At 42.0% G+C, this 103,343-nt stretch overlaps 2 long non-coding RNA genes across 2 annotated transcripts; both read left to right on the top strand.

Moving 5' to 3' along the window:
• Positions 1-32,911: 32,911 nt before the first annotated feature.
• On the top strand, positions 32,912-48,213 carry LOC118352116 (uncharacterized). The gene is made up of 3 exons (XR_004808702.2): positions 32,912-39,349; positions 43,551-43,622; positions 45,584-48,213. It is a non-coding gene; the product is annotated as an uncharacterized LOC118352116 (long non-coding RNA).
• Positions 48,214-51,613: 3,400 nt separating this feature from the next.
• On the top strand, positions 51,614-103,135 carry LOC112652591 (uncharacterized). Its single transcript, XR_003131580.3, has 8 exons — positions 51,614-52,194; positions 53,304-53,357; positions 60,860-60,920; positions 61,453-61,534; positions 63,363-63,590; positions 67,060-67,237; positions 74,295-74,416; positions 101,471-103,135. It is a non-coding gene; the product is annotated as an uncharacterized LOC112652591 (long non-coding RNA).
• Positions 103,136-103,343: the final 208 nt, after the last annotated feature.

The following is a 103,343-nucleotide window of genomic DNA, read 5'->3' on the forward strand; positions in this document are numbered from 1 at the left end:
GTGAGTTTGGGCGTAGCACTAAGCTTCTGTCCCTTTGCCAGTTTCTAAGGGTTGTTAGTAAACAGCCATTATTCACCAGCGTGACCTAATATGTATGTCTTTCAGAGAATCTGAATTTCCCTGTAAGTAACCTTACTCCTCCAAAGGTGGGTGAGGGAAGAACATATCAGATAAAGGTGTAGGCGGGCTGTTCCAGCCACTTCTGTGGGACTCCGGGGCTACCGAATGTAAGCCCCCTTACGATGGGAAACACTGGGGATTTGTTCAGAATTGTATGACATCACAGCCAGGGGGAGAAAAGAAGCTGTGAATGGTCTCGGTTTAAGATGTTTTCAAATCCTGTTCCACATCGATGTCATGGTGTTCACTGTCAGCCTGTCCATTAGCAAGGAGCTTTATCAACCCCCTCCCCCCAGATGTTGCCACCTCCTGCAGCCTTGCGAAGAAGTTTCTGTTCTCTTCTCCAGAAGAGGCTGTCTCTGGTGTAGCATAAAGTCAGCGTTTTGATCTCGTTTGGTCAGAGGACCAGCTCTGAGACCACAGTAACCATCCTAAGTACCTGCAGTTTACATCATCCGGTGAAGAGTTGTAAAATGAACCCTTAGGTGGAACCTGTAGGCGGGCTTATTACCCACTTCTCAGAAGACTGACCAGTCTTGATCCATGCGAGACCTTGTAATCCTTCTACCATTTGTAGGATTCAAGAACTTGTATAAGACTCCTTCCATTGCCACTGGTGTCTACCAAGATCGTTTATACCATTCATATAAACACTATGAAAATAGCACCAGATTCTACAACCATTTCTCAATATTTTAGCTAATGTTACTTTTTAAGGACCTTCATGAATTTTTTTTTTTTTTTTTTTAATTGAGGTGTAATTGAGCTTTAACAGATTAGTTTCCGGTGTCATGTTTTTCTCCCACCAAACCCATTTCAGGTTGCTGCTGCTTATTTTCAAGATCCTTTGTGTTAATCAGGTACAGAATTTTGTTTGGGATTCGGTGTTAGGAAAACAGTAAAATTATACATGGCAGAAATCTACTTCTTATTCTGGCTGGTCCAGAGGAGGAGAAAACTGTATTACCAGACCAGCAAGGGAAGAGCTTCTGTCTATTGAACAGGTATCCGCACCTGAAACAAGAGTATCTGATCTCCGTGGAATTTGACGGGTCCATTTTTTGTCCTGATGATGAGGTATTTGCACTGGACTTTGGAAAGAGGATATGTAAGTGATCCGGCTTCCAACAGATTTGGAGTCCTGTTATCTTATCGCTGGAATAGATGACCTCTTCTAAAAGGCTTACAAATATTTACATTTATGTGAAAAAAAAAATGCCTCTTCTAGAAGGTAGAAGTTTCTTAGGATTTTGTTTCGGATCCAATAGGAAAGTAGGAAGAATATATATAGTGAGAGTGTTTTCTTTCCAATGTATGTTCCATGGAACACTGTTGCCCTGAGCTGATCCTCGGCAAAGGGGCTGGATGATCTGGAGGTGGGGAAAGTGCTGTCTGTCCTAGAAAGTCATGGTGTGTACGTTAGATTCAAAGCTCTGAGAAACTTCGATGTGAAACACTGATTGTTAGACTTGTTTAATCTAATGTTTTCCCGATCTTTGCTAACCTCTTCTTATAATCCTTAATACTGGAAAAAGTGTTCTCTCCAGAACACATCCTGACATGATATAGTTTAAAAAAAAAAAAGTTAATCTTTTTGGAATTTAGAAATTCCCTAATATATTGGGAATCTTTTCTTCCTTCACAAAGCGCTTTTTGCTTCGCGTCCTACAGTATTACCGTGTACCTTCACAGTATGTCATCCAAGCATCTGAGAAAAATTAAGTTTATCGTCTATTTTTCCTTAACGAAACAAGCTCAGCTTAGTAATGGTTACGTAGTGAAATTCAGAATCAGATATGATCCTTGGTAGGTTATGACTGCATTCCTATCAAATTAAATATATTTTATTTCTTCCTACCGGTTTAAAAGTAGGTAGACAGGTCAGTGAAAGCATCATTTATTCCCCAAATTGGCAGGCACAAAAGAATTTTCAAATACCCAGTTTCACCTTTAATGGTACATCTATAATCATCAGCCATTCTAGAAATAACACAGCCTGGCATAATTTCTGAAGGTAGATCTTTAGATGTATCTGGGAGATAGGGTCACACTGTTTTCCATCTTGTGTTGCCCCTTGATCCTGAGGGGCATCCTCATGCTCATCCTGAGCCTGCGTGTAGCCAAACAAGCATCATAAAAGTCTGTTTCCTCACTGCTTGGGCTTATCTTCTGATAGCCTGTTTTACTGTATATTTGAATCAGATCCCTCAAGAATGAGGGCATTCAGATTAGGGAGGTGGGGCTGGCCATCTTCAGTGCTTCATCCTGCCATTAAACAGCTGTACAAACCTGCTTAAATAATTTCTTTATCTGTATGATGAGGCCGTTGGGTTAAATTTACATCAAATCTAGCCATACATTTTTCATAAATAACAATAAAAAGTGCAGTAGGAGACAGAATGGAGGAATTGAGGTGGTTTTTTTGTTGTTGTTGTTATTGTTTAAAAAAAAATTTTTTTAACATCACCTATGACCTTCCCCCAAAGGTAAGCCCATGATGTCTTTTGACCATAATACATTATAATACATTATAAAATCAAATATTAATTATCATGTTTTTTGAAGCTGTAGTAGAGATCAGCAAAATTTGACCGCTTGAGAATCTTCTCTTGTGACCAGGACACTTGGAAAATATTCATCAATATGTTCCTGGTAGCAGCCTCTTTACTTTGGGTTTTTACAACAGTTGACAGAGAATATGCTTTGGCGTGGAGAAGAGTGACAAGTTTCCGATAACCAGTTATATGTAGCTATTTGTTGGCAGAGCTGGAGCTAGGATCCAGGCTTTCTGTTCTCTGTGGAAGAGGTACCACGCTCAGGCTCTTCCCGGCCAGACTTAACAGGAAGTTCTCTGTGTAAAATTGACCATCAAGGGTCGTGTACTTCCAAAATGTATCAATCATCTCCTTACTTACAATAAGAGAGTAGTTTCTGTCATGCCCAGTGTTAACACCCCCCTGTTTCTTTTTATTATTCCCTATTACTTCCTCTCCACTACTCTCCATACCCTCCTCCTTTCTTCTGTTTCCTCCATTTCCATTGGACGTAGTAAGGATACACTTTAGCTCCTACCGCCATGGGCACTCCTTTCATCGGCCCCAATTCAGAAAGTAATAGGGAGCTGAATATAAGCTGGACGTCTCTACCTTTGAAAAGGACTCCCTTTGTTCTCACTGAGGTAGTTTAGCCACACAGATGATATAGGGAACCATGTTTGTTTGTTTGTTTGTTTGTTTAAGCCACTGTAAGGCTTTGGCAGTAGTAACGTTGGCATCCTTGGCTTCTGTATCCGTGACCATTTCATTTGATGACAAGTGAAGACATTGGGAATCCCCCCTGCCCCCAAAAGCATGCCAAAATGCCAGCTCCCAGCCTTAGTCTTACATATCGAAGAGGCCCAACTCTGACCTTTTGTCAGTGGTTCTCAACCCTGGATTCCTGTTCTTACTACCTGAGGAATTAAGTGTATAATGTGTGCACCCCACAATCAAGTCGATTTAATTAGAATTAGAATGTTGACAGGGCCCGATAATTGATAATCTTCAATCTCTCTGCTCCAGAAACACATATTACAGAGGAATATACCTGGCCTGTCTAGTTATGGCTTAAAATCTTAGAGCTACGAGAGAAGGCCACAGCTAATGTCTTGCTAAGATACCTTAGCTACATTACTTCAGAACTAGAGGCCAGACTGGAATTGCTGTGTATACCGTATTGTAGGTCAGGGCCTGTTTGGTAATAAATTAGGGCAGCTGACATAAATTTACTCCTGTTGAGGTCTCTACAACTACTCCATGGGTATCTCTCCGCCTCTTACTCCTCTTGCTTTTTGTCACAGAGGAGAAATCCACCTGTGGATTTCATGCTGGAGCCACCTCTCCAAATTTGACCCTAGCTACCTGTAATCTAAGTTCCCTGAAGGAGAATTTTTTGAGCAGCTGTGTTTAAAGTTACTTCCCCATTAGTGTCTTTGTTCACTGGTGATCCCATGATGTCTTTTGACCATGGTAAGGGCTCCTTGATTAGCAAAATTATGAGGCTTTGGGGAAGGGTTTGGCTATGTCTTGGGCATACTAAGTTCAGGAGCTCCAAAATATTGAGTTGTCCAGGAAGCCTGAACCTTACGTAATCCCAGTGGGGTGATGCCTTTGGAGAATACAGATATTTAAGGTAAGTAATTTTCTGTCTATGAACGTACTGTGACATTGTTAACAACCTTATGGTATTAAATGAAGAATGTAACCTCCTTTTTGAACAGATCTTTTTATAAAGAAGTATTTTGTTAATTGGAGTAAGTAGTGTAGTTGTGAAATCACTGTGTTAATTGTTCACGGTATACTGAAATATCTTGTATGTTGTGATGATGATGGCATAAAATAGCATTGCTAAACTAATATGAAGTGACTTTAATGCCTTTTGTTTTCAATATGCTTCATAAAGGAGGAAATGATGACTTTCATAATTTGTCATTAAGTGTCAGTGTTTATGAGAAAGTCAGTGAAGGAAGAGCAAAGAGGTCTAAATTGGAAGTAAATTGTCTATATGGTCAGGGGTTTCTGGATAATACATTTAATATTTTTCATATATAACAAGGAAAGGTGTCTGGGTTTTGCCCAGAGTTTAACAGTGGATATGATAGACATAAAATATTGGGTAGCTTCTTAAATGAATAGCTAAAAGGGTGTGTGTCTGTTTCCAAAATTAAAGTCCTGTGCGCACACACGTATTTAACTTCTTGCATATTTATTTATATTTGATCAACTCTGTTCGCAGTTTCTTAAAATATATATTACCTTTATTGGTTTGATACAAAAGGTGGATCCTATTTGTTAGGAACTATGTTATGAGAGTTGATCAGACCCATCAAAGTAAATGTATTAAGTCACTAATAGGGTGATGAGAGGAAATAACCGTGTTCAGAAATTGAATTCAGTGATTACTTTCAGGTAGCTACACGGCTGTGGTATGATTTCTTACGGATCAGTGAGCTGGCCTGGCTTTCTGCTATCTGAGACGACTGTGTTTTGACTTAACTGTAAAGGTTTTGCTGTATAATCAAAACAAAAATATCACTGAGTTTGTACCTTGAACTCTCAAATCTGTCATTTTGCTATTATCAAAAGCTGTATTTCACACCATAGCTAACAGGTAACTTGTTTTTAGTAGATTGTTAGTGAATTATTCTGAATTATAGACATCAGATATTAAGAAACACAGCTAAAAGTCTAACTTTAACCTTACTGTTATCCAAATAATGTGTTGAATTTTAATTAAATCCTTTTTATTTTTATTTATTTTTTTAAAAAAGATTTTATTTGTTTATTCATGAGAGACCAGAGAGAGAGAGAGAGAGAGAAGAGAGGTAGAGACACAGGCAGAGGGAGAAGCAGGCTCCATGCAAGGAGCCCGACATGGGACTCGATCCTGGAACTCCAGGATCACGCCCTGGGCTGAAGGCGGCGCTAAACCGCTGAGCCACCTGGGCTGCCCTTAAATCCTTTTTATACTTTAGAATGCTATTCCATTTATAATTGTACATTACGTGTTTTTTTAGACAAAGCTAACCTGCCCACATGTTTCTTTTTTTTTTTAATACCATAGAGAAAATGCTGTTTTAAGATTTTCCATTTAATGTGGTTACGTTAAATAGTGGAGAACATGAAGGCCTTTTGTCAAGGTGCCTTTACCTAATTGCATTAGAATGATTGATACTTGTTCTTAATAAGAAAGTTTCAGTCGACTAAAAAATATTTAAGTGCAAGAAAATTCCATCTTCTCATTCTTTTCAAAAGCAACTTCTGTTACAATGTGGGTATAATGAATTGAACTTGTTTATAGTGCTTATTATAGTTTTGGGGAATAAGGGGAAGAATTATATGTATCATGACCATTTTTTTGTGTTAAAGAAGCTCCTTAAAATTTTTTCAAGCAACACAAAAGTGAAGTAGTACAGCTAGCACCCTCTACATATTCTTAATATTCAGATTCAGGAATTAAAATAGTGCCTTTCCTTAATTATTGAATAAACTGTATAGCCCATAGTTGAAATTGCCCTGAAGTCGATAATATGTATCCAGAGATATTTAAGTAAATGTGATATCTTGGATTTTTTTTTTAAGATTTTATTCATGAGGGAGAGAGAGAGAGAGAGAGAGAGGCAGAGACACAGGCAGAAGGAGCAGCAGGCTCCATGTGGGGATCCCGATGTGGGACTCGATCCCGGGACCCTGGGATCATGCCCTGGGCCGAAGGCAGACACGCAACCGCTGAGCCACCCAGGGTCCCTCTTGGAATATTTTTTAAGAATAATGTTTATATTTCTGCCCTAGCCTGTTTTCAGATTTTTGCTTAAAGAGAAATTTAAGGATTTATCATTGATTAGGAAACACTTTGGAATATCTCTTTTTACTTTTTTCTTCCTTTTTTCTTTTTTTTTTTCCTTTTCTTGTCAGGTTCTTAAAACACCAATGTGAACTTAGCCTGGAGCTTTTCAAACTTTCTCCTTTCACAGTTCCAATAGTGTTTGTTTGTTTGTTTTTAATAGCAACTCTAGGCCAAAGTAAATAATACTTATTTTATTTTATTTATTTTTTAATAGTTTTTTTAAATGATAGTAATGTTCAAACAACTTAAAATATATTTATGCCCTAGCAACATAGTAGCCACTTGGAAAAAAAATAGTATCCATTGAAAGAAACAGTATATTTCAATCTTGAATAACTGGAATAAGTTACTTAATGGGATGTATGCATCTTTTGGGGGCTTGGGACTTATTCTACTTTGGTATGCATCGAACACTGCCAACTTCATTTTCTATTCCATGCTGCTCTTTGCAGAGGACTTTTTATCACAGCAGTCACTGAAAACTCAGTTTTGCAAAGATATGACAACTTTGTTGAAAGGAATGTAGCATGATGCTATGTTGATATGTGAGTTTGCTGTGCTGACTGGCTCAGAGTCTCTGAACAGTTTGAGAACCATTGTGTCTTGAGTATTTTGATTTTTTCCCCCTTCTCAACTTCAAAGGATGCAACTGAAATATACTTGTGTCCTTAGTATTGAAAGACTTGTTCTTGGTTTTAATGTTAAGTGTTGGAATATTTTGCAAAAACATCTAAAAAATCTCAACACATCTTAGGAGTGGAGAAAATAAGAATTACCATATGTTATGTAAAGTATACCTGCGCGGAATATGTCTAGATGCAAGTGTGATCTGTGCTTTTACTCACTTTGGAGCTTGCTTTGTCTGGTAGTGGTTTATTCCTACAAAGGCATAAAATTCTCCTATGCTTTTTAGGATGTAGATTATATACCCTTTATACCTTAGAAATGAATAATTTATTGGATTTACACCATGCCAAATATGCTGTCTACACATTTGTTACTATATTGATGTCTCTTTGTAAAACAAGGGGAAATAGTTGCATACCACACACACTTTAAAAAAAAAATCTTTTTGCTAAGTAGACAGTGATGGCCATGCTTTGAATGTTTTTAGAGTTTCAAGATGCTGTTCATGAAGACAAAGAGAGGGAATTAGCATTAATCACATCAGTTTGGGAATAAATCGAATTTGAAGCTACTGAAAGAACACGACTGTCTCGTATATAGTTTCACCTTTGTGTGACCTCTTTACTCTAGATCTCAGAAAAAAGCCATTGTAGAAATTGTAAAAATTATCTGAGAATTTGGGAATAGAAATCTTCCATGAAATCTTAAGAGTATTAATGACATAGAGTAGTAAGATCCCTCATTCTGTTGTTAGGTGTTATTTTGGGAATTAATTTTAGAAATATTTCTTCCTAATACTGATAAAACATCAGGCTGATATTCAATAAACTTGATATATTTCTGACTCCATGTAGCCGTGTTACCTTGGGCAAGGCAGCAATCTCCAGGACCATGGTTAACTCAAATGTATTGTAGGAATAATACTACCTGGGTGGATCAAGTGGGAAAAATGTAGGAAAAGGTGAATACATTATGAAAACACGCTTTATCTGTAAAATGCTCTTGTACGCATAGTCTTATTTAAAACAGACGGCAGCCCAGATGAAACAAATGATGTGGGCTTAATCCCATTGTGCTCAGTTAGCTGGGACAGTTCAGGTAAGTTTACACCATGTCAGATAATGCAGATTGTGAGGGAGGGGTAGAATGAGGTCACCTGCTTTCCACTATGCAAGGGCCACGTATGCCGCTTGATAGGAACTAAGAGAGGGGACACAGCTGTGCCTAATCTCCAACCTGGCACTTGGAAAGTACACAAGTTGGGTGTCTCGTCTTCTCTGTTCTGATTCTAGTGGTGTGGGCAGGAAGGCAGCAATTGTCCCCTGTCAGTCGCATGGTTGGGGGAAGAAGCTTGGAACAAAATAGAAGTGATACGTCAGCATGTGAGTAATTACGGAAATAATCGGTGCTCTGTAAAGCTGGAGAGGCGAGGGAGAGCGCCTCAGGCTCAGGTGACATCTGGGGGTTTTCCGTCTCCCCCTGGATTGGAGCCGAGTGTGGGTGGGAGGCCCCAGAGAGGTGTCAGTATGGACCACTTCAGGTACTGGAGGCCCCAAAGTGAATCTAAACTTGGACTGGGGTGAGTTGTTCGGGAGGGTTAGTGCAGAGCTGGGGAGGACTGATTCAGCCGAGGGATCCGGCTGTGTCCAGGGAGGAGCGTGTGCTGGACAAGCCAGCAGAGCCCGGCTACCCCGGGAGACCGTCCCGCCAGCCCTGTCCCTGGGCCGTGGATAACCTTAGCATTCATAGGGCTCCACTCTAGCCAGCCAGTCGGTCACGTAGACTTCACGCCTGCTGTTTATAGGGCCCGAGAGGCTTGCTGTCCTGAGACCAGCCACGGCCTAGCTTTTACCCCCCCACCTGGCCTGCCTTCTGCAGCCAGGCTCCCCCACTAGTGGGCCCCTCCGGTCCCTTGCTGGTCCACCTCTCACCTTTGCCCCTACTACGTTCCCTGCCTGGAGGGCTAGCCGCCCCCCTCCCGGCCTCATGCCCCACTCTGCGAACGGTAAATCAGCGTTCAGCACTTGTGAGGGGTGCTTTTATGAAAACTTAGTTCAGCCTCGTGGTTGAATGGAATACTCCTTTTCTAAGCTCCCACTGCCTGTTGAGTTCCATAATGATTTATTTATTTTTTTTAAGATTTTATTTATTCATGAGAGACAGAGAGAGAAGCAGAGACCCTGGCAGAGGGAGAAGCAGGCTCCCTACAGGGAGCCCGATGGAGGACTCGATCCCAGGACCCCAGGGTCACGCCCTGAGCCAAAGGCAGACGCTCAACCACTAAGCCACCCAGGCGCCCTATTTATTTATTTCTATTTGACTTGTTTATATTGTCTACAACCAGACTATAAACTCCTTGAAGGCAGGATCAGTGATCTACGCATCTTTGAAATCTTAGAACCTGGTTCATAAAACGTAAAAATGGGATGCTTTTTAAAGACCTGCAGGAGGACAACGCTTGCTTCACAGGAATAAATAATATTATTCCAAGCATCAGACCCCTAGTGAAGTACTAAGCTCAGCCAGGTAACCTAGCCTGTACCCCTACTTTCATACTTGACATCACCATATAGGAAATCACTTACATTTTAACCTATGTGTGGCTTCAGCTATCTGTGCTATAGGCCTAAGTGTTGTTAACGTGCTTTTAAAAATTATTTTAACTTTAGGCAGTCTTTTTTTGTTTTTGGCAAATTCTAGTTGAATTGTAAACTAAAATGTGAATGCTTGGAGAAGAGCATGCAATTACTAGGGATTTGTTCAATCTTTTCTTTTAATGAGGTTGGGTGGTTAAGGGCCTGCTTGTGGTAAGCAGAAAAACACAGAATTCAAAGAAGCGGGTGGTAGTTTTGACGTCAGGTGGTCTGAACAGTTTCCATGGTGCTTCTGGCTAGACTGGCCAACTGGCAGTTCGGGTTTCTCTCAGACACTGATCCCCACCTTTAGCTCTTCTTGGACATCTTGTAAGTACTCTTTGACAAAGCTAAACGCAGATTTTGAGAAAAGACGGTTAGGTAAGTCTCAGGATTTCAGTGTTGTTTTTCAGCTTTTGTTGCAAGAAGCACTAGTTCATTTCAAAAAGAATTAGTGGTATTTATCTTGCAAGGTTTATTTTTGAGGACCAAGGCTGCCGAGGGCCTGGCAAATGGGAGGCGGCCATGGGCTACATTTAGTTTGTCGTTTAATGGTAGAGAAGCGAGAGAGATGAATTATCTATCATCATAATTACTCTAAACATTTTGCATTTATTCAGCAAGAGGAAGGTGTGATAATCTGACATTTACCAAACTCCCAAGCAAACAGGAGGTCATTCATGGCAGGAACCGTGGGCTGAGCACCTTTTCTGTGCCCAGCACTGTGCCAGACTCCGGAGAAGGAGGCCCCAGACCTGGAGGAGGTCACGTCGTGTCCGGTTCCTCTGGCCCCTCGCCATACCCAACCCTCCACATGCAGATCCAGTTTGCTTTTATTTATTTTTTAAAGATTTTATTTATTCATGAGAGACACAGAGGCAGAGACCCAGGCAGAGGGGGAAGCAGGCTCCCTGCGGGGTGCCCGATGCAGGACTCGATCCTGGGACCCCGGGGTCACGACCCGAGCCGAAGGCTCAAGCGCTGAGCCCCCAGGCGTCCCTCCAGTTTCCTTGTAAGTGACGTCCTCCTTCCAGGATGGCTCTTGAGTCCGCTCCTTTCCACTCCCGGCTTCCACCGCAGTGCAGGCCCTCTGTTGTCCCTGCGCCGTGTTCTCGCCGTGGCAGCCTGAGGCCTTTTCTCTAGCCTTTGATGCTTCCCTCTCCAAACTACCACCTCCATTTCAAAACACAGATTGGGCTCAGAAAATTCTGATCACCTTATTTGTTCAAAACCCATCAATAACCTCCTATGTCCAGGGAGTAACACCCTGGCTGCTTTACCTACCACATAATTATTTTTCCAGCTTTATCTTCTAAAACTATCTTCTAGGCACCCCTCAAACTTCAGGCCCCTTTCTGCTTCTGTGTGGGGGTCCTGGCTGTACTCTGTGTACCCAGGCTGCTGTGACTTCCAAGTGACATGAAGCCAGCTCATGCTTTAGGGCCTAGCTCAGGTCACTGCTAAAGACTCCTTTGGTTCATTTAAGTCAGAATTTGCTTTCCCTATATTCCTGTAGCACTTTATGTACATCTTTATTATGGCATTTATTCCATCCACTTGCTTTGCAGTTTGCTTATTTCCTATACTCAGTTGTAAACTCTGTGAGCGGAGAGGATGGGTCTTGATTTTGGTGGCCCATCAACACCCATCAGGGTCCTTGTCCTATAGCAGGTGCTCAGCAAAGGCTTGGTCAGTGTTCTATGCTTTGTATGTGTTTTTAGTTGCTTACAGTTTGCTTAGCAAGCTCTTAGGTTTTATAAATTACCACCGTCTTTGCTTAAAAAAGAAACTGGACTATCATCATCCAAACTTACAGGGGTTGAGTAAGGAAGGTCAAAGGTAGCTTGTAGGTGACAAGCAGGTCAGCAGCAGAGTAGAAGCACCTTGGCAGAGGGAGATTTTTTTTAAGAAAAAAAATTTTTTTTAACCTATTTATTCATGAGAGACACACACAGAGAGAGGCAGAGACGCAGCAGAGGGAGAAGCAGGCTTCATGCAGGGAGCCTGACGTCGGATTCGATCCTGGGTCTCTAGGATCAGGCCCTGGGCCAAAGGCAGGTGCTAAACCGTTTTGCCACCGGGCTGCCCAGAGGGAGAGTTCTTGAAGTTGCTTCTCCAGCATCATCAGTTACCAGCTATATAATCTTGGGCAAGTTACTTAATCTTTCTGAACCTTTTCCTCACTTGTAGTGAGATGAAAATACTACTTACCTACTAGGATTGGCGTAAAGATGAAATACGATGTTTGAAATGTTGCCACCTAATGCAGCGCTGACACATAACACTTTTTCAGCGAATGGTCGTACGTACAGCCTCTGCTGCTTCGGGAGACTGGTTTTGTTCTTCATGACCTTACACATTCCAAGCTATGGCTGATGGGAACGAAGCCGGGCAGCCAGTGACCTGAGACGTGGCCTGGCACGACAGGCTCCTCCTCAGTAGTTGATCAGTATTTCCTGCCTTGGGAAATTAAACTAGGGGATTGTGAAGGAATGAGTTACGTAGGGATGCGGGACCTCAAGGTAAATTAAAGGGTTTTGAGAGGCCGTGTTGGCCCAGTGTAGTTATGAGCAAGCGGGGCAAGTGGTCAGGTGAGAACAGAAGAGATGCGCAGGTGCAGGGGTATGTACTGGGGCAGAAGCTGGGGGAGGAAGGCCGGGAAGGCATGAGTGGCCCTCTATAGGCATCATGTGGCATGTGGGCTTTGTTGCTCACTTCCTCTCCTCCTAGGGTTGTGGCACCTACCTGGTCAGGCAGGCTCACGCAGGAGCTGCACAGCTGACGCCTGCTGTGCTTCCCAGGTAGGGAGTCCCTGAGGAATGGTCTGCAATGTGGCCTCTAGGTCCGCTTGCTCCCAGGACTCTGGACCCTCCAGCACTGGCGAGGCATGGGAGGAGCAGTCTTTGTTCTCCCCAGGAGGCTCAAGTGTGAGCACAAGTGTGCAGGGCACTGGTAGGTCCCTCCCTCCCTCCCCCCGTGACTCCTGTGATGGATCGGAGTTGGCACTGGAGTCCCCAGACTGTGCCATTTACAACCAGCGTTCAATACCACAGGTGTTGAAAACTTGAACAACGAAGGGAAAAGTATCTTGGTTCAGTTTTGGAGTTCAGGCAATGAAATTATGGGCCGATACGATCCATCCACTCTAGTCTAGTAATTCAGAGATAGTAAGACTGACCCAACGGTCCTCTTTGTGCAGTGAAGGTTAATCACGCCCCAAGTCTCCAGCTCCCCTCTCCCTCCTTCCAACATCCAAGTTGAGGCACAACACTCTTTACCGGCTTAGTTTGGGATTCAGCTGGGAGAGGAGTTCCTATTTTAATTAGTTCCTTCCCCTTTTCATCCTTTAGCATTGGCCTGTCTCAGATATATTTGCAATCAGATGTCCGGGGGAAAAAATGATGTGAAGTCCATTTTTCTTTGTTTTTAGCAATTGATTGCCACTCTTCTGGAGCTCTTTGGCCTCTAGGAAAAACACAAATAGGGTGTATGAACTGGTGGGTACAAGCTGTTGGAGCTCACGTGGTGACTTGACACAACCATAACGTTTCAGTGCTTATCGACGGGATCCCTCAGCTGCGCAAGCCTGATTACGCTCTGCTTCCTGTCCTCTTGCCGCCTGATTTTATAGCTACTGACTGGTTAATTTTATTTCTTCAAAACTTGAGCCTATAAAGGGGTTCGTGGGAGAAGAAATACTGTTGGCCTCAAGGTTGTATGAGATTTAGCTCTAGTTCATTCCAATTTATAGAAGAGAATTGTATTTGGGAAATGGGATTTGGGAAAACAGTTGTATTTTATCCCAAAGTGCTGCGCAGGCTCCAGCAGCGGGAAGGTAGTACTACACCTGGTTAAAGGTGGGGCTGCACAGGGGAACCCCTGGGTGGCTCAGCGGTTTAGCGTCTGCCTTCTGCCCAGGGCCTGATCCTGGAGACCTGGGATCGAGTCCCATGTTGGGATCCCTGCGTGGAGCCTGCTTCTCCCTCTGCCTCTCTCTTTCTCTCTCTATTTCTCATGAATAAGTAAAATCTTGAAAACAAAACAAAACTAGAAATCCACCCTGCTTTCTCCTCGGAGGCAGGACCAGAGCTCTAGCAGAGAGAGGGAACCACCACCCCGGAGAACTTTTCCTCTCTCAAACTAACTTGTATCAGATCATAGACACTGATTTTTCAGTCTTTAGAGGTCTTTTGGGAAAGCAGAATTTAACTTTTTACATGTTTGAAGAAAAGACATTTAATGCCTTCAAAAGCGAATGCATTTAATAATTTATTCAACCAATGTTTGTTTTTTTTTTGTTTTTTGTTTTTTAAATTTTTTTAAATTTTTATTTATTTATGATAGTCACAGAGAGAGAGAGAGAGAGAGAGAGGCAGAGACACAGGCAGAGGGAGAAGCAGGCTCCATGCACCGGGAGCCTGATGTGGGATTCGATCCCGGGTCTCCAGGATCGCGCCCTGGGCCAAAGGCAGGCGCCAAACCGCTGCGCCACCCAGGGATCCCTCAACCAATGTTTGAATGCCTGCTCCGTGGTCACCTCATGACACGTGAACAGAAGCGGATCATAACATGGTTCTCAGATACTTGGATTCTGCTTCCTGTTTTAATTTTTTCTAGAAAGAGCTATGAAGAAAGTGATATTTCTGTTTTAAACTTACACAGCTCTTTTTGATGATGATTCCTGGGATCTCTGGTAGGCCTGGATGAGATAGAGATAAGCTTCCACCAGCAGGGCCCGGGTGAGTACACCTAACACGGTTTAGGATTATCCCCCGTCTCTCCCATGTCCACCAGTGTCAACCTCAGAATAGGAGGGGATCCCAGACTGAGGCAGCGCCCAAGCAGGAGCAAGGCTCAGCTCCCGTGAGTCGGGCTGTGAGAGAGGCGGCAGCGTTCAGCGGTTAAGGACACCAGGCTGAGTCAGGGCTGAGTGCATTGCCATGCGCTGCACTCACCACAACTAAGGAACAAACACTAATACGTTACTATGAACGTTTTTTATTCCTGTCTCACTGGCTTGTCCTTAATGTCCTTTTTCTGTGCCACGATCCTTTCCAGGATACCACCGTACATTTAGTTTCATGTTTGCTCAGCTGCCTCTTGTCTGTGATAATACAGAAGACTTTGTTTTTCATTACCTTGATGATTTTGAGGTGTGCTGGTCAGGTATTTTGTTAAATACCATTTATTTTTTTGATTTTTGTTATTTTTCGATACTGGCTTCATTGTTATAGAATTCATATACCATAAGATCCGCCCATTTAAAGCATGTAGTTTAATGATTTTAAGTATAGCCACTAAGTTGTACAACTGTTTCACGGTCAGTTTTAGAACATTTTCATTAACCCCCAAAATCAGCTTTAGAATCAGCCATTTCTTTAAGGAGTCTGGTTTCTTTTGTTGGAGAATGGTTTTAGACACCAAGATCTGGGTGCTGGGGGTGCTTGTTGCTCTTGGGTGTGTGTCACTATTTCTAGGCCCTCTCAGTGGACAAAACTAGGAAGTATGTATATGTCGTTTAGCCCAGGTGTACACACGTGTCTATAATTATTTTGCTATCTATCCCAATGTTGGACATGACTTTGAAGTGAGGGTCACTTTTAAAGAAACATACTATGAGATGGGCAAACCCCTCAAGAGGTTTAATGTTGAAATGTTATGACTTCTTAGCATAGGATAGAACCATTTTTTAAAAAAGATTTTATTTATTTATTCATGAGAGACACACAGAGAGAGCGGGGGGTGGGGTGGGGGAGCAGAGACACAGGCAGAGGGAGAAGCAGGCTCCATGCAGGGAGCCCGACGTGGGACTCGATCCCGGGTCTCCAGGATCGCGCCCTGGGCTGAAGGTGGTGCTAAACCGCTGAGCCACCCGGGCTGCCCGGATAGAACCGTTGGTTCCATAAATGGAAACAGTGATAAAGAAGTAAAGAATCCTCTACCAGACATAATTACTGCCTCACATTTAACCACAAATGCAGTCTTGTCCTACCCATCAGAAGGCCACTCCTGTCATACCGTGTAGCTTCTGTTGTGAGGGTCTCTGGTCATTCATTCTCTCCAAAGTGCAATTCTTCAGGGTCTGGTTAAATTTGAGGATAATAACATACTGGCTGAATGAATTAAAGCACATCTGTGTAATCTTTAAGAATATTTTGCTATGCAAAACATTTCTAAAGGAAATTTTTTCTGTAAAAATGTGCCTATGGAAAAATTATAAGGATATTCACTAAGGTGTTATTGTTGTGTTAACCCAGCATCCTGAGATTAGAGGCGATTGGTTCCCCACTGTTTTTTTGAATTTTCTAAATTTCCCACAATTAACACAAGCTACTTTTATAGTAAGAAAAAAGCTCCCCCAAAATAGAGGCTCCTCTTAGAGGAAGGCCTACTGATACTTTAATTAGACCATAAGTTTGCTTAACTCTAAACTAAAACCAGGAATAGGACTTTTAAATGAGATTAATGGGATTAATGGTGATTTTTTCAGAGCCTGGGGGAGTTTGAGAAAGGACAAGTCATGATAAAAAGCAACTTTCTGATATTTGGCAAGGAAGGATAAGGTCTCTGAAAGTCCAAGAAAAAGTGGGGTGGGGGGGAAACTACAGAAAAGCAGTTGCCTAGCAGGAAACCTCCAGCCAGTGGTTTGGCCTGATGCCCTTGTGGAACTGGGTCTTTGAAACCAAGTGCGCCTGGGGAAGCGGGGCACTGTGTGAGGTGAAATGAGCTCCGTGGTATTTAACTTGCATAACTGTAAATCCACAGCTACAAGCCACACATCTGGGGGCCTGGATTAGAGAAGGGAAGGCTCTGAATCACCCACCTGTGGGAGCTGCTGCTCCATCCGTTTCATGGAAGGTAAACACAGTGGGGATGGAAAGGTGTACATGAAGAGTGATAGGGGGGTGGGAGGGGACTTATGTGCAAGGCATACTGGGACGTGCATTGTTCTTGGTCTTTGGTTAGTTTGATTCTTTAATTTTAATGTTGGATCACTGTCACTAATTAACATGTGCTTAGTAATTGCCCAAACCAGGGAAGTTTATTTAGGAAAGCACAGACTGGTTTATAACTCATCCAAACCGACCTAAGGCTGGACAATTTGCTTCTCTATTTCAAATACCAAATTTGATTGTCAGATAACCAGTTAAAAGGAAGAAGGTTTCACGATTTCTCAAAATTATTTTAAAAAGTCTTATTCTTCACTTAGATTTTATATTTGAGATTTTAAACCAAGATTTCAATGAATAAATTTCTGTATCTTAAATTTCAGTGCAGCACCCATTAAGAACAAGCACTAAAAACTTGCAGCTGAGTAAAAAGGGTAGTTAAGTAGAAATTTTAGGTACATCCCACATCAGTCATTCTTTGCTGTAAATTGGGAGAATGAATGAACCAGTAGTGAAAAGCAGATATTGAACCAGTTGTAAAGGAGATGAAGCACAGCATGAGATATATGGCCTCAGACAAGTTATTTAGCCTCATATAACCTGACAATTCCATGAAGTAGGTATTATTATCCCTATTTACAGATGAGGGGTAGGCAGACTGCAAGGAACTTAGAGTCTGGGCTGTGGCAAGTTCTGTGAGTTGGCTAAATAAATAACATACATTAAAAGGAGGATTGAAAGACCAAGCCATGTCTGTCTGTGACCTTGTCTGTTTTTGATTCTTTCAGCTTCTGAGATATCATAGATGATTAACATCAAGTTATTGTCCAGACTAATAATTAAATTCAGATCCTCAGTTGCTTCTTGATCACTCGATACTGCACATTCTTTGATAAATACAGTCTTGGAAGAATTCCCAGTTTGGTGATGAGGACTATAGGAGAGGAAAGGATAAACTAACCCCCGTCTGATCTCTACCTTGGCTTAAATATGAGCTGCATGTAGACAAAAATGCACTTTCCAACACATTTTGTGACAACATTCTAGAAGTTTAGAGGATTGCAGGACAAGGATGTTATTCTATGAAATTCAACTTCTGATTCCTAAACTCTAAAGCTATTTTCTGTGGTGCACAGAGGCATTTCTTTCATTGCAAATTAGGAAAATAGGGGATCTGAGGAACGTTTCGGCTTTTATATTTTAAGTAGGAATTCTTAAACTCGGCAAATTTATCCGTATCTTTGAACTTTCAAAAGTTGGGAAGCTTTGTTTTAGAACACGTGTTGACAACTGTATTAGTAATACGTTGGCCACTGAGCTTCAGTAAGAGTAAAGATTTTATCTCTCTGCCTTTCTCCCTCACAACTCTTCCCTATTTCTCCCCTCCTGTAGTGTCTTCCTTACGCATGCTAGAGAAATTACATTTATTTAAAAAATTCCATATATTTGATAAAAATTGTGCTTTTTGGTTTTCATTCTTTTTTTTTTTTGTCTTAATTCTATTGAAGCATTTCACATTCTCCTTATGAAGGAAAATTATTAAGGTGACTTTAATTATGCTTCAGTTTATGTAATAATTCATGGCACATGATCCTTACATAAAGAATATCATGGTAGACATGTATTTAATAATACAAGATAGGAAAAAATTCATTGTCTATCCAGAAAATGTCAAAATAGAGTTCATGCATCATCTAGAATTCCTGTAGCTGTTAAAATAAAACACTCTGTGTGCTGATATGAAAAACTTCTATATAGCTTAATGATGCTTATATTTTAAAAGATGTAATTATGTAAATGTATAAAAAACTGTAAACTGTCTAAAGTAGTTTCCTTTGAGGTAGGTCAGTGGGGGGGGGGGTCATGCTGGGGTTTCAACATTTTACTCTGTATTCTGTATGCTTGAATTCTTCAAAGAGAATAAATTAATGTATTATTTCTATTTCTGTATTATTATTCAAGTCCACACTAGGGGTACAATGTTTTTTACCTTTTGTGGAGGTGGGTAGCATATTGCAGATCTCTGAAGAGAAGTTTTTCTTCCTCTCGAAATCCTCTTCCCATTTTTCTTTCTGAGCAAGGATGCTCCTCTTCTCCAGTAGCTTCTGAAGAGTCTCCATTGTGATGTTAATACTTAGAGTTGCTGCATTGGTCCCATTAACATTTATCTCTTTCTCCTGGACTTTCCTTCCTATAGGTGAAAATGAGACTCTAATACTAACAAAAAGCAACCTGAAAATCCTTTTGGAAGCAAAGTATCCTTCAATAATATGTTGAAGAAGAACCGTATGTTAGCTGATAATGCTTTTTTTAAAAAAATTTTAAAAATTTATTTATTTATGATAGTCACACAGAGAGAGAGGGAGGCAGAGACATAGGCAGAGGGAGAAGCAGGCTCCATGCACTGGGAGCCCGACGTGGGATTCGATCCCTGGTCTCCAGGATCGTGCCCTGGGCCAAAGGCAGGCGCCAAACCGCTGCGCCACCCAGGGATCCCTGATAATGCTTAAAAATACGAACTTTTCTCAGTCTACTTAAAAATTCCATGTAATGTGAACGTTTGGTTCAGATTGGGGCTTGGTGATACTCTAGTTGGCCCTGTCCAAACTCCAAACCCAAATATGGTTATGAAATCTCCTCTTTGCCCCCACACCCTGCAATGTTGAGTGATCCTCTTGACCTTTTCCATGCCTAAAGGCATTTGGATGGCAGCGTCTTCCTGAGGTGGCCAAACTACTAGATGTGGCACAATATGAGTCACTTGCTCCTGTGATGATGGAAGGTTGGTAGCCAGGTGTCTGAGCATAGGCCATCCAACATTTTTTTTTTTTTTTTTAACTTCAGAAATGGCAGCCACTGACAAATTATTCTTGGAGTGGGAGATTGGGGTTGGGGAGTCTGTGGCCCATCAGAGACCTGGGAAGTGGCTCTCACAGCTGCCCGCGTATCCTTTTCTCTGTTTGGTATTCACAGTAGGTTCACTTTTCTACCTTTATCAAGGATAGGGATCCCTGGTAGCCAAATTCTTGGATATATGATTTATCCTCACTCTATTGATAGTGCTTAATTCATTTTAAAAGCTTGATGTCGACTTTACTAGCAACTTACAGTTGTGGTCTCCCAAGTATTGCCCCCAAGCAATGGCCTGAAGTTCAGAGGTGGAGTCTTACTTGTATTTTATCTCCAGAGCTTAGCTTAACATGTAGTAGGCATTCCATAATTGTGAAAAGAGGGAAACAAAGGAGTAAATGAGAAGGAAGGAAAAAAACCCTTAATTTCTTTGGCTCTCTTACATGTATGACACTGTGCTTTTCTCTTGTCTCCTTGTGCTTCCCCCCTCCCTTTTTATTTATTTTTTATTTTTTTATTTATTTTTTATTTATGATAGTCAGAGAGAGAGAGAGAGAGAGAGAGAGAGAGAGAGAGGCAGAGACCCAGGCAGAGGGAGAAGCAGGCTCCATGCAGGGAGCCTGATGTGGGACTTGATCCCGGGACCCCGGGATCATGCCCTAAGCCAAGGGCAGACCCTTAACTGCTGAGCCACCCCAGCATCCAGCTCATTTTGTTTCCAATACCACTTACCTTTCTTCTAATATGCATTTTTTCCCCTTCTCCCTCCCTGTATCTACATTTCTTTTTATTCTCAATGTCAACTTCAACTCTATTTGTTTGAAGCTTCCTATTTTTTGTGTGACAAACTTTTTTTTTTATATGAATCAGACCTCATGGGAAGCTTCTCACTGACCACCCACAGAGCAGAGCCACTGACCCAATCAACAGGTTTAAGAAATTAGTTCTTTACCAATCCTGTCCTTTTCGCTCCAACTTCGCTATCTAGGTGTTATCCTAACCCACTTTATCTCTGGGCTCCTCTTGATTCACCCTAAAGCCCTTCCAATTACCATCAACAAAGGAGCTAACATTTTGAGGGGCCCAGATCCTCACTAATTATGGGCATGGATTAGCTAGCTGGTCCCTATGAATAATTGGCCATCCAAGTTTTGCTCTACCATTTGACTCCAATCTCATTAGTTGCCCTAAAGCTCTTCCAGTCACTACCATCAACATTTTCCAGTACTCTGTTCCTTATTCAATGTAGACACAATCAGAATTGTTTCTATGAATAAACAATTTGGCTTAAGTTTTTTTTTTTTTTTAATCTATTTCACTGTAGCCTCCTCTATAGCCACTGTAAAGCACTTCCAATTATCATCCACAAAGGAGTTACCCCCCCCCCCGCCCCCCCGCCCGCCTCCGCCCTGCACCAGCTCCTCATTCAATGTGAGCACTGCCTGGGGTGTCTCTCCACTAAGATTGGTCACCCATGTTTTGTCCTACTGCAGTTTCACTCTTCATCCTTCTGTACTCTCTGCTTCACTCCTGAACTTAACCATTAGCAGGAAGGGCCAACATCCTCAGGTTCAGTGCTCACTGATGTGGGCCTCACCGGGCTTCCTGGACTCGGGCATACTGTAATAAAAAAGCAACTCCTGGGACCCAATTCTTTTCTCTACATCCTGGAGAAGACACCTTGTCCAACACCTCAGTTTCTGTCCTCCTGTTCCTACCTGTTCCATGCTCAAAAATCCACTCATCAGTATTGTTAATTGTCAGCCTAGTGTTCCCAGATCTAGTTTGGATTCCAAACCTCTGGACATCCTCCCAATAGCCCCATAGGTGATACTCAGTAAGGGGTAAAGCTAAGACCCTTGTTAAATATCCATTGTCTGGCAGCTTCTCCCTTTCCTGGTACCTTCATGTCTCATCTCATTGCTTCTTGATATTCTCATCTTTTTCCCTCCTTTTGTCTACATGGTCTTAGAAATGACACCAAAGACTCCTGTTAGAGTGAAACAAGTGCCACTCTCCTCAAATTCAACAGAACAGTTCCTCTGGTTCTGGTCTCAGCCTTAGAATAGAGTGGTCACCTTTCCAACAGTCTTGGACTGCTGCATGCCTCAACTGTTTCTTATAATCTTGATGGCCATGGGTGTCCCCTGTCCCCTTTACCTTCTCTTTCTTATGAGCAAAGAAAAAAAAAACAACACTCCATCTTCCCTCCGAGCCCAGCCTACTTCACCGAATCTGCAGTTATCTTGTGGCCTTTGCATTCCACACATCTACCCTAGACACTTGAAAAGCTCTGCCTTATGAAGAAACCCTGAGATTCTGGAGCATCATCCCCTTTACCCTGTCCTAAGACTGGCAGTACTTTCCCTTCTAGGGGGAGGGAAACTCCTTAACTTCACCCTGTGTGCTGTCTCATTTTTCTATATGTCTCGATACCCAGCTCAGCCCTCAGGATTTTTCTTCCCTGCGTAGAGAACAGGCCCCTAGAAATCTCAGATCTCAAACACAGGGAAACCTCTTTCACAGTAGCCAGAGCCAAAGCAGCCAGTTAAGGAACTGACCATCCAAACATCCCAAACATACCCAGATTATGAAGCAAACAGAGATGAAAATATATCTCAACGAGTTCAATCCTTTCCAGGAGTCTCCTTCCCCGCTGCAACAGTCTTCATGGCATTCCGTGGGTTGGGTTGGCCCCAAGCTACATCTAGTTCCAACCGCATTTATCAGCTCAAACCCCACAAAGTTTCTTAGTTGCATGTGCTGCCTACCTCCTCCCTACTGTTATCTACTGATGAAAAATCAGTCTCTACTTTTTCTGTTACCCCAATAGAAAATGTGACTAGGGAGCTCACCAGTGATCTCAAGACCTGCCCTGCTTCAGTCCTGAAGCCTGTAGTGTTCCTCCTGTCAGTAATTCCCTGGCTTCTGAGCAGAGAGTTGAAGAGCTTCCAGGCAGGGGACCAAGGGCTTTCTGTTGGAGTTCCCAGGGGTTTCAGCAGGTGGTGCTGGGGGGCAGCCGCTCGATCTTCCAGGAAGCTAATTTTGCTCCTGCCCCTAGTAGTGCTTTCCTCAGCCAGCTAGGTCAGTTCAGTCATTCAGCAAACCTTTAAGGGGATCCTAACAAGCTCAGTTCTGGAAAAATGGTTATAAGACATGGTATCAGCCTCCAAATATCCCACAGTCCCTTTGGGGAGGACTTTCTCTTACCTTGACTTCTAAAACCACAGGCCTGGGATCCCTGGGTGGCGCAGCAGTTTGGCGCCTGCCTTTGGCCCAGGGCGCGATCCTGGAGACCCGGGATCGAATCCCACGTCGGGCTCCCGGTGCATGGAGCCTGCTTCTTCCTCTGCCTGTGTCTCTGCCTCTCTCTCTCTCTGTGTGCCTATCATAAATAAATAAAAATAAAAAAATAAATAAATAAAACCACAGGCCTATCTTCAGTTCTCAGGGGGCAACGTTTCTCTGGCTCCCGGGTTCCAACATGTTCCACAACTTTGGATTCCACTTTGAGCTTCACGTGGCCGAGGCAGTTTCTAAATGAGTTCCTTGCCAGGGGTCCTAGTGTGAGGTCTGTCAGAGCTGATTCAGTCTCTTCTTGGTTGCTGTGGAGGAAGCAATCATCTTTCAGGTTTCCCTTTGAGTTTTTTTCGTTGTTTTTCTGTTTTTGTTTGGTGTGTGTGTGTGTGTCCCTGCGCACACTGTCCTCTGAGACAGGAGAAAAGATCCTGGGATTACCTTTGCCTCTAGGGAGTGCTTAGATTTCCCTCGAGGTGCTCCAGGGCCCCTACGGTAGAGTTCAAGGAAACCATCATGGAATCTTAGGATCTACAGTGATCTCTCAAGTGTGAAAATGTGGAGGAGGTCATTCAGCCGATCACCAGCCCCATTTAGCCCCACCCCACAAGACCAATTTACTTCCCCCCTAATTTTTTTTCATGCCAGATGTGGGATCCCATTGACAGCCGCCCAGTGAGCGGATGCTTTGAAAGGACACCTTTTGTTATCCGGAGCTCTTCTTCCTTATGCTGTGTAATGGGGAAAATTACAAAATTTAGCATTAAATGCAAACAGAGGGGCATCTGGATGGCTCAGCTGGTTAAGCATCTGCCTTCGGTCATGATCTCAGGGTCCTGGGACTGAGCCCCGAGCGGAGTGGAGGCAGGTTTCCTGCTCTGCGGGGAGCCTGCCTCTCCCTCTGCCCCTCTCCTTGCTTGTGCTCTTTCTCTCTAAAATAAATGAAATCTTTTTTTTTTTTTAAATCATTGAATTAAAACAGCAAACCCCGAAGTCGGCCCTAAACCGCTGAGCCAACCGGGCTGCCCTAAACCCAGACTTCTTTGATTATAGATCCGTTCCTGGTTGTCTTTGGTGGCATCTAACACCCTCTGGGCTCTGGAGCCAGGCATTCCCGCTTGCCACCGTGCGCTTTTATCCATTCACTGGAGAAGGAGAGAGTCTCTGCCAGTAAACGTGAGAAACTGCATGTGAAAGGGCCTAATAAACCCGGCATTGCTGCGTAGACCCTTCCTGGGAGACGGTGCCACTGTCCCTGCTGTAGGCCGCGGCCCCTCTGCCTGGAGGGAGCTTCCCCGGCTGCCCTCGGAGCTCTCAGCCTTAGTTTGGCTCTAGGTGCGGAGGGTATTTGTGCATTTTCATTTTTCGTTGCTGCTGCGGCAAATTATAAATGTGATGCCTTAAAACAACACAGATTTGTTATCTCCCAGTTGGGTTCGCTGGGCAGACAAGCAGGTTGGGCGGAGCTGTGTTGTTGCTGGAGGCCCTGGGGGAGAATCCCTTCTCCAGTTTCTGGAGGCCTCCTGCATGGCGGGGGGGGGGGGGGGGGGGGGGGGGGGGGGGGGGGCGGCTTTGTCTTCATAGCCCCGTGGGCCTGTTAAATCTGACGTCCCAACTCTCCAACCTCTGCATGTATTACCAGCGCACCCCTCTGATTCACCTGCCCTCTCTCCCCCTTATAAGGCACTTTGGGATTCCCTCCAATCCTGTTAATCCAGCATCATCTCCCCATCTCCTGGTGCCACGTGAAGCAACATATCCCCGGTTCCAGGGATCAGGGCGTGGCCATCCTGGGGGCAGGGGTGTTAGTCCCCCAGTGAGGAGAAGGAAATGAGCGTCCTACGGTCTCCTAGTGAGAGCCTGGCGATAAGCAAACACGAAAATTTGTAGGGACAGATGGTGCTGCTAGGAAGAAAAACGGAGCAGGGTGAGGGGCTAGAAGGTGGCTGAGGGTGCTGTTTTTAAGCGGGTGGCCAGACAAGGCCTCTGATTTTGTGCATCTCATCCCAATTTCACATTCAGTGATACCCACTGCTTGAAATTCGCCTGGGAGTCTTCACGCCACGGGGATGGGGATGGGGATGGGGATGGGGAAATGCTCTATACGTGAGCGCCTGTCCCCCCCACCCAGGAGAGCTGGTGGGGACAGTCACCGGTGGTGGCCATGTACGGGTAGCAGAAAATGTAGAGACAGCAACGTGGGGTCTGGACCCCAGAGTGGGGCTGCCTCGTTTTGAATCCTGGTTTTGCCCTCCAGCTTTGCTATGGCAGGCAAGTTACTTAAACCCTCTGTGCCTCAGTTTCTCCATCAGTTTAGTGGGGAATAATAATAATTACTGCAGAGGGGGCAGTTTTGCTGAGAAAATGAGCTCGTCTGTGCAAAGCGCTGGGCATATCTCACGGAAAGCATAGATGCCATTCCAGGCGCTCTGAGGACTAGTGACTGCTTTGTGGTCGTTTTGTATTTTCTCCTTGGGGTGAATTCCTGTCGGGATCTCGGCTGCTGAAGTCTGTTCCCAACAATGGCAAGAGGGTAAGTGTTCAGCTTGAGTGTGTGTGCCCCCTCTCTGGCCCCTCCTTGACCGACTGCTCTGCTCAACCCTGAGGACCGTGCATCCTGTGAAGGCGCGGGGACCCCGAGGCACACTGGCTCGGCCTCCAGAGCTCTTGGAACAGAAGGGAACAGATGGCTGCCAACATCTGTATGAACATCTGTCAAGCATTTGCTTCCTACTTTCCATACAGTAGGCGAAGGTATGCCTAGAGCTATCTGTTCTTGAAGGAGGGAGTCTCTACTCTAGAAGCACCCATCTAGCATCCAGGTGGGCCCTACTTAATCGTGAAACCCTATTCTTTTTACTATAAAGTTGTCGGGACTGAATGATATACAGGAGAAAGCACCGTACCAAAAGCCAAGAATTCCTCTCTCTGTGTCTCTCATGAATAAATAAATAAAATCTTAAAAAAAAAAAAAAGCCAAGAATTTTAATACTTGAGTCCTGGTTCACCTACTCCTTGAGTTCTTTTTTTTAAATATATTTTTTTCAATTTTTATTTATTTATGATAGTCACACAGAGAGAGAGAGAGAGAGAGGCAGAGACACAGGCAGAGGGAGAAGCAGGCTCCATGCACTGGGAGCCCGACGTGGGATTCGATCCCGGGTCTCCAGGATCGCGCCCTGGGCCAAAGGCAGGCGCCAAACCGCTGCGCCACCCAGGGATCCCTACTCCTTGAGTTCTTGACTAGAATTTGAATATTTGGTGGTTGAATTAACCCAGATTATCTTAAAAGACTCTTTCTCCTGGGACATTTTTAAAGAAAATCATATAAGTAGCTATTCTGGTTCCCTCAATCAGACCATTCATTTGAATTCAAGGTGCCGGGGAAGTTATAACAAAAATAAACAAGAAATATTTCTTTTGGGATGCCTGGGGGGCTCAGCGATTGAGCGTCTGCCTTGGGTCCCAGGGCGCGACCCCAGGGTCCTGGGATTGAGTCCTACATCGGGCTCCCTGCATGGAGCCCGCTTCTCCCTCTGCCTGGGTCTCTGCCTCTCTCTCTCATGAATAAATAAATAAAATCTTTTAAAAAAAAAGAAAAGAAAAATTTTAAAGACTTTATTTATTTATTCATGAGAGAGAGAGAGAGAGAGGCAGAGACCCAGGCAGAGGGAGAAGCGGGCTCCATGCAGGGAGCCCGATGTAGGACTCGATCCCGGGTCTCCAGGATCACGCCCTGGGCCGAAGGCAGCGCTAAACCGCTGAGCCAGCCGGGCTGCCCTAAAAAATTTCTTTTAAGAAAGCCTTAAATGACAGTCATTATCCTGCAGCCTATGAGTTGTGAAGATATGAAATTATTATGCGGAGATAAATGGTGTGTGGGCCTCTGAGTGTGAAGGGGAGGGACATGCTTGCAGGATTCTGTGCTTTTTTTCCCCCCTTTTCAAAATTTTGTTTGTTTTTACTGAGCTCTATGACCAATGTGTGGCTTGAACTCCGGACCCCCAGGATTAAGAGTGGAAAGCTCTACTGGCTGAACCAGCCAGGCACCCCTGTGCTCTTTTTCTCTTGTTAATGCAAACTCCTCCTTCTCGCCCTGTCCTCTGCCACTTTGGAGCCCCAATCATTGTTTCTGTGTTCTTTCCCCCTTTCCCTCTCCTTTCCTCTTCCTCCTCTCTGTGCCTCTCCTGTACCTTCTAAGCCTATGGTGACTCATTTTTGTTTATAGTATATAGGTTCTTTCAGTTATTTGGTGACCTGAGTTCATAAAGGTTGGCCTTTATACAGTTAGCATCCTTACTGCTCCGCTAGGACTGCTGTAACCTGAACCAGGTGACCTAAGTGAGAGAAATTTGTGGTCTCATAGCGCTGGAGGCTGGAAGTCCAAGATCTAGGAGTGGACAGGGTGGGATCCTTCTAAGGATGTCAAGAAGAAGCTCTTCCAGTCTCTGGAAGCTTCTGGAAGCCTCTCTCCCAGCTTCTGATGTCTTGCTGACTATCATTGTGTTGCTTAGCTTGTAGAAACATCATGAAACACATGGTGTTCTCCCTGTGTGTGTGTGTGTGTGTGTGTGTGTGTGCCTGTATCTGCGTCCAACTTTAATCTTCTTATAAAGATGTCCGTCATAATGCCTACCCCTAAAATGACCTCATTTTAACTTGATTTCCTCTGTTAAGACTCTCTTTCCAAAGCAGGTCACATTCTGAGCATTAGGACTTTAACATATATATTTTTTTTTTGGCGGGAGGTGGGGGGCACAGTTCAACCCATAACAGTATCTAAGGGAATATGTATGTGGCAATCAGGTGTCTAAATGGTTCAAACAAAGGAATTATTACTGTTACTGAGCATTCGTGATACTCTGGGCCCTTTTTTGCATGTTATCTTTTTAAAATAATAAGGTTGGTGCTATGTTGCTCCTCATTTCACAGAGGAAGAAGGTGGGGCTTAGAATAAGTGACCTCCTCAAGGTCAAACAGAGAGTATGTGGCTACGCCAGGTTTCAAGCTTAGGACTACAGTGTCCCAACATGTACTACCTCCAGGGGGGACCGCTGGACCCAGCAAAGGAAAACGCTCCACGCTCCTCATTTCATTTGTATTAAGTAAAGTCTGTTCATCTCTTTTTCCATTTCTGCCAGTAAAATTGAACTCTACAGGCCAGCTTCCCTCGTCTGACTGCTTAAGGTATTATTTTGATAAATTTTAGTAATCTTATTACATGATGTACAAAAATCATGTAACCATCAGCACAGCCTATAGAACAGGTCCTTAACCTAGGAAGATTCCTCCTGGTCCTTCACGAGCAGTCCCTGTCCCGTGGCCACCCTCCACCAGGGCCAGGCAGCCACTGATCTGTTTTTGTTATTATAATTTTGTACAGGCCTGGTTTTAGTTTATAAGTGTTCAGATCCTAAAAAAACAACAACTCTCCCCCTGCCCCCCAGTCTTCATTATTAACCAAAAGAGTTTGAAAAAGAGAAGTGGCAATTTTTTTTTGTCTCCTGTAGTTAAAAAGGGAGAAATAACTTTATTTTTTGTACGAGAAATAACTTTTTGTTAAAGTTGTTAAAATAATCTGGGCTTGGTAAGAGTTAACTTGATAATATTTACCAGATTATTAGTTTTCCTACTCTGTTTAAATAGTTCTTTCATCTGGTTTGCAATTTGAGTTCACCTCTTATCCATGCATAATTTTATAACATCCTGCATTGGTCATTTGGAGAATACTGGCTTATTCTTAGGTCTTCCAAATGTGGCACGTTTCATTATACAATAAAAAAAAATCACCACTGATATCATCAGAAAAGTCTTTGGGATTGCGAAATTGTCAAGTTCGTGGTGACCATCACAAGTTTTCAAAAGTCCAGATTTCATCTTCGAAACCTGAATTTTATTATGAGCAACAAATACCGTCAGATGTTTGTCTTGAAGTGAGAGGCTCACTGTTCATTTATGAGAAAACGTCTACCAAACCCAAATGTCAAAAACCTAGTTTATCTATCAGCTATTCTTTTTTTAGATTTATTTATTTGAGAGAGAGGGGGGCAGAGGGTGGAGGGAGAGGGACAAGCAGACTCTGCTCTGAGCACAGAGCCCAAGGCGGGGCATGACCCTGGGATCATGACCTGAGTCAGACGTTTAATCTACTGAGCCATCCAGGCACCCCATCAGCTATTCTTTCAAATAAAAATGGTATTCCATGTGAAAAGCAGTTCAGCTTGCACAGCAAACTGATGCACACGTGTTTCTCCTCGAGACAGCCATCAACCTTGGCTATGAGGCAGGAGGCCTCTCTGTGTACTTTCGTTCCACGCCAGAGAATACGCAAGAGACGTAAACTCAAGGAGCGAGATATCATAAAATGTAATTGTATTTTACTCCTTCTTCCAAGACTTTTGTAAGTGGAACTGGCTCCTCCCCATATGCCTTCACCCCCCGGGGGTAAGAAATGCAGGGACTACTAGTCTAGTTTGCTGCCACTATCCTGATTCACGCTAAAGAGCCAACGGTTTTACTCACTATTGCCTCTGCACCAGCATTGCCAATGTTAATACGCTTTACAAAATGCAAATAGTGTTTTAATGTTGCTATGAAACTCGTTTTGACCTCATGAAATTCTTTTTTTTTTTAATTTTTTTTTAAGATTTTATTTATGTATTCATGAGAGACACACAGAGAGAGGCAGAGACACAGGCAGAGGGAGAAGCAGGCTCCATGCAGGAGCCTGATGTGGGACTCGATCCTGGGTCCTCGGGATCACGACGCCCTGGACCGAAGGCAGGCGCTAAACCGCTGAGCCACCCAGGGATCCCTCATGAAATTCTTGAAAGGGGCTTGGTCCTCCCAGTGATTTTTTTTTTTAAGATTTTATTTATTTATTTATTTATTTATTTATTTATTTATTTATTTTTTTTTTAAAAGACTTCCCATTTATTTTTTTTTATTTATGATAGTCACAGAGAGAGAGAGAGAGGCAGAGACATAGGCAGAGGGAGAAGCAGGCTCCATGCACCGGGAGCCCGACGTGGGATTCGATCCCGGGTCTCCAGGATCGCGCCCTGGGCCAAAGGCAGGCGCCAAACCGCTGCGCCACCCAGGGATCCCTATTTATTTATTTAACAGAGAGAGAGAGAATGCACAAAAACAGGGAGAGCTAGAGGGAGAAGGAGAAGCAAGCTCCCTGCTGATGCGGGGGTGATCCCAGGATCCTGGGATCATGAGCTGAGCCGAAGGCAGATGCTTAACCAACTGAGCCACCCAGGCACCACCTAGTGATATTTAAACCACATTTTAAGAATTATTCTTTTAGTGGGAAAAGCAGAAACCAGAGCGACCCAATAATCAAACAGTATATCCTCAAATACATGTGATAGGCTACAGGTAGGCTATTTTATGTATTTTATTTACATAAAATAGATGTATCAAAATCCTCTGAACACAGAAAAGAGAGAAAACATTAAGTCACCTTATATCCATGAAAATGTAATTAATTGAAGTAGAATTTTCAAAGAAGAGAAACCAGAACCTCTTACCTTAGCGGTAGAACTTAACCTCAGCAATCAAAATTCAGATCGTACGTAGTGCGTGACTTGTCTTATATAATACATATTTAAGAGTTAAGACCCTTTGGACATGTTAAGACTTTTAAAGAATCTTATCTAGTGAGAGACTAAGGAGCTGCCATGCTTCATGAGGATCTTCCAGAAAGATCCTCTGATCTGATCAGAAATCAGTTGACTAAAAAAAAAAAAAAAAGAAAAAAAGAAATCAGTCAACTATTCTAAAATTTTTAAGAGTCATTTAATATTCTATTTATATACAAATATATGCAACATAGATGCAGGTTCTAAGGCATAATAATAAAAGGAACGCTGATGGATCCACAAGCCAGTTTATGAAATAGAGTTTTGACAATGCTATTTAACCCATCAGTGTCCTTCTCTAGTCTATTGCTCTGCTTTTCCCTTTAGAAGTAGACATTATCCTATATTTTAGATTTATGAGTCTCTTGCTTTTTTTAAAAAAGTGGTTTTATTACACTTATGTGTAACACTACATATTTTTGTGCTTTATAAAATTGTTTTTGTATTCCATGTATTTTTTTAAAACATTTTTTTTTTCCCAGTCAGCTTTGTTTCTAAGATTCATCCACATTGCCTCAATCGTGGTTCATTTTAACTGCTGTCTAGTATTCCATTATATGAATACAGAAGTTATTTATCCAATCTTTTGTCATTGGTTCTTTGGGTGTTCCCAGTTTTTTGCTGTCATTAACACTACTTATATGAAAATAGTTGTGCGCGTCTCCTGGTGCATGTGTGTAAGAATTTCTCTTGGGTAAATGCTAAGGGGTGGAATTGTTGGTTTGTAAGATATACACACGCTCGCCTTTACAAGATAATGTCCAATTACCTTCTATAGTTTCAGTACGAGTTTTTAATTTTACGTAGTATATAGGAGTATATGTAGTATACTTGCCTGTGTGCATACAGGGCTATAGGATTTCCCACTGATCTACTTCCTTCTCAGTACTTGCTATTGCCAGTCAATGCAGCGAGTATACAATGATGTTTTGATGTGATTTTAATTTCTATTTTTTTTGAGAAGATCGAATATTTTTCTTTATTTATATTCACCATCCTTGCTTCCACTTCCTTGAAATATCTGCTCTTGTCTTTTGCACATTTTCTACTCTATCCTTTTTTTTTATTATTGATTTGTAGGAGTTCTTTTTTTTTTTAAATTTTTATTTATTTATGATAGTCACACAGAGAGAGAGAGAGAGGCAGAGACACAGGCAGAAGGAGGAGCAGGCTCCATGCACCGGGAGCCCGATGTGGGATTCGATCCCGGGTCTCCAGGATCAAGCCCTGGGCCAAAGACAGGCGCTAAACCGCTGCACCACCCAGGGATCCCGTAGGAGTTCTTTATTCTTGGTGTTGATTCTTTGTTAGATACACATGTGGCTAATTATCTATGTTTTGATGGGTCACGTAGCTATAAATTCTTAGGTACTATGAGAATAACTTGATAATGCACCCAGTGGGCCTATGTTACCCAAACTCTAGTTTCTTTTCAGAAATCTTCAAATGATAAGGTCTATTAAGTTAAAAGCTAGAAAAAAATGTGCTTGTAAGTTTTTAAATAACCAGGTGCTACTGACTGTTGAATGATATTACAGGCTGTGATCCCAAAGTCCTATATTTTCTCAGTATTTCACTTTCATCACAAATGCGAAAATTGTAAGACTTAGAAATGTCAGTGTCAAAATGTGGACACAATCCAGTATCTTTATAAAATAGCTCTGGAAGGTTAAAATACTTACTGTTAACAACTGGATGCCCATAGGATTCCCTTTCTCCCCTAGAAGGGAAGTAAAGAAGAATTTTCAGAAATAAAAATAAAAGAAAGAAACTTGTAGATATTTACATAGACTGCCCTTGTGCATGCTCTGTGTTTCTCTAGGTGTCTAGGAGAAACCAACCCTTCCTTTACTGGCAGGATTGTCTTCAGAGCTTAGGACCAAACCACTGTTGCGGACAGAACTTTCCGGTGCTTTACTGATTGCTGTTTCTGTGCTTCACGTTCACTCTGCTGCTGGCTCCTCGACTTTACCTTAGAAGGTGACAAGTAGCAAGGGGAAACACGCTGAGTGAGTGAGGGTCAGTTACTCCACCTGTTCAGAGATGGGGATAAATTTACTAAATGGGCAGGATTAGGAACACAGTAAGGATGGACAAACTAAAATAAATAAATGGGTAGAAAAAAAAATGCAAGAATTGCTTGTTCTGGCAATGACTAGAGTACAAGGCTTCAAAAGTCAGATCAAAATATTAAAGAGGATACTTTGTTTTTTTTTTTTTTTTTTTTTTAAAGAGGATACTTTGTGATTCAAAGAGCTTGGGCAGCCTGGTGGCTCAGCTAAATTTAGTGCCGCCTTCGGCCCAGGGCCTGATCCTAGAGACCCGGGATCGAGTCCCAAGTCGGGCTCCCTGCATGGAGCCTGCTTCTCCCTCTGCCTGGGTCTCTGCCTCCCTCTCTCTCTCTGTCTCTCATGGATAAATAAATAAATAAATAAATAAATAAATAAATAAATAAATAAAATATTTTAAAGCACAAGCTGGCAGAGAGAAAGTAAGAATATGCTTACACTATGCCTAGAAATTCCACGCCTGGAGAAACTGCAACATCCAGAGAACCACCTGCCTAGGGTTTTGCGGAAAAAATGACCACAGAAAGCCATAGGAGAATGTTCATGGCCACATTACGTGTTCTGACGGACAAAAGGTCAGAAATAGCGCAGGTGTCCGTCTTTAGGGAAATGCAGAAGTAGGATGTGGTGATGCATTTTCATAGGATACTATGCCGCAGCCAGAAGCTTGATATAAATAAGATTTGCATATCACAGTACAGATCTGCATATTTGCAAACGAATATGTAAGAAAGATGGTGTGAAAGATCAGACTCGGAATACACTGGAGAGGCTATATACCTGGCCAGAGGTTGGGATTGGGAATAAAGAGAATTAAAATAAAACAGCTTGAAATAGAATGCGGCCTTGCGGTGCCCCGATGGCAGGTAGCCGACTGTGAGCGGAGGAGGGTGATCGTTCAGCTCTGTAAACCCAGAGGTGTACAAAACATCAGCAAAGGAGTTACCATTTCTTTGTAGTGTGTTCAAAGAGAACGCTTTTAATCTTTTTTTCTTTTTCAGCCTGTGGCCCTGGGGTGGATCCCATGATCTAGTGTGACTTGAGCGGCTCCGCTGCGGGACACTAGCCGGTTTGCTGCCGGTCCCTGTGGCCTAGGTGGTCATCCCTGGTCTTCCAGTTTTGCTGCTTTCTCTGTGTTCATTTATCTCCACTTGGTAAAGTCGTCCTGCACATAACTGCCGGGTGACCTACACCACTGTTGCCTAAGCAGTGCTTTTGTGGAAACCAGAGGGAAAATTCTTGCAAATTAAACTACCTTAGTGCTGCTGGATTTGAAGAGGCAGATGGTGGTTGGATTTTACAAGGCCCCTTTGCCCTCTTCTTTCATTTTCTGCCTGTTTTTACATCAATCTTCTCTGTGCAGATCTGGCGAGGTATGTGAAGCACCCTCCAAGGAACTGTGTTAATGATAAGCCTGAATCCGGGTCTCTAAAGAGTCCTACTGCCTTTCATTTGCAGAGTCTGGGGAGCCCCTTCTGGCCTTTCCCGTATTAAGGTTTTGCAGCCACTGTGATATTTAGAGAGAACACACATGCAGGATGGGGAGGCAGGTCTTGCCAGGCTTCTCAGCAGAGGGCCTCCTGGCAGGCTGGATTTATTAGATTGTTTTGCCCTCTTCCTCCATTTGGATTTCCAAATACTTTTTACTAGTTCAGCTTTAAAGCTGAGAAATTCAGCCAAATTGTAATAAAACATTGCAGGCTTAGTCCCCTGGAGTCCAAGAACAATTGCTGAACTTTTCCAACTTGGCTGCAAAGCAACATCTGCTGAAGTGTCCTGCTCCACCTCCCCAGCCGAAGGGACATCACACCCAGCGCTGAGATTCTTGTGATAAACAATTTGTTAGATACACATGTTGCTAATATCTATGCTAATATCATATCTCAGTTTTTAAAAATATGCTTCGTGTTACTGCTTCTAGTTTAGGAGTAAGTGATTTCACAATGCTTATCAAAGCAAGATTTTGTTCCTTAGTTTTGAGTCATTCATTCATTCACTCGTTCATTCATTCATTGTTTTTTGAGCATACGTGTCAGATATGTTCAACATGCCTCTAACTCTAGCCAGGTGATTGTTAGGTGGTCCTCTTCCTTTGCTGATAAGATTTGTATTGTGGTGATTGGACTGATCTGATCATAGTTCTGTGAGATAAATAAGTTGCCAGCCTGTTAATTTGCTACATGCCTTTCAAACCGTTAAATAGAGAGTTGATGTTCTTGGAAACAGAAGGAAGAGATGTGGGGGTCTTGCAACTCTGACGTAAATTTTCACTCAGCAGTAAGCTTCACTGCTAGGTTTTAGTGAATATCACCTGCTTTCATGTCGTGCTAGAGTGAGGCGTGGTATGGCGTGGTATGGCGTGGGGTGGTGTCGCAGGGTGTAGCATGGCTTGGTATGGTGGATAGTACAGTACAGACTAGTGGGTGGACCCCAGACTCAAATAATAGCTCCAGCTTTAACTTTTCCATTAGCTTCCCTTGTTATCTTGGGTGAGTGCCTAACATTTCTGGGCCTCAGTTTGCTTAAAATTATATGAACGTTTGTAATTGGAGTTACTGGAAAAAAATGGAGGTCTATTTGTTCTCAGCACTTAGTAGATGCTCATTAAATGTCAGCCTCTCCTGTGGCATTCTAAGAAGAATGTACAGTGGGTACAAAGCCCAGTCCTAGTCCTCAGGAACTAATTGTCTAGTTAGGGAGATGAGACGTTAGACCTTATGTAAAATCACCAGAGAAAGTGCCTCTGAGGAAAAAAAAAAAAAAAACGTAAATAGCACGAGGTAACTTACTCTTCCGCCAGTACCGGAAGCGAATAACTGACTTCTCTTTAAAAACATATTTATACTTGATGTGCAGAAGGCTCATCAAGACACACACATATGAATATTAGTGACTTAGGGTTGACATTCAGCTGAAAGTTGTGTAAATGTTTGATCCATCTGGTGACAGCTCAAAGAACATATTATTTCTAGTGTTTGCAAATAACTATATAAATAGAAATCTACTTGAAGAGAGTTTATTTAATGTGTATACCCTGAAAAGCAATTTCCTTTGCCATATTATTTATTAAAAGAATTGAAAATCTTCCTTACATTCGCATATCTCCATGCTATTTGAGGTACAGTCATGGCAGCGGACCTGGAATGTGTCCTTTGACAGTGCTGGGTTAATGTGGGCACGATCTCCAGCAGGAACCTCTTTTTGAGGTAGTTATTTTAAATTCTCCTTGGTCTTATACCAGCAGGTTCAGTGGAAAAAAGCAAGACCTTGGAAGCTAATGAGATTTAGGTTCTAATCTATATCCTTCAGAATGAGGTGTTCAAAATTCGCTGGGATCGTCATAGTCACGCTTGCATAGGGGACATGGAACCATCTAGGATCAAGGATTGGTACTTTCCCCTTTTCATGTTAACTGTTAGTAAAACATCTCTGATGATTGAAATCATCCCAAATGATGAGCAGTGTAAGAAAGGCTACTAGAGATCTCCCTCAGGGGCATTTACTAGGAAGGTGACCCTTACCCCATGCCAGTACCTCATTATCTTGGGGAATGAGATGGTTCTGGACACAGCTTGTGTCTGAAGTTGGCATATCAAGACTTTTTCTTCGGTGGTGAGCTTAGCAATGCTTTGGAGAAAGTCTTAAGGACCAGCTATGTATCTTCTGACTTTACATCTCACAAAGTTACTGGTGTCACATGGGGGCAGCGTAGCTGGAGATTCTTTGGCGATCACCTTCTGGGGACAGCTGTGCTAGTCCGAAGCTTTGAGGTGGTGCTTACGTGCTTCCACTTCATTAGTGAAGTTGGGGGTGAGAGGTGTGGGACTGGGAGGGTAGAGGGTTGGAAATACGGTGATTCCAGGTGTGGTGGCCGTCAGAGAAGGGGACTGATGGACTATGTAAAGGAGTTAGGGATTGGGAAGCACTAATCATTCCTCCCCTGGGAGAATAAATTAATTAACAGCAGAGTTGGGACTTGAATGCAGGTCTTGTTCTTCCTCCGGTTCTGACCATCTCTCCGGTCTGACCATCCCTAATGGGGTGATATGCTTAGGGTTCTCGGGGGTAGCTTCTCTGGCTAGCCTTTCCCTCTATGCTGGATCGTCCATTGCGAAGGTGTCAGTAGCCACCATTCCTGAACCCCTCCCTGCACAGCTCGATTAGGGCGCCCCTCTAGGAGCTCCTGCATCCCCAAGTGTATTTCTTGAGGAGCTAAATTTAAATATTTTGCCCTTTTCTTGACTAATCTCCCTGTGTTAGAGTATTCTCAGGGTGGATTCAGAGAATCCAGAGAATTCTCTGGATTCGGAGCTCAGAGCTCGACATGGTATTTTTCATAGTTCCCTGAATGAACTTGCCCAAGTCTCAACCTCAGTGGATGTTGGGGGACAAAAATACTTATTTTTCTTGCTTTCCCTGTTGGATGCTAGATTATAGTGAGAAAATGCATATGGAAGTACATTTCAGTAAAACTCTTTATTAGAAATGGAAGCACACAAAGCATGCAGAGGGAAGCATTTTTAAGGATTCCTATAAGATCAGAATGAAATTTAATATTCCCTTCAAGTAAATAGTTTATTCCTCATTAAAGTCCACCAACAAAAGATCATCAGGAACACACTTACTACAGTAATAAAGAAATTAGGTTCATTTTTCTGGCGGTAACCAAACTGAAAGCACTCCAAAAGAACGATGAGTTGGGTGCACGCTGGATGATTCAGGGTGAGTTTAAGGGAGTGGAGGCCAATTCTGAATTGGACATTTCAGGAAGCAGGAGCAATTTTGTGATTGTGTATCTTAACCACGTTTACTGATCAGATAGGAGGACCGCAGTGTGATGGGTGTTCTCCTTGGTAAAAGGAGCAGCAGTCTCTCTTCTTGGACAGAAGAGGGGGATGTTTCATCATTTTTGTGGTTTCATCATTTTTGTGAGTGGCCTTATCTCAATCTCCTTCCAAAAATGGTCAAGGAGTGGCCTAGTTTAGACTTCGTTTCTCTTCCCTGAGTGTGCTTGTATTCAATTGGAAAGAACATGGCCTAGCTGCCAGCAGGGCCGCTCTCTCACCTGGTTTGGGGTATATTTATTCACCCCCTTTCCCAGGACACGAGGAAGTCATATTCTAGAGAGTGCCAAGGCTGAGCACTAAGGCAGACCGTCCCTTACAGGGTTTGGGAGGCTATGTGAAGAACCAAAATTAAGTTTCACAAGCAAAAGCGGGAACAACCACTACCCCCCAAAGCCCAGAAGTGGAGCCTATCGGGGGAGGAGGGTGTGAGTGAATGGAGTGTGGGCCTGAAGCAATTTCAGAGCCAGAGTGCAGCTTCTCCTTGGGCACGTGTCTGTTCACAGGTACTTGTGAGGAGTCTGCAAAAGCAGTGCAGGATTCCTATTTCCTGACTTTATAATTTTTTTAGATGTTATTTATTTACTTATTTGAGAGAGAGGGAGAGAGAGAAAGAGAGATAGCACATGTGCTTGGGAATGGGGGGGGGAGTAGAGAGGGAAGGAAAGGAATGAGAAAGAATCTCAAGCCCACTCCATGCTGAGCATGGAGCCCGGCTTGGGCCTAGATGCAGGGCTCGACCCCACGACCCTGAGACCAGGACCCTGAGACCAGGACCTGGGCCAAAACCAAGAGTCAGACCCTTCACCCACTGAGCCATTCATGCTCCCCAACCTATTCCTGACTTTAAATCCAGTGACCAGACTTCCTCCCCAATACCAAGACAAAGTTTATCCCTTTTTTCCACCCCCTTACCTTCCTATGGTCCTTCTCTATCTAGTCTAAATCTATGTACATAATCTTCATTTTAATTTTTATTTTATGTAGATAAAAATGAGAGTGGTAAACTATTAACTTCCGAGTTACTTCTGGGATGGGATACTTAAGGGTTTATTTTTATTTTTAATTTATTTTATTTATTTTATTTTTTAAAGATTTTATTTATTCATGAGATACAGAGAGAGAGAGAGAGAGGCAGAGACTTAGGCAGAGGGAGAAGCAGACTCCCTGTGGGGAGCCCGATGCAGGACTTGATCCCAGGACCCCAGGATCACGCCCTGGGCCAAAGGCATCCACTCAACAGCTGAGCCACCCAGGCGTCCCAATACCTAAGGGTTTAGGAAGAAGTTGTCACTCTTTGCTTTATATACTTAGATATTATTTAAATTGCATGGGTTAATTTATTTTTTAATTAAGCTGTTAAAAACAAAAAATAAACAATGTTAAAATGGCAGTGATGGTGGAATGTGTGATTTGCCACTGGTCATTCTTTCTGAGGGGGTAATTTTAGAATTTTTTTTTTTAAGTAGAGAAACGTGAAATTCTCTTTCTCAAGGGGATGGTGTGGATGTCTCGGATTAATTTAAAAGATGATTTTAATAAGCTAAAAATCATGACTCGTGAATATCAATGAAAAATGGCAATGATTTTATTTGATTTTCTAATTAATGTAGAATCAGTGAGATGTGTAACTGAATGATTTCTAGAGAATTCAAAGAGTAAACATGTATAGAGACAGCCAGGAATGGTGAAATGAATTTACTTAATAAATGTAAAAACATGTATAGAGACAGCCAGGAATGGTGAAATGAATTTACTTAATAAATGTAAAGCTGGCTTCTTGGAGAGAGAAGGATACCAGTTTGTACCTCTCCCTGACAACATTTGTTTGCGGTGTACAGACAAGAGGCATTTGCTTCTGGAAACTTAAAGTAAGAAGGACATACTGGAGGTGGCATCAGTTCGAGTCTTCCCTGTTTGCTTCCTCGGGGGCAGTGCCCATCCACATGTCCCTGTCGAGGGGTCATTTCACCCCCCTAGGTGAAATGGGTAAGTTTTTTTTAAGTCCTCTTCTTTGCTTTGAAAGACCTCCCTTCCTCCGCCTCCCCCCAAATTTTAGAAAACTTTTGTTTATTAGAATACTGTTTACACTTCCTTAGATGTGGACTCTGCTAAGCAAAAGAAGTAGACAGTATTATTTCTAAAGACAGATACCCTCCAGGGGAACAGCTCTGGCTCTGGTTCTAAATGCTATAAAGTCTCCTAGTTCAAGCTCTGCATAGTTTAAATTCCACAGGGACTAGTCTGAAGTTTGCTCTGCAAGCCCTTTCTTCATAGATGGTGAAAATTAATACTATAAATAAGATACTGGTAGTGTCCGGGATGGGTATGAGTAATATTTATAAGAGCAACTATATCCCAGGCATCTAAGAAATATCATTAAAATATTTAGTTACATTTAACACATATTTGTTATTTAGACTGGTGAGTTCTAAGAGAAAAATGGAAAAATTGTACATTCTGGTGTGGGTTATTGGAATTGCAAATCTAGCTTATTTTGAGGATCTCTCTCAACGTAGTTGGAATGAATCAACTAATGAACAAATGGATATCATCACCTGGTTTGAGTTTTTATATGTGTCTCACTAAATTAAATAAGATTTATTTTATGCCCCAAATATCTCCATAATGGTGATTTCTACAGAATTGCATCTGGTTCAAGGCAGCTGTACCGTAATCTTTTGCTATTCAAGAAACTTTGATTGAGAGTGCATGACCGTGAGCCAAGGAAATTTATTAGGTTGTTTCGTTGACCTGCATTTGCACAATGAGATAAATTATTTTAGCCAGGTTTCAAAGTGCTTCCTATCCATTCAGAAGTGACTTGGTCAATAAAGCCAGAGTAATCAGATATTACTGAACACTTGACAATTGTACACAGAAAACTATATATGGCTAATTTCACTTATTAAATGGTATAAAAAAGACATTTGTCAATGCTAATAAAACATAGTATTAAATAGATTATTTAAAATGTGCATATACCTTTTTTAGATATATCTTCTCGTTGGTTTTAATGTGCGTGTGTGTGTGATACACCCTACATTTTCACCTAAGCGTTTTGTCAAGATTTTTTATTTTTAATTTTTTTAGAAAGGGAGAGAGGAGGGGCCGAGGGATGGGGGGGGGAGAGAGAGAGAGAATCTTAAGCTCCATACTCAGTACAGAACCTGACATGGGACTCGGTTTCACCACCCTGAGATCACCATCTAAGCCCAAATCAAGAGTGGGACACTTAACCAACTGAGCCACCCAGGCACCTCTCAAGATTTTTGTCGATTTGAACTATGCCCTTTCTCAGACAGCCAGAAATGCAAGCTTCCAAGGTCTTAATAAATAAATTCTACCCATTGCAACATTGCCACCCAGGGTTAGTCAGGATTCTCAGCAATGACCTTCTGCAGGGAGATCTAAAACACTGGAGGTAGACTTTTATTATTATTGCAGGAACAGAAAATAATGGATATCCTTTGTTTAGCAATTCTTTCCCACGTTTGAAATTCAATAATGTGAGTGAACAACTACCCGGGTAACTAAGGGACAAAGAAACACTCAGTCTCTAATGTTAGCTGGGTACTTCATTGTGTGCCAGTGACTGTGATGCGTGCTGTTTAATAGTCATGCTTAATCCTCACAACAAGCTCAGTATATTGTCTCTATTTTATACATATCAGGAAATTGAAGTGTAGAATAATTAAGTGACTCGCCCAAGGTCACGCTGTTGGGAAGTTGTACAGCTGGGGTTCCAAACCCTGGACACAGAGCCTTATATTTAACCACTGCCATTGTAAAGAAATGAATATTTTGAAATAATTCTTCATGTACTTTCCTTTTAGTCATTAATTTTTTTTTTCTTTAATCCTTCCACCATTAGGGTCAGATCATGAGGCTTTTTGTGCTAAGGAAGGGAAAAGACATCCACCTGTAGAAAGGAAGCTCATAGGTTGAGTAACGTATTAGAGAATTGTCAAATCAGTATGTTGTACACCTGAAAATAATGTAACATTGTCAATTATACTGTGATAAAATCTTTTGATTAATAAGAAAAAAGGGAAAAACTCATTGGATAAGTAAGAAGGAAGCTATGACATAGAATTCCTCCCAGAAGAGAAAGTAGAAAGTCCTTCTGGTGCTATGGGAAGAGAGGAGTTGAGAAAGAGAGGAGAGCCAGATGAGAGCTTCTTGGTTCTCTGTGTCCTTAGGGTTGAACAGGAGGTGGGTGTGGTGAAACATCCACACAGGTTTGGGGCTGTCAGAGTGTCCAGGCTGGGAAGGCTCTAAACTCTTGAAGGAAGCCCTGAGTTTGTTATGGCACCTTGTTCAACACAGTGCCACTGCATGGGCCTAGTTTAGAAGTAACGTCAGGGAGAGGTGTTTCTATGGACAGCCCTAAAACAGTACCGTAGCCACTGGGGAGTCCCAAGTCCTTCCCAATACGCTTCCAACTCTGCTTGAATGGCCATCAGCGGAAATGGAGCCAGAGCAAGCTGGAGCAAGGTAACAGTGGTGAAAAAGAAAGTGACATTTAGTACACGTTTGAATTGCTACACATTCTGATTCTGCTATATCATATTGACTTGTATGACAATATTGGAAGTTGAGCGGTAACTTCTTTAAAAACACACTGACCAGCCGGGCCCCTTAGGGACTAGAAATTCCTTGAGCCTTGAGCAGATGTCAGTTGGCAATGTCCAGCTGCATTTTCCTCTTCACTGGAAATTCCCAATGGAGAGGGGGACCAACTGGTGATGTTTCCTACTTTTTGTCTTTACAGACAGTTGGGCAGCTGGGATATGTGTGCTCCCATGGGCAGGTCATTGGCTAGAAAATGAATCCAAGCCATTAAGGACCTTTGTGACCTTAGGAATATTGGTTCACCTTTCTGAGCTTTAGGTCCTTCATGTATAGAGTGGAACTAATAGTAAAATAGCATTTGCTGCATATAGTTTTTGTAAGGGTTGATGAACAGTGAGACAATTTTTGGGGGGAGGGTTAGACAAATATACTATGGAATATAATACTATTATCATTGCCATTAGTGTTGTTATTCTGAACTAACAATTGGGGGACCTGATATGTGTAAATAATCTAAGCACATGCAAAGCTATGTGTATGGTTTTATGAAACACCATATTATCATTCTTTTAAAATCCAAGGAATTAAAAAAAATAAATAAATAAAATCCAAGCAGTATACCTTAACATGTAATTGTACATTGCCTCCTTTTCTATTTTACTTAGTTTTATTGATTCTTTCCACCTAAATGATCGTTTCTAGGCAGGCACTGTGTCTTGTGGTGCATAAATAGTAGAGGTTCTAAGATGATATGTATAGTACTTCCAAAAGTTTGAAAAATGTGAACTGGAGATCAGAGATACTAATTTTCAACCAATTTACAAGATAGAAAAATTCTTGAAAGCAATGCTGAACAAATAACACAGGAAAAGATGGATGCATATAAATTAGAAATTAAGAAATGAAATCCAATCAAGTTTTTAAAAATTCCAAGTCCTTGTCCTTTATTTTCTCATTTATTTTGTTGCTAAAGTTTATTTTATTGCCTTTTCTCCCTTATTATTACAAAAACAATGAGCCTTAGGCTTATTGCAGAGAAAAGAAATAAAACAAATTAAAAAATTAGCATAATGAATACTGATTATTCTATATACTTTAATAACTTGATAGTCTGCTGGATAATTTTTAATACATTTTACAAAGTATTCTCGGAATACTTTTGTTTCAAAATACACCTATTCTCTTGAAAATTGTCAGAAGCTGTATAACCAATTCCATCCTGTGGACATTTAGGTTGTTTCCAACTAACCATTTTATTGGATATCCAGGTTGTTTCCAACTGGTCCCTTTTTTTAAAGAAAGGTTTTATTTCTTTATTTGAGGGAAAGAGAGCATGAGTGGGTTGAGGGGCAGAGGGAGAGGGAGAAGCAGACTCCCTGCTGAGCATGAAGCCTGACTGGAGCTCCACATGGGGCTGGATTCCAGGACCCTGAGATCATGCCCTAAGCCCAAGTCAGAGCCCAGTCCCAGAGGCATGAGCCACCTGGGACCCCTCCAAATGTTGGATATTAAATTATTTCCAATTTATTACTATTGCATTACTTACTGCTGTAACATATTACTACAAATTTAGTAGCTTAAAAATAACTACAAACGTATTCTCTTATGGTTCTAGACATCAGAAATCTGAATCAGTTTCATTGGGCTAAAGTCAGGATGTCAGCAGGGCTGGTTCCTTCTGGAGATTGTGAGTAGACAATTCATTTCCCTGGCTTTTCCAGCTTCTGGAGGCCACCAGCATTCTTATCTCTGCTTTTGTCACATTGCCTTCTCTTTTGTATAGCATCCCCCCTAGTTTCCTGTTATGAGGACACTTGTGATTATATTATTGGGTCCACCTTGATAATGCAGGATACTCTCCCCATCTCAAGACCCTTAATTACATCTGCAAAGGCCCTTTTGCCATGTAATGTAGCATATTCCTAGGTCCTCGCGATTAACCCAGGCACATCTTGAGGGGCCACTATTCATCCAGCCAATAACAACCAGCATAAACAAGGTGGACAGGTAAAATAGTTTAGGTAAAAAAAAAAATCCTGAAAAATTTATGAAAAGTGATAACAATGTTTAAAGACCCATAAACTGTTGGAAAACTGCCACAGTTTCTAATACTGCCTAAAATAGGGGCCAGTGGTGTCCATTTTAACCAAGACATTTCAACCGATTTGAGGTCTTGACTAGCCTGTTTTCCACAAGTTCCCTAAAGTCTACTATGTAAGGACAAAGAAAAATAAATAAGGTAGGCTGTGGGGAGTTGTGTATCTCAGGATATGATTCTCAGAGGAAGTGAAAAGTAAGCAAATATATGAAGGGAAAGAAATGGATCAGGTTATGGGGCCTAAGGGAGAAAAATCCTGACACAGGGAATGTGCTGCATATGTGAGTTAGGAGAGACCAGCTGATAAAAGAGAGTGTCCTGTGTTTCAGGAACTGACATCAGGTTTATGTGGCTGGTAGTGTATTTTGAGTAGGCAGTGGGAGAGGGATGCTGCAAAGGAAGCTGGCTAGTTATCTAGGGGCTGGATCAAGGTGGACCTCAGGCCTGTCGTATAAAGATTTTATCTTAAGGCAATTGCAGAGCCCTTGAAAATGACCTGGATCTTCTGAGACATGAACTTAATATTGCTATTATGGCAACACTCCCCACATTGATCTATATTAGTCTCTCTCTCTCTCTTTTTTAAGTAAACTCTATGCCCAATGTGGGGCCTGAACTCATGACCCTGAGATCAAGAGTCCCCTGCTCCACCAACTGAGCCAGCCAGGCACCCCTCTATGTTGACTTAAAGCTTTCATACAATCCCTGTTGAGATTCCACCTTCTTTTTCTTCCCCTCTAAAAATTAATGAGGTGATGATCCTAAAATGAAATGGAAAAGGCTCAGAATTGTTCAAACAATCTTGAAAAGGAATAAAACGTTTGGAGGACTTCAATTTCTTGATTTTAGAACTTCCTCCAAAACTAGAGTAATGAAATAGCACAACACTGGCTTTAGATTAGACGTAGAGACCAAAGGAATAAAAATCCTTGGATTTACAGCCAATTGATTTTTGACAAAGGAGCCAATATAATACAATGGGGAAATAATAATCTTTCCAACTAATGGTATTGGGTAGTTAGTTATTTACAATTTAAATAACAACAGCATGAACTTAGACCTTACCTGATAGCATCCTTAAACTCAACACAAAATGTATCTAGAAGAAAAGAGATAGCTTTCTTTGAGTCATTAGCTATTAGGGACAGGCAAATCAAACCCCCTTCATATCCATGTTATAACACCCACTAGCGGTTGTGATAAAAGACAACTAATAATAAAAAGTAGTGGAAAAGATATGGAGATACTGGGACTGTCATACATTGCTGTGGGGATGGTACAGCCATTTTAGAAAACTTTGGCACTTTCTCAAAATGTTAAACATAGGGACGCCCGGGTGGCTCAGCAGTTGAGTGTCTGCCTTCGGCCCGGGGCATGATCCTGGAGTCCCGGGATTGAGTCCCACATCAGGCTCCCTGCATGGGGCCTGCTTCTCCCACTACCTGTGTCTCTGCTTCTCTGTCTCTCTGTATCTCTCGTGAATAAGTAAATAAAATCTTAAAAAAATGTATTAAACATATAACTATATGTGACTCAGCAATTCTTCACAGGAATCTACCCAAGAGAACTGAAAATGTATACCTCAACCAAGCCTTTTACAAGAATATTTCCAGCAGCATTGCACACAACAGCCAAATATCTGACGATCTGTGTCTGACCAAGTGACAGTAATCCAGCCATGAGTGGAAAGAACCCAAATGCCCATCAACTGGTCAATGGATAAATAAGATGTGGTAAATCTATACAATGGAATGGGCAATAAAAAGGATATAATAAAGGGAGTCAAGTAGTGATAGAAGGGGATAACCTTTGAAAACATCATGCTAAGTGAAAGATGCCGGTAACAATGATCACATATTGTCTGATTCCACTTATATAAATATCCAGGATAGGGAAAATTTTAGCAGCAGAAAAGTAGATTAGTCATTGTCTAGGTTTGAGGGTAGATGTGGAGGAGAGTGGGGAATGATGGCTAATGCCTACGGGCTTCTTTTAGGTGTGATGAAAAATGTTCTAAAATTAGATTGTGGTGATGGTCACATAAGTCTGTAAATAGCTAAAAACTTGAAATGCACACTCTAAATAGGTAAATTTTATGGTATGTAAATTGTATCTCAATAGAGATGCATAAATTTTTAAAGAATGTACTGGGGATTGACATAGTCAATTTCCATGGGTGTGAGAATGGAAGTAGCAGGGGAACAAGACTGGAGGCAGGCAGGCATGTTAAATTTTTCAGGCGTGAGTTTAAGCAGGCCAGGTTGTTTTGATTTCAGATTTTATTAAAAATAGATGCTTATTCTCTAGAAGTCTGTAATTATAACAGTTTCCCCAGCTCTAGTCAATTGACCATCTTTACAACCTTTGCTATAGCCGCAGCACATTGGAGCTGTGTCCCGTGTGGTGCAGTCAAGGAGAAGAGATGCTTTAGGTTTTATATGGTAAGAGTCTGCTGCTTAGCGACTCTGCTGATTTAGAGACAGGGGATTAATCAGGCTGTCAGATTGTTCCCCTGAAAATAGATGCAGCAGGAGAGATAGTAACCTGTGGCTTTCTCAATTCAGGAAGGCAGCTGGTTAACATTTTTTATGGCTGCAGTGTCTCAGTGTCTCTCTCCTTAACTGTAATTTAGGGCTTTCTCTATTGAGATGTACAGGAGACTATCTGTAACGAGTTGTTAGTATTGACGTGTTTAAAAAAAAAAAAATCCCAAAGCCTGCTTTTTATGTATCCCAAGGCCGCTCATCAATAATTTGCACTTCACGAAGTAATAGACTTATGAAAACGGATTTCTTTTTAGTCTTCCTTTCTTCTCACAATAAAGATACAGGCAAGCCATAGTGTCATAATGTCACAAAATTCAATACAAGTAGTAATTCTTTAACTGTTAGAGACATACATTAAAAAAAGCCTAGTATTTATTTTATAAAGCAAAAACAGCAATTTAAACATATTTAACTAGGTGTTGCATTCAATTCTTGACTGTTTGGAAGGACAACTCTGCATGAGAAATGAGAAAATAAGGTAGATTAGTGTGTGCATTCATCCGATGGCATGGCATGGGTATTACTTAAGATTCTAAATGATTATAAAGCTAAAGGGATGACATAGAGGAATAAAAAAGTCAAATATCTGACAATCTGTGTCTGACTAAGTGACAGTAATCCAGCCAAGATTTCACCGATGGCTATAATGCGTGGGCTTTTCAGAAGCGCACAGAAGTGTCATCTGCAGTTGATTTGAGTTTGAGCTTTTCCTGTAAATCATATAAGAGCCTTTAAATACTTTTTTAGCCTTTGTTAATAAGTTGGTTCTCATAACCTTTAGAGGCTCAGGTGTTTTCCTTTGCTTGAAGCCAGAGACAAATCTGGACAGACTATGTCATTGTTCCTCAAAGGGAGCCTGACCTTTACCGGGACCCTTGGAGAGCCACTAGGATCAAACACTTTTGGGGGTGGTGGCGGGTGGTGAAAATGAACAGATTCAGATATAGGTGTCTGGGTGTGGGCGCATGAGACTAAATATTCATGGCCATCTGCACTAACATTCATCTGGTGTCTTTTGCCTTGATGGAGAGTACCTGAAATTAGTCCTATGGAAATGATAATTAGGTTCAAAGTATTATTGAAAGAACAGTTTCATCATGATAGTTAACAGAACGACTTGTTACTGCACATGCTCAAGTTATCATTGAATATGGGCCTTGGAAAGGCTCACCCAGAGCTAGGACAGCACTGACTCTTGAGGACCCGTGGACTCTGTAGAAGGCCTTTGGGTCCAAAGCCCCCTGTCTGGGGAGGAGGGGCTCTCAGTCCAGGGAGATGAAGAGAGGGCTGAGTAGTGAAGAAGCCGAATCTAGGAACTCACCCTTAGGGACTCGGCCAGTGTCCTGTCTCCTACCACATGGGGCTTGTCATCTGCATGTTAGCATGTGCTAGCTGTGAGCACTCTTCATTTGTACGATGAACAAAAGAAAACCAGTCATGTAGGATGTTATGAGGGAAAAATGAAGTGTTGAGCATCCATCACTGCCTTTAATAAAAACCCTCTGTGCAAGAGCCCCGATGTTGTGTTCCTATTCTTTGCCTCCTCTCTGACGAATTCTACTACATTCGGAGACTGTAGTCATTGTGGCGCTGCTGAAATATACTGTCATCCTGGGAATTACAAAAACATTGGGTACCAGATGCTGCCCCACAAATCAGAAGCCTCATCGACATGGAGTCTTGTTCCTGACCTAGAGGAAGAATAACAACCTACAAAATGTAAAATGCTATAAAAATGCTAGGTTTTGTTATTCATGTAACTTAGTGATTTTTTTTTTTTTTAGTGGTCCCTAGCACAGCTTTTGCCTGGAGGATTAAGACAGAGCAGCTTGGTAATAAACATATCTTTGTGCAAGGGTAGCTCTTGGCAACAAGAGGGTAATTGCTTAGAAACAGCTGCTTTCTGGTAAGAGAGCAAACCCGAGTGAAGAATAGTCCCAAATTGTTCCGAGAAAGGCCAGGCACTAGGCCCTTACAACTCAAGAGGAGTATTCTCGGGCTGTCAGCGAGGAGTGGTCTGTAACCCCAAAGGCCAGTTGGTTTGGATGAAGCCAGACTCTGAAGCATATCAGGGAAGAGAGTCTCTGGAAATCTTTTTCCTTAAGTCTTTTTGGTCTCATTTTGAAAGTCTGAGGGTAGAACCCATGGACCATCCACATTTTAGAAAACTAATAGGACTAGTCAGACGTTCAGCAGATGGAAGTGTCACTCACCCAAAGGCCAGTGGTGTGCTAACCCATGGTGGCCTTGTTGGCTGTGGGGAGACTAAGCCAGGGGTGATAATAGTAATGGGAGAGACTGTCTTTTGGGATTCCCCAGGGTCAGGTAGATATTGCACTTAACCAACAAACGTCCTGGAAATCCTTCAGTGGGTCGAGGTGAAGGAAATGACTTCTGTGTGGAAGTTGGTGGAACCCAGGTGACTGACAGTGCTAATGATATGGGGGCGGGGCTGGGTGGCAGGGCTGGTATGGGAGGTGAAGGTGTATGTGTGGAGGAGTTGGAAAAAAAAAAAAGGTAGGATTTTTTTTTTTTGCAGTCTCATGTTTTCTGTTTATAAAAGAAATCCAAGAATATTGTTGAACATTGGAAAACAATAGAAAAATATAAAGAAATTTAAAATCACCCACAATCAACCACCAAAAAGTAATTAAAAATACTATTATGCGTGTCAATATGGACTGGAAATGAACACAGAAATATGACTATTGGCTTGTTAAAATGGTGGGGAAAAGGGTTTTTTGTCTTTTTTCTATTTTTTGAAATTTCCATTTGCAGTGTTTTTTTTTTCCAGTGCTTTTAGATAAAAATATATGGATGAAAGAGAACTATGACATATTGGTAAACTTTATAAATTTAGAACATGAATTTATACAGTGCCATCAAACTCAATTTGATGAAGGATCTGATGACTACATGGGCCAGAAGATCAATGATCTTAAAAAAAAGTCTTAGGACAAATATGCTCAAAGGGAAGAGACTTAATATTTTTGACCTTAAGGCAGTTCGTGTAGAGGCACCTGAAACAGAGACTGCACCTTCACTCTGGGATATAGAATGTGCTAGGCAGTTAGCCAAGGTAAGTGAACAGTTGCCTCAGAATGGTTTTGGAGAGATGATCCAGTGGACGAGAGAGGGGAAGCTGTGGGAGTTTCCAATGAACAATGAAGCAGGTTTTGATGATGATGATGGCTCAGAATTTCATGAATATATATATATTTCTGGATAAACACCTGAAAGATTTTCCAAAACAGGGACCAGTTCACCACTTCATAGTCTGGTGACCTGCGGCCTTTCCAAAAACCCATACCTGAGTGTTAAACAGAAGATTGAACACATAGAGTGATTGGGAAAGTATTTCAATGAAAAAGAAAGAAAGTGGCATACAGTTTAATTGAAGACCATGGAAATTTTTATTTCAAGCTGTTGGGAGATGGATATTATAACCAAATGTGAAATTATCTTCCTAGAAAAAAACTTTGTTTTGTTCTCTGTTATTTTCACTTTAAGCATATTGTTTTTCCCTTGTGAGTATTTTTCTAAAATATGATTTCAATAGCTCCTTTGTGAATCTATTCATGTGAATAGATTATAATTAATCTTAGGAATTCTCCATTGTGTACATTTAGTTCTATTTTCACTATGATAAATAAGACCGTACTTAATATCCTTGTACACAATGTTGGTGTGGATCTCCGTGGCTTCCTTGAGATCACTATTTCAAAGTAAAATCACATGATCAAAGGATATACACATTTTTCATGCTGCTGATACATATTATTGGGTTGTTCTCTGAAAATACTCTAAAATTTTATACTCCAAGAGGAGATGTTTGAGAAGCATCAAAAAGGGACCCGGAGAAAGAAATTGGGGGATATCTCTGAGAGGGGCCTAGCGAGAAGGCAGGAGAGGGGCTTCTCAGCAAGGAATCTAGAAATTCTCAGACATTTGTGCCTGAACCGGTGACGAGGTCAGTGAAGAGAGCGGAGGGCAGCACCTCATCTTGAAGTGGAGGTTAAAGAAAATGATGCCTGTGAAAAATGTTCCTTGGACTCTTATGAGCTTTACAAAATTATTCTAGGGTAGCTTATGATCCTAGTCACGGAGGAGGCCCTGAGGCACAGGGGTTAGGTGGCTTTCCTACCATCACACTAATGCAAGTGATAGAATGCAGATTCCAGATGATGTCTTCCAAATCCTCTAAGGTTTTCTACCTGACTTTTTCTGTATCCTGAAGTAAAGAGGTTGGCCTGGTGTCATCTTTTTAAAATGCTTTGTGATGCAGTGGAATGCCCTTCCTCACCTTTGGGGCACGAGCTGCTCCCCCAAGGGTGACTGACGTGAAAATGAATGAGGCTGACATGTAATCAAAAAGAAAGGAACAAGTTCTACAAAATGAAACGACTCTTTTAAACTCAAAACTCACTATTTTGTCACTTATATATTATTGCTAAGCATAAAGGAGATTTTTATGAGGCTCTTTTCAAAAGGATTACTCAGCTTCTAGGCCAGATTCATACATTGCAGGTGAGTGGGAGGCTCTGTGATGGATTGAGGCCTGACCATTACGTGGCAGGTAGTGACAAGTTGAGGCCGCTGGGACGTTGCACGCACACAGTAACTGTAACGCGCTAGCAAGGTGCCTTGATAAAGCTTTTAACCTTGGTTGTTTCTCCCACACCCACCTTATTAAAATGGCCTGCAGAAAGACATGCTTGGCTCTAGGATTTCTTGCTTTTTTTTTTTTTTCTGGGCTGAATATGGCATCAAAGGCAAAGAAGAGAAAGAACACCCCCATCATTTGCTGAGCACGTTTGAGCTGAGTGGGTACATAGATGCCCCAAATCATTTGCTTGTTATCAGAGGACAGTTTCCTATTCACTGCAGGACCATCCTGGCAGATGGGTGTATTTTGAAGCCAGCATCAGCAAAATGCAAAGGGTAAGCTGCTCTTCTTGTCTTCTTTTTGCACGAAGCATAAGTGGTGGGGATGGAGGAGTGGGGGGTGGGGGGTCAGAGTCTGGAACTGGAGCCATGACCCTGACACTATTTAGGGTAGGAAAGGTACTTCCTGTTGCTGGGTCTCAGGCTCTTCAAAGGTGGACACCCTAGGATTGCTTGGAAACAAGAAAAGCTCGGTCTCAACTGGGTCCTTTCCTACTTCTGTACCTCAGAAAGGAAAAAAGATGGGTTTTGTACAATATAGCGCAGTGCTCTTCGGATGGTGGACCAGCAGCAGCAGCAGCAGCAGCCCCTAAAAGCTTGTTAAGAATGTGGCATCTCAGGCTGCATCCCACCTCTGCTGAATCCGAAGCAGCACTTTGACAAGACCTGCTGGGGATTCGTGGGCACAGTCAAGTTTGAGAAGCTCCAACGCAGAATGATGCAAATGATGCAGCGGTGCAGCTCCATTGTGAATAGTTACTGTGCTAAGCTCTCCTCCAGGGAAAATACACAAGTGTGGGGCTGCCCATTTATTTCTGAGCCGAGATTCATGGTGAGAGTCTTTTCCCTGGAAGGTTTTTGCCCTCCTCTCCTCCTGCCGAAATTGTCACCTGAGGACACGGGATCCACGACTGATAATCTGAATTTACTAACAACGCATTCTAAGAAAGGTAAACAAGGTTTAGATGTGAGTGTGTGTGTGTGTGTGTGTGTGTGCATGCACACCCCCCCCCACTTCAGCTCTGAAAAGAATGCCAGAAGTTAAAACAAAGGAAAACAACTATCCACTACTTTGCTACCATAACAAAGCAGCTTTTTCCTATGTTCTTTCTCAGCCCTGTATATAAATGCAGCCATAATTTTTGCGTAGTTCTGACCACAGTATGGACACAATTTTTTAAATAAATTTTTTATTGGTGTTCAATTTGCCAACATACAGAATAACACCCAGCGCTCATCCCATCAAGTGCCCACCTCAGTGCCCGCCACCCAGTCACCCCCACCCCCCGCCCACCTCCCCTTCCACCACCCCTAGTTCCCAGAGTTAGGAGTCTTTCATGTTCTGTCTCCCTTTCTGATATTTCCCACTTATTTTTTCTCCTTTCCCCTTTATTCCCTTTCACTATTTTTTATATTCCCCAAATGAATGAGACCATATAATGTTTGTATGGACACAATTTTATTTTGGGCATCGCACATTATACAGTAAGCATTTCTATGATGCTGCCTGCTAATCATGATTATAAATGCATGCTGTAAAATTTTTAGCAACTTCTTCTTTTTTAAGATGATTTGTTATTTGAGAGAGAGTGAGAGAGACAGAGAGAGAGGGGGAGAATCTGACTCCTTGCTGAGCAGAGGGCCCAACGTCGGGCTCGATCCCAGGACCCCAGCATCATGATCTGAGCCAAAGGCAGACCCTTAGCAACTCCTTGTACAATTAAATCTTTACTGATCACAGCTCTTTTCCTTTGATCTTATTTCATGCTACATATCTGAAGTATCATTGGAGGGATGGATAAACAGTAATGTTGGCAAAAGGAAAGTCTTGCAATAAATCTACTTATCTCTTTCCTGGACCTCCTCATTCTTACAGGGAAGCAAAGGAAAGAGGGATGAGAAGGGCTTTTGCTCACGGCCACGTTGCTGTAGAGTCAGTCCATTATTTATTACCAAAGTTTACACATTCAGTCTCTAAAATATAGAATGAAAACTAGAGTTTGTCATAGTACACTTATGTTTTGTAAATACACTTAATTTCTTCCTCACTGTTCAACAGAATTTCTGAAGGTTATCTTCCTAGCAAGGCGTATTGGGGAAAAAAAGCCAATCGGTAAGTTTTTAAATAAAAATCCCCCCTTTCACGTCCATTGTGGTTGAAATCCTGATGTTCTTTCCATAACTAAAGTGTGTGTGTGTGTGTGTGTGTGTGTGTGTGAGAGAGAGAGAGAGAGAGAGAGAGAGAGACAGAGAAGTAAGTATGTCCCATTTAAAAAATAATTTGCCATGAGCAGCCTGGGTGGCTCAGCGGTTTAGTGCCCCTTCAGCCCAGGGAGTGACCCCGGGGTCCTGGGATCGAGTCCCACGTCGGGCTCCTTGCGTGGAGCCTGCTTCCCCCTCTGCCTGTGTCTCTGCCTCTCTCTCCGTGTCTTCCATTTACAAGTAAATAAAATCTTAAAAAAAAAAATTCTCCATGTAAGGGATATTTTGATTTTTCCTACGTAGTCCATCTGTTCTTATTTAATTTTCAGAGTAATTGGTAGTCGCTTCACTTGTTCTGTCCAGCGAGTTTAATTATAATCAGTGGCAGAGAGAAGGTGTGTGCTTATTCCGTTTTTAACCTTAATATGAACTCTGAGGCGTCTTTGAAGGATTTCTTCAGCACCTTCTGACTTTCAGTGTTGCTGCTGAGAAGTCTGATGACACTGTGACTCATGATGTTGTGTGTGAAGCTTGTTTCATGTGGTCCAGGGCATCCAAAAAGTCAGTTCCTTGTCTCCAGTGTGGCTCAGTCATGCAAGGCCTCATTGTGGGGCTTCTGCTTGTCTCCTAGCCTTTTTGACTGAATCCCAAATTGCTCATGGTTATGCCGTACGAGGCTAAAACTTTCCCCAGCACTTTAATCCATCTTGAATATGTCTATACATTTTGGATATTAACATTCTGTTTTAAAACCTGATATATGGCCTTCAAAATTACAATTCACTGTCATCCATACTGTCAGCAGTCCCCTCTCATCTCCGTCTCCAGTGTTCTCCAAGACCCTTAATGCTCCTCCCTGTGATGCAATTGCCCTCCCTGTGGGAGAGTCCCAAGCGGACTGGCCCAGTTTAGGATGTGCTCAGGGTCCAAAGTGTTTCTAATCTGGTAGTAATTTCATTTTGGCATCGTTAACCTAACTAGACCAGGTGTGGAAATTCAAGCTGGGTTTGGAGAAGTTCTCCAAAGTTAACAAGATACTAGTTTTGCTTGGTCATCAGCTACATTGAAAAGGAAGACTTTTCTTTCCTTCCTTCCTTCCTTCCTTCCTTCCTTCCTTCCTTCCTTCCTTCCTTCCTTCCTTCCTTCTTTCTCTTTCTTTCTTCTTTCTTTCTTTCTTTCTTTCTTTCTTTCTTTCTTTCTTTCTTTCTTTCTTAATTTATTTTTTATTGGTGTTCAATTTGCCAACATATAGAATAACACCCAGTGCTCATCCCATCAAGTGGAGGAAGGCTTTTCTATTCTGAGCATGTTGCTCAGACAAGAGAAAGGCCGTGAACTGGAAGGAGAAAGAGAGAGAGTGTTTTAATTCTTGTTTTGGTTGATCTAAATGAAGTTATGATTTAGAGAAATTTTCTGGGGTGGGGGGAGGAGATATATGGTGTACGATGGACTGTGAATATCATAATGGAAATTAGAGAATGAAAGAAAAATTGCCCCAAATCCCACCCTTCCAATAATTCTCCTGTGCTTATTTTTTTTAAGATTTTATTTATTTATTCATGAGAGACACACAGAGAGAAAGAGAGAGAGAGAGAGAGAGAGAAAGGCAGAGACACAGGCAGAGGGAGAAGCGGGCTCCATGCAGGGAGCCAGATGTGGGACTCGATCCCGGGACTCCAGGATCATGCTTTGGGCCAAAGGCAGGCGCTCAACCGCTGAGCCACCCAGGGATCCCCTCCTGTGCTTATTTAAAAAATTTTCCCGTTGGGGGCACCTGGGTCGTGCAGACCATTGAGCTTTGGGCTCTTGGTTTTGGCTCAGGTCGTGATGTCAGGGTCATGAGATCAAGCCCTACCTGAGGGCCCTGCACTCAGTAAGGAGTCTGCTTAAGATTCTCACTGCCTCTCTCTTTGCCCCTGCCCCCTGCTCTCTTCCTCTCTCTCTAAAATAAATAAATCTTTAATAAAAATAAAAATAAAAATTTCCCTGTGATACTTGTCCAAATGTTCATGTAATTTATATGTAGTTTTAATTATAGGACAGAAATAACATTGCATATGGCCTGTTTCACTTCATAGTATATGCGTGCTGCTGTGTGATCTTTCTAATTATAGTTTTTTAATGATAGAAATGTTCCCATCACGTCATTATACAGTAATTTATTATCACTGAGCATGTAAGTTCTTGCATGTAAGTTTTTCAATATTATAGATCATTTTGCAATGAACAGTTTGGGGGTATATAGAGCTTTTTCCTTGGGGGAAGAACAGTTTGCTCAGATAAATTCTCAGGGGTAAAATTATTGACTCAAAGCAGGTGAACATTTTTCTAGCTCTTAAAATATATTGCTATATTACCTTAAACAAGATATTGCTATATTTATTTCAAAAACATATATGCTGATGCATATCGCCCCCTGAGTCAATTTGGAAACCAACTACCTTAGGATGATGAAGCCCTTCGTGTTCTGGCACCTTCTGGTTCCCCAGTCTCCATTTTCCTGTGCCATACCCACTCCCACTTTATCCTCTCAAAGTACCGATCTTTCCATTCCTAGAATGTTTCATGTTGTATTTCTGAGAACGTGCCTTCACACCTACTGTCCCCTTTGTCTGCAGCTCTCATCCCTGTTATGTCATCCTTCAAGCCTCAGCTTGGCTGTTTTGTCCTCCAGGGTATAATCCATCCTTTCTATCTTATGGCCCCTACATTCATTCTATCACTGTTTTTATGATTTGGTCACTGCTTGGGTATTTTTCTGTTTCTTCACGTGTACACGGCAGTGTCTATCTTGTTCTGTGTTGGACTTATCATGTCTAGCACTCATAGAACTCAGTAACTACTTAATAAATAAAAAAACTAAACTAACCTCCCTCCGTCCCCTCCCCCCCCACAAAGAAACATGGAGGAGAAATCTAATTTGCCAGCAAGGCAATTTGCTATTAGACATTTAATGAAAAACATTTATTGAGTAGAAGATGTGGAGTTAGATACTATAGCTATAGAAACTAGTAAGACAAAAATTCTTGGGGTCCTTGCCTTTATTTTATTTTATTTTATTTTATTTTATTTTTTAAATTTTAAAACATTTTTAAAGTAGACACCACACCCAGTGTGGAGCCTCATGTGGGGATTGAACTCACCACTGTGAGATCAAGACCTGAGTTGAGAGGCACTAGAGTGGGTCAGTGGTTGAGCATCTGCCTTTGGCTCAGGTCCTGGGGTCCTGGGATCAAGTCCCACATCAGGTTCCCTGCATGGAGCCTGCTTCTCCCTCTGCCTGTGTCTCTGTGTGTCTCTCTCTGTCTCTCATGAATAAATAAATAAAATCTTAAAAAAAAAAAAAAAAAAAAAAAGACCTGAGCCAAGCTCAAGAGTCAAATGTTTAACCAACTGAACCATTCAGGTGCCCCCTTGCTTTTAAAGTTTAAAGAACAAGAGTTGGGAATAGAATAGTTATTTTTCAATGGAGAAGAAATTGAAAAAAATGTGGTAGTGGGTTATAAGAGAAATATTTTTCCCTTTAATACCTGGCGATGGAAAGGGGGAGACATCTTAATTATGGTTATATGTGAGAATGGTGAGAAGAAGACATTCTTCAGTTAAAAAAATCTCTCAACGTGGGTTGCTGGAGGGGAGATGGGTGGGGGGATGGGGTAACTGGGTGATGGGCATTAAGGAGCACACTTGATAGAAGGGGTACTGAGTGTTATATGCAACTGATGAATCACTAAACTCTACCCCTGAAAGTAATAATACACTATATGTTAACTAAATTAAATTTAAATTTAAAACAAACAAACAAAAACCCCTCTCCACTTTAACAATCAAATCATGGCAGGAAAAATGAATAAATTGGAGTCATGGTGTATATAGTATATAGAAATTTTGTGTTGTATTATTGTATTTTCATAATTTATTTTATTTTTTTTTGTATTTTCATAATTTTTATTATAATTAATGTCCAGAAGAAAGCAAGAGAAACCTATAGGAAAGTAAGGAGAGAAAGGAGAGTCATATAGCATCAAGGACTTCCAATGAACGGAGAGAATGTATTGAGGATTATTTAGGACTGAGCCACCCAGGCCCGCATTGCAGACTCTCCTACGGCCCTTCGGATCCTGCTTTACTTTTTGCCTTGAGGTTGTGAGTTGTTGATTTGTATGTTAGCATCTCACCAGGCACCACACCCCGTAGCTGGTGGGGAGGCACAGAGTAGTGATGGGAAAGTACTGCTTGGTTGGTTGGTTGGTTGGTTGGTTGGTTGCTAGGTGATATAAGGAACTCATTGTGTTTCTTGCCTATATTAAAACTTATTACTCATTGCTCTTTGTATTCCATACAATAACATACTGAAATGAGCCAGCACAGTTCACGAGATAGCTAGAATTTTGAGATGTTAACTTTACGGACTTTTTTTTTTTTTTTACTTAAAATATTTTTTGTTTTTATTTTTTTTCCTTAAGTTTTTATTTCAATTTCTGTTAACATACAGTGTTATATTAGGTTCAGGCATATAATATAGTAGTTTAATGGTTCCATACATCACCCTGTGCTCTTTGCAACAAGTGCACTCCTTAATCCCCATCGTCTATTTTACACACGTCCTCCCACCCACCTCTGGTGACCATCAGATTATTTTTAAATTCAGAGACTTGTGACATGTTTTAACTTAAGAACAGCTGATATTAGGAAGAATGGACTATTAAGAAAATATAAAAAATAAGTAAATAAAATAAAATATTCTAATTTAAAAAATAAAATATAAACAAAACTGTTAAACTATTTCTAAGGATGGGTCATTAAAATATAGCCAAGATTTATTTTTTATTTTATTATTATTATTTTTTAAGATTTTATTTATTCATGAGAGACACACAGAGAGAGAGGCAGAGGGAGAAGCAGGCTCCATACAAGGAACCTGACATGGGACTCAATCCTGGGACTCTGGGACAAGTGCCCTGAGCCAAAGGCAGACGCTCAACCACTGAGCCACCCAGGAATCCCCATAGCCAAGATTTATTAATGTGACTGATGGCTAAGCTTATTTGTGTTACTAAAGTAATGGGAGAGTTTGAAGTAATTGTAAAAAATAGCATTTACAGCATATTTATGTTATCAAGCTGCGGATACAAATGTAGGAGGAACAGGAAAATACTGAGAAACTGAACTGAGAGGAGGGGTTGGGTGACACAGCTGACACCTTAGCTGTGTGCTTCCTGCAGTTCAGTGGAATGGTTGCCATGAGCTCTGTCTTCCATCAAAAACCAAAGGTGGTCCAGACACTGGCTAGAAAACTCTAGACTGATTTTCTCGATTAAATCCTTGCAGTAGATCTGCAAAGAAGGAAAAGAAGTCCTTCCCCCCTACCCATGTTATATTATCAATTTTTTAAGATTTTATTTATTTGATAGTGTGAGAAAGCACAAGCAGGGGGAACAGCAGGGAGAGGGAGAAGCAGGCTCCCGGCTAAGCAGAGAGCCCGGCCAGGACCCTGGGATCATGACCCAAGCTGAGGGCAGACGCTTAACTCACTGAGCCACCCAGGCGCCCCTGGAAAAGAAATCTTCTATGTGACATTTTCACACTGGTTGTTCCACCTAATATACTGATTATATTAAATTGTTGTACTATCACATATATTAATTTAATGAGTGTATTATTCATTATAATATACTGGATATATATATATTTTAAAGATTTTATTTTATTTTTTTAAGGATTTTATTTATTTATTTATTTTAAAGATTTTATTTATTTATAGAGACACAGAGAGAGAGAGAGAGAGAGAGGCAGAGACACAGGCAGAGGGAGAAGCAGGCTCCACACAGGGAGCCTGATGTGGGAGTCGATCCCAGGTCTCCAGGATCACACCCCAGGCTGCAGGCAGTGCTAAACCGCTGTGCCACCGGGGCAGCCCAAGATTTTATTTTAATATACTGGATATATGTTAGGTGTACTTAATGTACTTAAGATGTAGATAGCATCACCCTGATTCTACTCATGAGGAAACAGGTTCAGGGAGTTTAAGGAACTTGTCCAGGATCTTACACTAATGATGGAGCCAGGATTAAAAATCAGGCATCTGTGCTTCCTAAATGAGATTCTTTTCTACATATGATCTCCATGCCGCTGCCGCTGGTGAGATTCCAAAGAAGCATGTAAACTTTCGCTATCGGAGTAGGAATAGGACAAGTAGTAGAGAAAAGAGAAAGTAGGAACAGTTTGTCACTTATAAAGGAATTGGCGGTCATCGGGCTATGGAATCATATATAGGAGGTCCTATTGAAGGGATGACCTTGAGGAAGGACACGGCCTCACTGCGGGAAGCACCTGTGCACGTGCACCTGGCTTTGAACCGTGGCAGCTCAGCCATTGGTTGGTTTGACTTCATGATGTAGTTTGACACTGAAAGAACTCACACTAGTAAGACCTTTGACTTGCTTTTGTGTGGAATAGCCGTGATTTTATCACACGCCCGTCTGCAGGAATAGCTTGTCTGTGGGACCTGAAGGAACATTTTTAAGTCTCCGTTTGTTCCCAGAGCTCTTCTCAGGTTCGTTGTGAACGACGGAAAATCCCTCCCAAACAGCACCTGATGCAAAGTCGTTTTTTTGTTTGTTTTTTTCCCCTCCATGGGAGTGGAGTGAGAGAGCAGCATTCCAGGGCCGGAGGATGGCCTAGGGATCTCACTCCCTCTACCTTGTTTCTCTGTTCCCGATGTTACTTGGACGTCGACCACCACGTCGGGCCTGTAACCAGCAGGAAGGACAAAGGGCAAAGATGTTGGACCCCTCCGTGTTAGGATGCTTCCTGGAAGTGACAGTCATCCTGACACCCCATTAGCCGGAACCTGGTTACATGGCCATCCCTACTGTGAGGGAGACTTCAGCCTCCATGCGAAGGCACGGAGGCCGGCTGGAGAAGGCTACCCAAGGTCATCTGGGACATGGGGCCCTCCGATCTCCTGCCTCAGTTCTGATGGCCCCGCAATTCGTGGTCGGACGCAGCAGCCCGGATGATCTCAGCAAGATGCACACCTTATCAGAGCGCTCCTCTGCTTACACCTTCAGTACCGCCAGAAGGGACCACGCACGCCGCGGGCGGTCTGGCACTGCCAGCGTCCTCGATGGCATCATTCCTTTCCTGACTCTATTCTTGAGCAGCACCACGGTGCTTGTCCTTCCCAGCAGGGCCCACAGTCGTAAGAACCACCACAGCTTTATTTTTATTTTCCAGTGGACCCCACAGGCCTTTAGTTTTGTGTCCATCTCATCTCCTCCAGTCTGTGGCACTTCTCCATTCTTCCCTTGCTTTTTCATGACTTGGACATGTGTTTTTTTAATAAGTGTTGGCCAGTTATTTTGAAATGTTTCGGGTTTTTCTAATTTTTTTTCTCATGATTACATTAAGGTTACGCGTTTCTGGCAAGAATACCATAGAAGCGATGTATTCTTATGTCTCATATCAAGAGGTACGTGATGTCATTATGAATTATTATTCTGGACGTTAACTTTCATCACCCAGTGATGTCACCATGCTTTTCCACTCTAAAGTATCTCTGTTTCCCTTTGTGATTAACAATTACCTCGTAGGGGCAATATTTTGAGGATCTGAAAATAATGTTTCTCATCATGGCTTGGCCACAAATTTTAACATCCATTGATGATGATTCTTGCCTGAAACAGCCCTTACCGAGTTGTTTAAAAAACTGGTGATTTCCCATTTCCCCTCATCCCTTCTACATTTATTAGCTAGAATTCTACTCCCCACCTCTGATTTACTGATATCAATAGGGACTCAAGGATGTTTATCTCTCTTTGAGTAGAATAATCCAAAACTCTCATTATTTATTCTGTTGCTCAAAATTTCCCAGATTTGACTGCTAGGAGCCACTTTGAGTGGCTTTTGTTTCCTTTTGACACGTCTTTATCATTTGTGGGCACTTCCTTATTTTCTGGAACCTCAAGATGTTCCGCGCTCATCTTGTACTTTTTCTGCCTCAGGTCAGTAGTCGGCCGTTTCTCCGAAGACTCCTGTTTCCAATTACCCGAGAATGGAATTTGTAAACCAAGATCTGAGTGCCAGGTGTGTTCCTTGGTACGGGGGACGTTGTGGCAAATTCAGAATGAGAAATTAAGTTATATTTTAAAGGTCATAGGGCAGTTCTTTCGTTTTAAAAGAAATTCTTTGGGTGCTTTTTTTTTTTTGATAGAATAAAAAGAATCCTATGTGGTAAATAAGAATCCTCTAATTCATTATTTGAATATTTCAATATTATAATTTAAATTTTCTCAAAGAGCAACAAATATGTATTAGAATGACACAGAAGAGGGGATCCCTGGGTGGCTCAGCCTTTGGCCCAGGGTGTGATTCTGAAGACCCGGGATCGAGTCCCGCATCGGGCTCCCGGCATGGAGCCTGCTTCTCCCTCTGCCTGTGTCTCTGCCTCTCTCTCTCTCTCTCTCTCTCATGAATAAATAAAATCTTTAAAAAAAAAAATAGAATGACACAGAAGAGACTGGGGCCACACAGTGTCAGGGTGAATGTTGGTGGGATAGTCCATGGCACGATTCACACTACTTGACACAAACCCCGTGCAGTATCAGTAAGTTAAAACTGAAAGGGAAGACCTCAACAGGAGAGGATTAACAGGCTCATTAAGAATGCTTCATTAAAAAAAAAAAAAAGAGAGAATGCTTCGTAAACAAACTGAAGTATAATTTTTTAACTTACGACTAAAATGACAATGTACACCATGCTCATTCTTCTCAGCTTCTCCGTTAGCAGGTTTGATCAGAGTATGTATATTTGTAAAGCCCTTTTACTCTTATTTGGACACATCTCTAAATTCTCTTTCATACCTGGATGGTAGGGATCTGTGTCCTACCATCCAATGGTGATAAACAGATGGAATTATGTCAGTGTTGTTCTAGAGAACGGTCAGGGACTGAGAGCCTTTGAACATTTCCTTTCTTAACTCTTCTGAAGATTGGAAAAGGGAAAAAAAAAAGGCCTCTTCCCAGTGGACTTGCCGGTAACAGTCATCCGCTTGTGAACTCTGATGTAGGCCTTATGTTGCTTGAGAACAACATATGGTAAAAGGAAGGAGAGGTACAAGGGCAGGTGACCCGGAGTGGCCAGGACGGATAGTGATTTTCAAAACGTTGGGATATTGACTTACTAAAGGCTTAAATTTATATTAAGCTCTAATGACAGAGATAGGGCAGGAATAATTTCCCTCCCTTTACAGACCAGAAAACTAGTGATTATTCAGATGTATGACTTGCCCAAGGTCACGATGTTTGAAAGAGCCAAAATATGTCAGATCATCAGACATCACAATTCAGACTCTTTCCACCAAGTTGTTTGGCCTTTCTGGTTTGGGGAGGGGTCCTTGTCCCACATGTTATACCCTTGGCTCAGATTCTCCATGTCCCCCATATTTGTCAGGCAAATTTCTACTAATTTTTAAAAACCCAGCTCAGATGGCTACTTCCTGGGGAAAACTAAATTTTCCTAAGACAATTAGTATTCCCTCACCTTTGCCTTTTCTTTTTTTCTTTTTTTAAATTTTTATTTATTTATAATAGTCACACAGAGAGAGACAGAGGCAGAGACACAGGCAGAGGGAGAAGCAGGCTCCATGCACCGGGAGCCCGACGTGGGGTTTGATTCCGGGTCTCCAGGATGCCCTGGGCCAAAGGCAGGCGCTAAACCGCTGCGCCACCCAGGGTTCCCACCTTTGCCTTTCAACACTCTTTTCACAACAGGAACATAGAGGCACATTTTATCATTAGTACCTATTTCTTCATTTTATCATTAGTACCTATTTCTTCATAAACCCCATTCTCTAGACAATCAGATATTTACAAACTGCTTTTTTATTCTTATTTTTTTTCTCTTTGTTTTCTAGTGAATGTACAATTTGGAGACATTTAAGTTCGCTGCCCATAATGGAGAGGGAAGAGAAATTGATGAAAACGGAGATGTGACTGGGCACTATGATATTCTGAACTGGCAAGTAGGTGATCACGGAGAGATTGCCTTTGTGAAGGTCGGAGAATATATAGTCACAAACTCTAAGTTTGAACTCATGATGAAAAAGAATGCAACGATATTTTGGAAGACAGAATCAGCAAAGGTGAGTTACTTTGACATCTTCTTCTGTTTATAGACACAGAGAATTGCATTTCTATATTGTTTCAGGCACTATGGAATATCAGCCCTCTGGAGTTGGCTATTCCAAGTCATTTTTTTTCAAATACAGTACATATCTTTTCTATATACAGATTCAGGTATTTTGTTTTTGGAGTGTTTTTTTCTTGGACTATAGTTTATTCATTCTATCCTTTTGTTTTTCTTCTCCACATACTCCAATCAAAGGCTTTGACTTCCTTTGTCTTGTTTTATCCACTTCCTCTCTGACCATTTTTGCCTTTTTCTTGATTTGTCCAATTCTTTTCATTGTTTTCCTGCTTTTATTCGAGGCCTCTTAATAACTTTGCACTCAAATATCTTTGTTTTGGAATGCCTTATCAATTTTAGTTTCTGAATTGGGTTTCTCTTCAGTTTCTTTCCTGAGTAAAATGTTTTTTTTTTCCATTTCTTCCAGTTGTATATTTGTTTATGTTTTAAATTTTAAAATACCTGACTCAGCATATTTTTGCACTTCTCCAAGTATGTTTCGGAGACTGTTTAATTGTAGTGCCAGAAAATTTATTTAAAATGCTATGTTACATTATTCTTCTGGGCAATGGTTGTGTGTCTGTGTGTTGATGGGAGGGACCTGCTGCAATGTCTTAATTTTCATTTTCTGTTTTCTTCTTACAGTAAACTCACATCAAGGCACTTACACCTATCTTTGTTCATAGACAAAGGATGAGAGCTTCTGGTATTTTACAAATGCATGATTCTAGACTGCCTTCTTCTATTAGTAGAGTGAAGAGTAGTTCATGTAAGATATGGCTTTTTGCCGTAAGGGAAAGCCTAATGTGTCTTTCAGTTTTATGGTTCTCTCTTGTTTCTGCAGGATTCTTAATTTTCCCCTCTTCTTTCTCTTTCTACCACATCTCAAAAAGGCACTTCTCCCTCTCCATATACCTTCTAACCCCGTTGAAGTCGTGCCAACCTGAGACTGGCACCTCAAGTCCCACTTTCAAGACTTTTCCCTGGAGCTGGTACTGTCTCTCTAGTTTTGGACCTGTTTTAACATAGGCCGGGACATTTTCTTTCTAGGAATGATTTGTCTGCTCTCCATCAACCTTAAGTTCTCTGTTTTCTCTTACTCTGTCCTGCACAGTTTTTCAAGATTCTGTCCATTTCCTACATACCCAGGGATGAGGGAGGGACTCTAGAAATGGCCTTGCTGGAATTTAATGGCTATTTCTCTACATACAAGAACTTTAAGTTCATAGTATTCTCAGGTTCTTTATGATGCTAAAGTCATGGGTTATGTGTGGTTTTATTTACTTTTTTTATTTTTTTGAGTTTGTATGGTCTTTTTGAGCAGATGTGTGGAGAGACTCCCTAGTCTAGCAGCTACCATTATCTTGGGACAACCCAGAAGTCCTTCTTTCCCTTCCTGATGGTAGTTCTAGAGGAAGTTCATTTCTTCGTCCCTTTTTTCTTATTTATTCTCAGGGTCAAAGAATGTGAGGGAGAATTCACAAATTCATAATATAATTTGGGGTAGGGAACACTAGCTTACCAGTAGAGTATATATGTGGGTACACATATATGTCAACAAGCTTTGATGTGTCATTCAAGAAATCTTTTATTGAGAGATTATAGGAGAGAAAGATTCACAAGCTTCAAAATTCTTTCTAAAATACTGTTGTCAAAATTGTTCTGAAAGGTAGTAGAAATAAGGTTTGAGGATTACATGCATTATCTTTGGAGGTAAACCAGGTACCCTATGTAAAAAAAATTATTTTCCTTATTATTATGATTATTATTGATATTGAATTATTGTTATTTATTTGACTTCTTATTACAAATTTTATCCTCCTCCTTTGATAGCAACAGGAGGGCTTAAATGTAGGACTGAGAAGTGGTTGGTGAGCTAGAGATTGGTTCCCCTGGGTATGACATAAAGTTAGCACCTGCAGGAGTATTGGAGAAAGTTAAGGGGAAACCTCACTACTTACTAGAAGTCATGAAGAAACCCCATTACTTCCCAGACAGCTGAACTTTTTACCTTTAATGAAACCTTAGTTCTAGGAGAGTGGGACTCTAGGGCCCTTGATATTCAAGTTCAGTGTTTACTATAGGTCACAGTAAAATGATAGGGTGGTGGAAAAACAACGGCAATTTAATCTTCCATGTGGATCTCAGAATGAAGGGACCAGCAGGAGCGAGAGAGCTGAGTGTGGGCATCAGTGCAGCCAGTGGTTTGTCTTTGCTGCTGCCGCAGACTTTTTTTCAGGGTTGTAGGGTCTGTTTTCATCTAGATTCCTATTCATGTATCTTCTCTCTTCCTGAGGGATCTTCCTAAGATCCCCTAGATCTAAGTTTCCAAGTCCTACTGGGAAAAGATCTGAGAAAAAGTGACAAGGAAATTAAGATTGCTGAGCTCCTACGCTGTGCTAGACACCTAGGAGATCTTTTTAATCTATCTTTTCATCTTTCTTTTTCTTTTTATTCTCTGCTTTCCATGGGTGGCAGTAAACATATATAAACTCATACATACTCACAAAAGCATACACACACACACACACACACACACACACACACCAGTTCCCTCCTTTCTTGGCCCATCCTTAGGCAGCACTTAAGTACGTTATTTACAGGTTACAAAAAAAAAGATTATCAGCATTGGTCACTGTAGTACCAGCCACAGCTCTCTTCTGCATTTTATTTCTTTGACCTGGAGCTGTTCTGTCCAAATTGGTAGCCCCTATTCACAAGTAGCTTTTAAATTTAAATTAATTAAAAATTAAATTAAATTAAATTTAAAAGTCAGTTCCTTAGTCACACTGGCCACCTGTGGCTAGCAGTACCATACTGGATATGTAACACTCTATCGTTGCAGAAAGACAGAGCTGCCCTAGGCCTAGAGTATTAACTATCTTCTGTGATCTGGAACTCTCTACCTGAATGGGGCCTGAGATTTTTCACTTTGTATTCCTAGTGCTAAGCATATAGTAAGTACTCAATATAATGTTTTACATGAAAAAAGAGATGTTACTACTTGTTTAGATAAGGTTCATAGAAAACAAGTTCTAGAGACACCTGGGTGGCTCAGCAGTTGGGCGACTGGCTTCTGCTCGGGGCATGATCCTGGGATCTCAGGATTGAGTCCCACATTGGGCTCCCTGCTTCTCCCTCTGCCTGTGTTTCTGCCTCCCTCTCTGTGTGTCTCTCATGAATAAATAAAATCTAAAAAAAGAAAACTTGTTCTACTAAAAATTGATGGAAGGATAGTAAAATGCCACAGTAGAGTTCCATTTTAATAATATTTCATTAGAACATAATAATTTTATTTTTCTTATCTTCTTTATTAAAATTGGGGATATATTTATATAATGAAATCGGTTTGAATGAATTTGATACAAATTAACTAAGCATCTACTATGAGTCCACCTCTAAAAAACCACTTTCCTGAATTCCAGCCTGAGATGGCAACATAGGAAGACACTGAACTCACCTCCTCTATGGACACACCAAATCTATACCTGTTTATAGAGCATTTCCTCCTGAAGAAGAACTGAAGGCTGACTGAACAGCTTCTGCACAACAAAAGATAGAGTCCACTTTGAGACTAAGAGAGATGGAGACGTGGTAACAAAGGTAACGCCCGCCCCCAACACTGAGAACTACAGTAGGGAGGGATACCGCCCCGAGATGACCTAGAGCAGATTTGTCTGCCCTGGGGCACAGAAAAAAAAAGCTGAGATTTTAAAAAGCAACTAGAATATGAATAGATTAGCCTTAGAACTGTGCCAAAGAGGGAGGGAGCTGCTGGAACTTTCTCTGGGTTGGAGGGGCTAGTGAGTGCCAGGGTTTATGGTCCCCTTCCACCTTGATAGTGTAGATGGGAACAGAGTCTGGGCACCCTGCCAGCCTGTTGCCTCAGTGTTTTCTGGGCCCCTAGCCCACACCAGCTCCAGCCATCTCTCCAAGGAGGTCACAGGGCAGTGCATATCAGAACATTTCTAGTCAGTGCCAACTCCAGCTCCAGCTATCACACCAAGGTGACACAGGAGCAGAGCACAGCAGAAGACACCAGGCCCATGCCATTTCAGCTCCAGGTGGCTCACCAGGACACCACTGGTACAAAGCACTCTGGAACTTCCTGGCTATGCCTGCTTTAGCTCCAGCTACCTTGCCAACAGTGCTCCCTGTTCAGAACACCCTGGGAACACCTGGCCTGTGCCTGCCTCAGTTTTAGTCACCCCATCAGAGCATCCCCTGCATGGAGCACCCTAGGACCTTCCAGCCCACATCCTACCCCAGTTCCAGCTGCCCCACTAGGGCAACTTCTGTGCCAAGCACCCTGGGGCATTCTGGCTTATACTCCCTTTAGCTTCAGCTGTCCTGCCAGGGCACCCTCTGTGCAGACAGCTCAGCGGCCCCCCACCTTGCACTCATTCAGCTTAAGCTGTCCTACCAAGGTAACCTCTCTATGAAGAGCCCCAGGAATATCCCAGTCCATGTCCATTTCAGCTCCCGCCATTTCACCAGGGCAGCCCCAGCACAGAATGCCTTGGGACCCCCAGCCCACATAGCTCTAGCCTGCCAGCCAATCACCAGGCATAGTCTATACAGGGAACAACCATCATAAGACCATTCTTTCAAGTGTAGGAGAAATCACTGTTCCACCTAGTTTATAGAAACAAACATAGAAAGTCAAGCAAAATGGGGAGACATTTATTTATGCTCTAAATAAAAAACAAGAGAAAACCTCAGAAAAAGAACTAAATGAAATGAACTGGGTAACAAGGACTAAGGTGGGCACTTCATGGGATGAGCCCTGGGTGGTATAGTATATGTTGACAAATTGAATTTAAATTAAACAAAAATAATCTGTCCAAAAAAAAAAAAAAAAAAGAAAAGAAAAAAAAACTAAATGAAACGGAGATAAAATCTAAAGTAATGATCATTAAGATGTTCATGGGACTGGAAAGAAAAGTGGAAGAACTCAGAACTTCAACAAAGAGGTAGAAAATATAAAAAAGAACTAATCAGAGTTGAAGCATACAATAACGGAAATGAAAAATATGTTAGAGGAAATGGACAGATTAGCAGATACAGAAGAACAGATTAGACATCTGGAAGATAGGGTAATGGAAAGCACCTAAGCAAAACAGAAAAAAGAAAAAAAAGAACTTTTTAAAATGAGGAGAGATTAATAACTCTATTGCAAAAATCCTCAAAAATATTAGCAAATCACAGTGAACAATACATTAAAAGGATCATTCACCACAATCAAGTGGGATTTATTCTGGGAATCTGAGGATGGTTCAATATTCACAAAACAGTTGACATGATCCACCATATCAACAAAATGAAAGATAAAAATCATATGATCATTTCAACAGATGCAAAAACAGCATTTGACAAAATTTAACATCCATCATGATAAAAACTCTCACCAAAGTGGGTTTAGAAGGAACATACCTCAGTATAATAAAGGCCATATATGAAAAACCCACAGCAAATGTCATATTCAATGGTGAATAACTGAGACCTTTTCCTCTAAGATCAGGAACAAGACAAAGATGTCCACTCTCAGTGCTTTATTCAGTATAGTACTGGAAATTCTAGCCACAACAATCAGAAAAGAAAAATAAATAAAAGACATCAAAATTGGTAAGAAGTTAAATTGTTACTCTTTGCAGACGCTATGATACTAATCATAGAAAACCCTGAGGACTACCCCCCAAAAAACCCTATTAGAACTAATAAAGAATTTGGTAAAATTACAGAATACAAAATTAATACAGAAATTGGTTGTGTTTCTATATACTAATAACAAAATAGCAGAAAGAGAATTAAGAAAACCGTTCCGTTTACAATTGCACCAAAAAAGATTAAATATCTAGGAACAAACTTAACCAAGAAGGTGAAAGACCTGTACTTTGAAAACTATAAAGCATTGTTGAAAAAAATTGAAGACAACACAAACAAATGGAAAGATACTCCATTCTCATGGATTGGAATAATTAATATTAAAAATTCATGCTACCCAAAGCAATCTACAGTCAATGCAATCCCTACCAAATACTAGCAGCATTTTTCTTAGAACTAAAACAAATAATATGAAAATTTGTATGGAACCACAAAAGACCCTAAATAGCCAAAGCAATTTTGAGAAGAAGAATGAAGCTGGAGGTACTAGAATTCCAGATTTTAAAATATACCACAGAGCTGTAGTAATCAAAGCAGTATGGATCTGGTACAAAAATAGACATATAGAATCAATGGAACAGGATAGAAAGCCCAGAAATAAACCCACACTAAAATGGCCAATTAATCTATGACAAAGGAGGCTACATTCAAAAGCATGAAGTTGGACCACTTGCTTACACCATATACAGAAATAAATTCAAAATGTATTGAAGACCTAAATGTGAGGCTTGAAACCATAAAACTCCTAGGGAAAAAAAAAAACAGGCAGAAATTTCTTTGACATAGATCTTAGCAACATTTTCCTAGATATGTTTCCTCGGACAAGGGAAATGGAAGCAAAAATAAGGTATTGGGACCACATCAAAATAAAAAGCTTTTGCATGACAAAGGAACCCATTGACAAAATGAGAAGGCAACCAACTTGGGAGAAGATATTGCAAATTATATATCTGATAAGGGATTAATATCCAAAATACGTAAAGAATTTATACAACTTAACACCAAAAAGCAAATAATCTAACTAAAAAATGGGCAGACGACCCAAATAGACATATTTTCAAAAAAGATACAGATGGCAAACAGACACATGAAAAGATGCTCAATGTAACTTACCACTAGGGAAATGCAAATGAAAACTGCAGTAAGATATCACCTCACACCTACCATAATGGCTAGAATCAAAAAGATAAGAAATAACAAGTGTTGGTGAAGATGTGGAGAAAAAGGAACGCTTGTGCACTATTGGTGAGAATGTAAATTGGTGCAGCCACTGTGGAAAACAGTATGGAGTTTCTTCAAAAAATCAAAAAAAACAAATACCATATGATCCAATAATTCCACTACTGGTATTTACCCATAGACAAAAACAAAAACACTAATTCAAAAAGAGGTATACATTTCTATGTTGATTGCAGCATTATTTACAATAGCCAATATATGGAAGCAGCCCAAATGTCCATCCACAGACGAATGGATAAAGAAGTGGTGTGTATATGTATATAATGGGGTATTACTCAGCCATAAAAAAAAAATGACATTTTGTCATTTATGACCACATAAATGAACCTAGACGTGAAATAAGTCATGAGATGCTAGGTGAAATAAGTTAGAGAGAAAAAGACAAATACTATATGATTTTACATATATGTGGAATCTAAAAAACAAAATAAACACACAAACAAGCAAAAAGCAAAAATGAACCAAAAAATAGAACAAACTGATGGTTGCCAGATGGAAGGGGGAGGTGGGAGGATGGACAAAATGGGTGAAAGGGAATGGGACATACAAGCTTCCAGGTAAGGAATGAGTAGGTCATGGGGATGAAAGCTACAGCACAGAGAATATAGTCAGTGGTCTGCAATAGTGTTGTACGGTGACAGGTGGTGGCTACATTTGTGGTGAGCGTAGGGTAACATAGAGACTTGTAGAATCACTATTTTGTGCATCTGAAACTAATGTCACATTGTTTGTCAGCTATACTTAAAAAAAAAAAAAAAGACAAAGAACATGGGAGCCAAGCAGAAATTTTCCCTGGTCAAAATTGGACCACTTGAGCATCAATAAAGAAAATAAATACAGTAAATGAACATACATTTTTAAATTCATAAGTTCAAAATGATATTCTCTTCCTTCCAAAATTAACCAGCTTTGGAGGATTCTTTGGAACCAACCTATTATTTCAGAAACTACAAGATACAGGAAAAGAAGTAAAATACACACAGAGACCCCCAAAACATTGCCTTCACAGCACTTAGAGTGTAATTAATTAATCGGGCCAATATTTATTGAGCACAGTATTATAGATGCTAGATGCTATCCTAAGAACTAGGGATATGTCACTGTACAAAACAGAACAAATCCCTTACTAATGGACCTAACATTTCAGTGGGAGAAAATAGGCTATAAACAAGACAAATAGATAAATTATGTGTTATTTTAAAGGGTGGTAGTACTCGAGGGAAAAAAGTAGTAAGGATTGAAATAGGGAGTGATGGGGGAGACGGTTATAACTTCACATAATGTGGTCTGGGAAGGCCTCCCTGCAGTGACCTTGGAAGTCTGTCCATGCATTATCTGGGGGAGGAGCATTGCAGCAGAGGGAATAGCAACTTTAAAGCCCTGAGGTGGAGGCGAGCTTTATATTTTGGAGGAACAGCAAAGAGGTCAGTGTGGGTAGAAAGACTGAGGGGATGGGAGTAGTGGGAGAAGAGGGAAGAGAGGCAAGAGGGAGTAGGTCACATGGAGCCTTACGGACTGTTTCAGGACTTGGACTTTTACACTGAGTGAAAAGGGGAGCCACTGAAGAGTCTTGTGAGAGGAGAGTAATGGTCTGACCCAGGGTTTAAAGGATCATCTCTTGGGGCACCCCAGTGGCTCAGTCAGTTAAGGGACTGATGATTTTTGGGGGTTAAGTCATGATTTTAGGATTGTGAGATTGAGCCCCACGTTGGGCTCCATGATCAGCTTGGAGTCTGCTTGATATTCTCTCTCTCTCTCCCTCTGCTCCTCCTCCCCCCTCTACTTGTGCCCCCTGTTTCTCAAATAAATAAATAAATAAATAAATAAATACATAAATACATAAATACATAAAATCTTTAAAGTATCACCGGTCTGCCATGTTGCAAATAAACTGAAGGAGTGGGCTGGGGTGGGAGACAAAAGTATAAACTAGAAAACCAATTAGAGGAGCAAAAAAATATAATCCAAAATAAGGTGGGGGCTTGAGCCAAGATAGATGTGACAGACGTGGGATGTAATAGTCAGATTCTGGGTATCTTTCAGTTAGAAGCTGCAGGATTTGTTGATAGACTGGACTTGGAAGTGTCCTGCATCAAATAATTAGTGGACAGTATAGGGCATGATTTAACTCATGATGGTAAACTGAGTCTGGAGGTTGGTGAACAGATGGGCCCGAGTGAAGGAGATGGTATATATAGGCAAATAATGCAGGATAAGGTTGGAGGTTATGGATGAGAATGGTGGTGTCAGTGACAGAAATGGGGAATTTGGGAGAAGGAATGGCATTAATAGGGATAGCTTTGGACATGTTGAATTTGAAGTGATGGTGGAAACGCAATGTAGGGACATATTGGAAGTTGAGAATATGGAATTAGAGTTCAGGTGGGACAGGTGGTGGACATCAAGGTTTGGGAGTTCTTAACTAGAGCTGCTGGTTGAAGGCAAAGAGTGAATGAGCTGCTTTATATCAAGAGATAAAAGCAGCAGATTAAAGACCAAACCTAAGAAAATACCCACAGTTGACAAGAAAGGTGGAGGATGTGGAACCAACAAAATAAATAAAAGGCCCAATGGAAGCCAGGGGAGCCTGCATTTCAAGGAGGGGTTGCTCAAGATGCCAAACATTGAAGAGAAACGAAAGAGAAATGTAGCTAGAGGAAAAACTAGCAGACGTGGCAGGTAACATTTTAGTGAGTTGAGTGGATTAGAAGCTAGTATCCTGGGGATACTGAGAAATGGAATTGAAAGGCATCAGCTCATTGTTCATGATGATTTTCAAAGAAAGATAGATGGAGAGCTCTTTGCAGAAAACTGGGTCAGGGGAGAGGAAATCCTGTTCATTCTGTGGTCATGCACATACCTTCCAAGAAGCCTACCTAATACACGCTTCGTACTGCTACGTACCGTAACTGGTTCCAGAGATTTCTAATGTTTTTTTTTTTTATTGTTATCTAATTCAGATTTAATGTAAAAACTCAATATAGGAAAATTCTGTTTTCCAAAATAAACATCAATGTGATCATTCACTTTCCAAAATATTTATTTCTTCATGGAAACGACATTTTATCTCCTTTTGAAATATGAAGCTCTTCATTTACATTAAGATACAAGCTGATGTACAGGCCTTGCATTTGTTCTTGGTTTCAAAGTGCACATCCATGTGGAATGTAGAGGGACACTTGTATTTGCCATTGAGCTCCCTAAACTCTTTTTTTTTAATTCATTTTTTATTGATGAGAAAATATTTGAGTGTTATGCCTTGTCCACATATCCGTTTTTGCCCTGTCAATTTTTCCCATGGAAAAGATCTTTTGTTTTTCTTTTTTACTGACCCTTTATGACACATCTTTGACTTTGAGACCATGTTGGGATGACCTTGTGGGAAGAAATCTTTTCCAGGTTCTTAAGACAAAATTTTTGGGGGTCACTGCCCCCCCAAGCAGTAGTAGGTAGGTCAAATTGTCCCTTCCCCAGAGTACCATGGGCACGGAGGCTGGTCTGAGGCCCCAAAATTGGAATGACTTAGCTTGAAGATGAACTCTGAATTTCTAGATTCAACCACAAGCCTGACTTTCAGCAAAATTCCTCTCGAGGCTCTACAGATGTCATTCATTCTCTTTGTCTGATCCTTGTCCATCTAACTGGGTTCCCCAATATATCACAAAAGCCATAGAAATCCAGATGTGAATTCCCTCAGTGTTTTGTTTGTTTTTAAGAGAAGAAACTTTGTTCCATGCATTGTATTTCTCTTTGCAAGCTTCCTCATTTGGTGTGTACTGATCTACGTCATCCTGGAACCCGGAAGGGGATTCATCGGGGAACCCGTATGTCGCTTTGACTGCATCCCATGTGCTGATGGACAGGAGTCTCGGGAACCAGGTAGAGATGGCCGTATTTTCCAATGATATTGAAATGCAATTAGAGTAAGCATGTTTTGGTAAAGAGGGCTTTAGGCGTCATCTTTCTAAATAGGTGTGAACAACTTATAACAAAAATCATTATAATCTATCAAGCTGTTGGATATACTGTGTGGTGTGAAAAAAACAATAATCTTAGGCTTTAGTTCTAAAGCTGCTGCAGTTGGGAAAAAGATCAACTGTGAATTTAAGAGAAAAGAATGTTAAAAGATGAAATGTGAATAAATGGATTCATGAAACGTACTTAAAATTATTTCAATTTCTAAAATAGATTAAGCATTAGTTACGTAAAAAATAGTGAATAATTGGAAAAATAAGTGAATTACAGTTCTATATTCTACTGTATTATCTCTAATATGGAATTATAGGATCATGAATTCTATCCCCAATGGACTCAAGGCCATAGTTACTTAAGGTTTGCAGGATGAATCTTACAGATGAATTCTGTAACTGCCGCTCTATGAATTCTTCTCCACAACCTGCTGAAATGCTGCTCTTCATGACCGGGATTTTAGTGGGGTTTGGTATGCTCAGCCTTATGAAGCATGTTGGATCAGGTGTACTATTACCTCCACTTATCTCTTTCCTTAAAGATAACACAAGTTGTCCTTGTCCTTTGCCAAAAGACCCTCAATAGCAATTTATTTCAAGGAGAATTTTTAAACATGTAAAATTTTCCCTAAATGGAAAACAGGCGCACTGTAACCTGAACAACTCCCTGGACCCCACGTGACACAGTCTCCGCACTGCGCTACATCAAGAGAAGTCCAGTCCAGTAGTCAGAGCGGTTGGAAGGGAATTCCAATCTTCAGCTGCACCTTTCAAAGAACCTTAAAGAGATCCATTTGATAATTTGCCATGAATTCATCTCAAATAGCTTTTTCTTATGTTGTAATAATCTCCCTCAGAGCCTCTGGCCAGCTGAAGGCTGCCAACTTTTTCTCAACTTTGGTCAACATGGTTACTATTTTTGTTTTCCTCCTCAATTCTCACTCTTTCGCTGCCTATTCTCTCTGGAATCTGCATCTGGAGAGTAGAGAGGGGGAAGCGGAGGAAGCTCTCAGCAGGTGGGAGTAATGTTGAATGGAAGGTTGAAAACACTTGTATCTTAATCAACCTTATCACAACCCTCTTGATTGTTTCACCTTTGTAGCTTAATTTTCTCATAAGTGGGAAGCCATTTGTGGATTGTTCTCGGGTTTATGAGGATACACACCTCCCTTCTCAACTGGATAATTGGAAAAGAAAGAGGGATCTTACTGGAAAAGGCCCGTATAGGAAAGGCAGAAACCAAGAAGGCGGACTGAATTCCCAACACTGAAAATAATTCTCTATCTGTAATATTAGTTGCACACTCTAAGACAATTGTACTGCTGCTTTTGCTTTTCTTTTCTTTTTTCTCTTTCTTTCTTTCTTTCTTTTTTTTTTTTTTTTTAAGATATTAGTACATTCTATACAAAAGATCTCAATGAGTCCTGCACTAGGTCTTTGGCTGCTCTGAGCTATTCGCAGATGAAGGGGACAATTGATTTTCTTGCAGTCCATCCTCTTCTTTGTTCATTAGGTCAAAGGGAGTGTGAACAATGTAATGAAGACTATTGGTCAAATGCACAAAAGAGAATGTGTGTGCTGAAAGAGGTGGAATTCTTTGCTTATGATGAGGCCCTGGGCGACACGCTTGTCATTCGCTCCATCTTTGGGGTGCTTCGGTCTTGGCAGTCACAATTGTGTACGTGATATACAGGCATACGCCACTTGTGAACGCCAGTGACCGGGAGCCAGGCTTTCTCATTCAGCTTTCTTGTCATCCCACTGCTGTCTTCCATGCTCTTCATTGGCAAGCCATACAACTGGTCCTGCGTGACCTGCCAGGTCACTTGGCAATAGGTTTTTCTCTTTGCCTGTCTTACATTCTTGGAAAGACTATTTTACTGTTTTAAGCCTACAGGATTTCTAATTCTAAAATCCAACTTATATCCATCCACTCCCATTATCGGGAAGTCTTTGCTGATCTCTTGTTTTACTTGAGATTGGCATATGTTTAGCCTACTTAGTATTAGAGCTCCCAATATTGTACAAGAACATAGAATCTCAAAATAGAAAGATAATTTTTTTAAAGGTTATTTATTCATTCATGAGAGACAGAGAGAGAGGGGCAGAGACACAGGCAGAGGAAGAAGCAGGCTCCATGCAAGGAGCCTGACATGGGACTCCATCCCAGGTCTCCAGGATCACACCCTGGGCTGAAGGTGGCGCTAAACCGCTGAGCCACCCAGGCTGCCCTAGAAAGATCATTTTGGAATGTGATAAAGGTTCTATAGAGTTTTTATGCTCTATGTTTGGGATTGATATCTTCCTGGCCTTGCTATGCTTTCTAACAACCTTTGTTGCTCGCCTATTGCCGGATAATTACTATGAAGGAAAATGCATCTCGTTTGGAATGCTGGTCTTTTTCATCATCTGGATCTCTTTTGTCCCTGCTTGCTTGAGCACTGAAGGCAAGTTCAAAGGAGCTGTGGAAATATTTGCAATCTTGACATCTAGCTATGGTTTGTTGCGTTGTGTATTTGCTCCTGAGTGTTTCATTGTTTTGCTGAGGACAACAAGGACCACTGATGAAATTGTGGGTGGAAGAGTCTCCACTATAGATAAGAGCATCCAACTGACTTCAGCCTCTGTAAGCAGTAAGCTTAATAATTCCACAGAGTCAACTGTTGTGGATGACTAGAGTTGTGAGTTACATGTGTCCTTCAGTGCTGCAATGGTGATATGGTTCAGTGTTCCCTTTCAGGTTGCTCCTGCAGCCTGCTCATGCTCTGGGTAATACTGAAGATTTGGGTTCTACTAGTATGATCCTGGCATGGAATGTGAAATCTCTAAGATACCATTTAGCAATTAGAATACCTGTTACTATTGAAACTATAAACAACTCCATTCAAAAATTTCATAATACTTTGGTATGAGGAGTGTAATGTGGAGGGTACGAGTAACCTAAAAGGATGAATTTAAAAAAAAAACCTGTCTCTTGAATATATTTATTTTTATATCATGGGTATCTGGTCTAAAAATGTACATCAAACATAGTCACCTTGTGGGGACCAAAAGAGACATCTTGTTAATGCTTATATGGAATAGATAGTTTTATTTGGACTGAGGTAAGAATTGCTCATAAACTTTCCCTCAGAGCAGAGCATTGGATAAGAGAATTTGTGTTTCAAAGGACTCTGCAGCATATAGATAATATTGAAAGAACTGTGAACAAAGCCCAGTTCCTTCTCGAATTCATAATAGGAATAGACATATTTCTTCCTGGGAGAAGGTAAGGCCCCCTTCTCCAGCTTTTCCTAGATAATAGTAGTAAAATATTTGCGTTTCAAAACATTTTTCTGCTTAAAAAGTAAAAATGAGGGGAATTAAGATATCAGCAAAGCAATTGTTATGTTGATTATATAGTGAATACCCAATAGCAACATGAACTAGAGCATACCTGCTCTTATACCTTAGAATGCAAGATTTTTTAGAATAAATTAAATGATAGATATTTACTCTTTCATTATCCAGAGTTAACTGGATTGTTATAAAAATAGGTTCAATCTTCTTCCAGGTACAAAACTTTAAAAATGAGCTACATAGATTTATGTGCATATGAATGAAATGTGTGGAAAAACAGAATTTGTAGAAATACTGATAAACCAGATACCCACGTGCATACTTGACTCTAGGACACCAGCAAGATCAGAAAGAGCTCTTGATTTAAGAGAACTTGTGAATATCAATTAACCAAACTGGGCAGAGAGATGCACACAGGTTGGAGCAAAAAGTGAAACCATGATGGCTAGTTTAGCAGGACAGATCTGTCAGGAATTTATTGATTTATTTTTAAGTAAAGATGATTCCAGACCAGATGAAGGGGATGAACTTCCTGTAATTTAAATAGGAAGTTTATACCAAGGTCCAGCAAGCCTCAAAAATGAGCTCATTTCCTGGAGGGCTAATGGTACCCCAGTGCTTTGTGGGTTAGCATCTATTCACCCACCCATCTCCAAAACTTCTACAGTGCTTTGTGTCACAGCACTTGGATTCTTAGAGAAGAGCCCATATCACAGCATGAAGAGTGGGGAGATTGTTTCTTTGCCCTCTACTTGACCCAGGAATGGACTTTGGAAAAGAGAGGATGGTTTTTTATACAAGTATCAATAGGAAAATGAGAATCTGAGTTGACTTCTTGTTCAGTTATCATGCAACTTGAGTCTTTTCAATGTTCCATCTTGGAGTTTTAAAAAATGCTGAAAGATCACTGAAGTCTAGTGATTTGCCTTACTTCAAATTCAAAATATTTCAATCTCAGAGTAATCCATTTCTTTTCTGAAATGTTGATGACTGAATATAAGACATCTAAAAAGTTGCCTCCAGAGGTACATCTGGGCAATATCAAAGGCTTCATTATCTCCTTTCATACCACATAGCTCAGTAATGCTGCCTTATTGGACTTATGTTCTTTGTAATTATTTATTTTTCAGATCAGCAATAAGTTTGGGAAACCAGAGAAAATAAATGTTATTAAAAACAAAGTATCAACCGAATTTGCATGCTTAACTTTAATGTTTACTTGTAAAACTTTAACATTTTAAGATACAACTTTTATCTAAAATTATCTGAAGTTATTGCTTGTTGATCTGGCACGCATGCATTGTCACAGAGACTGGCTTATGGCAGATGAGTTGAATAATACGTAATTGTCAAAGATGATGGTCTAATTTTTATTGTTGATCTATTCAATTACTTATCAAGTATTAAAATGGTTCTTATAACATTGAAAGATAATTTTTCTCTTTGGGCAAATGTATTCTCTCTCTCTCTCTCTCTCTCTCTCTCTCTATCATCTATCTAATTCACACTCCACTTAGAGACATCAAATGTAATATTAGTTTCAGGTGTATAATATAGTGATTCAAAAATTCTATACAATACCCAGTGCTCACCATAACAAGTGCCCTCCTTAATCCCCGTCACCTATTTCACCCTTCCCGGCCCCCCCCGCCCCCACAACTCCCCTCTGATGAACATCAGTTTGTTCTCTATAGTTAAGAGTCTGTTTCTTGGTTTTCCTCTCTCTTTTTTAACTTTTGCTCATTTGTTTTGTGTCTTAAATTCCACATATGAGTGAGATCATATGGTAATTGTCTTTCTCTGGCTGACTTATTTTGCTTAGCATTATACTCTCTAGCTCCAGCCATGTTGTTGCAAATGGCAAGATTTCATTCGAATGTGTCATTTAAAAATTATTTCTAGTAAAAAATATGACTGGAATTCCTATCAGCAAATGTTGTCTTATAAGAGAATCTCATATAGAAGTCACTAGTGACGCTCCCTGCTGTGGGTGAACATTTGCTGGTAACCACATGCTGGGCCTTGGGGAGCAGTTCAGAATTAATTTCAGGGTGTTGCATCAAAATAATGTGGTTACTGGCTTGAGGAGCAGCATAAAGACTAATTATATGAAAAAAATTACAAAACAACATTCAAGGCTGATCTAGACATGTGCAGGTTTGAGCTCTTTTGGAAAAAGAAATGTCTATCGGGGCTACTCAAACCTACACCATAAGATTGATTGTTTGGGTTAAGGCAAAGAAAATTCTTGATAGACAGTGAATATATTATCAAAAAGGGAAAGAGATCCCAACAGCCAGATTAATTTCCTAAAAACACAAATCTAATCTCACCTCTTCCCTGTTGATCAGCTCCCATGGCTCCTCAACTCTCTGCAGTGTGAGTCCAGCTACATTGAAGGCCCTACAAACTATTTCTCATCTTCTATTTTCAACATTTGTTCACCTGCCACCTTCTTACCCATGTATAACAACCCAACCGGATGCCGGCAATTCCTGGAACTTACCTTCTATTTTCCTGATTTCATGTTGTTCATACTATTCTCTTTTTCCTCTGATGCTCTAATAGTACTTCATCCATCCATCCATCCATCCATCCATCCATCCATCCATCCATCCGTCTGCCTGTCTATCCATCCATCCACTACTGAAAGGATGGTGTACATCAGATTTGGAGTTAGGCATAGGAGATGTACAAAGACAAGGTCTTGTCTCCCACTTCCAGGTACTTGCCATCATTTGGGATGAAAGGTAATAACTGACAATTGTCCTATGATGTGATCAAGCTGTGATTGTGGGAACATTGATAGCTAATCCTTCACGTAGCAAGGCCCACGAATGATGTTTCTGTGTAAACTGAGGAGGTCTGGAGCATTAGCAGGGCCAGAGGAGGTGGAAAGAGGCTACTGGGGAAACCTGGCGGGTTTCTAAGTAGTAGGGGCCAGTTTGAGTGCAATAAGCACTTCACTGGGGAAGAGAAGGGAAAGCAGAGCTGAAAGGAAGGAGGTGAGTTGAAATGCGATTGGGTAGTCTTGAAAAGAATTTTTCTGTGGTATTCATTTGACTATTTTTCCGTGGCATTTTCTCCTTCTTATATTCTCGTTTTTGAAGAAATGCTATATTTTATCCGCCCCCCCCCCTACAATTCTTCCCCTTTGAGCTGTCATTGTAAAGCAGCTATTAGGAACATCTGAAGGCAGAGTAATTATTTATAATCTCAAGATAGAATTATTAACAATTTATGTGAAAAATCTTTGTGAAATTTACTCATTTACATTTTGGGAGGATAGTTACACATTTCCCCTGATAGATTTGGAAAAACAATTCAGATACAGAAGACATAATGTGGAAATGCAAAGAAATCAGATACGTTAGCTAGTGTAGGCTAGTACAACCAACAGCCCCTACATCTCAGAGGCTTTGCGGGTTAACACTTAACACATCCTGAGACTGATGTATGTGCTAGTGCTCAGACCAGACCGCTCTCCTGGACAGCCCCCTTCCCGGCAGTGACTCAGGGAAGCTGCTGGATAATCTGTGTTTGCCCCGCCGCACTCATGCACTGCCTTCCCCACTCTGCCCTGTGCTCCTATAGGGTAGGGAGCATAACCTCCCTTGTCCTGCAGCTTCCGGCAGATTTGGCCAACAAGAGGCACCAATGAGAGACAGGACAGTGAGGGGAGGAGAGGTTTCAGGGTCTTTGCTGCTTCATCCATGACTCATCCCTCTCCAGAGGCCCCTCTCCATGGCTACAACTCTCACCAGGTGTCACTTTGCTGATCTAGCCCCTTGTTCTTTCAGACCTCAGTGTAAGAACAACTTCTCATTGTTCCTTGTCAGGAGTCGGGGTTGGGGGGTGGTTCACCATCCTTTGTTAGATTCTGTAACTTTGCTCATGTCAATAGGCTTTTATTTCATGTTTTTCTTTTCAAATTTTTATTGAAATTCTTGGTAGTTAACATACAGTATAATATTAGTTTCAGGGGTACAATTTAGTGATTCAACACTTCCTTACAACACCCGGTGCTCCTCACAGCAAGGGCCCTCCTCAATCCCTGTCACCTGTTGAACCCATCCCCCACCCGCCTCCTCTCCAGTGACCACCGGTTTGTTCTCTATAGTCTGCCTCTCTTTTTCCTCACCCTATTTTCATTTGTTTTGTACTTTAAACTCTCCTCTTCCGAGTGTGTCAGCCCTTCCTGCTGATTCGTGATTCAAACAGTGACCCAAGTTCCTTTTGCTTTATGATGACATCTTCAGTGCAGGCCGGAAGAGTACTGTGCAGGCTCTAATTCATGGCTGAATGTCAATAGACTGTGGGGAGGTCTGATGGTGGCTACTCTGGGATCCGGGACTTAGGAACTCTTGAAACTATGAAATGAGAGTAGCTCTCAAAGACAAAGCCTCCACTGGGGAGGAAATACTGGAAGTAAGATCCAAGCTGGTCAGGACAAGGATGGTAGGGCCAAAGAAAGAAAGTGTTCAAATCCATATCGTCAAAGTAAATGTGACTTAAACCTGTGTCATCTTGAAATATGTGCTAGAGCTGGACATGGATGACAACTGGTTTTAGATGCTTCAGGATAATCTTCATAGTTCGTTTCCCGGGAGTGTATTAACGAAACTGTCTGTATGCTTACCAAAAAGATGAGGTGGGTCATTGTGATTGCCCAAGCAAGAAACCACCCATGTGCCCATCAACAGTGGAGTGGGTAAATAAATCAAGATATATTCACACGGTGGGATCCATGCAGCAAGGAGAATGAATGGGTTACTCTGTGGGGAAGAGACTGTAGGGGGATACGGTTGAGAGCCAGGAGACCCATTCAGGAGCGGTTACTGTCATCTCGGCAAGAGATCATGACGGCCTGGACCAAGAGCAGAACAATTTGTGGCTAGTTGGACACTGTCACGTCAGATTTCCTGATATAATTTAGACATTTGACAGTTGCACTTTAAAGTGCATGTTCAAAAGCAAAGGGGAACCTCAGAAGACTACAGTTTAAGCACTTGGCATCAATTCCCCAAATAATCCCATTATTTTGAACTGGCTTTTGCAGCCTTTTGAAATTCTGATTAATAAGGGAATCATTTAAAAGCAGATAAAGCCACCTGGGTAGAAAATGGTTTTCTCAGAATGGATGCCAGAGCTTGCTAGTAATTGAAAAATATAAATGAAAAATTTCCTGCGTATTTTTTCCCATTTTAAAGCTCACATATCTCTGAGTAAACACACACCTTTTCTACCTTTTCTTCTTCTTTTTCTTCTTCTTCTTCTTCTTCTTCTTCTTCTTCTTCTTCTTCTTCTTCTTCTTCTTCTTCTTCTTCTTCTTCTTCTTTCTTCTTCTTCTTCTTCTTCTTTCTTCTTCTTCTTCTTCTTCTTTCTTCTTCTTCTTCTTCTTCTCTTTTCTTCTTCTCTTCTTCTTCTTCTTCTTCTTCTTCTCTCTTCTTCTTCTTCTTCTTCTTCTTCTTCTTCTTCTCTCTCTCTTCTTCTCCTCCTCCTCCTCCTCTTCTTCCTCCTCTCTCCTCCTCCTCTCTCTTCTTCTTCTTCTTCTTCTTTTCTTCTTCTTCTTCTTCTTCTTCTTCTTCTCTCCTCCTCCTCCTCCTCTTCTTCTCTTCTCTTCTTCTTCTTCTTCTTCTTCTTCTTCTCTCTTCTTCTTCTTTTTCTTCTCCTCCTTCTTCCTCCTCCTCCTCCTCCTCCTCCTCCTTCTTCTTCTTCTTCTTCTTCTTCTTCTTCTTCTTCTTCTTCTTCCTCCTCCTCCTCCTCCTCCTCCTTCTTCTTCCTTCTTCTTCTTCTTCTTCTCTTCTTCTTCTTCTCTTCTTCTTTCTTCTTCTTCTTCTTTTTCTTCTTCTTCTCCTCCTCCTCCTCCTCCTCCTCCTCCTTCTTCTTCTTCTTCTTCTTCTTCTTCTTCTTCTTCTTCTTCTTCTTCTTCTTCTTTCTTCTCCTTCTTTTTAAGGGTTTTATTATTTGAGAGACAGAGAGCATGAGCAGAGGAACAGAGGGAGAGGGAGAAGGACACTCCCCGCTGAGCAGGGAGCCCAACGTGGGGCTCAATCCCAGGACCCTGAGGTCAGGACCTGAGCCAAAGGCAGACGCTTAACTGACTGAACCACCCAGGTATCCCACCTTTTCTCCTTTCCTCATCTTTCTCATGGTTCTGGAGCCTAGGAAGCCCCAAGCTTATGGCACTGGCAGGTTCAGTGTCTGGGGAAGGTCTGCTGCTACCTGGTGGAAGGGATCTCTGGGCCTCCTTTATAAGGGCACGGATCCCTAAGGAGCCGATCGCCTCCCAAAGGCCCCACCTCCTGGTACCATCACCTTGGGGGTGAGGATTTCAACGTGTGAAGTTTGAGAAGGATGCAAACATTCCGGTGACAGCACCTAGTTATACAGGTTATTTTGTGGACTGTTGGCTACTGTAATATTATTATTAACTAGTTGGCTCTGATGTCTGCTTAGTCCCAGCCCCATGATGCCCTGAGCATTTAAGACTCCAGTGGGGGCAGTGGGCCCAGCTCTAGTTCCTGTGACAGTCAGGGGTGCTTCTGGGCCACAGAGTTCCTAACATCGGAGACTTGTGGATCATTCTCCACATTTTCTTTCCCTTCAGCTCCCTCCTCTGCCCCCCTTCTAAGTCCCACACACACCACAATCAGCCACCATTTCCTGTCAGTGCCAAACTCATCATGACTCTCGGATGGGTGCTTTCCTGTTTGTTGAGCCCATCCTTCACACACCCTTGGCCTGAGCACTTCCTGTCCCCCTTCGCCGGCTCCTCTCTGCAGCAAGAGTCCTCTAAGATGTGTATTTAATTTTGTCCCTTTCTGACTAAATTCCTTCACCATTATGTTCTTGTTCCCCATTTACCTCTCTCTTCTGAAACTCTTTCTTCCTCGATCCTTGGGGGCTTCCCTTCCACCTGGCTAGATTATTTACAGTTCCCTGATTTTATCTCCTCTGAGAAAAGGCGACCCCTCCTTTCTGAATATCCCTTCCTTCTCTGCTGCTCTTTTGCCGACTTTCTCTAATCCATGAAGACCCAGGTAACATGTCACTTCTCCGGGGAAGTTTCTGAGTAGGTTCTCTCCGCTAAGTTGGCTTCAGGGAACTTCCCAGAGCTCTGAAGCACTCCGCACCTGCTTTGATTATGACGCCTGCCATCTTACGTTGTCATGGCTCTCGGAAGGGAGCTCCACGAGCGAGCTAAGGGAGCTCTGGACTGTTCATCTCTGTATTTCTTGGTCCTAGTAGAGGGTGTGAGTCATGACAGGTGCTCAGTAAATGCATTCTGAATATTCCTGGGGTGGCTGCCACACTGGGAGGCTAGCATTTCACGTCCACGTAACCAAGATACAGATGGAACTAGGCATATTAAATTTTTGTTCATTTTTAAAGTCCCTAAGCATTACTGGCACTGGATTGTATTTTATTTTAGTCCATGGCTGTGGCTGTATGATACCTTTCTCAAACATGGCCCTGCTCTACAATGAATGCCATGCTAACGGGTACCTAAAACACCATTACAGAATCTGAGATGATTTGCCTCCAGAGAAATTGTCTTTAGCTTATGGACAAAGCCACCACGAGCAATAGTCACCTGTCAAGGTCAACATAGTGGGCTGCCAGCTTACGCCTTCCATCCGCTGGCCTGGGCCACAGCAGCTAAAGGGTGTTTAATATAAACTTTAAACCACTAAGATAAAAATGCCTTGCCTAGCCGCTGAAGTTCAAGGCTCACAACCATTATTTCTTGGCCCTACGAAAAGCCTCCGTGCATGAGGATATTGCCCTTCTCAATTCCATGCTTTTGCTTACATTTTAGTGTGGGGCATCTTCACTTCCCAGTTCATGAAATGTTGCAGTCGTGGACAATGCACCAAACAAATCATATTCTCTATTCTGGGTTTAGAACGAATGAAGATGTAAGCTAAACAGAAGCAAATGGGAGGCCAAATGCCATCATTTTTAGGGTAAACACCAACTTGAGGATGAACTTATTGTGAGTCAAGTGGGTTTACCTAAATCTGATCCCAAGAATTAAATAGACTGACCCCTCTAGTTAATGGCAATGTGGGATTGGGACAGCCCCCCACCCCCACTTCCCCTCCCATAACAAGGAACTCTCTGGGTAAGACTCGGGTCATGGGAAAACAAGGAAAAATCCCCATTCCCTAGGGACATCTCAGTCCCAAAGAAAATGATAGATAAGGTGTCTGAGCTCCACCAGTGTCACCATACTTCCCCTCAGGAGTGAGTAAGCAGGGAAGAGAGGCCAAGGGTGTTACACTAGGTGAACTTCCTCAATACGCAAGGAGTCAGGAGCAGGGAAGAAGCGATCCTGGTCAGCACCGCCACGTGACAGGGGCTCAAAGAACTTTTGTGGTTTGATCAGTACAAAATTTTATCGGGTGCCTTTGTTTTATATCAGTATTCTGTTCCTTTCTGTGCCTGTGTTTGCCTGGGTACTGGACTACATAGGGATGGACATACGGTAATTTTGCAGAGAAGATGGGATGAATCATTTATAGACGGGTGCTCGCAGAAAATATCTGTCGTATTTCTTGCCTGAATTTTAATGCCCCCCATTGTGACACCAACTGTAAATGTTTCTAAGCCTTGAAGCATGGAAAAAAAATAATAGTGACCTATTTTTTTTAATGATCTCTTTGCATTATTTTCTGCTTCAAAGGAAGTGAAAGATCCATAAAAAAAGCAAGTTGGCTCAGTTTGTTTTCAAACTGTAACCTCCGTTTAGACTTCCAATTTAAAGGTCAGTAAATGGATACCTAGCCTTGACCTTAGCACATCAATGTTGCATTTTAGAAGCAGGGTGACATGGGGCCACGCGCTGTTTCTCAGATTTAGAAGCCTGATCACTTAATGATGTCACTGTCCCTATCACTATACAGTATCGAGTCCCTGCTGAACTGGAGGCTGGTGTTTTGGGTCAGGGTAACCAAGACACAGAGGGAGCTGGTGAGGCTAGTTGGCCCTTCAGAAAGCCTTTGGACCTATGATATGAAGCTGTGCCCACTGGCAGGTTTATGCACCCAGGACTCCCACAGAAAGTACAGAAAACAGAGAAGTCCTATGTGCTTCTATTTGCCCACTGATGACAAGGGGCCATTTCGCTGATAGAGTGAGCTATAAAATCTGGGTTGGGCTAAGATTTATAAGGTTTTTTTTTTTTGTTTTTTTTTTTGTTTTGTTTTGTTTTTTTTTTTTTTGAGGGGGCAGGCAGTTAATGATGAGAGTTAGGATTCCATGGGTCAGTTTTAAACAATGGCCAAATTCCTGCTCATTCCTTGTGGTGGTCCCAGCAGGGACGTGTATTCACCAGTGAGGGAGAAGGGGAATGCAGAGAGGAGCTGTGAAGAATGAAGGTGCAACCTCGGGTCGTCGGGGCCACAGCCAGGGAAACTAACAGACGCACACGGTCATTTGAAGAATGCCCAGAGTTTGATCAGTGAAAAGAGACAGTTTAAGGACACGTAAAATACTTGGGTCACATCACTTACTTTCCCTAAGACTTTTATCCTTTCTGTGTCTAGATTTCTTCTCCAGTTGTAAGGGTGTCCTAAGAGTTCCTCCCTCTAGAGTTAAGACTGTTCTAGGAGAGGGTGCTTCCAAGGTGCTTGTGATGTTGGCTTTAAAACCCCAGATGCCAAAAATAAAAAAAAATAAAAATAAAAAATAAAACCCCAGATGCCAGGCTGGCAACGCTTGCCCAATAGCCACGGAGCCACGGTGAAGCAACGTGCCTGCATCCTGTTCTCTCTGGTTCCTGCAGAAGAGTTTGACGGAGTTCACATTCTTAGCAGGTATAACACACGCAACGGGCCTTCTCCTACTGGTGTCTGTGAAGACTGGTTCAAGCTCTCCAGAAAGAAACTCGAGGATATGTTATGAAATAGTCTAAATGTTTTCCTGGTTTTAAGTGAATAATTCCACTTAGAAAAATTTACCCATGGGAAATACTTTCGAGTATATGAAAGGATTTATCTTTGGCATTGAGCTTATTTGCTGTGTCCTCCTCCCCCAAGATCCTTAAACTACAACAATAGGAAGTTAGTTGAATAAATTATGATATAGAAACACGGTGAAATATAATACAGCTATTTTAAAGGCGATTTCATGGAGAAACACTTTCCTGATGTAGCATTGTATGAAAAAAGTACAGGGTGTTCAGGATTTTAGCAAAAGTTTGTACTGAAAAATGACATTCGTAATTACCGTGATTCTGATTATATGGAGGAAATGTTCATGATGTGTAGTTAAGGAAGATAGATTACGAAACAATATTATGGCACAATTGTACTTTTATATAAAAGTATATTTCTAGATGATATTGGAACTCTACACATCAGATGTGAACAATGATTCTTTCTGGAAGCAGAGGTCATGTATGATTTTAATTTTGCCATTTACATTTTCCTGTATTTACTGATCTTCTTTTAAACCTTAAAATTTAGTTTTAACTACCTAGGTAATGACACATGTATATTTATTATAATAAATATTGAGGGACGCCTAGGTGGCTCAGCAGTGCCCAGCGGTGAGGCGTCTGTCTTTGGCCCAGGGCATGACCCTGGGGTCCTGGGATCGAGTCCCACATCGGGCTCCCCGCAGGGAGCTTGCTTCTCCCTCTGCCTATGTCTCTGCCTCTCTCATGAATAAATAAATAACATCTTAAGAAAAAAAATGAAACAACACAGAAGTATAGAGTACAAAGTGAGAGTCTGCACCCCATTGCATTTTTTCCAAGTGCCACAAATACTAATGCTCCCTAGTCACATTTTTGGGACGTCTTTCCAGAACCCTTTCTGGGGGGAGGGTTCAGGACCACCACACTGCATTCTCCACATCATTCTACAGATTGCAAGCTGCAGAGTGAGTGCTTTCAGTTTTTGTTTTTTTTTTCCCCTGGGCTCTTCTGGATGCAGTGCTCTGCTGACTGTGGATGCTTGGCTATGCCAAGGGGGCAGGATCTCCCCGGGAGTCCCTCAGGAGCCTCCCTTCCTCTTCACTGACCCCGAGGGCATCTGATACTGTGTCCTTTCCTTCTCTCCTCAGTCTTGTCTCTCAGTCAAGAATGCTCTCACTTCCTCCTTGGGTGGGTATCAACTCCAGAATTTTCTTTACTTTCGGATCTTGGAATTTTTAGGCTCAGCTGGCCAAGTGTTGGCTTATAAAGGAATCTTTAGAATAATGGAATTCATTCTCAATATATTTGGGCTTTGAAGGCTCTCTTTCTCATTTTCTTCCCTTCTCTCACTGCCTCTTTCCTCTTTTCCTTCTATGGACAAAAGCTTTCTTATATGTAAGTCCTCTGCCCAGCACCAAATCATTCTTTCATTTTGTATATTTGCTGAAAAATTCTCAGGCTCTTGCTGAATTGGAAGAAATTCATATACAAGGAAGGGGTTGAGGTGGGGATGGGGGGAAGAGCACAGCAACGTATTTTTAAAAAGTTTCTCATCAAAGCACAGAGTTAAAAAAAAAGGTTTTATTTATTTATTTATTTATTTATTTGAGAAAGAGAGAGAGAGAGAAAGAGAGAACGAGCATACATGAGCTGTGGGGAGGGGTGGAGGGAGAGGAGAAGCCGACTGCCTTGGGGGTCAATCCTTAGGACCCGAGGGTCATGACCTGAGCTGAAGGTAGATGCTTAACCCACTGAGCCACCCAGGCAGCCCCATATGGATTTTTTTAGGTCAGGTTTACAGAGGTCTCATTTATAGGTAGTAAACTCATCCTTTTTTTAGGTGTGCAGTTGATGGTCTTTGTCAAAGGCTTACAAAATCGTGTAACCAAGACGTGGCACATTTTCATCACTGCCAGCAGTTTCTTAGTGTCCCTTTGTAGTCCGTCTCTTCCCTTTGGCAGTCATTGATGCAATCTACTTTTGCCTTTTCTACAATGTGATATGAATCACAGCATGTCATGGCTTCTTTCACTTAGCATGTTTTTGAGATGCATTTGTGTTGTCTGTCCGTCCTTCAATCTTTTGTTACTAGGTAGCATTATGCTGTATGGATATACAATAATTTGTTTATCCATTTGCCAGCTGACCTTTGAGGTTTTTTTTGCCAGCATCTAGTATTTTTTTTTTTTGGCAATTATGAACAAAGCTATTATCGTCATTCACATATGGTTCTTTCTGTGGACATGTACTTTCATCTCTCTTAATTAAATATCTAGAAGTGTGGTAGCTGGGTAGTGTTTGTGTGTGGTTAACTTTAAATTAAATATGAAAATGTTTCCCAAGGTGGCTGTTGACCATTTTGCCTTACCACCAGCAATGCTTGAGAGTCCCAATTACTCCACATCCACAGGAACACTGAGTATTGTCAGGTTTCTTTCCTTTACTTTTATTATTTTTAATTTTTTTAATATTTTATTTTTATTTACTTATTTTATTTTATTTTATTTTAAATTTTATTTATTTATGATAGTCACACAGACAGAGAGAGAGGCAGAGACATAGGCAGAGGGAGAAGCAGGCTCCATGCACCGGGAGCCCGACGTGGGATTCGATCCTGGGTCTCCAGGATCGCGCCCTGGGCCAAAGGCAGGCGCTAAACTGCTGCGCCACCCAGGGATCCCTATTTACTTATTTTAAAGAGGGAGAGAGAAGAGACAGAGGAAGTAAGCAGGGGCGGGCAGAGGGAGAAGGAGAAAGAGAACCTCAAACAGACCCTGTGCTGAGCATGGAACCTGACATGGGGCTTGATTTTACGACACTGAGATCATAAGCTGAGCCCAAATCAAGAGTTGGATGCTTAACTGACTGAGCCACCCAGGTGCCTCCTTTTGCTTTTTTTTTTTTTTTTTTTTTAAATCTTAGCTTTTCTAGTAGGTATATAGCAGGATCTCATTATGGCTTTCATTTGTGTTTCTCTGATTTTTAATGATGTTTAGATGTTTTATTGATGTTTAATGATATTAAAAAATCGGATTGTCTTTTACTATTGAATTGAAAGAGCTCTTTACATATTTTGGATACAAGTCTTTTAGCACATATGTGTTTTGTAAATATTTATTTCCAATCTGTAGTTTGTCTTTTCATTTACTTAGTAATGTTTTCCAAAGAATACTAGTTCTTAATCTTGATGAAGTCCAGCTTATTGATTTTTTTTAAAAAGATTTTATTTATCCATTCGTGAGTGACAGAGAGAGAGAGAGAGCGAGAGGCAGAGACACAGGCAGAAGGAGAAGCAGGCTCTCTACAGGGAACCTGACGTCGGACTCGATCCCGGGACTCCAGAATCATGCCCTGGGCCGATTTAATTTAAAGTTTAACCATACACAAACACTACCCAGCTAAACTGCTGAGCCACCCAGGGATCCCCAACACTATTTTAAATGGCAACTTTTTGTTTAAGATTTTAATTTTCAATTTTTCTTCTTTTTTTTTTTTTTTAAAGAAGATTTTATTTATTTATTTGAGAGAAAGAAAGAGAGGAAGAGAGAGACAGTAGGAGCAGGAAATCAGAGGGAGGAGCAGACACCCTGCTGAGCAGGGAGCCCAATTTGGGGCTCAATCCCAGGACCCTGAGATCACAACCTGAGCCAAAGGCAGATGCTAAATGGACTGAGCCACCCAAGTGCCCCTCAGTTTTCAATTTTTCATTGCTAACGTATAGGGATGCAATTGACTTGAATACTGACCTTGTATTTTGCGACTTTACTAAACCCACTTATAATTCTGCTAGGATTTTTGTAAATCTTTGGGACTTGCCTTGTAGATAGTTTTATTTCCTCATTTCCAATCTTCTTTTGTTTCGTCATTTTTGCTGTTTCACACAGGCTTGGCCCTCCAGAACAATAGTCAACAGAGTAGTGAGAGTAGACATTCTTGATGTGAAACTTTTAATCTTTTGAATTATTGTCACTGTATAGATGGATATGGTGTGTCATTTTAAAAATTTGCATTCCCTGCTTACTAGTGAAGCTGAATGTCTTTTAATATATTTATTGACTATTTGTCTTTCTTTGAGAAATGTCTCCATATATCCTTGGTAAAATTTTCCTTCACTTGTTTAGCTTCTCTGATTTGTACATGCTTATGAAGCATTCTGGTCATTAATCTTCTGTGTGTTGCAATTACTTTCTTCCAGGATATTGCTCGTCTTAACTTAATGTGGTGGGCTTTGGGAGGTAGAAGTTTTTTTTTTTTTAAAGATTTATTCATTTGTTTATTTATGATAGACATAAAGAGAGAGAGAGAGAGGCAGAGACACAGGCAGAGGGAGAAGCAGGCTCCATGCAGGGAGCCCGATGTGGGACTCGATCCCTGGACTCCAGGATCGCACCCTGGGCCAAAGGCAGGCGCCAAACCGCTGAGCCACCCAGGGATCTCCGGGAGGTAGAAGTTTTAAATGTTATGGAGTCAAAATGTGTCAGGATTTTTTGTCTTTTATGAATTTTGAGTTTGTAGCTCATTTAAGGAGCTTTTCCATTCCAAGACAATACAGTATTATTTTATAATTTATTCTAACACTCTTACAGTTACGCTCTTTAACATTTAGTTCTTTAATGCATCTGATTTTTTTCTGAATGATATGGCTTTAGAGTTGGGTACATGGTTAACCAGTTGTTCCATCTCTCATTTAATTGAGAGTATCTTATATTTTCTCCACCACTTTGAAATGCCATATTTATCTTTTTACTAAATATGTTCATGTCAGTGAATGTTCATGTATCGATGAGTGTCTTTTTGGATTCTGATTTTTGTCCCTTTGCCCCATTTTTCTAAATTTTTGCTAGCACCACATGATTTTTATTTCTAGAGACTTCTGTTATGTTTCGCTTCCACGTGGAGGAATTCTACTGTGGCAGTCTTGTGGTGAGGCCGGACTCAACTTCCATTCCAATCTTTTCCAAAAGTGGACTAAAGGCGACATTGCATAGATTCTCTTGCAGTTGCAGTTCTATCGGAAATTTATTACTCAGAAGGAAAAGTGGAATACTTGTTTGTTTGTTTGTTTTTAAAGATTTTATTTATTTATTCATGAGAATACAGAGAGAGAGAGAGGGAGAGACACAGGCAGAGGGAGAAGCAGGCTCCATGCAGGGAGCCCGATGCGGGACTCGATCGCGGGACTCCAGGATCAACTGGCCACCGCGATCTGGGGTAGGTTGTGACCAATGTGGGGCATCCAGCAGTTGGTAACTTGCTGACTCTGTGAGGCAGCTGCTCCGTGGCGGCCTGATTCTGTATTGAGGTTTTGGGAAGTGTTCCTGGAAACTCAGCCTAGGCTCAGTTTTATTCACCTTCCCAGCGGATCTGGCACAGCACAGATCTAGAACGATTCTCCTTGTGCTAATTAGATGGATTTTTGTTTTCTGAAAATGAGCCCTGGCACAACACCAGGGCTCATTTGAATGAGCACATCTGCCATTCTATTTATTCTTTACCAGTTGGGAGATAGAGATGTAAGGATGACATAATGGCTCCAGCGTGTTCTTGTGTCCCTCTTGGTCTCCCGTGACGAGGTGTGCAGCACTACTACTAAATCCAAGTTCATAAGCAGTTGTGAGGGATGCAAATCTTACCGTAGATTTTGCAGGGGGATGGATTAGACTCATGTTTGCCTGTCACTTGGTAAAACTTAAGAAGAGTTCTCCAAAGGGACGTCAGTTCTCCAACTTTTTCTTGGTTGTCATTTTCCAAATTTCTTTTCTAGCTCTTTCCCTGTAGATCTCTTTCATCTTCTGAATCCTTCATTCTCCTCTCCCTTTTCTATGTGTCGTCTGATTAAAATTATTGCAATATCAAAATACTTTGCAATAGGACCCCTGGGTAGCTCAGTGGTTGAGTGTCTGCTTTTGGCTCAGGGTGTGACCCCCGGGTCCTGGGATCAAGTCCCATGTCGGGCTCCCTGCAGGGAGCCTGCTTTTCCCTCTGCCTGTGTCTCTGCCTCTCCCTTTGTGTCTCTCATGAATAAATAAATATTTAGAAAAATACTTTGGAATAAATGAGCTCATAGCGAGATGTTTCCTTGGAAGAAATAAAAGGAATCATGCAGGCGTGCAGTTTTGAGTAACTGGTTTCACAACAGGAGGTTTAGAATTCTAAGCAGTAGATGGCAAGTGTTCTTTTCAAATCTGCAAAAAAACACTGAGGCTCAGTCACCTTGCCTTGTGATTAAAGGGAGCCAAATGCTTAGCTTCCTCAGTTGTTAAAATGTTGTCTTTAAGGTCCAAACCTACCGTTTGCTTTGCTTTGTGATGCTGGGGCCGGGACTGCAAACTGCGTTCCTGCTTTGCGAGCTGGGCCTCTGCGGGACTGTGGGTAGGGAGCCTGGAGGTGGGAGGCGGAGAAGGGCTCGCTGTCTGCCTGCCGTCTGGTTCCCAGAGCATCACCCCAGCAGTTTACTCCCTCAGTAGCAGCTGAGTCCATTCTGCGCTTTTTCTAACATGTGTAAAACCAGCTTCATCGTGTGTCCCCTCCGAGATCCTGGCTGACGCCCCCAGGGTATTGTCCATCTGGCTCATTATTCCATCTCCAGCATCTAGGACAATGTTTAGTTACAGAAGGTGCCTGATAAATATTTTATGAATGAATGAATGAATAAATTCAGGCAGCCCAGACACATGCTAGATTTCAAATGTCAAAGGAAAAATTCTTTCCGCAGCTCCTCCAAAGCCAGATGCTATTGGAGGGGCTTTGCACGAATGCCCGAATGCTACTAAATCTGCCTTAACTGTTCCATTTTTAGATGAGGAGATTGAGGCTCAAAGGCCTAAGTAGATGAAATAACTTGCCCAACTTTACTATCTTCTGCACAACGGAATTGGGGTTCAAACTCTGCATCCCACCTGAGTCCTATCCCTGGACTCTCCCCCCCACCCCCCGGCCAGTACAATATTTTAAGGACCATGGGGACAGTCAATGACAAAGTATATATATCCTAGTGTTACCCATGTGAACACTGAATGGTAACCATGGCAGAAAACATTTGTTAGAAATAATACCTTTGTAATTTTCACATATCACAGAAACTGGTAGGCGGAGAGGCCGCATGAGCGGTGAGAATGATTATTAACAGCCCGTCGGGGGAGCCAGGAGGGGCGGGTTCTGTTTCTGGCTCGGAGCCCAATAAGCTCTTGGACCTCGTGTGCACCCAAGGACCGCCCTGGGTCTCACGTCCCCATTTGCGGGCGAGGGCGCCGGCCTCCAGGACTTCGGACGCACGTGCGTCCGGCCCTGTGACTTGGCAATGCTCTCTGTGATATAAAAATGAAGTAGTTCATCCCCTGCGGATGATGAGAATCATCAAAATGCAAGGCAGGTAATCAAGACATGAAGACACAGGCCCACGACTCTTCCTTGCAAAGGTTTGCGTTGCCACCCATGAGAATCTATACTGTTTGACCACGTTCTCAAAGGAATCTGCAAAACCATTAAGTAATGTAACTTTTTTGTTTTTTTTAAGGCTGAAGGTAAAATGATTTCTTAGGGTCTGTATTGCGTAGAACCTATTTTTCACATTGAAGAATTAAATGGAGGATTCTGTTTTCTGTCACTGGTGTCATGAAAGGGTCTGTTGAGAGATTTATCCAATTAGGTGAATGAAGGAAGGCTTTTTATTTACTTGTCCTTGAATTATTTCTTTTTTTTTTTTGTCCTTGAATTATTTCTAAAAGGAGGCCACCGGGATATTCTGAATAAATTCTCTCCTGTTTGTGGATTGTAACTCAGTTATTTAGGGGACGCATCAGAAAGATTTTAGGGGCGCCTGGGTGTCTCAGGAGGTTAAGTATCCGACTTGATTTAGGCTCAGATGTCATGACGTCAGGGTGGTGAGTTGGAGCCCTGCGTGGGGCTCTGGGCTGGGCGTTGAGGCTGCTTAAGATTCTCTCCCTCCCTCTGCCCTTCTGTCCCCACCCCTGCTGTGTGTGTGCTCGCTGTCTCTCTAACAACGACAGCAACAGGATTTTTAAAAAAGTGACTCAATCGATGAAAAAGAATAGTTGCATCACAAACTAAATTCAGTGAGATCTCTGATAGTTGAGCACCTGGGGACGGGCGGGGTTGGGGGCGACTTTGACATTCTCATGGATTTGGGGATTTCTGAAAACTGACTGCTCCAGTGTGTAGGTAATAAAGCTCCAGCGTCTCCTTTCCCCGAAGGGAGCCGCCTCTCCTCCCGGTTCCACGGGAGACAGTGCAAGAGAGAAGAGCAGAATTTCAGGACCAAGAGCCCCGGACTGGGCCTCGCAGGCCTGAGTTCAGGCTCTACCTTGGTCAGGGCTTTGCCGTCACTTTGGGCAAGTAGCTACCTTTCTCAGGGCCTCACCTATAAAAGAAAGATTGGAGGAAAATAGGCCTGAGAGTGTTTCTGGGTCTACTGATCTATGACTTTAGAGCTAATTTGGGGCACCTGGGAGTCCAAAGGAGACTGGCCGAAGGGAGGCTCTTATGAGTGAGGAATACTTGAAGCTGAATGGACAGAGAGCCCACCACAGTGGAGTCCTTCGAGCACAGGGCCATGGGCCAGGGCTGCCAGTGGCTGGCGTCACGTTCCACATAGGTAAGGCTGCCCTGGGTGACTTCACCTGAGGCCTAACGAGGCTTTTCCAGAGGAGTCAGGGGAGGGTTTTAATCTGGCGCAGGCTCTTTGACTAATTGGGTTTGCGCGGCTTGTCCTGGGAGCCGCAGAACAAGAACCAGTTCTCCCAGGAGGAGAAGTACTATTTGTTCGAGCAGTTATATTTAATAACCTAAGACCTCCCGGGACAGAGGCTGACACCAGAAAATGCTACGTATTCTCCTTTCACAATCCAGTGTCACATTCTTCTAGGTCAAAGTTGTGTCTTTCTTTCCTCCCTGATTTGAATGCAGATAATTTCTATTTTAGTGACCTCCAGGAATTTTATCTAACAGAGAGAAAGGGAAAAAAGGACCATGGAGAAAAAATTCTTAGGTTACACGTTTTCAAATTTCATGTGCATCATTTGAGTGTTGATGCAGGAAAACTAGTGTCCAGATGACGGTTTCACCCATTCTAGACTTGTAATCTATTTGCTGGGTTATAGTTACTCTTGGGCCTGGAGGCCCCTTTAGAGACGACCTACAACCGGCTCGCTGAAAACAAAGGTCCAGTTTCGTGGCATTTGCTGATTCCTACGGTGTCGACACTCTCCCTGTGGCCAGTTTGAAGGTAGTAACGTGACGTCGCTGGATTTGGCACTGGGAGGCATAGCACACAATTGGCTCTGGTGAGCTGGTGAGAGCTGGTCTTGGCACATTCCCGAGCATTCTCAATTAATAGATATGCTGAGGACAAGGATGAGAGGGAGTTTCCAGAAATGTTAAAAATGGATTACAGAAGACAGGCGTTCTTTGACATTTTGAAAAAGCGTCTCAAATCTCTGGGACATGGGCTGGCTGTGAAACTGAGCGGCGGTCGTGCCGTGCTTTCCCCCTCACAAGGTACACTCACACTCATTGTCTCACTTCTTTGCTAATCCTCACAACACTCTGGGGCTGGAATAGTTGCCATCGCTTCCAATTTACCAGGAGGGAGCTGATGCAGGGCTGTTGGGTGGTAGACGCAGGACTCAAATCCAGAGCTTCCCAGGAGAACTCCCAGGCTTACTCTACACTGCACCACACTCTTTCCTTACTGTTTTCAAGCCATCCAGTAGAGCCCTGACAACAAAAAAGAAATGCAAAATACATTTTTGTTGCAAGATATTTTAGATCTGAAGCTCTCTGTTAATTTTTGAGAATGTGGCGCCATCTGGAAGTGGTATCCCATTTTAAAGCTGAGACAGTGAGTCATGATTTCCTGACCCATATATGTTGTGTACTAGTTTTATTCTTTCTTTTTCTTAAGATTCTCTCTCTACCAGACAGGAGACAGATGGCTGAAGCATTGCAGCATCCTGGGCTGTTGCACCGCACAACTGCAGGGAACACCATTCATATCATAGTCTATGGGAATGGCATTTTCTGGAATTGTACAGTGCCCAGCCTGTCCAGCTGTACACGGGCCTGGTGACACTAGGTTAAATCCTTATCTTTCATTTTGGTACTCAGTTCAGGTAGTGTTGTTCCTGAGGGGGTCTAAATCCTTGCATCTTGGATTTTGCTGTATCTCCTATGGCCTTAGCACCTTCCCTGAACCCGTGGTGACATATGTAGCACAGAGATACTCTAAGAAATAAAATGGGTTGTTATTAGCTAAGTTACACTTTTCTTAGCCTTAGTCAGTGGTTCTCAACCCTGGGCACATTGGCAATGTCTGGAGACGTTTTTGATTGTGACAACTGAGTATCTAGTACTATTGGGATCTGGTAGGAAGAGAGTCCAGGGATGCTATTAAAATACCCCAAAGAGCACAGAATGCTCCCCCCACAGCAAAGAATTGACTGGCTCAAAATGTCAACAGTGCAGATCCCCAGCTGTACTCCCTTCTTGATCAGCTGGGTCCCTTTGTGCACCTTGAAGATTCTCTTGGCTTTTTTCATCAAGCCTCAAGTAGAAGAAAGCTATGAGGCTTTTCCCCTAAATCCACACCCTGTGGATTCCTCTTGGGAATTCCTTGTTTCCTCTTGGAGAGAAAGAAGCAAAAGTTCTTCCTGGGGAGAGTTTTTGGGAGCCATTTATCCAGACCCTTCTTCTCCATAAGTTTTGGTGCAGTAAGTGGTGCACCACTTATTTCTTAGGGGGTGAGAAAGCACATGGTTGGAAAATCCCCCAGAGTGCAAGAGGGCCTCCACTCAGGAAAGCCCTGAAGTCCTGTCTAAGGTCAATGGAAGTATTTACTCCAGGGACACTTACTTGGGGAGGAAAGGTTCCGCCTCCACAGGTATCTTTTTAAAGAGTCTTGGTCATCAAAGTCATCCTGCAAAGCCTTCTGACTTCTGAGCAATGGCGAGCAATGTTTGATGGGCAGGATGTTGGCTTTACATTAAACACTAATGTGGCGGCGTGAAGGCTCTTCACGCGCGGTTTGCTCCATTCATTGAAATCTAAGGTGTGCCCAGCAGGCTTGTGCCTGGTTTCTAACACCGAGAGCACAAAGTCACCTTTCAGACCCGGCTAGATCTTTGCAGATGTCTCCACTTTACTGACTTTAGTGAGACAAGTGCCTGTGAATTACAGCAGGGCTGTGTCTTGAGACACGTAGCTCTCAAGAACGCTACTGATTCTGAGATACACTCTGGATGTATTGATGTGCATTTGGGGCAAAAACAACACAACCCAATTGAATATACTCAACTGATTGTAAGATGTCATCTGAATCCACGAATGTTTAAATGTGAACAAGAATGCATCCTTTATTAAAGAGGAAATCCAGTAATATTGGGTCCCATGTTCAGATAAGTAAGACAAAGTCAAAAGGATTAAATGATTCATTCAAAGCAACTCTTTAAGTCTAAAGACTCCCCCATTCTTGGAGTGCCTGGCCAGCTCAGTCAGTGGAGCACGCAACTCTTGATCTCAGGTTGTGAGTTCAAGCCCCACCTTGGCTGTGAGCAGCCCCCCTGAGAGTCTTACTACCTCAATCCCTGAAACCGTGGGGGTGGAGAAGAAAGAATGCATACCTCTAAGGGAATGAAGGACCCAGCCCCAAGCAGGCCATTGACATATTTTTGAATTCTCTCATTTTGTCTTAAAAAAACATGTGAATATTTGTCTACTCTTACTATCCATATTAGTTTTTATATAATTGTTTTGGATTATCAGACGCCTCACTTTGTTTCTCCAAGTCTTTGAATAAACTTGAAGCTCCATGAACATGCATGTTTACCCGGTTGCATTGCTAATAGGGCCATGTAGAATTTTCCTACATTGCCCCTCTTCAGGGATGGTGGCAGATGCTCACCCCCTTAGGAGAGAATACCTGATAACTTTTGATTGAGTCAGTGTTAGAAACGTTGAACTGTGCTGTGGTGTCCAGTGTGTCTGAATCAAAAGGAATGGTCATCACGATAACCAAACTCTTAGAAGCGGGGTGTTGGATACACCTCTTGGTACCTCATGAATGACAAAAGTTTTCTGAAGACCCTTCCAAAGGAGAGGAATGAAAGGAAAATAGGGGTAGTTTGGGGACTAGAGTTTCAGCAAGATTGTGGCAGTGTTTCAGCCAGCAAGTGGGGGCATCGCCTGGCCAGGTAAGGCACCAGACTGGGACTGGTTTCTGCAGGGAATTCCAGGGGAGAGATGCCAGGAGGCCAGGCTTTGGAAGGGAAGTACATGCCCTAAAATGCCTGTCACCCCCTAGAGGGATATGGCAAAGCCAGCCAAGTGGCGCAAGCAGCACTGCATCTGGTAGACCCGACTGGCACTCTGGCCAGGCTCTACTGGCCAGATGGACAAATAGATGACAGTAGGACAAAGCAGCAAGGCCTGTGCTGGATGTTACCAGGTAATAGAAAACAAAGATTTTGTGGGCGTGGGGAGCTCAGAGTTGGTGTCCCTGGAGGGTAGAACTACTGAGAAAATATTACAAGAATGAAGTGTCTCAGAGACTACGCATGAGTTATGGATTATGGAGAACTTTTAAGACTCTGTCTGCAGAGTGCCTGGGTGATTCAGTCCATTAAGCGTCTGCCTTCGGCTAGCGTCGTGATCTCGGGTCCTGGGATCAGGCCCGAGTCAGGCTCTCTGCTCAGTGGGGAGTCTGCTTCTCCCTCTGTCTCCACAGTGTGCCCACACCACTTGTGCTGTCTCTCTCTCTCAAATAAATACATAAAAAGTCTTAAAAAGAAGACTCCATCTGCAAGAGATCACATATTTAAGGCATTTGTAATGCTTTCTTTGGGTTGGTTAAAAGCAAATTCCTGGGGTGGTAGGAAGTGCAGCAGCATTCTGGTCACCTGGAAGAGGGGGGATGAAGTTTTCTGATTAATGGTGACATTAGGGAAATTCTTTGTTAGGCAGTGGAGAAGGGGCCGTGGAACACACTGTAATGGACTGGATGTGCCAGTGCAGGTGACAGCCACTGGTGGGGATTCTCTTAATTGTTTTCTAGCTGCAGTGTTGGTCTGAGGATCCTGACAATTCTCCCTTTTGTCGTAATTAGTGGAGTCGGGGGAGTAGGGGAAGTTGAGGCAACAAAGAGCCATAAGAAGAGTGTGGGGGTCAGAATATGCCACCCAAACATGCCACGTTGGCATAAAGATTCTTTTGAGCTGAAGACAATTGAGAAGTGACAGATGCCATAAAAAATACTGTGCCCCTTCTACCATCTGCCTAAAGCCAGAGATGGACTCTGAATCACTAGAGACAACTCTGGACTCTTAAGAGCCCAGATATGGCACCGAGGGGAATCTACCCAACAAACCTTCCAGATTTAACCCTCCTCTTCCATTAGTTTCTCTCCATATATTTATCTTCTCACAGTTTGCTGCCCCTAGAAGACTGAACCCCCTTTCCTTTGTCTTGTCACTTCTCTACACACTTCTTTGTTAGGCTGCTACATAAGCCCAAGTCCTCACCATCTCTTTCAGCTACTCATCACTGAGTTTCCCGTCCATGTAAATGTGCTGTACTTGTTAATAAACTCTATTTTCCTCTTATTAATCTGTCTTTTGTCAGTTGAATTTGAAGGCTCCCCAGGCACTGAACCAAAGAGTTAGAGGGAAACGTTTTTCTTCCCCTCTACAGGAGGAAACCACAGGATGCATCTGGACCTGCTCTCAGACTTGGAGACCGGAGTGACATAGCCCTGAAGAAGCAGGCAGGCCAAATGCAGGCTGTTCATCCGGGGCAGTGGAGAATCTAGACCCTCGAAGCCTCTTAGCTGAGTTCTTCAAAGTGGAAGAGATGTATAGATGCCAAAGGTGGTCACAAAATTAGCTTGGAGTTCCACGCTGGAGCCAACTGGCTCCTTATGGCACCAGGCTCCCGACCTGTGGCCACTGCATTCCCTTCCCACACTCCCCTCCCCTCCTCCTTCCCATATCCTCCTCCCGCTCTGTCTCTAGACCAGCGGGATAGTATGTTGTATCCGTCAGCTTCTAGCTAGAAAACCAGCGTCCTCACTGGGTAGTTCAGTAGAGGGTATTTAGTGTGGTCATGGAGGTTTTGGGAAAGATGCCTGGCCAAACAGTAGACAGCGAGGCAGCTCAAAGATTAGCAATACCATCCTGCTCAAGTGGCAGATGGAGAAAGTACTAAAGCCCAGGGGGCAGGGCTACCTGGTAAGAGCTGGAACTAAGCTAGGGGGCTTGCTTGATAGGGCCTGAAAATAAAGAGGGAGGGGCTGGCTGGGAGAGGCTGGAATCCTGGAGATGTGCGAATGCTGGAGACGTTGCCTAAAGCAGAGAGGGAAGAGAACATCTTGTCTTCTCCCTCTCTTTTGTCCCAACATCTTCCCCGCACCCCAGGCTCTCATTGGCTGAACCTAGAGAGAAATCAGTAGAGAGTCTGAGAAATGTTGTTCGCAGGTGTCAGCCTCCTGCAACACAGAGCAGAGTTGGAGGAGGCTGAAGGAACGGAAGTGAAAGCAAATGGAGAACTGATCAGCACATAGGACAGACAGACGGAGGGCTCCGGGCATGAATTCTAGGATGGCAAGCTACTTTAGTTAGTCTATGCATGGACCCTTGTAAGACCTTATAGGATTAGCCTCTGGATCCTGCATGCCTAAAGGAAGTGGTGGGAATCTGTGGACTCTTAGACCCAGCCCGGATGGCGAACACAGAGGTAGGTGGTTCAGCCTGAGGATGTGTCCTCGGGAGGATCAACGCCAGCATCTGTGCTGTGCATCCTGGGCCCATGAATCAGAGTGTGCATCACGTGGGAGCCGGGGGCTCAGAGAGGCCCTGCTGACACACTCCAGCCAACCGATGCTCAGGAGGATGGGCCTGAGAAACGAACTGACCTCCAGTTTCTCCAGGCCCGAAGAATGGAAGGAAAACCAAAGCTGGGAGCTCCTAGGCAGGAGTTGGGATACAGCTTGTGGAAAAGATTTGCAGTTTGTAAAAAGATTGTAAAGTGTGTGAGGGAGACAGCACTGGGCAGGTCTAGAACTCTGTGCCTTTCAACGTGTCTTAAGGAGAACTGCCCATCAGAAATCATGACATGAGGAGCCTGTTATGAACCTCATCATGGCATTCCAGGACCTGGTGAGATGGATATGGCTTGAATTCTGACTCTGTCATTTACTGGCTCTGTGACCTCAACAGAGTTGTCTAGCCTTCTGCAGACTCAGTCTCTCATCCATAAAATGGGGACAATTGTAATATCTCAACATTTGAGATGATGCATGTAAAACACTTGTCTCTGTTTGGCATGTAGCAAGCGCTCAATAAACATTGTTTGGTTTTACTGAGGGCTCACTCCTTGCCGAGCAATAATTGTATTATTTATAGCAATATACAATTAATTATTGTTGTATTATTGTATGTTAGCTCATAGCTAGAGTAGGACTTCTAGAATGATCCACTCTAGTCTTCTCTTAAAGGAGAGCCCTCGACGGGGTGCCTGGGTGGCTCAGTTAGTTAAGCTTCCGACTCTTGATTTCAGCTCAGGGTGG

This window comes from Canis lupus, chromosome 23 (assembly GCF_003254725.2).
Source record: "Canis lupus dingo isolate Sandy chromosome 23, ASM325472v2, whole genome shotgun sequence".
In the NCBI taxonomy this organism is placed as follows: domain Eukaryota; kingdom Metazoa; phylum Chordata; class Mammalia; order Carnivora; family Canidae; genus Canis; species Canis lupus.